Below are 108,156 nucleotides of genomic sequence, written 5' to 3' on the forward strand. Positions count from 1 at the left end.
TTTCCTCTGTTCAGTCTATGTTTAAGAATCTGTCTATATTAGCTGGTATTTCTAAACCTTAGAGATGCTTTCTAACAAGCAATGTGTTGGATTTCATAACCTATTTCAACATGAAACATCACAAAAATATCCTTGTTCTTTTGTCTTTTTTCTGCTAACTATAGATATTTAGGAATCATCATGGCTAGGCTTCGCGAACGAAGATTTGGGAAGGGCTCTACCCACGTTTCTTGCAAGCGCGTTGGTGGCTAAAAAGGCCAATACGAGAAAGGCATGTCCGGTTGCAAAAGACACAGCAGAAAGACTCCTTAGGTGGTATATTCTGTAAGGCTCGATTCTTTCTGCGTTGTCTTTTCTCCTCAAGGGTGATCCTGCGTGCTTTCTCGAAAGCATCAGCAGCATTATAAATGGTTTGTCTCCAGGCCTCCCGATTGGAGGCCAGAGTAGACCAGTTATGGTGATCAATATGGCCAAGGCTGAGTTGTTGCTTCAGGGAGTCCTTGTATCTTTTCTTTGGGGCTCCTCTCTTGCGCCAGCCAGTGGCAAGTTCACCGTAAAGCAGGATCTTGGGGAGGCGGTGGTCCTTCATCCTAGAGACGTGCCCAGCCCAACGCAGCTGTGTTCTCAGCAACATGGCCTCAATACTTGTGATTGCTGCCTGTTCGAGAACAGATGTATATTTAGGAATACTCTGCTGTCTTTTCTTCTGCTTGTCACAGAATTAAATCCTTCAAAAAAACCAGCATGACTTATACAACAATGATTATTATTCACAAGAAAATTGGCCCACATGGTATGTATTCATTTTTGGTGTGTAAATGGGGAGCTTTTGAGGTTTGAACATCACTGCAGAAAGACAGAATCCTAAGCATCTCTGAACTCAGTGTACCCAAAATTTCTGCAACTTGGCCCTTGCAGAAATATTTGCATACATTCAAACCAACAGCAAACCTTTTAAATCTGGCTTGCCTGGTGGTCTCCTGGCAGAGCTTTGAAGGGTGAGGTAGTGAATAACCATGCTGTACATGTCTGCCACATCAATACTGTGGCCTGCTGGAAATTGGCCTTTTTAGCCACCAACGCGCTTGCAAGAAACGTGGGTAGAGTCCTTCCCAAATCTTCGTTTGCGAAGCCTAGCCATGATGATGATGGATAGGGTTGGAACAAAGTGAGAAAAGGTGAAGCATAGGAGAAAATGTCTGAAGCCTTCACTGAAAAACTAAATACACTGAAGATTGCAAATAAAAATGGCACCAATAAAAAGTGAGATTCAAGTATGTCCAGCATCAGAGGACATTTGCAATCACTGCTACGCTATAAAATGCATGGCTTAAATTCACCTCACTTTGAAACACAGCTTCTCCTGAGCTTCCAACCATTGCTGTAAATTTTATTCCTTATACAGGAGATTGTGTTGATCTGAAGAAACCAGAAAGCATCTTGGAATAAGTGGTCATAGCAAAAGAAATTTGCCACATGTAAGCAGACATCTAAAAAAGATTTTAAGGCAGGTTTTCTCTTCTCCTTTCCTGTACAGTCTCAGCTAAAGTTACAACCACGACAAGAAAGTAGGGAGAAGAGTGAGCAGTATTTGTTTTCAGAAAAGGCTATTGAATGCAAAGGTATAATCCTTTGTTTGGAGAAAGAGAAAATTTAGGAACAATCTAGGCATCACTGCAGTGTTTATTATTAAACCATTCATCTGAAACATGGAGCTATTATAAAGTAATGCAGAAAAAATGGGGTTACTGCAGGAACAACAGTGGCCCAACTGTCACTGTTCAGTGATGGATGAGGAATGCCTCTCAAGAAGCTGACCAAGGGCTAGCTATTGCCATAGACAGATGAATTATTTTTCAAACAGAACTTAGGGCAAAAAGGAGCCTTGAAATACCTACTGTGCATTTGTTAAACTGTTGGTTTTACCTAATTCTAGAAGTGTTCTTATCAACGGAACAAACTATTTGTTAAGGATTGGTAAAATATGTCTCCACAATCCACAGGCATCAGTGGTTAATAGGGCTGAGCAACTTCATTTTTCATCTGCTGCTTCTGGCTAGGGGAAAAGAAAAAATCAGTCAAGAAACGTCATAACCTTCATTTATATCAAACTTCCATTAAAGTCACTATTACCTGCCAGCAGATATTCAAGACTATTACACTGACATTTATCTTTAATGCTTTCTACATTTCTGACATTGTTCCAGTCCTGTATTTTTTTAGTTGTAGGCAGGTGTTCCTTCTCAGCTAGAGCTTGTAGTTGAAAACTCTGGCTACATATGTGAGCAACATCAGCTGAGAACACAGTTCTAAACAAATTCATATGTCATTGTGTGCATACAAATTGTAAGACATGTCCATTTCAGGATTGACATATATCAGCACAAATAAGCAGACGACCAGGGAGAACTGCACTTTGGAGAGCAGATGATCCTTTATTTCCAGTCTTAGGGAGAGTGAGAATTCTTGGTTTCTGCTTCCAATCCAGAGGAAAAAGGCAATTCAAGAAGGCTGTTAAAAATTAGACCAGCTGAATTGTTGGTCTGAACTTTGGGAAAATTTACCCTGAATTTACCTTTTAATTTCATTAGATTTTAAAATATTTGTTGTAAGACAGTAGCTTTCCTTATTGATGCTTAGGGGGATTTTTTAACCTCTTCCAGTGTTGACTTAGATGCACCTGAAATAGTTTCTAAAGGTTAAAATTTATCAAGGCTTGTTAAAGAGCCTCTGATCACTCAGATCTGTTTGAACAACTTTGACAACCTTGCCTGCTACACTTATGCTCCATTTGGGACCTTGATGATTGAAAGCCAGCAACTACTGGTGGGTGGAGAAAGATAAGCAACCTGCTCCTTTACCTGGAGAAGTGGCTGTGCTGGAAAGGTGATCCTTCTGTGTGGCTAAATGTAAAATTTCTTAGGGAAGGAAGCAACAGACCCTCTTCTCAAAAATAAAGCAATTTGTGACCCAAGCAAGTCAATACTAGCAGGGATTTCACTACTCTCTGTGGTAGTTTTTCAGTTGGCTCCTTTTCTCTTTCTGTTCAGAGAGAAATATCTGTAGTTCTTGTAGTGCCCTTCTGAATCACTCTTTGTCAGTACACTGGTGGTCCAGAACTGAAATGGGATTAATCTCTTTTCTGCAACAATATCCCTCTGTTCCACTAGAGGAGAGGCGCAAGCAATTTTTTGTCTGTGTTGTGAACAACTTAACATCATATAATGAGGAGAAAATAAGAGATTATATAAAGAGCAATGGGGTATGATCTATGCTTTTTTTTTTTTTTAGGTTGGGGGAAGAAACTGTACAAGCAACAAAGAACACACTTTTTGAAGGAGGGAGAAAGAATAAATAAACATCCTACTTCTAGAAACTTTCTTTCCAAAGATGAGCAAAATAGGCTTCATAGGGAAAAAAAAGACATGTATCTATAAAAACTACACCCACTTCAGAGGCAGTTTTCAAGTTCTATGTAACATCCACTAATGAAGACAGAGACTCCTTTACCATATCATCTCAAAATACAAATTTAATATGATGCTTTTGATACCTCTAAAAAGTCGTGCATGACACAGAGGAGCATTAGCAAGGTCACAGAAGTGTCTGCACAACACAGTTCCTGTTGGTTGAGTTAAACAAGCGTAACCTGTATGTGAGCTCTTACATCATTCTAAAACTGGCTGGGCCTGTTTTCCCTAAGCTTCTAAATTTATGAAAATGTCAGCCACAATAACAAATCTGTGCTTTGCAGGTATGCCAGGAGCACGTGCTCATAACAGGACTTTCCAAATGAATCTCTGGAATGCAGTTCAGCTAGGCTTGAGCTAAGGGTAGCATATTCCCACAGTCACTCATGTTGAACTAGGTTTCCCAAAGTAATTTAAATTTAAATTTTGTATGACTACTGTTTAAGTACTATGGATCCACTTTCTGGGAACTAACTACGAGTTTAGATGAATGGACAAATCATTATCTCCACAAAATAATTAATTCCCCCAAAAAATCTTCTTTTCCTGGTCATGATTAAAAGCAGGATACATGCTCATCAAAGTAAATATAGCAATTAATCACCATTGAGGAAAGCTTTGGGGACTGAGGTTTTTTGTTTGTTTTTTTGACTGGTCTTTCAAACCCTTGTTTCATAAGAGTTTGGTCAAAACTGCTTTTAGTTTTGCAATGTAATGGTCTTTTATGCAACTAGTTGACAAAATTGAGAGGGAAATGATACCAAGGCCTTAGTTGGACATTCCTACACACACATTAAGAAAAAAAAAACATAAATTGGTTTTAATATAATCTATTAGGCACATAAGAAACATCAGTTCTGCATATATATCTAATCCTGTTGGCAGCCCAACCCTTCTTTGGCTCTGAGGAATAGCTTGGAAAAAGAATGGGCAGGAATAGACTGCTTCCATCATGGAAATCCATTAAGGAAATATATTTCTGAGCACTTCTCCCAGGGCTCCTCAGTTCTGATTTGTATGTCAGAAGTTTTTCCAAGAGCACAGGACTAGGAATCATACCCAGACTGAGGCCCTCTTAGGCTACAAACAAATCCACTTGGGGAGTGTCAAGGGGAAGTCTACGACATATTCCACTGAACAGCACAAACCATTTCCCAACACCTTCAACAAAATTAAAATCTGTGATAAAGACCAAAAAATTCACAGCTATGACGTACCATAGGAAATGGTAAGGAAACATAGTACGACAGCTGATGCGCCAGGTCTCCAAATTAAATTTTTGCTATTATAAATCAAGCTGTATTTTGAAGACCCCAAGAATCAAGAGACAGAAAACAAACATATAGTTCTCAGGTTAGAAACATTAGTGCTCTAAGAGAAGTTCACACAAAGAAACCGACTCCAAAAAATAACTCCTCTAACATATTTTTCCCCCATCAGATTTATCATCTGTGTCACAAATAAAATGCTTCTCTTGCTTTAAACATTATTCTCCTTCCATCAACTCATCTTGTCCCTGAAATACCATTACAACAACTCATTCTAACCCTCTTTCTGGCCAATAAGGCTAAACAAAATGGGCTATCCTTCAAATATAAAGTTCCCCAAATCACCCTAGTGGACTTATCTGCATCTATTCTAATTTAAATCCATTTTTCACACAGTATGCAGTATTCCAAGTCAAAGCTTACTGTACAGTAAAAGCAGGTACATATCAGCTAAAATTCCTTTTCAGAGAGGAATCAGCTGAACATTTCTTAATCATACTACGTAATCACAGAACATGCTGAGTTGGAAGGAACCCACAAGGATCATCAAGTCCAACCCTTAGCCCTGCACAGGACCATCACAAGAGTCACACTATGTTCATGAGAGTATCATCCAAATGTTTCTTCAACTCTGTCAGCCTTGGTGCCATGACCTGGGGAGCCTGTTCCAGTACCCAACCACCCTCTGGGGGAAAAACCATTTTCTAGTATCTGACTTAAACCTCCCGTGACACAACTTCAGGCCATTCCCTCAGGTCCTGTCACAGGTCACCACAGAGAAGAGATCAGTGCCTGCCCCTCCTTTTCCCCTCACAAGGAAGTTGTAGACTGCAATGAGGTCTCCCCTCAGTCTCCTCCAGGCTGAACAGACCAAGTGCCCTCAGCTGCTCCTCATCTGGCTTCCCCTCAAGGCCTTTCACCATCTTCGTTACCCTCCTTTGGACACTCTCCAATAGCTTAATACCTTTCTTACATTGTGGTGCCCAAAACTGCACACAATATTCAAGGTGAGGCTGCACCAATGCAGAGCAGAGCAGGACAATCCCCTCTCATGACCGGCTGGTGATGCTTTGCCTGATGCCCCCTAGGACACAGTTGGCCCTCCTGGCTGCCAGGGCACTGCTGACTCATATTCAACTTGCCCTCGACCAGGACCCCCAGGTCCCTTTCCATGGCACTGCTTTCCAGCATCTCATTCCCCAGTCTGTCCATACATCCAGGATTGCCCCATCCCACGTGCAGAAACCGGCACTTCCCTTTGTTGAACTTCATATGGTTGGTGATTGCCCAGCTCTCTAGTTTGTCGGGGTCTCTCTGCAGGGCCTCCCTGCCTTCCAGGGAGTCAAAAGCTTCTCCAAGTTTTGTGTCATCTGCAAATTTGCTCAGTAACCCTTCCAGTCCTGTGTCCAAGTCCCTTATGAAGGTGTTGAATAGCACAGGGCCAAAGATGGAACCCTGCAAAACCCCACTAGTGACAGGTCACCAGTCGGATGTCATCCCATTCACTATTACCCTCTGTGCTCAACCCGTGAGCCAATTACTCACCCACTGCATGTTCTGTTTATTCAGCTGTTAGCTGGACATTCTGAGAGACATCATCATCCAGTCAAGCTACTCCTCCAGACTTTTCTCCTATTCTTCAAATTGACAAGTCCACAATTTCAGGCAAAAATTGTTTTTCTCAGTGTACTTATCGCGTGATCTGTCATTTTATGCAGGTGAGCTCCATCTAATTCTGCTTATACAGGACCCTCTTTTGGGGTCAAAACCTCCCTAATTTGTTTCTTTCTGCCCTGAACAGCATTAGCAGAAAAAAAGCTCCAGAGTTCACACTTATTGTTCATCTGCTCTACATTTTTGACAGGAATGAGGGGTCCAGGTCACAGGCTACTGCTCTGTGCAGCACTTATCTAGAAGAGTGCTGCTACTAATACAAATAATAAATAGGAAATGCTACAGGGTAAGCAGCACTGACGGACTTCTTAAAGCCTCTTTTTTAGGCTGCTTTTTAAAGTAAGGCTTAAGAAGACTCTTAAACTTGAGCTTTATCACCTCCTTTTGACCTGAGATGAAGGGAAATGTTCTCAAGCAAGAGGAAGAACTAGAAGTGAACTTTTCACCTACACGTTAGATAGGATCCCAGAATGAGATCTGACTAGCTTAGGTAACCACAGATACAAAAATAAACCTGAAGGTTAGAACTAGTTTGCTTATCAACACTTTGAAAATTTAGTTACACACACTCATACCTGTAATGATAAAACTCTCCATTAGAAGTCAGGTAATAATGACGAGCCATGCACACCATCCCTGTGCCCTGGGACTCACGGTCAGCCATGCTGAGGCTCCTGCCATTGCTACCTCTCAATTTTGCAAGCCCAACAGCTTGGATGGGTTCAGCACTAGAGGCCTAGACACACATTAGTACTTCTCAATATTGCAAAACTTACAAGGATTCTAGTATGAAGATGCTTATCTTCATGTGTTAGGTGTGTGCGTGATTCTACCTCAAGCATTTCTTTAACGTAATATCAGCTTTACAGTATTTCAATTCACTGTTTTCTATTATTAACATTTTCCATAAACTTGCCATAAAATCAGGTCTGTGGGGTTCTTCAGAGGAAAAAGGACATTGATTCCTTTCATTTTGTGTCCCCAGCTCATGTCTGGGATCAGCACAGTATTTCAGCTTTGACAAACAAACAGAAAATGCTTGGAAGTGGGTAAATATCTGCCTGGGGACTAGGGGAAAAAAAAAAAAAGAAAAAAGAGAGGTCAAGACTTGAAATAAGCTGTTTAGCAGCCATGAGACAAAAAAACCCTTGAATGTCACAGCAATGAACATTAATCTGAAACTACAGGCCCACAAATTCCTTTGGGTAGGTTATCTGAAAAAAATGGGTGATATGTATGTAACTTCAAGCATAAAAGTTTTTTCTTAATTGGTTTAAACTAAAAACAAATACAAGTAACATTTCCTCCCTTGTAATGATCATATTCAAGCAGAATTCATCTGCCCTAGATTGAATTTTTAAAAAAGATTGTTTCAGTACACATATTTCCTTCTTAATGGTTCCCTCTTCCTATAAAGCAAGAGTTTATTACGTTTCCACAATTCTCTTGGGAGGAATATGGAAGTTTTTTTCTTTTATAATACAGCTGTACCTTCTTCTAATAACTTGCAAAACAGCTAAACTCTATCTGCACTGGAGTCACATGAGTTTTCTCAGATTGCATCATGACTCTCCTGGAAGAGTCAGGTAGGTGTATACAAAATAATTATTGTTTACAATGAGTTTCTACATTTCATAAAAAATAAAATCTTATTTTCTGTTTATGTAAAAAGTCTCACTTGCATGAAAAAGGTGGAGATAAGCAGCGTTTAGGAATCATGGGATTAACTGATTTCCTCAAAAGCATCTGCATTCTTAAATGTTTTTCTAAAAATAAAAAAGATGATGGGACTATTCTCTCCCAAATCCTTCATCTTCATATTCTCATCTTTTGAAAAGTCCCTTAATTATATATTGTGAGGGTTTGCATTTCAGCCATCAGCCCTGTCTAGACTCCAGTTGTAATATTATCTCCCTTTTCGAAACAGGTTCTCCTATCTTTCCTCCATCACCTCTGTGGAGGATGAACATGATAGTATTTACTATTCCAAAGCAACCAGCCTTTTATCTCTGCTCATAGCATTGGAAAGTGAGTTGCTCATAACTTCTAACCTCTTTTGCACAGGCCATGGCGGAAGATAGTTATGAAATCACCATCCACTCTGGAAAAAACACTCCACCAAAAACACCCACACCCTACAGTCTGACTATTTTGTACAGTAGTACCTCCCCAGATGTCACCTTTTCCATCAGACAAGGTATAGCTGTCTTGCAGCCTTACCAGCGTGGTCCCTCCTTGCTCATCTGAGATGCCACATTAACCGATTCCTGGGTGCCTTTCCCTCCTTCCTGCCACTGCCGCCAGCTCATGGCTCTGATTTTCCCACGACCATATGCTCTTTCTACTCTGCATCACCCACACACAAGAAACATTTGAGGACTGTGATAAAAGAGCTCCTGAATGTTTTCAGGAGAAAAAAAAAAATATGGCGAGAGAGAGAAAGCAGGGAAAGATGTCTTTAACTCACACCAGGGGAGCAAAGAACTGCCCTTGACTTCTTGCCTTCCCTCGGACCGGCAGGTAGCCCCGTGCACCGTCGCAGGGGAGGTACGGACGTCAGCCAGCGCTGTCAGAGCTGTAAGAGCAGGAGGTCTCTCCCCGTCCGCCCCAGGGGCAGCGCCAGCACCGGGGGGGTGAGTGGGCTGCAGCCACTCTGCCTCTGCAGCCCTGCCCTTCCCAGCCCGTAAGTGTAGACAGCCCGCTCGCCGAGGCAAAGCAGCCCTGCCTCCCTTCTCCCTTTGCACCCCTGCTTTTGGAGAGCACATGGGGGAGCCTGGTGTGAAACTTCACCGCAGCTGGTGAGAGGCTGCCTGCCAAGCCAGCCTTGATGGTATGTGATGCGTCAGCCAGCAGGTCCCCATCGAGACATATACCTTTAGGTGTCTACTGAAGCACTAAATATGTTATGGCCGTTGGATACCCAGCAAGCACAACCAAGACCTAAGCAAACACTGAGAGCCCCTGGAGCATGAAACACGATCTGTGTGTCTAAACTCTCACCTGCTGAAGGGTTCTAACCACTGCTGTCCCAAACTTGAAATGAATCCCCCATCTCACTTCCCTACCTTTCAGCCATCTAATGCTCTTACAGTGCCCCTTACCTCTTAGCATCTTGCTATTCATAACACCCCAAGAGATGTCAGAGGCATGAAAAAGTACAGCAAAGTTGTGGCAAGCAAGGAATTGCACACAGATTCACCCAGTGGCATGGTCAATGCACAGCTCCAAGGACTAGTGGGCCACTGCAGGCTTTCCAGGCTGGAGTGTTAGCAGAGCAGACAGCTCCTTCAGAATCTGGGCAAACCCAACATAAAGAATAAAATCAGAATGTTTAGATATTTACGACAGTCCAGATTGATGGAGGCTGAGATTTCAGGTGCATTTAATGTTTTTGATATATCTGGCTTCAGATGGGATCATCACAAGCAGAGACGACTTCCCATATGGAAGACAATTTCCACAGAGCAGCATATTTATCTGTTCTCATAATTTGTTTCCCTTCTCAAGGAACCAGACGCATCTATCTCTGATAAAATTTTGGCTGAGGAAAAAGAAAAATGTGTATAAAAATTGATTCCATATGTCATTATAATAAAGAATAAGGGAATGTATCTTTATAACAAGCTTGTGAAAGACACATGGAGACTTAGGCCTGCCTGTGAATGTTCACACATGTGACTATAGGTGCATGGCAGCAGAGATATGTGTCCCGCTGCTCTCACCTTGCAGCATAGGTAAGAGCAGGCATCAAGGACAGTGCAGACACATGCACTTCCACACAGCTTTGAAAGCCAAGCAGAGTGCAGAATTCTGGGTTTGGAGTTGTTCTCCTTGGCACCAGTTAGCTGATGTATATATTGAAGTCTTCTGTAACAGAGCCCTCACCTTCATTTTCTAGGTCTGCCTCTATTTACTTGAGCTAGCTATTATGAAGCTGCTACAGGGATGCCTAGCTCTCGTGGAACTGCTTCTGCTGTATTGTTTTAGCACTAAAAGTTCCACTATCACTGTGTTATCTTCCAAAGTTCCAGCTCCTGATACTTGCGGTATCAGAATGAAAATGCTTCTTTGTTAAATCTAGCAAGGAACTAATTTATTTTAAATTCTTTTACATTGTATTTTACATTCCTGCCCTGAGCCATCTGGATGATAAGTAATAATATAAATGATTGCTTCAATTATTAACACTGGTGACCTTTGCTAAAATGCAGCACGGAGGAGAAAATTATAGTCAGGCTGCTTTGCTAATAGTAATAATCAGCCAGGAGGTCTCAGTGGGAAATGGAAAACATGGAGCTATATTGTCTAGTTGTTTGAAGAGGGAGGCAGGAGAGAAGCAGAAAGCAGGAGGAGGAGGATTTGGTGCATGTTCCACTTCTACCTCTGTATCCTGTGGTACTGTCATGTAAAATGTTACAGTGAGTTTAGTGAGACATTATGCCACAAGAGAGACTCTTGGTCTGGCCCAGCACAACAATATCCTTACTTGGTATGGAGAGCTAAAGCACATTTCTAAAATGCTCTAAATGCTATAAATCCCAAATTGACAACTAGCTTCTGCAGTATTTATTTTCCTTGGATTGAACCTCTGAGGACTACACACCTTTACAAACCACTTGAATCTTGCCAAGATTATTTCAAGGGTTTGGATTTATGACAATGCTCAGCCAAGGGACTGAATAGTTAAACGATCTTCTCCCTCTGGGAATGATGGCCTTGGTTTGTGCAATGTGCAGTGTTCCCTCTTTTCTTCTGATTTTAAACTCCATGCTGAGTGGCAGGTGGGGCAGAAAATGCAAAGGAGAGAAGAACAAGTTTCCCTCCCATATCCAGCTTCATTCACTCCACTTTGGGGTGAATGCTGTAACTCTGTCTTAATCTCAGTCAGAGAATAGCCTGAAAAACACCAGAGAGTGAAGATTAATAAAACAGGAGCCCAATATGGCAGGCTGCCCAGGCAGAGTAGCTGCTCTGCTCCTCAGAGAACTTTGTAATTTACCATCTGGTTGTTCTCCAGTTCTCAGTCAGTTTCAACCACATGATTTCCCCAAGGGATATCACAGCAATTAATGGTGATTTTCTCAAGTGGGGATATTGCTATAGTGTTATCACTCGTAGGTGAAGTCCCAAGCGCTAGCTGGAGCAGCAGTGACTTGGGTGAGCTCTATGCACAGGCCCTAGGCAGTAGGGTGAAAGCACAGCTTTGCTTCCCTGTGCATGGAGCCATGGTAGCTCAGAGAATAATGTGAGACCACTTGGATTTTCAAACTATCTCCAGCAAATATTCTGGTGAAATACAGTAAAGAGGTAAATTAGGGGTTTTTTACTGAATTGTGAAAAAATCTCTCTTCTCCTGTTGAGAAGCTTTGGTTTTGTTGCTACCAGAGACATCATTGCTATAAATAGCTGTGCTAGAAACAATGCCCAGGGCACTTGAGCCTCTTACTACTCTCAGCTAGAGCCATCTCACTTTCTCGGTTTCTTCCCCTGGCTCGTCCAATTCCCTGGCACACAGCTCTTCCTAACCCAGGCGATGGGGAGATTCTCCTCATGGCCATTCTTCCCTTCCTCTCTAAACTGAAGGAGAAGCACCCCAATGACTAGGCTGGAGTGTATCAGATGGACCATCCAAGCTGATCCAAGCACAGCAACTTTGGGGAGAGCAAATATAACAGCACACTCAGCTGGTGTGGATGCTCTGTGCTGCTGCAGTGGCTCTGAGGCACTTGGCAGCAGTTGAATCTCCTCAGCTGAACGTTGTGGGTTGGATTTCCCAGATGAGAGTTTTTATTAATTCAGTCTTCCTAGTTTTTAGCAGGCAAAACATGAGACTTGATTTGAAGTGCTAATCGTGCTCCCTTAGTATTAGTTTTCTTCTTTGATGGGATAGCTTAAACTGCATTTAGGGCCTTTGAGTCTGGGGCAAATACTTCATAGATGCTCATTACTCACAAGTCAGTCTGCTGTCTGAAGGAGAGATTCCACTGAATGCCTGACAAAGACTTTCACTCCTTTCCTCTCCTGGAACAGAAAATCTTGACAATATAGAATTGTGATACTAAGGCTCTCCCTCTCCCATAGGCTTCTGAATTAAAGGGGTGATGACTGTCAACAACACAACAGGTTTTGCCCATGAGGATGCCCACGAGCGTGTCCTGGCAGTGCTCCCTCCCCTTCTAACCCCAGCAGGATCTCTGTCCAGACACCAGTCCACGGATCAGAGACCTTCCCTAGGAGCAGGTGGCAGCTCTCCCCAGCTGCACTTTATGCAGCACCAGGCACTGCAATTAGCTGTGATGTAATTAGGAGCAAGGAGCAGAACATACAATGCAGAGATGGTTTGGGAGCCTGAGGCAAAAGGCTTTTGTCCATCAGCTGGTGGCCTGAGTAATTTAGAAATTCTTAAATAAGTGGTGCTGGGCTCTAGCAAGAATTCAGATGAACAGAGAAGGAATTTCATCTCTGTCTAATCTGAGAAAACAAACAGTAAAGGGTGGTAATAAGAAATTCTCAGTGGCTTCTTTTAAAATAATTTTATCATGAACAACATGAAATAGCATCAAAAACTTGTTAGAAAAACCCACACAATCAACCTACACGTGCGTTGACTAGAGACTTTCCTTTGATAACACAATAGTGGAAAAGCTATATTAGATGGAAGTAAGTACTCTAAAAGGTAAGATCCAAGGAAAAATTACTTCATTGCTATGCTTCTAATGAGTTCAGACAATGGCTGTGGTTTTCCCCACATTGAAAAAAGAGGCATTTGACTGGAAGAGCATCTGCTATCCTCTCCCTCCTCATTGTTGGAGTCACGAGGACACAGCATGGGAAGTGCAGGTGGGGACGAGCTGCGGTGCGGAGGAGCAGCCACCCCAAGGAGGGTCAGGGGAGAGACACCAATCAGCCACACAGGATCGCCCTCACCAAGGTTGGCAATAAAGCCCAGAACCACCCCAGTACCTGCAAGGGCATATTCACGCAAAAATTGTCATCTCCTCTTGGTGAGTAGATTCTGCTTTCCTTCCATCTGTTCGTTCTGTATTTACTGTATGGTGATGACTGAAATGTATTAGAATAAGTAAGCAAAAGACCAAGCCATATGGGTTCAAGCATCCTTTGAATTATCTGCAGGTAAATCAGGAATCACTCAACCATCTAGCTGAACACTGAGACCTCAAGGAGCCAGTGACACTTCTGCAGTGACAATTCCATCTCTCTCCCTCTCTCCTTTGGGTGCCCTGAGCCTAGAAGGAAGCCAGTTTATTTCTTCAGTGTTGGGGAATCTCATGCATCAGAGCCACAGCCAATCACCACTGCAGAGCAGAGGGGGTACCAGACAGGCATGTACAGCACTAAGCAATGGAGAGCAGAACAGTTTTCTCATCTCATTTTTTGCATAAAACCATGATACCACAAAGCATCTCGCATGCCACAGAGGACAGCATGTCCCAGGTGGTATACCAGGTTCATGTTCAAATGGAAAGCTCATCCCCTCTCCTGCTTTTTACTGCCTTCAGACCTCACTTTCTGGATACTTTGGTCCTCACGACAGATAGTCAACACCTGCCAGGCACAGTGACAGTACAACCCTCTGGATGAAACAGCACAAGCCCTTTTTGAAGTTAATCTTCAGTAAAAATGTATGAAATCCCAAGAGGGGGAGGGAGACAGGCAACCTCCTGGGTCTGGTTGAAAGAGGCAAATGTGAACACCTCTAAGTGACATATTTGAATTTGGTTCCTTTCATTAACCAAAGGTCTTTGTTGCCTTTATACCTGCTTAGGAGACAACAGAAAGGAGCCATTGTTGTCAAGCCATTCTGTGCAGCAGGAATCCACATTAATCACTCCATACTGGCTGCCGACAATCTCAGACAAAAAGGGCACACCCCACTTTGAACTAGCATAATGGTTAGAGCCACTTGTTAATTAGCACAGATAACCTCAGAAGACCATGGCTGGTTAACACAAACGTGGTGAGTCCAAAAATGAAAAAAATAAAAGAAAAATGTAATCAATAATTCAGAAGATTTCCTGAATGAGATATGATGCAGTGAATTCCAAACCCTCAACTCTCATCTATTCTCTTTCTGCTTACAGTTCACTGAAGCAAGTTAAACATTTTTTGCTCTCTTTGATGCATATATAAACAGATACACTCACTGAAGTGGCATGACATGACGACATGTATTGATGATGCTGGACACGCACATCCCTATTTTATTTATCTATCACCATTATCAAGTGTCCTCAGAGACATACTGCCATATTGTAATGAAGTCCCCATCCTATCCAAGATACAACACTGTATATTTATACTGGTATGTAAATTCAGCATTGTAATTTTAGATTTACACACTTAAGAGTATGCTAACTACTCTTTACACAGTACTCCAGGACCTCACTTCTTAAAAAGAAGATTTGTTTCAAATATTTCATTTTATAAGTAGCTATTTATATTATATATATTATATATATTATATATAGCTATTAGCTATAAGAGGCTATCGACTGTTTTGCTTTCCCCCAGTCCTTATCCATTAATCCCACAGAAATATTTTTGGAAATGTAATCAAAAATCCGTATTTAATTTTCTCATTTTGAAATGTTTCCCTATCACCATTCCTACTTCTAAACTCTTCAGTGGAACAGGTATATTACTGTTACCAGAAGGAATAAGACCTGAGAACACTGGGCCTTGGAGAGAGGCACCTAGTTAGTAGGATTTTTCCCCAGTGCCTGCAGGGCCTGTTCTTGCTCAAGCTATGGGAGAATATGCCCTCTTCCCAATTTAAATTAATCTGACTCCCAACATAACCCTGCAGGTAAGCTAAGCAAAGCTGCTGTGGTTCTCCTTCGACCTCAATACCTGTCTTCATCTCTGCATGTTCCAGTTCATTGATAATAAAAGGTGTTGAGTCAAAAGACACTGCAGCTAGAGTCCTAAAAGCAGCAAAGAGAAAATGCACAGGTACTAGTGGCCCAAACTTCACTGCCAAATCCCTGAAGTTTTGGTGAATCATTAGTCACACCAGGGACAAGGAAGCATCTGAAAAATCCTGTCTCTTCAGATGTTTAGATCTCCTGCTTTGGGTCCCAGAGAGAACTCACCGCATTAGGGGGGAAAGTAGAGATGAAGATTCCTCTGGAAATAGATGTCTCTGCCATCTATTTTTTCTCCACAAAACACAAGGAGGATGGATGTATACTCAGAACTTCACTGCTTACCTTGAATTCATACATATATATAGCCCATAGCTAATCTCAGCTGTGTGATATAACTGGAAGGAATTTTATCCCTCATCTCTGCCCCTCTGCCATTCCCAAAACCCAAATACACTGGCCACTCAATTTTCTAGAACAGGGCTCTTTCAATTGCTGTTTTTGTATAGTACAAATTAAGTATTGTCTGGGTCAGAAAACAGATGCCTAACTCTTTGGTCTAAATATAAGGCCCACATGAGGCAGCAAGGAGAGATAGGTCCTGACCAGACCCCATTCCTGACAAGTGTCACATTGGCTCTGCCATGCTCAGTCCTCAGCTAAACATGAAAATGCAATGCATAAAGAGGTCTTTGAAAATGCTGCTTCAATGTCTTTGCAATTTATGGCTGTAAATCAGAATATTTCCTGATGGGACTGAAGGGTCAATTTCCCTGTCTCCATTCCTTTTTGCTCACTGAGGTCCACAAATGTTTACATTAAACTTAAACAACTTATATAAGAAGTAAAATTCCAAACAGATTTACTCCCTTGCTTCCCCCATGTTGTTCATAAAGGATTGAAATGTCCTTTGATAATACTATGTCCAAGTCATTTCCTCAATTTGAAATTAAACCAAACATTTACTGTATAGAAATTTATGGAACATAAGTCAGAACTCTTGGAAAAGCTTTTTCTTCCATGATTAATAGACTACTGAATTCAGAAATAAAAGTTTTTAAAATGCAGTCTGTTGGAGCTGGGCAAGAAGGCAATTATTTTTTTATTTCAAATCCTTTAAGTTACAATATTTGTAATAGACCTTGAAAAGTTACAGGATGAGCCTTGAATTTTTCTCCCTGCAATTTTACAGGTGATGCATGACATGTTCTTCCCTCTTCATTTTAGAGAATATTTTTGCCCTAGAAAGGACTAAATTGATGCATAAGTGACTCAATCTCTAAAAGCAGCTGGTAAGCATTAGGCTGATAGTGTGGTTCTAGCCTGACAAGTTGCTATATAAAACTGGTAATTGAACTTGTTCACTTTGTGGTGCCTATTCCAAGCCATAGCAAAGCAGTGCCAAAACTAAATAACTTCTGCTTCTTATTCTCCCAGCACAATTAATGCAGCCCAGTGAGGGGGAACCAGACTCAGGCTTTTTTGTATTTTACTTGAACCTCACTGAAATCAATAGAGTGGCTCAGCCACCACTGGAGTTTCAGCTGGAAGAGGTAACAGCCTCTTAAGGCTGATAGACATCTAATAAGCAGACCTTCACTAGGCTATTGAAATAACGAAATTACTCTGTGTGATGCTCCAGATCAATGACTTCAAGATCCCAGTCTGACAGAGCCATATAAAAAGCAGAATTTTCTACATGCCAAAGGATGAACTGGGGCATTTTTATGGCAATTTGAAACCAACCAACAAACAACAAAAGAATAAGCAATCACAGATCATAGCAAAGGAGATGCACTAAAGAAAAAAACACAGATTGCCACTATAGACTATATAATGCTTTAGAAAGAATTACGTATGAATAGAATGAAATACAATGAAATATAAACAAGTGAGGCCAAGCAATAGATTTCCAGTTTCAAAGCAAAATGCTGCTACACTACTTAAAGTCTTTACTGCAGATTACAGAAGTGCAAACTAAATCCAGTTCTCACCAAGATCTGTGATGGGAATTGATTTGGGAAAGAAAGATACTTTCCCTGAGACTTTAATGCAAGTTTTTTCTTCTTTTGTAGAATGAAACAGCAGAAATGTTATTGGGTTAAGTCCATCTGAGCTTATAAATAACTACAATAAAAGGAGGAAAAGAAAAGGAGACTGCTACTCAATGTAAAGCTGCTGCCATAAGGGTATATGCTCATAAAGGACTTCTCCGGGAAGGACGAAGCAGGGTATGGATAGGTCTAGTTGATAGGAGGGGCTTTCAGGAGAGGTTTGAGTATCAAGCTTTGAGGAAAGTGTACTACACAGAAAGCTTTAAACTGTGTATAGAAGGACAGCATGAGAGACAAATATGAAGGTCCCCACTTCCTGCAGGATTGTTCCATAGGCAGCAGAAGAGGCACTGCGGTGCACTGAAGAGCCCAGTCCCTACCTCGAGTGATGGGCCTGAGTGACGCGGGAGGGCACCTCTGTTTGTCATCCTTTCTTCCACTGGAAGCTTGTGTACTTTTCCAATTGACAGGACGACTGACCATGTAAAATCAAGGTCTTATATGAAAGCCAATATATCCCTAATCTTCTAAGGGTCAGTTTCGTCAGATGGCACAGTTGAAAGGAATACTTTCATTCTGCATTGTTAACATCTGATACTTGCAAAGATTTGGGGAAGGGGTGAAGAAAGGGTACTTCAAAAAATATTGCTCTTGGCAGGACAAAAGAGGAAAAGTGTTGGAAGAGACTGGACACTTGTGTAGTAGAATTCTCTGGAGAAGTGTCCTATTTCAGGATCTCTTGCTAGCTACTCGCTTCTCAGTTACTATCTTTGCAGGTCACAGAGATGTACTCATGAAAAGATGGAAGTGGCAACAGAATGTTAAGAAATGGGGGCTCAGTGTATTGACTGTGTGGGAGTCCAACAGGCAGTTCCAAAACTGAGTCATTGTTTCCACCTTTGATAAAAGAGTAACTCAAAATCCATGAGCAACTTGTGAAACATTTCTGGGGGGAAAAAAAACCAAAACATGGTGCCTTGTAGTTGCAAAGACAAAAAGAAAATTCTGCTTGAAGAGAGAGGAGTTCACACTCATTTCAGGGAAATATTTCCATCATGCTACTGTTTTTCAAGCGAGAGAGTGAAGCAATTTTTTGTAAGCCCTCTATGCTGTATTTCTGTCTTACAGATGGATTAGGATCTTTAGGCACTGATATTCTTCTTTCCCCATTGCTCAGTCATGGGTCAGGACAGACAGGGCTTTTTATCTGAATATCTTTTTGGAATTTGGAAAGAACTTCAGGACAACTCCAGTAACTCTCTTTGGCATCTAAGAGGTTGGTGCTATAATATCAAACAATTTTTATGCCTTAACTAAAACTAGCTTCTGTGTTGAATGAAGGAAAGAGTAAGTCTTGAATGTCATTCCTCAAGCATTTTGCTCAGAATTTCATGAAAACACCTTTTCATGGCACCCTTTTCAGGATGTGATATGGAGACCTTTCTCCTTCTTTGAATATGAAAAGTGCCTCGATTTAAGGAACAGAAGAAAGCTTGCTCTTTAAAGCAGGGAAAGATTGTATTTGAAGTGTCGGCCCTCACTCTTAAGGAACAAAAGGAGGCACTATAAGGAGACAGAGGACTTGAGAAAATTAGAAATGGAAGAGAAAGGAACATGGCACAGTCTTCTCCAAAGTTTCAACTGCAATGAATCTTATTTGGGCCACACAACAGTCCTAGGGATGAATAAACACCATAGAGTAAAGAGGACTACTGTCTTCAAAATCTCTGATGCAGAAGCTACAAGAGGCCTCTTGGTTTAAGAAACTAAATGCCATGATAGAAAATTGTATCTTTCTTTTATCTCTCCTTGGACATGGTGATCACATAACCAGTATTTTCTAAGATGATCAGAATTTGTTTCATCCTCATTTCCTGGGCACTTACCCCGGGGCTGTTATATCCCAAGGTCTGAAGTGCTACGTAGTACTACAGTAAAATCTCAGGTTCCCAGCTCCTCAGACTGAACAGACTGTGTTAACGGAAAGAGACTTCTTGTGCTTCATCCTCCCCTCTGTTCAACTGGAGGAATACCATCTTACCTCCCTGTAGCACCACAAAAGAGCAGTCAATACTTATGAATCATTCCTGATACACTAGTGAATCATGCTACCAACAAGCCCATGAGAAAATATCAATCTGCAGAGCATGGGTGGAAGAGCTTTCAGTAAATAAGGCCAGGGTTTATACAGTAAACAAGAAGGAAAAGATAAAACAGTCGATAACTGAGCATAGTGCAGAACACACAGCATGAGACAGAAACCCTATTACAAGTATGTGATGATACAAACCAAAGATTGTCTCATAAATCAGATATGAGAGGAATTAAGGTGCATAAACAATCTTAATTCGGACATCTCCTAGTTTTGTGAGTGCCTACCATTTAGCAATGAATTAAAAAACAAAACAAAGCACCCCACAAAAATAGTACTATTGAAGTTTAATCTAGCAGTTTATTTAAAGGGAAAGCTGTGCCAGAGGCATGGTATAGTCAAGAAAGGCTGGCTGGCCATCCTTTAACGAGTCACAGTTAAAACTCTGGCTCAGACATAGGTTTCTGTGTAACCTGAATTATCTAATTCATTTCCTAGTCGGAATAATGATATTTCCTCTGTATTTTTATTTTTATAATTTATAATTAATTTTTACTTCCTGGCACATGAGATCTGGTAAGGAAGTGTTCCATTGGGGAAAAAAAAAAAAACAAAATGTAAATAAATAGTACTCATCACGTCACTAACAACACTACAATTTGTTTTGCACTTCCCATTTTCCTCTCTTACTGCTTCGTGAAATTCTGTGACTATAAAAGTATAACCCAGTACAGTAATGTAAAGCTGAAACAAGTACCTCAAGGAAGAAAACATCCTCTGCCTAAAGTTAAAGTTAATAATCAGGTAGAATTTACTATGCTACCAAAATAATTTAGATTATCGAGATTTCATACGTGCCCTAGTCTTAGCATTGGCTGTTCACATGAAGATTGGCTCATTAGATAAAACTCCTAATGAGAAAAGACTACCTTTCCAAAACACTAGCTTGTTTTTCCTAGTGATTTTGTTCAATGAATACTGAGCTTCAGAGCTGCTCAGAGATTTAGTGTACAGCAGGAAAGAACCAGCCTGCTCCTACTTGAACCATATATGCCTCCTGCTGGCTCAACTGTCCTGCTCTTCTCATTTGGGTTGACAAACCAAATTCAGTTGGATAACATGTTGATTTTTTGGAGGAAAAAAAATTTGTAGGCCAATTTTTTTTTTCATTTGAAGTAATAGATGGTTCCTTTAACTTTCAGGGGAAAAGCATGGAAATGGAAATAGGACATTTTTGTTCAGATTGAAAAGATATTTAATGTCAATTGAATTTGACTGGAGTTTTTTTACCGCTTTTGTGTTTCACTGAGAAGACAATACTTCATTTTGGTTTGACCCACAAATTGCTTTTATTTTTGTCTTTCAGAGTTTGTCTTTGAACTGAAAGATCAGTATTTCTGACCTGCAGTTTTACCAAGATTTCATCTCTTTTCCAGTCTGTCCTTAGCCCAGGTTTTCCCATAGCATTTTGCTAACTCTGTGCAATTTCTCACCTGATGTTTGACCCTTGTTTAAAGTCTGACCGAAGTACAGCATCCCCTAATCCAATCCATTCCCATTTTACTTTCCTAAAATTAAAAAAAAAAAAAAATTAAAAAATCTTATTATTTAGCAGAGTTTGCTTCTCTGGAAAAATATTCCCAGTACTTGTCAAGATATAACAGAATTTTTGTTACAATGAAAAAAAAGGTAAGAGCTTTGGTTTTATGGTTATTAAAATACTCAGAAACAAAGTTAGTATTTCTGCCCTGTAAGTGGACCAGAGATGCCAAAGAAGGGCTCGCAACACAGTAGAAGAAACCCCCTACTCTACACTACTTCTCATTTAACGTTGGCACTGTAGTGTCCTCACTTCCGCCTGTATCACGGCTGATACACGTTCAGACCTTTGCCTGGCCGAGGGACACTGACATATCCAAATTTACTGCTTGACAGGTTGACATTTCAACCAATGTTTTCTGACCTTCTGCACTCCAGATACATATTGATTGTGACACAAGTGATTAATGACTACATTAATGGACATGAAAACCTCCTCCAAAGAGTCTGTATATTCTCCCTACAAGCCTTTTTTCCTGTCCAAAGCGCACAGTATTCTTAAACAAAGCCCCTTTTCTGGGTTCATAAGCACCTGTAGGTCTCCTTTTAATTCTTTGTACAAACTGACCAGCAAGCTGATTGAATAACCCAGCAAACACAGAGAGGAACAGATTTAACTACTTCCTCTTATTGAGCTACAATTTTTGACATATCACACTTTATTTCTTTGAAACTTTTTTCAGCCCCTGAGAGCATCCCCAGTGTACTCATTTCTCCATCATCCAAATGCTCAATGGGAATTTACTACCCGTGTTAATAACAGGTAAGATCCACACAGTGTAGACAGCAGACAAGATGGTCATTGCTTAAAATAAACCGCCTTGGTACCACAAATATGATGTTCACTATCACATTTGTAGAAAGTACCTCAGCTTTCTTGGCCTTCACATCTTGACCTTACACATGAAAAAACATACATCAGGAACTACCTTGCAGACAGCTTAAACTTAGGCGGGCCCCTTGCTAGGGGTGTTAATGAGGAGCAGACAAGCAGGAATCAGAAACCCAGGAAGAAATGTGTGAGTGATGATGGGCAAGAGAAATTGCCAAGCACAGCCTGAACCTCTTTTGCTGTTGCATTAAATTGGCTTGTTTGGAAACTGCCAAGTAAGATCTAATGAGATCAGATTGCTTCATGCAGGATTCAAAATGTGCATGGCTATTAGTGCTCAGTCTGAGGGAGGGAGGTCCAGTCTACAGAGAGGAAGCCACCTGTTTTCATAGATTAGAGCAGGCTTAGCAAGGCAGGAAACTTAAGCAATCAAAAACAGAAATTAAATTATTTAAAGCTCTTGTTAAGCTGTGAAAGATAAAATAAGATCTTGCTAAAAAGGAATTCATAGTTGCAGGGTGAGGTAGTAAAAGTTTTATTTTCTAATTTGTTTTCAGACAAGCCTAGATTTTGGGGGGATGGGGATTTCTCCTCTTTTCCTTCCCATGAGAAATCCAGTCATACACATTTCTTCAAACACCAATCTTGCTGTTTGTTATAAATTGTTCTCAGCAGGCAACTGTGCAGAAGGAATCCAAGGGGGAAAAAAGTGACAACTGCAGCCTGTAAAAGGGTATTTATTGCTATTTTGTGGGGGTTTGTTTTGACAAACTACATTTAGTTTGTCAAACTGAGCTCCATCAGAATGAGAAATGGAAATAATATAATTGGCTTCACAGCACAACATGCATTCCTCACAAGATGGACTCTAGGAAAGAGTCTGGGCTAAACACTTGAGTAGGCTGTTGTCTTTGAGACACCCCCGGTTGGAGGGTTAAACATTTCTGTGCAAATCTGACAGCACAACTTGTATCTTTCTGCACCTAAGGCACACCAGAAATCTTGTTGTTACTCAGATAATGCACATTTCCCTTGTTACAAAACATGCAGTCATCATAAGATATTAAACTCTTAGAGAGCATCCAAAGGAGGGCAACAAAGATGGTGAAGGGCCTTGAGGGGAATCCGTATGGGGAGCGGCTGAGGGCAGTTGGTTTGTTCAGCCTGGAGGAGACTGAGGTGAGATCTCATTGCAGTCAACAACTTCCTTGTGAGGGGAAGAGTAGGGGCAGGCACTGATCTCTTCTCTGTGGTGACCAGTGACAAAACCCAAGGGAGTGGCCTGAAGTTGTGTCAGGGATAGTTTAGGTTGGATATTAGAAAAAGGTTTTTCCCCCACAGGGTGTTTGGGTACTGGAACAGGCTCCCCTGGGAAGTGGTCACAGCACCAAGCCTGACAGAGTTGAAGAAGCTTTTGGATGATACTCTCAGGCACAAGGTGTGACTCTTGGGAGTATTCCTGTGCAGGCCAGGAGTTGGACTTGATGATCCTTGTGAGTTCCTTCCAACTTGACATATTCTATGATTCATTTGTGCTTAATCCCTCAAAAGCTGGCTGCACACTGTGGAGGAGTATCACACTGACTCCAGCCTCTCAATGCACTTCAGCAGATGTGACAGTGATTGCAAGGGCTCATGTTTTTTCCTGCTGCAACATCTTAAAGTCATTCCCAGGTCTGTAATACAACATCATAAATACGAGGTTCCTGTCTGTCTTTAATGACTCTTTGCAAAACAGCCTCAGTTTATGTGCTGTTTTGTTTCTTTTTCAATCATTGCATTCCCAGCTTGTGCTCTGGAACATGCTGGTTATTTCTTTCCCACAAACCCTTGCAGGAAGAAGAGATCTGCAGGCCAAACTCTGTCATTTGTAGAATTTTCTGTGTCTCTTCTTCTGCCCAGATATTCATGAAAGGGGAAGCAATTAACTTGCAACTGTTAGATCTGTGCATAGTATATACAAGGGATTAACAGCCAGGTGACTTTCTCCTTGCTGGATTAGCTCTGAAAGGTTAACAAGATCAAAATGCAGCCTACATGTCTTAATTTTCATTGATCCCACCCGCAGAAGCATGAAATGCATAGAAGACCAGATATGTTCAGTGAGAACTGGCATAGGGAGAAGATTTTGGTCTGGATTTGTTGTTGTTGGTTGTTGATTGTTGGAGGGGGTGTTTTGTTTTGGTTTGTGGTGGTTTTTTGGTGGTTTTTTTCCCCCCAGGAATTACAATAGCCTTGACTTTTGGTTGCACATGAAAGTCAATTGTTCACCTCAAGAAATATTCAGATTTCTGCTAAAAATTAGGACTATGTTGCTCATTTTACACTCTTCTTTTTTTTTAAATTATTCTCATGGTTCTAAATGTGAGAGGACTGCAGTTTTTGACTCCCACCAATCAACTTATTTGTCACATAGTGTAATGGAGTGGATAACATAAAAAAGTTCCTCGTGTGCACAACTAAGATTCACAGTCACAACATGCTCTGGAATGTAATACAAGATTAATTTACTGCTTTATTCTTCTTAGTCTTATAATAATACTTAGAAGGAAATAGTGGCACAGGTCCATTTAGCTAACTGCTTCAAGTCAAACCTATGGTGTCCATCAATCCTATTTAAATTGGGTTCAGTAATGACATTTGCATTGCACTGCCTCAGAAATGGCACTGCCAAAAGATGTTCATCAAGAAAAACATCAGCACTTTGTGCCAGAATAAAAGGAAGGGATGATCCGGAGACAGCTCTACACTGGGGAAGGTCTCCTGTGTCCCCTGTGGAAATGATCTAAAGCTTTGCTGGAAAGCAGTGAGACTTGCCAGGCCAAACAATGTGTTGTGAAATCTCTGTGAGATACTCCTTCCTACACTATTCACTTTTAGTATTTTAGTTTATTATTATATAATAATTTATTATTTTTAAAGCAACTTCAATAATTTTTTTACCATGTAACAATTTGTTTCAAAAATAGTTGATGTTATTCAAAACAACAGTCTGTACTGAGAAAATGATGCTTCAGCAAGAATTTTGGTGCAACCCTCAGCATCCTGAATACAGATTTTGGAGCACAAAAAGTATTTCACAACTTTTCACACATCCACCCTTTTGCTTTTTGTTGTTTTGTCAGGGGTTTTTTCTTATTTTCACTGTCTTTCTCAATCACCTCTAGGAACAATGACTTGGGTCAGCTAGCTAAATAGGTCAACTTGCTGGAGAACTCTAGAAACTACAAAGCTGACTGTATATCCCAGGCAATAGGTCACAAAGTCAGAGCAAACAGCTGTAGCTTGATAAAAATCTGGCCCTGGAAATGAAAATCAAGTGAACAAGCAGAATGAGGATGTGCATAAACTCAAAAATGCAAATAACCAATTTTGCACAAAAAACCAACAGGGATACAGAATAGCTAAAGAAGGTCCAATTAAAAGACTCATGTTCCTGAGGGAAAAAAAATAATTTTGGAAATGGAGGTGGACTTTGGAGAAATATGTCTTGACTTACACAGTTAATACAGAGCAAGTAACAGGAACCAGTATGGACCATGTACTATAAACAGCACATAAAAATATCACATAAAGAGAGGAGTTTTTTTGCTCAGTCCAAAGAAGGCTTTTTTCTTATTTTTTCTTTTTTTTCCCAAGGTCAAGTGAAGGCTCAGTTACGAGGGGTCTCTATACAAACTATACAGACATATGACCATGCTTGCTGGAATTTTTATCACCCCCATTTGCTGACAAAGGAACCATAGTTCAAAAGTTTGCACCCTCTGAGTACACTGGCCTGTGTTGCAGTTTCCCAAGGTGATGGAAAAATAATGAAGCAAGGAAAACTGAGGCCTCACATAGAAGGTAGTCAACATGAAGACATCAAAAAAGCTGCAAAAAGACAAAAGATTTCACATTAAAAGAGAACCTCAAGCTTGCTTGTGCTTCCCAAGGTCAAAAAGCTTCACCTCCTCTCTCCTCTCTGCATGAGTAACTTCTCCCAGTCATCCTGGCAAATAATTTCTATGGGAAGAAACTAGGAACAAGAGACAGAGCCTCCTCGAAATTCTATTTCTTGCTTCCCTCCTGACTGGTCACTAAATGCAGAAATGGCTCAGTATGAGTAGTGGTATGGCTGGAAGTTTGTGCCTCTCTTGAAACCAGCCCAGCACCATGGCTTCCCAAATCAGACACCCAGAAAATAAGGCAACCTAGATTGTCAACCAAGGAGAAAAACAGAAGTTTAATTACAGCTCCTTTACCCCTTTTGGATGATAGGGTAACAGAGAGAGAAAAAAAAAAAAAACAACAAGAAAAGTGAGTTCATCCAGACAGTCTTTGTTGCAATTTTTTTTCAATCTTTGTAAAACATTACATCATAAAATAAAGACAATAGCAGCAAAACTTTTCAAGATAGTACAAGCACATTCTGCTCTGTACCCTGGTAATGACATTTAGGAAATTGTCTTTTTTCTGAGAATTCCTTTCTAAAGCACCATTAAATCTTACAGAGAGAGTAAAAGAGGGACAGAGACAAGAAAGTAGATAGAATATCCTTGCAATTGGATTTGCTGATTGCTTATAGTATAATTTGATCAGGAAAAATAGTTGAACAGCATCCCAAAAAATGTTTCCCCAAATTTTGAGAAAGTTCTTATTCAAACACAAAGCTGAAAATTACTAATAATGGCTTCTCAGTCCTGTCCAAGGTCCAAATCAAATTCTATTAGAACTTGGAAAAAAATCAGTCTAAAACTACATTGAAACACTGTCTTGAATAAATTTAAATTGTTGGGAAGCTGAGATCTAGACATAAACCCTGCCTTTTTCTAATTATAGCTAATACATGACTCCAGGACCTGAGAAACTGCTAAATGGTAGGCTGAAAGCTGGTATGTTTGGCTTACATCTCACAGTAGACACCATAAGCTTTACTTTTTAAGCACCCAGCTCTCACAGGAAAAAAAGACTGTGAAGATAGAATATATTTAGGAGACAAAAGTATTCTCTCTCACATCACCTGCCTGTGGTTTGCTCTCAAGATCAGCCACAGAAAGCAGATCCTATTTGCCTCAAAAGGCCACATGCTATAGAAATGTCCCCCAAAAGCAGCAGCACTGGTATTTTCTGGTGATAAGACTTAGCTCCTATGTGACCTGTAACCAGAGATGAGGGAGCACGACAAGTTCACATCTACCTGAACGGAGCAGGGAGGCATCATCAGTAAATCTGTGTGCAGGAACCAGTTACTTCTGCCATGTGAACGTTGGGCATGTGCACGTTTGCATGGGACCTTTCTGCAGCTGGTTCCTGAACTCAGCAGCGTTGTGGATAAGCCCTGCCTTTTGAGTGACCTTCCCAACCCACCATGATCCAGCTCACAGATCATGTGCTGGTTACATCAGGACACTCCAAATTAGCTCTCACAACTGCAGCAATGGTATTAAGGAGAGTAACTGCTACTGGTAGTAAAGGAAATGGGGACCTTGGGAAAACTTGGGCAACTTAAAGAAATTTTCAGATCTACACTTTTTTGCTGATATGTTTCAGGCAACCAGTTTCATACATTAATCTGCAAGCCTTTACTTGAGTTCCACAGATTTGTGTTGATTTACCCTGTGTTTTCATTGATATTTAAATGCCTAGAGAACTGTTTCTGAAGCTGAGCTAATTTGTATTTAGTATTGATATAATGCCATTCCAGTAAGTATAAATGGCACTGTAGAGATGAGTTAAAACAGCAGGTCTTTGCTATAAAAAGCTTAAAAATAGCAAGCCACCTCCACTTTACTGCACAGACTTGATGGGAGCAGATTTTGGCCTTAGATAGACAAAACATAGTTCAGAACAAGCAAATGTACAGGGAAGACTGAAGTAGTTCCCAGTTAGCTTTAATTCATATCTGTTTAGTAGAAGACTTCTTGTTCTACGTTAGTACACAACGTAACAGTTGGTCTTTGCCTGTAATTTACTTCTAGTGGACGATGGAAAAAGTGAGAGTAGCAGACATCATGCAATCTGACAACACAAATAAACCCCTGAGAAAATGAAAGCTGGCAAACAAACAGCCCATGTACATTATAAACACAAATCCTTCAGGAAAATGCAGGTTTTTTAAGGACAGGGTTTTTAACAGCCTGAACTCACAGACATACACTTTCATATATTATGGGTTAGAGAATCTTGTAGAAAGTCTCTGGCATAGTCCATTAATGGCTTTGGAAGAAACAGACTTGTACTAGAGACATCATAAAGCCAAAAAGCAGAAGCTCAGATGATTTATAATTTCAAAGCAACAAACAAAATCAGATTTTATGAATATAAATCACTGGTGTTTTTTAAATTTTATTTACTATTACTTCTAATAAGATTTATTAGAAATAATGTTCCCTATTAAAGGGTAATGTAATTCACAGACTGCCACATGGACGAAGTTACATATCTTTTCAAAACCACTCATGCAAAATCTGCACAAGTTCAGTGATGGTTAATGGTTCAGGAGGATCACCAAAGTGACTTAGCAGAATTCTCCTGTACAAGGCAGTGGACAGTGGGACTGCAGAGCTGAAAGCTGCAGGAAAACAGAAGCTGAGCTGTCCTGTGTTTGAGGGCTGTGGGTACAGAAAAACACATTTCCTTTGTTCTTTCAGGTCCCAGTTCCCATGTCAAGTCATGTTGTGCTCGGGGCATGATCTGAGTGCTAAAGTTGGTACCCACACTTTTGTTTGACTCTTCTTATTTTCAGGTTGCTGTGAAAAGCCCTAATTTAGAGCAAGGAGTTTTGGATATGGTTCAGACTATTTTTGCTAAAACTTTCTATAATGGTGGAACAGCCTCACTAGAAATAACATAATAAGTTTTTTATAGGTATTACTAAATGCCAGAAGATGAGAATTTTAGCCATAAAATTCTTGATGTCTGAGCTGAGATTCTCTCCCAAACTGTTGCATATAATTAAAACAAAGGGATGTCCTTTACCAGGGGAAAAGCAATTTAGCTCATTAAAATGTCATTTTAGGTGTCAGACATTTCTGTCTGGCCCCCCATGCAATACACCATTTGCACTTCCCATATTATAGTAAAAATTATGCATATTGAGGTATTTAATAGGTAATCATATTATAGAAGAAAGTATTTACTCCAGTAGCAGCCTGGCAGCTTTCTAAGCAAGTTTCACAGACACAGAAATGGAGAGGAATGAAAGAGAGCATTTGCAAAGGTAATCAAATGCTCTGCTCAGTATCTCACTCAGAGTTTATTCAGTATCACCCTTTGTCCCTGAACTATTATATCCCAAACCAGGAGGTGCTGAAGAAACAGCTGATAAAATGTCAGCCAGGGGCTCCTGCATGGCATGGCAAGCAGACAGTAGAATGAGACACACATACACCATCAGCTAGAATCTGGACAGGGAACAGACCGAGGACTGAGAACTCAGAAAGTTTAGATTAAAACTATAACAAGATTTCATTGACCTTCTATCCCACCAGAGCAAACAGTTCTGAATTTGCCCACCAAACTTTGCCTCCTCAATCACTTGTCCACATTGACTTGTTTTCCATGATTTGTCCACTGTCCAACTCCCTGCTCACAGAGACAAGTCCTACAAGACAGGGTTTACTTTCCCTGATCCTAACCAGCAGGAATGCCCTGGCTATGACTAAATCCTATATTTCACATATAGAAAATGCATCTCCATATCATTACATCTGTCTGTGTGACTATGCAGAACTTTTCCATTGCAGGCAAGCATTTCTCGTGAGAACAACTTGGGTGAAGGAACAGGTAGCACCGTGTGCATGATGTTGGTCTTGGCGTTTGGTAACCAAGGAGAACTGTTAGCACTGTTGCATGCTTTCAGAGTCAGATGGGATGCTTTTGGGTGCCTGATCCTTCATAGATGCAAAGCACAGGATGGTGTAACCAGGCGGTACTTTAATTCTCAGAACCCAAATCACATGTCTGAGCACTTCTGAATCTTTTCTGGAATTAAAAGCCAAATCTAAACTGTAGATTTCAATCCTAACCTCCCATCGCCACAATAAAACCCCAGATCTGAACATAAAACCTTAGTGCATCCAGGTATGCTTTATTCATCCTGGCACTACAGAATTAGCAAATGATACTCTGTGCTTCTGCATGAGACTTCAGAACATTTGTTCATATGTGACACTCAAGGCCTGCCCAAAACCAGGAGCAATTAGGAAGGCTGAAGAACTGTAACGCTTGAACAAACCTGCATCTTGATGGTGTCTGCCTGTGGCTTGAGGAGGATGGGATCTGAGGATGGCCACAAGTTGCCATTTGCATGTTTATGAAGCTGAGCACAGGGCTGCCTGGCATAAAATTCTCCAGAAGCCATAGCAGCTCTTGAGTCCGATGAAACCTCCCCGGGGGACTGGGCTTACTGCCCTGCCCCTGGTAAGATAAAGCCAGGGCACAGCCCTGCACCTTAAGAGATTCATTGGGGAACTAAGCAGAATTCAATTTCCGTTGGATCTTACTGAGTTAGAGCAATCCCAAATGACCTGAAATTTTTCAAACATTGCTTTTTCATCCTTAATTTTCAGACAGATAATGAAATTAGAAAGACAATTTGACATTTCAAGAGAAGTGAACCAGTAGACAGAACATACTACGAACTTTCCTCCTCTGCACTAGTGGAATTCAGCTTACTCTTGCAAATCCTGCAGAGTCATTAGATATGCAAATAGGCATAATCAAAATTTGCATTTTAATAGCCATGCTTCCATTCATAGCCATGGCAATCATGTATTCTGGTGACCAGTTTGATTTTGAGTTGGTTCACTGTGCATAAAATCTCAGAAACTATCACAGAATGACACATGCATTTTGGGGGGCGTGCAATTCCAAAAATCCATGTCTGTATGGTCTGCAAGTGTCCGTATGTTTAACTAGCTTGCAAGAGTCAGTATGTCTCTGAGATCAATATCCATGCTCACCTTACCTGTAAGGCTACAGTTTGAATTGCAGGAATATTTAGGATTTTGTGAAAGCACAGAGAAAGCATTGCTGGCACAATCATGGGTATCTCATTTCCAGCATGCAAAATCTTCTATGTGAAATGACACACACAGTAGCCCACAGGCTGAGGCTATAAAAAATTTAGTATGTTTTGCAATTCCCATTAATTATTTTGCAGCCTTTTCTTTGAATATTTACTGTGAAGTCTAGAGACAATTCTATTTCTTATATCCATATGTCCAGACAGCACAAAAGATTTTTAAAAGTGCCCACAATTTGGATATATTTCACTTTAGTCTAGAAATGCAGAGAGCTCATGTTTAGTTTTTATCAGGAAAAGAGATAGCAATTGTCAAACAAAGAGAGTACTTGAAAGGAAATAAAACAAATAATTCAAAGTACTTGTTTAAAAAGTTACAAAATATGATAGCATTAATGGCACTTAAAGCTATAAGCACTTAAAAGTTTACCACCATATATTTCATAACTTCTTTTCCTAAATTTCCTTTTTCTTTTCTTTTTTTTTTTCTGAGATTATGACAGCAGCTTATGTCTAAACCCAAACCCAGCAAAAGGGGCAGAGAACCCTGAGATTCTATGGTAGCCCTGGCCCTCATTTGAATTGTGTATATGCTCTTATGCCTAAAATTCAGATTCAGCTACAGAGAACAGCAGTTTGCCAACACGCAAAAGCTGTAGCTTCCCTTCTGTCTTCATAGTCTTACAGCATTAAAATTGAAGGGTTTTTTTCAGTGGTAGAAAGTGTGACTGAGAAATTCTTTAAAAAAACCACTTGGCCCGCTGTTTTATACACTTAGCCAAATATTAAATTGATGTTTTTCTTCTTTTAAACAACATAGCACGAGATGTTGCATTTTCTTCATATGCACTTTCTTGTGAGAAAAAAATCCATTTTTCTTTTTTTTTTTTTGTCACTGCTTAAGATAAATACCCATGGAGTTTTTTCTTTTCTTTTTTTTTTTAATGAAAAGAGTAATCCAACCCTTACACACATCTGTGTTGATTTTTCAAACCAGCACCCAGCTGGTGGTTGTGTCCATAGACATTCTTTTGGAGTTTAGAAAGGTAATGCATCTGACTCAAAAAAAAAGGAAAAAAATAACTAGCTTGGATCACGTGCCAAAACGTAAACTAAGCCTTACTGAGAGTTTTTAGTTCACTCCAATCATTTCTCCTCTTTTTTATCACCAGGGGAAGGCTTTATGGATGCATAATCCCCTACAAAGATATACCCTTTTTCATCCCTTTCACAGGCTCTTCTTACATAGCTGCCCTTTGTCTAACACGCCATGGCAGGAGCACTCTGATGATATTGCCGTGGTTCAATTTCTTCCCTTGTGTCTTGCCCTGGTAATCTTATACAGGCTGAAATTTCCATGTGCGTAGCTTTCTGTTGCCATTCTGCAGTGCTGTGTTCCTGGTTTGTTTTGGCAGAGGAAGCTTGAGTCTTTATGGCACAGTGAAATATTCCTCGATGCTATATAATTCAAATTGAATAAGGAGTCTGTATAAGGCACGTGTCTCAATATATATATACATATAAAATCACTAATATTGTTAATTCAAGTCAAGCATCTTTTATATTTAATTTTTGTCTTCAAGTAACGCTTTGTTTTCATGTTCCCTTTCTTTGGTTTCATTGGGAATCACTCCATTTTCCAGGTCTGAGTGCTGCTGGATACAGTTGGTCAGGACTGCAGTGCTAGAAGAGATCTCGGAATTACACATCTTCTCTGTCTCCTCTTCCTTTTTTTCTTCATCCAAAGAACAGTTTCTGAAGGTCTCATAAATTTTACGCACATCCTCAGGGATGGTCTTTTTGAGGTCTTTGTTTTTCCTTTTGGTCATCTTAGCGGATGATCCAAACTTGTTAATGATGTTGTCCTCGGATGCCCCCTGCCCGTGCTTGTTAAGCTGATCTGGCCCTTTAAGGCGCAGGTTGTTAGGCCTGTTGTTGATGCTTTCCTGAGAGGAGGCCTTGAAGCGCCCTGTTTCCAAGGTAGCAAAGACAGAGCGCTTCTCTGGAGAGAGCATGTCTAAGGAGTGGGCTCGCTGGTCCAGGCCCAGGCGTCTGCGCTCCATGCTCCGGATGGTGGCTGCCCGTTGAAGTTTGTCATGGATCTCCACACTGAGCCTCCTCCGTGTCTCTCTGAACTCAGCCGTCACATTTGCTTTCCACTCCGCTGCGTGGGCTTTTATTTCTCCAACCTTTACAGAAGAAGAAAGAGAAATTAATTTTTAAAATTAAAAAAAAAAAAAAAGAAAAAGCAAAATGAAGCTACAGTCTTTCCTTTAGAACAGCAGCATAAACACTTTCTTCTCTGGTACAAAATCAGAGAGTGGTCCCATCTCCACTGCATCCATCTCTAAACACACCATCTCCACTCCATCCATCTCTAAACACACCAATTAGTGACTAGCTGATGGCTTATGGGGCATATAACTTGTCTGCCTGTGTCACATTTTGCCACCCCACACATTTTATAGCTGTGTTACATGATGAGAGTTGTTCATGCTAATCCCTCCTTGTTAAAGAACAAAATTCCTGATTCGTAAGGTCAGCAGTAGATGGTCAGGAGTGGGCAAAATTAATCACATATAATTAAACCAATATGCTTCAGAGCAGCACAACAACCAATGCAGCAGTACAGTAATGTATCTTCCCATATTGATTATGGATGGAGCTGTTCAGTCCCACTAAAGGTCCTGTTCAGGGCCACAGAGTCACAGAGCAGTTAATGTTGGAAATGCCCATCAGATAATTTCAACTGGCCCTTTGACTGAGCCAGTCTAGAGTTCTCAGGGGCAAATGTAGCTGTCTTTAATGGAGGTTTCCATGGCACAACTGTCCAAATACCACTCAAGTCATCTGGAGGAGTTTTCAAAACACATTCTGAGAAATTACTAATCATTACCTCTTCTTGTGTCTTCTTGGACAGGACTCTTAACCAGTCTCCAATCATACTCAGGACAGCAGCAAAGTAGGCAAGGCCGACAAGAATCCAGAACCACACTAAGGGTTTATACCACTCTCGGTAATGTATGTCAGCATTTCCTCCTGAAATAAGCATATACTTATTCTTAGGAATCATAAGATGTCAAAATTATGACAAAATACCTGTAATTCTGAGAAATGCCTGAAAGTATTTAATTCTTGACAACATCACTGTAGTTCTGAAAACAGACAAGAAGCCTGTCAGATGGGAGGAACACAGTCTGTTCTTAATTTAAAACTCTTCAAAATTATCTATTTTTCTGCTTCTATGTGACCTGTCAGAGCATCTAGTAAACACTTTTCTTTATACTACTCGTACTCTGAAGCAAGTCTGAAATTCCCGCTTTGATAGTACTTGCAACAGCACAAGCATACATCCAAGAAAAAGGTTATACACGGCTAATCTTCCTTATACTGAAGTGCCTGCAGCCTGGTAGTTCAGAAACTTTACAGATCAACCTCTTTAGGTTATAGGATTTCCAGACTTTTTGGTTTTAGCTACAGGATTGAGAGACCTATGTGCAGAAGAAAGATATGTAGCTTTGTCTTCCCTTTTGTCTACCCTTCCAAATCAGGATATCTGACTGAAAGCCAACCATGCATCAGCCCTGATAATAAGGATATACAGTATACAGTCTGCTTGGGTATCATTTAGAGGGGTGCATTCTCTGGCCAGTGAATTGAGAGGACATATAGATCAAAGCAAGCAACAAAGATCCTGTATGTTCTTCATGCAAGTCTCAGGATGAGCTGGCAAAACAAGAATGAGACATTAGGCAAATCTAATGGACTACAAAGAGCCTAAAATAACTGCAGTAGCAGCCAGACTGCTGCCTACCACAGAATAAAATAACCTTTTCCAAAAGACAACAACCACAGCCCCACTTTGAGACTCTCAGTCCTATCACAGTTCTATGTGCACTGCAAGAATGAGAGCCAGTGATAGCAGGCACAGCCCTGAGCGGAAGAGAGTCAGCAGCAAAGAGTCTGCACAGCCCCATGGGCACCACTGTATTCCTCAGTGCAGGTGAACAAACACCACCTTGGTGGTATTTGTGTAAATCTCTGCCTGCACAGCCAGCCTACCAGGAGACTCAGGCAGAGGACTGCATATTTGCTGGACTCCAGGCCTGGTTAGACAAGAGCTACCTACTGATACCTCTGTATGACTGCAGAGAGAGATTCTAGGATTTTCCCCTGTTAAAATCACCATACAACACAGTCGGCATTTTACCCTTTCCTTTTTGCAATCTGAGACATTGCTATGACTCTTTAATTTTATCAAAACTCAATATAAGTGTAGGTATGGTGTTTGAACATCCCCATGGAAGGTCAGACATTTGAGAATTGGCAGGGACCCAAATATTGGTTTTGATGTTAATCTCTCCCCATATACTGCATGAATCACACTCTTTTCTTCCAGTCTTTAAGAGTGTGAAACAATGGGAGGCGGTAACTGCTGTTGCCATGGTACAAACCTCTTCTGCTCATACGTGTCCCTGAGGAAGCTTACTAGGAAACAGATTGTCTAGGTCTATCTTACAGAGTAATGAGGTGACCGAGAAAGCATGAGACCACTTTTTTCAGCCTATCAGATATTCTGGCTTTTTCAGGCTTCATCTACAGTTATATTTCTGATAGTAGTACAAAAACTTACTATTTCGCCAAGAGCTGGGAAATGTTCTAGGTGGAATAAACCAGCATAGCTCCATTGATGTTATTTTACCCATTACAATGTAGTATTTTTGATTTTATGTTGAAGGGACAGAGATACTGAGAGATTAAAGTGACAGAAAATAAAAGGGACAGAAAATCTCTCTCAAAGCCAACAATAAAACCCAAATCTCCTGGTGATCACCCGCCTTAAACTCTTATCATGAAATCGCCTCTGAAGTTTTCTTATTCAGGGTCTTCCATTTGAAAAATTGTGCTTGTTAGTAGCCACCCAGCTGTGGATTATATTCTCCTAATCATGTTCCATATAGAACAATTAAACATTCAGAACTTTTTTACATTATATTATTAAAGAAAACAATACTGAAGTGTGATATGATTAAGAAAAATATGGTGAATTATTTTTATTTCACAGCATGATACCACAAAGACAGAATTTCAGTGAGCTTCTCTACACATTTAAGTGGTTAAAATGAACCAAGCTCATACAATCACTTCTGTAACTGAATGCTCATTAAACATTTTTTCTTCACATCTGAGTCTTTCTTTGTTCTGTGCCTTTTCTTTTCCTCAATAATTCATGTCTTCTATACCACTATGTCATAAAAAGAGGAGGATTAGTCTTCTGTACAAACAGACTTGTCTGCAGTTCTTCAGCAAAGAAAACTTTATATATCCCTGTACTTTTATTTGATGTTTTTAACTCATTCATGCTTTGCTGATTCATAGAAAGTAAGAAAACAGTAGCATATTATGACTGTTTGTAACATAAGTATCTTAATGCCTTTAATTAGGACTGCTAACAGGAATGAGGAGTAGAGGTCATGCACTGATGGGAAAAAAATCCACTTATTTTAACTACCTTTTTGTTAGCAAAGCAGTTGTGTGAAAAGAAAATATCTCTCATCTCTCTAGCCGACTATCTTGACTCCCTCTTTGGAAATTGATAAGGGTGGATATTTATAGTTCCTGTTGGTACTGTATTAATCTTGGAGAGTATCCTCCAAGCACTAAAATGCATACCCCATTAGTCTTTCTCTTCCACATAAGCTTTCCTTAACAGTTTTTGCCAAGGTTAGAGAACAAAATGCAGGTTTTGAAATGCTGCAGCTCCTGTAGTAGCGGCACACCACTGAGACCTGTGGCTCAGCCCTACTTTGTAAAACCTTCCTCCATTCATCACTTGAGCTACTTGCTTCTGTAGTCAGCCTCAGATTGAGCCCTAATGGACTAATACAAATCTTGAACTCAATGGGAAAGTAATTTGACTTGTGCATAATTCATTGCACAATAAAGGATAAACAGGATTTCCCAGGCTCCTGTTATCTACACTGCTGAAGGCTTGTAATCTGCAGATGGCAAGGCACCTGGATCTTAAATCAACCTGGTGTCCTACTACTGCACAGTAACCCAAACAAAAACAACTGGCATCATTTCACTGGAATATAACACACTGTGAAAAGCCTCCTCTCTACACCAGATACACCAGAAAACAAATTCTAAGAGCCAAGGCCCTCCTGCACAGCATCTGGGCTTGAAGCTGCTCACCTGCTACAAAGTCACCAAAGCCAATGGTAGTCAGAGTAACAACCACAAAGTAGATGGACTCCAGCGCTGTCCATCCCTCGATGTGTTTGAAGATGACTGCTGGAATTGTCACAAAGACAATGCAGCCTGCCAGGATGAAGAGGATAGTAGAGATCACCCGGATCTTTGTTTGACTCACTTGCTTTTTCTAGAAAAAGGAAATAACAGAACAAGAATTTTGAGTGGATTTTTGGTCTCTATACCTTGTGAATGGCAGACTGATCATGCTGGTGTCACCTGGTAGGTCTTTTTCTGTCTTTTGTGAGCTTGTTAGGTGGAATACAACCCGCTCTCCCTGTTAGTCAGAATCCTGCCCAGGTAATACTGAACGTCTATGTCTGGACCCAGAATATCATGATTCTCATTTTCCATGCACTAGTCAGTGACTAACCTACCAGAAACACCACCTGGAAAAACATTTCTGAGCTTCAGAAAGGTTCAAATACACTCCAGTTCAGGTTCAGTGTTTAAGAAAAAGTGCACATTCCCACCTCCATACATGTATGTGTACACCCCCATGGGTTCACCAGCACCAATAATTCAACAAGCAAGACCAAGATTAAAATGAAAATAAACCCTTTTTTCCCCCTCTAAAAGGCTGAGATTTTATGCAGAAATAATTCGTGCTTTGGGTTTTCTAGACTCGGGATTTCCAGCTTTCATTCACAAATATGAAGGTTAAATCTCCTTTTCAAAAATAGAAAGCTGTATTATTGGTTTACTCCAGAAATGAAGGATTTATGTAAAATACCAAACAGCCTGAGATAAAATTACCTATGTAAATCCACATTGGTAAGCTCTTGAACAAAGAGTATGGGTGTTACTGGCTAATAAATAAAAATTTAAGCAGTGTAATTGCAATATTTTACACTTCTAAATCATATAAACTCCCAATGTATTTAATATAAACTTAGATTTTGTTGCCATTAATATTGATAAAAGCATGGATTAATAGAATTGATTCTGGCAGATTTATTTCAGATTTTCTCTGCTATAAATAAACTCAACATTCAATAAAGTTTCATGAAAAACCTGGAAATTACTAGAAATCTTAGTGTGGATTAATTACAGTGGCAGCGTAAATTCTCTATTTATCCTGGAAAAGCAATGTGGAGTTCACTGCAAGTCACATATATCCAAATTAGTTTTCCAAATCAAGCACCTCCCTTAACCCAGAAAAGAGATCTCATTTCAGATTAGGGCATTGCCTAGACAGGAAATAAGATCTCAGAAGTTATCTTTTCAATATACAGAAGGGATATTGCCTGAACTGGTTGATATCTAACCAGCATGGACTGTGCTTCCACTAAAAGATGAGCATTTCTGTTAGAGGTGCAATGTCAGACCATCATTAGGCACTTCTCTGATCTGGGATGCATTTAAAACCAGGTAGCAGCATAAATATGCCATGTTTCATAGATACTTTTAGTTCTGAAACTGTTTAAGATGATCCTTGCACTTAATTTTTTTTATTTTTTGTGTCTATGTATTGTTTTCTGTGTCTGGATGAACACAAATAGCTAAACAGGATTTGTAATATAATGCCATAAATAAGAATAATCAAATACAAGGCATGGAAAAAACAGCCATTGAAGTACCAAGGGGAAAAACAACACAAGAATATAAAACTTGACTTAACTTCTAATTTCCTCTTTTTATGAAGAGTCATTCTGAGCAATTTCCTAAAATACTAACAGATGATTTAGCTTCTTTAAGAGGTATGGACACACATTCACAATGGCAGGATTTTAGACTTACTCTGTGTGGGGTGAAGGGAAAACAACTGATCACACAAATGTTACATGGTATCACAGACTGGCACCCTTGCTTTTTGTCATTGTGGATGACAATTTAACCAAATTGTTGTTTATTTATTACTTTGGCCAAGGTGACTTGTCTACTTCTCCTAAATGCTTCAGTCTCCTGATATATAAAAATGAATTGTCAGACACTTTGCTACAGTGGAAGTTAGGAGGCAAGTGTCACTTGGGCATCCTTGGACAAAAATATTTTGTAGCTGCCTAGCACTACTAGGAGAACAAAGTTACGCATTATAAGCCTTCCTCCATCCTCCATACAGTAACAATAAAATGCATTTCAGTGTGTGTCAGGATTGTCTTGCCTCATGAGAGAAACAGAAACAGAAAGAATGGTCTGCAAATCCATACCAAATGTTCAGGACATCCCCTTGTTCATGAGTGATAAATTCAGTCAAAGGTTGTTGGGTTTTTTAAGTAAAAATGGTAATGATGTTAATGAGAGGATCTGTAAAAAGGCCTGACTCACGGTTATTGTGCACCTCTATCACTCACACAAAAGCAGAGCAGCTGAGGGTCTTTTTTTTTATTATTCTTTCACTGGTAAAATTGAAGTTAGAAAGTAATGGTGAATCAGGCACAGCATTTTTAGAGCTACTGAAAAGAGCAAAGAAGCGGGACTCAGAAGAAGAATTACTTAATGGACAATAACACATGAAATGCAGGACGCAAGTGAAAAGAGGGTTTTTTCTACAGTTAGACATGCATTCAGAGGACATCCACAGTAGTGTCTAACTGCTACAGATTAAAAAAATGCTAAGGCATAAATGTAATTACCCACAGAATATGTACATTGTAATAATGACACATTACAAAAATGTAAGCCATTGCAGTGTTACAGGAAGTCATTATTTAAATAAATAAATAAATAAATCACTATATAGAACACTAAAGGCTGAGAAGTCTGAATAGATTCATACAAATCTCTCTTTTAAATAGTATTTTCAGTCTGGACCCAAACACTGACAAATAGCTAAGCAACTTCTGCCATGCTAACACATCCTCTGAACCCATTTTGTGGCATAAATACAGAATTTTCTATATGTGTCAAAAAGAAACAGTACTTTTCTCCAGGAAAAGTAGTTAATCTTACAGCTGCTTAAGTAAAATGAAGACATTTTTAAAAGAAATGTCTTCTACTTTTTTTTTTAAGTTTGTTTACCAATAAGTTCTCTCCACATTGATGAAGCAGATTATTTATAAGGCATTCATCAAATATAAATAAATTAGTGCCTGCTAATTACAGCAATTTAAATTCATCTACAGCTAATCTGGAAAACATTAAAGAAGGAATCAAGAACTAAAACTAAGAGTTTTCTGTGATATAACCACCTATCAGAGGTCACTTCCATTTTTCAATGAAGGTGCTGATTTTACTCTTAAGGTGACTAAGTGCTAAAGTGGCAACATCACTGATATCATATTGCTCAAGTTAATTCAAACAACCTACTGTCAACCTGCTCTAGTGCCAAGAGGGGTGAGGACAGGCATCCTCATGAAAACACCTTTATCAGTGGAATTTAGTTCTTATGCATCTTTCCCATTAATAAGTGTGACCCCACTTTCTCCTTATTTTCTATTGCATAGTGGGTTTGGTCTTATCCAATAATTTCAGAAGTTAAAATAAATCTCTTTTTTCTTTCTTTCTTTCTTTCTTTCTTTCTTTCTTTCTTTCCTTCTTTTCTCTCTCTCTGGTCCAATAGATCAAAGCTAATGTACTGGATTATTTTATGTCTCCTGCTCTTTTCAGGTGAACAAACTAAGGTACAATTTTTCAGACCTGATGATTGACCATAGAATAGAAGGACCAAATGACACTTTTAAGTTCACAAAATGAGACCACAAGGATGATACACATTCCTCTGAAAAGGGAAAAGGAGACATTAAGTATGGAATCAAAAGATGCTACAGTTATTTATTAGACTAGACTAAATGCTAAATATCTGGAACATATATATTTCCATGAACAGCATATTTCAAACATACTTATTCCAAGATTCTGTAGTGTCACCTCTCATTTCACAGAAACTCCCCCAGTATACAGTACTACTTAACCAAAAATAGCATCAGAACATTTGCTGCTTCACAGTGAGCTCAGATGGTTTCTCCATCTTCCAAACATTTTCTTTTCTGAATTCCTGACAAATATCCCCAAGACTCTAGGCAAGTTGGTTACCCTTTTGGCTAGATGACCAATGGCATATTTTTAGAGATAGTACAATGTGGCTGCATGGAGCATGCTGTCCTCCTCTCTCCACAAGGCTCTGCATTTTGGAGCAGAGAAAACACATTTCAAAGAAAACACATTTCTTTAATATTTCTTTTGTTCCTTTCACCTACTCTTAACTTTATGCCCTTTCCCATGCTGCCAATTATTCTTGGAACAGATTGTCTCTGCTCATGCACTAATTAAACAGCTTGTCTTCTAAATCACCTTCTCCAGATCAAAATGTTTTAACAACAGGAAACACAGCCACTGTACTCAAACCATAGACCAGAATATCACATATATTGGTTCAAAAATGTTAGACGTCCTTAGTCAAAATGTTTGCTGAGCTAGTGTAGATGGTGCAGATAGTCATAGGCTCACACTGCTTGTCTTTCAGCCCAGCCAAATGCAAGCCAGTCCTGGTCCAGAGCCCGGCACGTACCTCAGTAAGGTGTGCTGCCCTTCTCAACAGGCTCTATGGAAAGACTGGCACAGCATCAGGCTCACAGAGCTCCTGGTGATCAGTGGTATGGTCACATCAACCTCCTTGCTGCCTATACCAATCACTATGCATTTCATCCTTCACATTCACAGTGAGACTGAAACTAAATGTATTTTAAATATCACTGACTTGGAGATAACGTCTAAGAACAGTATAACAATCTTTTGTTCTTCTCCATTCTCTGAACACTGCTGGTTCCACCCACCACAGAGCACTGCTGAGCCACTCAGGTGAGATGGTGGCACCTCCAGGAAAGCGTATCTAAGAGAGGGCAGAAATGCTGGACAGGCAGAGGATGAAGGAATAGAGGAAAGAATGAGGCAATAACAAGGTCAGGGGAGTGGGAGCTGCTCCATAGTAGCGCAGGAGGAAGAGTGAAGGACCAGAGGAAAAGGACACTACTATGTCCTAACCCCAGCCCCTGTGCCACTCGCTGCTGCACTGGAGGGACTGAGCATGACCCCCAGCTACAACATGGGAGGAGGAGAAGAGTCTGGAGTGAAGTGACCCTGGGAGTGAAGTTAAGCCTGAAAAATGGGGAGGAAAGGCATTTTGAATTTTTGTGAGCTTTTTCATTTCCAAATACTCAACTCAGTAATTAAATATTTATGCTAATTGTCAATAAACTAAGTTAAATTCCACAAGTCAAGTCTGTTTTGTCTATGACAGTACTTGGTAAGTGATTTCTCTGTTATTATTTTGACCCATGAGTTTTCTCACTATTGTTCTTCCCATGTTCTCCCCATCCCACTGTGGGTAGGAGAGTGAGCGAGCGGCTGTGTGGGTGCTTGCTGCCAGCCAGGGCCTACTCACTTTTCACTCACATCAGTGAAGAATACAACACCCTTTGAAAGCACAGCAGCAGAATTATAATATATTTTAAAACATAGATGACATTTCAGACACCTCCAGGAGTTATGAACAGTGGTTTGAACCATTCCACTAGAGATGGGCTTCCCCTATGCTCTAACCAGCTCTCTTAGTACCTCAGTGTTATTTTAGTTCTCATGTTTTATAAAGAGTGCTGCTATTGCTGCACAAAAAGGTTCAGAATCCATCCTGTTTCTTAACTGTAGTGAACAGTAGAGACAGATATAAAAAGCTGTAAGCACTCACATTTGTTACTAAACTTGGCAGAGACAATCCTGAACTCATATAGGGCACAGGTCAGAGTAAAGAAGGATTTCTATTTTTTTTTACGTTGCTATTTTTCCCCATAAACCACACTTCTGCAGGATGTTTGTCTAGACCCAGATGGAATATGTAATAAGCTTCTCACAGAGCAGCAGCTATCTCTAATGTCATTTTTGTAAATCTCTAGGTATGGATCTTGCTGCAGTCATAATGTGAGCAAGCACAGTGTCATGAAAATACAGAAACACAGGCTCAGAAATTTTCTAGGATTGATATACCACTTTCCAATCTTCTCTCTATAAAGCACACAGGGCTTTCTGATTTGCACCACCTAATTTCTGCATGTTGCTTATTATCCTACCAGAGAAATAAAAATAACAATAATAATACCAAACCACTGTTATGGCTGAGCTGTATTCAGCTCAAGGCAAAAAAAAAAGAATATATGCTTTTCACAGACATTGGGGCAGACAAAAGACAATAGAGATTCATGGCATAGACTTAAGCAATTTTCCAGAGGCTGAATTTGTAATGTGCTGCTCCTTCCTTCCCTCCTTCAACTCCCTTGTGAGTTATACCTATATTCCCTGCTCCCAGGGAGTGCAAGAATGGGTTAAAAATAATTGTTCCATATCATCTCCCCGTACCTGAATGGATTTTACCTTGCCATTCCTAGTAACCCTGATTTTGATCAGTGTTGAGTCAATACTTTCATCTCGTTCATAAGTGAAATTGAGAGAAAAAAAAATGCAGTTATGACTGTGCAAAGAAAACTGCTACATATCAGCAAACTTAGATTCATGAGTATATGCTGAGCATCTAATTAAGAAATGCACTGAGATAGAAAAAGAAAATTTGTGTAGCTTGATCAATGAGAGATCTAGTTATCTATAACATGACATGGCTATTTTCAAAGACTTAGCAAGTAGAAGAAAACTGAACCTCATGTTAGAAAAAATTCCTCTTAGCGGAGTGCAGAAATTCAACATCCATTTTTTTAGCTCTGTTTGGGCTTTCATTTTTTGTTTTGTTTGGGTTTTGGTTTCCTTTCTTCCTTTTTAGTGGAATAAATTCAGATTCCTTCATACTGTAGAGTTTTCAGAACATTTCCCTATTGATTAGCAATGTAACATCAGCATTCATAAGGCTGGAGTGGATACTTTTTGGACTAGATACTGAAAGGTTAAACAGTGACCTTTTAAAACAGGAAGAAGATCTTCAAGCTAGAAGACTTGTTTCTAAACTGCAGCTTTCAGTTTCTGCTTAGCTTGGAATAACGGGCTAAGCAGCCTTCCCTTGCCCTTCTCAGGTACAACTGCACACATCACTCTCTGCAAGAAATTCTCGCAAAAGCCTACAAAGCATATTTTGCACTTACCATGATATTTCTTACAGCTATTAACAATAAAAACATTGCAACATTGCAGTCTTTCTAGATAAGAACACTATTTGTGACTAGCCAAGTAACCAAAGAGCATTCTCTCAAGTAACTACTCTCAACCGCAAGTGAGTTTTACTGTAGGTGGGATACAGATCCCAGAAGAGTGGAAGGAAAGTAAGAGGAGGAAGGCAGAACAGCTCCCACTGGGCAAAAACATGGAAAGAGTGGAAAATGTCTCACCCCTGAAGTGTCCATCCATGTCACAACTCTCCCCCTGCTCCTCCCTGCCACTGCTTACCTGCAAAGGTGAAAGGAGGGCAGGGAGCACCTCCAAAAACAATGGTAGGATGAAGGGTGCATCAAATACATGGCTCAAAATGATTCTTATTGTCACAACGACACACGTATGTGCCAAGGGAAAATACAAATATGTCAATTACATTAGAGTAGTTGGGTGGTTTGTAAGATAGCTTGACAATCCTAAAAGGTGAAGGTTGAATATGTAAGGCAACATAACACTTGAATTTACCACCTCCATGCCACATGTTCATAACACCAAAGCAGCATCTCTTAAATGAAAAGGTAGCACAGTCCTCCTGCCTAGGATGAGGTACCATGTACAGGTGCCCTTGTGAAGTGTTACCTATTGCCTTTCAAGATTTATCACTTGCCTCACACTCAGTCTCTGATGCTTCACCCCAGGCTGTCCACAGGAGTTCTGGAGGATATTGTGAACAACATTAACTAGAACAGCTCTAGGGGAGATCAACAATCACTGATTTTTGTGTTGCAGTTGCATTTCTGTCTCGCTTTTCCTTTATTCCCTACATTGCAAACTTAAACAATCTTGAGTTTTTCAGAGATGGCAACACTTTCATCAAAAACCAGGCACACATGATTTGGTACTTCAGCACTGCACTGTCAGGAACACAGAGAAATTTCCACAGCAATATGACCAAAACTTTAGGCAATAAGAAAAGGAGGTTATTCACTACCAGTGCTTAGAAGAGACTTTAAATTTCAGGCTGCTGCTTGGAAAGTTCACATATTCTTTGGCATTAATCAGCAACTTCCATTGGAGTATCTTATTTGCTAAGCTTCATACAGAGTATGTAAGAAACCCTAGCTGTTCAGTAAACCCTTAATCATGCTTTTATCTCCTGTTTGTCTGGTGTTTCATGGGAAAGAATTGCTTCAGATTCACAGGGTTTATTTCCAGTGCACTTCACTGCAACTAAAAGTTATGTGACTAATACTAATTTTAGCAGGAGGAAAGGAAGGTATAGTTTCCCTTTCTAGAATAGTGGTTCCTGAACATTTCAAAACATAAACACCATTGAACTCACTTCCCTAATTAGAAGGCTCTGCATGGAAATGCAACTCCTTACCACTGCTTATACTCAAATCATTCTGAATACTAACTTTGTTTCAAGCCAAGAAGTGACAAAGATTGGCCTTAGATATAGAGAAAGAAATAGTACCCATCTTTGTTCACCACAAAAAACCAGAAAATAAACAGATAGAGGGAGCAATAGCTAGCAAAAAGATAGAGATCATATTCCAGAAATTATCCCTGGTGTACATAAAAAAATAGCCTGAGTACATTAACAGTGGAAGAAAACTCCTTCCTGAACACTTAATTCCTCATTATTCTATTGTTTTTATGTTCTTAAGGATGATAAATTAAATCATCATCTCCAGATCAATCCATCACCCATAGAAGGGTTTGAAAACCCTTTTTCTCAGTGTCAATTGCCAAATACTCTCTTACTTTGCTCTTAACTTCTTAACCACTAATTGCCTGCTACACCTGTCTTTGGTTTATTCATTATTTCTGTGTAAACAGTCAAACAGGTGCTAAAATATCAGGCACCCTACAAAGCAAAAAAGGACTAAAGCAGATGAAGAAAAAACCCGAAGATAACAGAGGATCTTGTGTTTATACACTATACTAGCCGCTGTCTACCCATGATCAGAAAGCAATACAATGAAAATTGCATCCCAAAAGAAAAATGAACTATTACAATTTACTGCAATAGGCAGATACCTGAACAGCGATAAAGCCTTTGTATTAATCATGGATTCTTGACCATTTTTTGTGTAATATTCTGTTTCTAAGAGCTGCAAATGTTATGAACACTGCAGCTCAGTGACAAAAGTATGACTCTAGTAAGAAGAATTAGTGAAGGCTTGAGCCTCTAATAGTTTTAAATAATTAAGAAGAAAAAATGAAAAGGGAAAGAGATGATACAGTAATGCCAGTGATAATTACTTTGGGGGGGTGGACTTCAATGCATACCGTGTTTCAGTTTTGGTGCACTGGGGCTGGCTTGATATTTCCAGACAACACTATACTCTGGATTTAAGATAGTTTTAAAGCCTGTGTTTAGAACAGTCTTTCCTTCCATGTTTACACTATCAAGTTTTTAGAGAGACTGATTTGATTCTAAAATTAGAGCAATTATTATCTCTTCCTGGGGTTGACATGTTTTCCCATCTTAGAGCTGCTGAATTCTCTTTCTATGCCCTTTCAACTACCATCAAGCTCAACACCTCCTGGGGCTCTCTTTACAGGTAGACTCATTTCAAGACCTTTCGTGATCCTCTCTTTGAAGATGCCTCAGGCTGATGCTATACTTCTTGCAAACCCTCAGACATTGTAGATAAAACAAAAACATTTAAAAGATCTTTCAAAGATGTCAAGATCTGAATTTACCTGTTCAAGTTAATATTAATCCTTAAATTATATGCCAATTTTCAAGATGTTATTGACTTGAAGAATTAAAGAAGGATGTGTTACACTGCCAGCTCATGCAAACTTTAGACATAACATACTCACCATCAAAGACCAGAGGATAAGAACAAGTCAGCAAAAGGTCTGCTACACTTAAGTTTCTTTTCCTGAAGTGTAGAATAGCTTTAAGCATCTGATGCCTTAAGATCCTTTTGGTTTTTCGATTTTTCTAATTTTTATAAGCTTTATAAGTAGTTATATAGTACAAGTAGATTTTAGAAGTAGCTGTACCCCTCACCCTTTAGCACAGTAGTTTACACAGTCCTCAACCCCCATTACTCCATTTCATGCACCCCATATCGATATCCCCTGAATTCCATTAGAAAATGTTTAGTCTCTTGTCAAAGTAGGTCCATTTTGTTTAGAAAACACTTGTACCTTGGCCTGAACTGCAAGAGTACAGTCAAGAACTGGATGAACGTGTGCCCCCTGTACCCCGAAGAAGATGAAGATGATGAAAAAGGGGTCTCGAAAAGCCCCTAGCCCCAATTCCCAAGGGGCGTGACTGAGGGTGGTCCAGGGCAAAAGCCACAGGGTGGGAGAACTTCGGATTGGACAGGCAGTATTATAAATTGTAAGAACTGAGGCACGAGCGGGAGCGCACGCATCTTGTTATTTCATTAAATCCTTTTCTTATCTCATATCCAATTAAATTGCTTTGGAGTTTTTTTCCTCAGCTCCTTTAGGCAAAACATCACTAACTGAATTAAATACCCAGTTAGAGGGCATAAAATGTCAAAAGTTGAGATTTTTTTATTAAATTTTTTGTATAGCATACTATCTTAGGTCTATGCAGAAAGAAATACTTTCCTACAACCTAAATATAATGGAGGGGGTAAGACATTCAAAGAGTAAAACCAACATATTCAAGACAGTGGCTGAACTAAATAAAGAATTCAGAGACAAATTTGGCTCTGGTTGATGAAGAGTCACCACACATAATGAAGTCACAACCTGCACCATCAGTTGTTTTGTTCACCCAGAGGATTATTTTTCTCTTGGATGTTTTATTGGCACTGGAGCATGAGAACTACTAAAGCAAGTGATGATCAAAAGCTAAAACAAAACTTCCTGTTATCTTTCCATCACCATAACTAAAACACAGATTAGAAACATAAAAAATACGTGGCCTGCAGTATCTCAAGGAGAAAAGTATTTCAGACACAGGCATTGTAAAATTACCACGCCTACCTTTCATACTCCAGTTCAACTTTGTAAGAGCCTTCAGTCACACTTCCGCCATTGCTAGATATACTCCAGTGAAGTGTCCGGATGGCCCTGCGTCTGGTTTGATTTGCATCCAGGAAAAGCAATTAGAACTACACTTGTAAAGGAAGGCATTGAAGGAGCCAAGGTGGGAAGGAGCAGAGAAAGGCATACATTTGTAGAGCATAGAGAGAGATCAGCAGTTCGCTTTGTAACAGGCACGTTACTGACGAACCAGAAGAAAATGCAACCAGAGTTTTCCAAGCCGGAGCACACATCTTGACAATGAAGTCCTGGATTTCAGGAGTTTGACTTAAACAGTTGCCAGACAATACTTTTTGAAAGGATTGAAACATTCTTCCTCACCGCACCCTATTGTTTCTGAATCGTTTAAACTCCTTTTCAGGAGGATGGAGGGAGGAGTGCACCCATCAGAATTGGTTCACAACCAGTATCTCCAGTGTGGTGGGATATACACTGGGATATACACTCCATATGCTTCAAAAGTCATTGTCTCAAAGTCTGTTTTCCTGACAAGAGCATGTGAGCCTTAAACTGCAAGAGACAAATGATCCCAAAGAGTCTAACATCTCAGCACTGACTGTGTTTTTAAAGACAGTTCCTTCTGGTCTAAATAAAATTTGACAAGGAAGACAAGCCAAAATAAACAGAGGTAGAGCATTTGCAGAGCATGGTGCACCCTTGCTCACCATGCTAGCTGCTGTATTTTGCTCTTCCAAGCTGCTCTTTCTGCCATGCTCTTTGTATAGAACCTACGCGGTTGCTGCAATTTGTGGATTCTTACAGTACCTGCATTCCTTAATTTCACTTTTATCATAATTTACAAATGCATGTCTTCAGATTTAAAACAGAAGACCTGAAAATGAAATTAAAATGCTCATCATATTAGTGAGGCACTATGGATGTATTGGTAGCAAGCATTAGAGTGTAACAACATTTTTTATTATTCTTATGTTATAAAGTTAATTTTTAGCCAAATATGCTTTATCAGGATTATGAAGAAAAACACATTGGCTGCAAATCTCTTCTGTTAGTGTTTGGCTATGTGTGTACCCATAAACCTAGTGTTAACTAACCGCAAAATTCAGATCTGGGAGCAGATTTTATTTTAAATCACTCCAAAATTTCAGGATGCTAAGATTTGAAATGCACATTCAGATGCATACCTACTTGAAACAAACACCACATAAGTATCTACACACCAAAACTAATCCCTTGTTGACCTAAAAGCACCCATTTTTTAACCTTGCTCAGAGAAGTGTGACTCTCAGATGGATCTTTAAGGTGTTACAGGCAAAAGAACAGATCGTGAGCTGAGACTGTTTACATGCATTTGTTCTGGGTTTGTAAATCAGTGCTGTAAATCACTTCTTTCTATATGTGCAAGCTCTCACCAGGCAGATAACTTTTTTCCCTGAGCAAAACAGAAGTAGCTTCAAAGACCAAATTCCCAACTTGTGAGAGAGGCTCAGAATCACAGGAATCAAATGCAAAACATTTTAGTCAGCATACTCCATGCTCTGCATAATCATTCTCTCTGTGGTTACATCACCTTTGGTCTTTCCGTAACAAGGTCATCTTGTGTGTGAGGAAAGCCTTTGCATTATTTCTTCCTTTAACTTTTCCTGCAGATATCTAACTAAGTTCATGAGAAACATTACTTCTGCTGGTGACAGGGAATTCTAGGAATTATGAGGGAAAATTCCCTCTGCCATATAACCACAGAATCATTTAGGTTGGAAAAGATCTATAAGATCATCAAGTCCAACCATTAACCCAGCACTGCCAATTCCACCACTAAACCATGTCCCTGAATAGCATATCTATATGTCTTTTAAATACCTCTAGGGATGGTGATTCCACCACTTCCCTGAGCAGCTCATTCCATTGCTTGACAACCCTTTCAGTGAATAAATTTTTCCTAATATCCTATCTAAACCTCCCCTTGAGGCCATTTTCTCTTGTCCTATTACTTGTTACCTGGGTGAAGAGACTGATCCCCACTTAGCAGTTGTAGATAGCGATAAGGTCATCCACAAACCTCCTTTCCTCCAGGTTAAACAATTCCACCTCCCTCAGCCACTTCTCACAAGACTGACTGATTATGCTGATATGGGGCTGGAAGGGAAAGTGCAGGATGGGGTCTCTCTGGGAGAACCGTGGGCTATGGAAAGCTCTAGGGAAGAAGAGGTAAACGTGGTACTTCAAGGAAACCGCAAATAACTTCTTTGAGTAGCAAACTGCTGACATCTCATCAGTCCTGCACTGGTGTCAGATATAATGCTACAGGTTTTGATGTGAGCCAAGGGAAAGAAGAGGAGGAGAGAGAAAGAGGAGAGATAATAGAGCAAATGGATGGACAGAGGGAAGACTAGTTAAAAAGACTGTATTTTTAAGCGTTCCTCCTCTGCCCAGTTACTCTCTCGTACAAAGTTTCTTTCCCTGGTTCTGTTTTCCATTCATTTTTAGGGAAGGTATTAGTAAAAACAATTCCTGTCATTTATACAGTAAGAAAAGAGACCAAAGAAGCCAAAAATCCCTAAAAGGGAGTTGAATCTCTAAGAGAAAGGGTAGCTAGGGTAAATCTCATGTATTCAGAAAGACAAACAACAAAGTTTAGGAAAAGTAGAGCTTTGACAGTTGCTAAAAGGAAGCTTTTCACCAGCTCAGTTGGACTACTCTCACTCCTCTCCCCCAGCCTCATCTGATAACTAAGAAGTACTTTTCCAAGGACTGTTCTGAGGTTAGGTGATGTGTACTGCTGTCTTTCAGAAAAAATTTTTAAAAAGTGTAGATCACTTTCACACCACGTGTCTTAAAACTGGAGCAAAACATGTTCCTAAGCTGAACCCTGAAAGACAGGTTAGTAGATGTGTCTGTTCTGACAAGTCCCTGTTTCAGTGAAGCCTGAGTTGCTTACAGAGGCATTCCCTTTCAGCACAAAGTAGTGTATTTTCAGTGGTGCAGCCTTGCTACCACCCATGTCTCTGGCTGCTCTTTCACATCCCTGTATTGCAATTCACACTCTACCAGCTGTGCTGCCAGACCCATCCTCAGCATCCTGTTGTAAACCAGGAGTGAAAGCAGTAACCAAATCAAGGAACTGTGTTCACAGTGGCTTTACCTCAGAAGCCATAAAATCCTGGAGTGCTCTCAGAAGCACACAGTTCCCAAGCTGAGTGCCTGCATCTGTACTGAACTGCAAGATGAGGGAAGATCGTTCAGGTTATGCTAATCTCATCTACTTGTGGTGAGAATCTAAATACTCATTCAAAGTTTGCATAAAGACTATCTGAATTTAGCCTATATTTAACACATGATAATGACAGCTGCTGTGCTGTAACAGTGTGCTCTGCCTATGGAGTGCTTTCCTTTCTGTCTTTAGATGGTTGCAGTCCCTGTGTGTACAGAACAAGCCTAAAGAATGGAGCTTGTTGTACTGTTTATTGTAGACACATTCACGGGTTGTTCATAAGATCCCTCATATATGTAAGACAAAAATACTACTTTTATGGTTTTATGTCACCTTGAAATGCATATTTCATTTCTGTTGTGTCTGGAAAGCTTCACCAGGTGAAAAACTATTTATAGGAATTGCCACTTTTTTAATTAGATTTTAAGTGTGTACTTGCTTTTCCCAGATGTGCTGGGAGAACTGATTCATCACTGGACCTAGAAAATGAATGGTTGTGATCAGTGTATATAGTGAATCTCGTGGCCCTGTACATACCCATTTTCTGGGGAATCAGACTTGTATGCATGTAAGACTAGGAGCCAGGTTCTTCCCCAGATTACTGAAGATGGGTCATACGGGAATAATCAGTAGCTGAGAAGATAGGGCTTGTGTGGGGGAAGCTTTGGTTTACATCTCTGACCAGGTTGATATTTATTTACTTGTATCAAACATAATTACTCCAGAAAGACAGATGGCATAGACTAATCAATGCATGGTGTTCAGGATACCTCCTTGTATCCCACGCAGCATCACTGTGCCAGTGCTTCCCTTTCCTAAATGGTACATTAAAAGTTCCAGTTTTCACAAAGCATTATTTTGCAATTAAATACTTCCAGCCCTACCTAGTCACAAATGAATAGTTGTTCCCCTGGTTAGTTACACACCAAAATTAGTGGCAGCATTTTGGATTTCAAGATGAGTGGTGGCATGTGTCCAACTCCTCTGGTGAAATATTCTGTCAATACTGTGAGGGTACCATGTATTTGATTAGAGTGGGTCTCTTTCTAACTTTATGGAGTTCAAATTGTTCTTGAAATTCTCACAGAATGCGTGGGCTGATCACTGTAACAGCTAAATGTGGATTCTAAGGCCCTCATTTGTGCTGCTAATTAAGGTAGGTTTGGTGCGGCTCTGCACAGGTCATTTCAGAGGCAGCAGAAGTGCACTAGCACAACTCTTCTGGGAGGAATCCTCCTTTCATCTTTCCAGCTATGGCAGGGGATGCCAGAGGCAAGCTGTCCCTTGTGTGGCATGGGCTCCATACTCATATTGGATAGCGCAAGAGACTTGTTAAGGAAATGCTTTGGGTGAAAAGACTGCTGTGCCAACAGAGAAATCTTCCTCTACTCCCCACCTGCCAGCATATGCACACTGCCTCTTACCTAGTTTCAAAAAATATCCTAACCTCAATGAAAGATCATCAAATCCCATCTACCTCTACAGACAATGACAAAGTTGCAAGGATTTCAGGAAGTCTTGGCTGCCCTGACACCAGCTACGCACTAAGAGTGAATGGGATAAACAGTCAACTGGATACAGGCAGAAGCAAAGTGCTGAGGCATATGAACATGGAAACTTGATGCAGTATACACATGCAGTTTCTTCCCATTCTTTCTACAAGAAACTGCACTGTCCCAAATTGACCTTGAGGACAAATAATACAGGTAGCTAGTGAATTTCATCTTAGAGACTCCACTAAAAGGCCCATGGGGGAGACTTAGCACTGATTTCCATTTCTGTTAATTGCTTTTCAAAACAACATGCCTTTTATGAGAAACTTGTCACAAGATTTTTGGAAATTCAGTTTGTGATATCACTGGATCATTGATACACACTCAGTGACCACTGAGCTAGCTCCAGAAGATTTGTCAGGCACACAACACGACATTAAATTATGCTTTTTAGTATCTTTTTAGCCTATGTCTGTTCCTTTTAGTTTCTTGCTAACTATTCTCCTAATTTTTATGTTCCTTCTTTAAAGGTTGTAGCAGGTTGTTTTACGCCCACAAACATGCTGAATTTGAATGCATTAAGGAGACAATTACGAAGTAAGATACAGGACTTACACACTGAATTAAATTTTGTTAGTGCTCAGAACTAAATCAAGAAGTGTTACTCCACTTGTGGGTTCACCTGATCAGATCCAAATATTTATGAAGCCTAAACATGTAAACACGATGTGATAATAAATTATATAATTACTAACATTATGTATCAGTTTATCACACATTATAATGATTATTATATTCTGCATATGTAAAATGTTATGTAAATAATAATTTAAAGTGAAGCGATTGGTATTTAGTTATTAAGATGCATGCAAATTGTAAACTCTATCAGGAATATTTCAAATAGTTGAAACTCATTACTAAGAATAATGAAGGAAATTATGTATAACCCTGTCCACCAAATCACAAAAGAATAGATGTAATGGATTTATGAGAATCAAAATCAAAGGAATAAACATACATCTTGGCTAAACAAGAAGACCACAGACCTCTAAATTCCTCTGGAAGCTGACAAAGTACCAAGGAGAAAAACAAATTTTTTAGATGGCTATAAACAGCAAGCAACTGCATTAACTCAAGAAAAGGAAGGAATACTTGGAATACCAAGAGAACTCACATTATTTGCCAAAGGGCTATATTCTGTATGAAATATTAGTATCAGCATTCATCTGTGAATCTTAAAATACTTTGAGTATATATTATGCTTTAGCAGGGAGGTCCCTTCCAACCTCAACCATTCTGTGATTCTCTGATTAATCATTAACTATCATGCTGACACTTTACTGGTCTTTCCATGTCACTAGGAAAGTCACTCAGCCGACAATTAATCAAAGTTTTCTGACTCTCCATTCATATCATGACTTCAAGATTGTTGTTTTTCTTGGGTAGAAGCAGGTTGGAAGGTTCAGAGACTCCATTGAAGAGAAGCAAGTATAATAAAAAGGTAGGCAAAACAGAAACTAGGGATCTTGCTACTTCTGTTTTTGCAGAACTAACCTGAGACACTTTTTAATAACCTTATTTTCATTTAATGAAAATACAGGCCCTTTTCAAGTGCTCCCCAGACAGGCATGTAGATGCTTACTCACTCATAATCACTAGTCACCTTTTTCCACATTTAGTCTGAGAGATACTACTTATGGTTGGTCTGGGACACTCCACAGTCATTTAATCAAAATGGAAATTGCTCATACTCCAGTCTAATACTTAATTACTTCCTTTCAAAGACAGTTACAACTAATTTGCTCTCATCTGTGGGAATGTTTTAGAAATAGATGCCTAATAAACTAATGAGCTTGGACAGCTTCTCATCCACTCAGTCCCTGGAAATTCTTATCGTCTGCTATGTCACCTCCAAGGGAAGCATCATGCAGGTCACTTCTATACCTTCTGCCTCAAAGAGAGAATCCTTGAAGTGAACCATTGGCACTGCTTGTGAATAAAGTGCTTACAATGATACAGACTCAAAAACAGAGGGTACTGGCAATGTAAAGGGAAATTACATATCAGAAAGTCTATATAAAAATGTAGGGTGGGCACAGAGGTAAATACCATAGAGATGATTTCAGTCATTGGCATTACAGCAGTTTTTTGTCATAGAGCTGCAAATGTACTCCAACACATCTGTCTCCTTGCAGTGAAGACATATCACTCAGTCATCTCTCTTCCCAAGTTCACATTCACAGCAGTAACCCTACTTTCCAAGTCTTTTAGGCTTTATTAGTAATACAGTCAGGACCTACTCTGCATTCCTGTTCCTCCAGAAGTTACACTACCACTACCTTCTCTCTGTTTTTAGCGAACAGACATATATGTTCAAAGCAACCTGTGGTGTTTTGAAGGCTGTTTTACAACCATTCCTTGTAACGAACAAAGCTTAGGAGATACACTCCCCAGAGATACCCTCAGTAAGGAAATTCAAGCAAGACCTATAACCCCTGCATCACCATCTAGAGAAGTCTGTTTCTCTCCACTGGCTATGGAGGCCCTTAAGGACATTAACCATAATCTCAACTAGACATGTAAATATTTCATGGTGCCCAACATGTAAAAAGGGCTGCAGGTAATAGCAACAGAATTAAGAGCTATACAACACCAGCAAAAACTGACAGTGAACTTACTCTGAAAACTTTTTCCACCCTTGCAATACCCTTCCCAAAGATGGTTCCAAGTTGATCTCCAATCCCAGCCAGCAAGAAGCCAAACAGTGGAATCCCAAAAATGGCATACAGGATGCAGAAAACCTTGCCTCCAACAGTGCTTGGGGCCATCTTCCCATACCCTGAGGAGAAAAAAAATTGTCAGACTCTCATAACTTATACACAGCTTTTTAGAAAAAAACTAATAGGATTTAAAAAACTGTTCTTCCTGCAGGCATATCTGTAATTCCTATTTATAGACTTTCCATGGCATGATGTCATTTCCCAGGCAAGCTACTCCCTGCTATTCCATTCTTCTTTTAGCCTCAGTTACCCACATTTTCTATAGATTCAGCCTATCTAAAACTGTTGTTTAATTAATTAATCTAGCTTGACATCATGGCACAAAAATCCCTTCATGCTGGCCTAGTGCCTGCATACTGCTGCTCCTCTTGGCCTGTGCCAATGGTTTCCTGATGGGAGTGTGATTCACCTGGAAAGAATCATTTTCAGTGGTTAGCTCATAATTTCCTAGGTCCCTCATCATACTGACCAGTTGCAGCCTCCAAACTGTACCCACACTATGCAAATCTGCCCTTGAACTCTTTATTCAGTAGAGCATTATGACTCCAGTAGCCATAGTATTTCTGCTAAAATATTAGAGAAAAAACTCAAGAATTCTGACAGTAATATTTGCAACTTTTTATTTAAGATCAGGTACCTTTATTGAAATGTTATAGATATTTGGATTCTAACTACACATAAGTACTAGAATATTAAAAATTATCACACAGTCACAAATCACTGATAAAATAAAGCATCCAGAGAAGTGGAGATCTAAGAGAGTGTCTGGTCCTCATCCTGTTAGGTTGGTGACACTGGCACTGGATATATCTCTCTGTCATGGGATGGTGAAAGAACTATGCTGACACACAACACTGTGTGTCCCATAACCTACTGTCCTTTTCATGATCCCAGATTTCTCCTAATAGTCCAAAAAAATCCAGGCTCCACAGGTCACTGGACTGCAGTTGACCAGCTAGTCTGCTGATTTTCTGCCTAAGAGGAGCCCTAACGGTGGATAATGGCCTCTCTGGTGGATAAACTAAAGTCATTTTTATGCCCTGACAAAATACACAGACTTTATGCAGCCTATAAAAGTCTCATTCATGAAGAATTTAAAACAAATATGGGCAAAAATCCAAGGTTTTTTCAATATGTTATTTAAATAGCAAATGTCAATGAATAGACCTAAATAAACTATGCCTACACAGTGGCATTTATTTTAATGAGTATTTTAAAAGCTTGTCGCTTGGGTCTATTGAGTAAACAAATATTAAGAAAGGGTTTTCTTACATTTGAATCAGAAGTGTTTCCTTTCTTGCCACCCGCTGGTTTTACACTACCATTAAAAATACATGGTAATGTAGCTTAATATATAAAGGAACACAGGGAGGCTCTATACAATCACTCTTTCCTCCTCACTCTGACAACAAAGAAAAGGCAGAGCCAAAGGCACAGACTCCAGTTTGAGATGATCACCACAGCAAGTCTTCTCATTGCCACAGGATTTTTTTGTTGTATTACCTGCTTAAAAAACCTGCAGAATTTAGTCAGATTCTCACACTTCAATGAAGAGTTATGTGATTGTCAGGTTACTTGTCTGTACAGTCACCACTGCGTGCACTACAGTTTTAATATGGAGAATCACTTTATCCGCTATTTAAAGCAGAATAATACTCAAAGGCAATGCAAATAAAGAGCAACAGTTTGCCAGTTGTTTCCAAATAATCAGATCTCTTGCTCTCTAACTATGACAGCACTGAGATCAAGCTTAAAATTGTAAAACTACTCTATAATTATTAGGGGATTAACTTTATCATCAATGTTATTGGTTTATTTTCTTCTTCCTTCAGACTATCCTCTGAAATCCCAGCTGCTGAACACTCTTCAAGAGATGAAGCTGGCTTACAGAGGAGAGAATAAAAACCTTAGGATATCTAAGGCTAATATTTAGAGATCAAGAAATTTATTACATGGGACACAATGCATGGAGAGACAGATGATAAGGGCATGAATTATCTTAGTAAAATTAGTGGTACAAGAAAAGTGAATAGAGCAGCTCAATATACCCCTTCATTTAATGCAGAAAAATGTGTCAATAATTCAAGGCCATGAATTCTGAAATGAAAAAAAGGTGGATTTTTTTACACAATGTATAATTTGTGGAATTCCTTCCAATTTTTAATATGAAAGCAAGTAAGGATTTTAAAAAGGATGTAATACTTATGGGAATATATTTCCAGTTACAGGGAGTAAGATATGAGAAGAATTGCTGATATTAAACTTCAGAGCATAAGCCAAAATTAGCTGATGTACTTAGGAAGAAAGTTACCCTTATGGGCAAATTCATCTATAACATTAAAATCCAAATTCCCAACAACCATAGAATTTCACTGGGTACTGCTTCTTGATCTTTTTAGTGAAAACTGAGATTGTGTGCATCTACATCAAGAACAGGGTTATAAAGCTTGCATCAGTATTACCTGTTTTCAGCTCAGCATTGCTGTTCTATCCTAATTGTGTAAACTGCTTCTGACACTTCCCTAGAGACCCAATGCCCTTGGCACATACCAGAGGCATGCCTTCTGCAAACTGAGAGGAGCAGGGTTCAGCTACTTTATTTCTTTGTGGTCTACCTTCCTCAAATTATTTCATTGTCCAGGTCTCAGTGTGACTGTATTTTAAAAAATAAACATACCTATAGTTGTGATGACTGTTCCAGCAAAGAAAAAGGCACCTCCAAGGTCCCAATGACTGCTGGTGTTAGAGGAAGGTCCTACAGGACTGACTCCTGCATTATCAGCATCAACAGCATGCTGCAAAGAGACAACAAATCAGCCTTATGCATGCCTCACTGTATCCTATGCAAGCTGGTACAGGCTACAAAGGGAAATTTCTAGGACCATGGAAACATCTTAGGTTTAAGCTTTTCAATATGTGCTCAAAGTATAGTAGCATCTTCTGTACACAAAAGTTGAATATATGACTGAACTGAATAGCCATTAAGGTGGAAGAAAGATACAATGCATAAAAAATGGCAAAAGATACAAAGAAGTTGAGAAGTAGAGGACTGACACCACAAATTGATTCATAAATACCATTCTTGAAGCAAGTACTGCCAAAGGAAAGTTGATGTTAGAAGCAGCTAGAAGGGTGGTAAATACAAATAACGTTTGTGAAGTCAACTGAAGCTAGTCAGCCAAGGATTTTTATTTCCACACAATTAAAAATTGATTAATTTATATTTTATGCTAATTAGAGAAAAAATATGGGGGGTGTATATATATATATATAGTCATCTGAATTGCTCTAAGTTCACTTTTGAGATTCCCTTTGGCACATATTCTCTAGTTGCTTGTAGATCTCAGGGAACTTACTGTTCATCATAGAGAAATTCAGACCTTACTCTGGAACAACAGCTAAAATTACTGCCTTTATCCTTCACAAATGTTCCCAACCGAGTTTAATTTCCACAAAACCACTGAAAGGAACTAAGCTTTTCTCTTTCTGCCTCTTAACATTTCCAGCTCTTTGTCTTTCTCCCATTCTGCTCCAACCTCACTTCGTGTTGCTGTTATCAGGCTACTCACGCTACTGCCAGATCTTTTCCTTGTCTCTCACTCTAGTATTTGCTCCTCCTTCTAAATATTGCCACCAGTCTTTAGCCTTGGTAGTTTTGGTGAATTTCTTGCTGGACTCAACAGGAGAAGCAAAGTGATACTTCTTACATCCTCTCTGTCTTTGTCCACACAGAATTTCCACCTAACAATACAGGTTTGTTTTCACTTTTTCCATTTTTTAACCACTTCTTTTTTCCCTCTGACTTATGATCTATAAATTGTCACTGTGATTTTATACTTCACCTTTTCCTACACAGTCCATGCGCAAAGCAAGGGTAACCATTTTATTTTACCATTGTCCCACTTCTCACCTGTTCATGTCTATGATTGCTCTCCTGATCTTCTCTATAACCTCACATTTGCTTGTGGTTTTAGCACTGACTTTTAAATACATCCATCTAACACCACTTCTCTCCCTAGCCTTCATGATTCACTTTTCATTAATCTCTTCCCTCCAATGGCATATTTACTACACTTTTTTCTTTTCTTTCCCTTCCATTTTGCACTTTTTCTCACTCATTTTTTGCCTATATTTCCAACTGACTTCATGCTCATAAATATTCCTCTACTGCTGTTTTAGCTTGGGCTAGTTTCAGCTAATCTACTTCCAGTTTTTAGTTATTCATCACATTGCCCCACAAAAAGGGAAAGGAGTGGGAGAAGAGGCACAGGGGCAAAAACAGAGACAGCTATATCTAAAGAGATCAGTATGGGGCAGCCTTTTTTAAAAGCAGAGTGGTTACATGCCAGGCTAACCTGATTGTGAAACTACAGCACAAGCAAGCTTCAGGTTGGACTTGTTGCATTTCACATGGGCAGAAAGCCAGGGTTCCTCAGGCACCTGTCCATACCTCAAGAAACAAGGATATAGAGAAAGGAAGTGCTTAGGACCAAACCCTTTGAAAGGGCTTCTGTACCAGTTGCTGACATATTGCAGGTGGTGTTAAAGCAGAGATCATTTGTTGGTTTATGCAGAAGAGCATAAATCAGCATAACAGACAGGTCACCTGTTTAAATAGGCCATGACACACTATCAGCTACCCTGGCATGTTTCTTCTGCCAAGGAATGCTGCTTGCCTTCCCTTTCAGTGAGTGAATGTCGGTAAGCTAATTACACTTAAATTGCGTTTGAGTTTACGCAGTTTAGCAAGTCTATTAGGGCCAAACACCAACCCCTGAAGGGGTGTCCCGTTGCCTTAGATAGCTTTGAGATTCTCAGGCTCCCTTCTCATCCCGAACAAATTCATTTTTTCTTTAAAGCTTGACTGACATCATTCATTTATAAATATCCAACTATTCCAATGCTATATTTTAATACATAGCATTTTGCATACAGCGATGACAGGACAGAAAGCAAACAGCAAGACAAGATCAGTCTACAGTTAACAGCACTTAGTTTCAGGTCATGCAACAAGTAAAGGATGCCTTACTACTACCACCACAAGTCCACCTACACAGAAGTATCCTACTAGATGAAAACTGACACAAAACTCAAACAAGAACACTGTCACTGGCAAGACTCTCCCAGTTCACACAGACCACGAAATTTTACAACAGTTTTCAATCTGTGAAACTTCAGATAGGCTTTGCAGCAATGACCTTAAAAGCTGTATCCTCAAGTTATCTTGGAGTAGGGCAAAAAACTTATTTCCAGAGTTCTAACTACTCTGTTGACAAACCTTACATATTTAAGACATTTTAAACTAGTAGTTTCAGCTATTTTTATAGCTGAAGTATCATTGAAAGTAACAGGTCACCAAAGTACCCAAAGCTGTTTCACACTTACTCCTCTCCTGATCCCTTCTTCCTTCTCAAAAGGAGCTACAAGCACAGTACACAAGTACACAATATTTTTTCAGTATACTTTATTAATTGAAAGAGTAATCTTCTTTAATGAATAACTACCAACCTAGGGTAATTCTTCTTTTGAAATTCAGGGAAGGCAATAACTTGAAATACCTCAAAGGGATGAAATTGTCTTCGTTGCTGTTCAAGTAATGAATGTATGCTAAAGCCAACAGGCAGGTAAGAGTGAAGGAAACTAAAAACTACCAAAGTAAATGTAAGCACTCAATGTTATTTGTTTTTAAAAACATGTATTTCTGATCACAATTTTCAGTTTGGTTCACTGTCATTGTACAGATGTGTATTTTACGCTCGGCTCCTTTGGTATCAGCATACTACAGTCCCTCTGTAACCAAAAAGACATGGTCTGGTGACATAGTCTGCATGGGACTGGTGGCAAATCTGCCAGCAAAAGCCCAGCATTTGTGGTGATACTAGGACAACTGAATCCTGTATTCCCAAAGAGAGTGCCATCCAACTCCATATCAGTGTGGAATAGGCTTTATCAATTCCACTTGTTGATATTCAGGCAGCAATATTTAAATACTTTTAAACAAGGGATGGCTCCGTATTGGGCTGCTTAGTTGTTAATATATAGGACTCAAGGCCCAGAGAAAAGTACAGTCAACACTAATCTGTATCACCAGGTGTCAAGAGTTCTCCCCCACAACATAAGGACACAATAGTATCTCTTCTCAATGGATATTAGAACAATGATATTCACCTTATACCAAACAGAAACTACTGGGGTTTCACTGTCCCTGCCCCACAGTGTTGGACTTCAGCTTGCTGCAGATCTGCCCTGCCCAGTCACAGGCTCTGTTGAGCTGGGGCCTGATCTGTGGGCTGGTGTCCTGGCCCAGCCTCAGCTCATCACCATCCCAGGGGAGGCACCTCATAGTCTGAACTTGGGGATGTCCCTGACTCCTCACAGCCAGCCATCCTCCCTAGTGGAGGTTGAGGTGGGGTCCACAACTGCCAGTTCCCTGTCACCTGGGGTGTAGGTCATCCTCACTGTGCCCGAATCCTCCATGGTGTGTAAGTGTCGTAAGTACATGCCAGCTTTCACTAATATATTAGGCACATTCTTACATACTTATTTAGATCACTAAATAAGATGGATGTATCAAGAAAAAGTCTAGAGTTATGCCCATAGGCAACAAGATAGATGTGAGCTAGTGCAGCTGATGAGGAGACAGAAACCTTCTCTGGGAAGAAAGGCCGGGTTCATTTGTTCATGTTTCTGTAACTCCTCTAGTAAGATCCCAAGCATGAAGACAACAAATCTTTTCCAAGGACAAGTATAGTAGCCTTCTTGAGTGCTGAGCCACTCAAAGGACGTACCTACCCTATGTGTAATCAAGGATAGGAATTTAATAAGAAAAGAAGATTCTTGCCATTTTTTTATGACTTCTCTTAATTCCTCTCCACAGATCATGCTAACCTAATAATGATTATCTCCTACAATTCTTTTCCAAGCAGATTCCTATCAAGCATACAAAAGTTGTTTCAATTGCCTTTCATGCTCAGATGTTTCTCTGAGAAGCTCTAGGATGCTTCTCATTAGCAAGAAGCTTTTAATAACTAATTCCTTAATAACTTTTCTCTATACACCCTACCTCTCTATTTATTCCCATCACCCCTCTAACAGTGATTAAGGGCTTTTCATTATAAATTCCCATTTATTCACTTTTCCCCAATAGCATTTATGAAGGACCAAGGCCAGTAATTTTTGTTCAGGCATTATCAAAAGTATTAAGCTTTGAAAGCCCATTCCTTAAATACTTTTGCCTACTCCATAAAGGTCTTTAAGTGGCAATCAGCCAGAGTGATTTCCTTGCACTTACAGTGATTTGATTGTCATGCATGCACTGTGTTTGAGGGCAGACCTAAACCATTCAACAAGCAATATGCACAGAGACCTAAGTCCAAAGGGTTTAGCTCCCTGCAAACTTCTCAGCTAAGTTTTAGAAGCAGCATAGATACAGGACAGCTGCAGACTTGTGCAGCATCCCAGGTTCAGTCTGTCTCCTCTACAACTGGAGTAGCTCTGGACTGAAGTTAAAAACTAGGGTGCCTGCACCAACTAGGACAGGACCCGAGAGATTTGAACTTTTTTTCACATCCTTTTTTTCACCTTTGTTAGGTGGAACAAGGTAAAAGAAAGACAGGGGAAGAAGGGAAGCTGGGATAAGACAACCTTCAGAGGCATAGCAGAAGACTCAATAATCAGATATTTACCACTTTTTTTTCAGGGTGCAAATAGTCTTTTCCTGTCTTCAGCAACAAGCAACTCTTCCCCATAGTTAATTCAAAGTATTTTTTCCCCCTGCTCTGTTTAGAGTTTTCTTCTAGCACATGAAAGTTCTTTTCATTTTACATGGAAACACTCTTAAAAGAGAAGCTGGCTTATGACACTAGAGAACCAAGCAAGCAGCTGCAAACTGAAACATCTTTACAGGATGTTCCCTTTCTTGCTTACCTTCAGGGCAAAACTAGTTCAGAACACTAATCAAAAGTGCCTATCCAAAACACGAACTCTTACTAATATAATTAGCCAGTAAAGCCTGAGTAGCTTATTTTCAGGTCTGCTTCTTTTCAGCTTCCAGTCTAGCTCTAATGAGTTGCTGTAGTCATTAGTGGACATTGATAATGTGACTTAGTTCCCAGGTGGGTAATATTTTTTATATATATCCTATTATCACTCACACTACTAAACTAAACCCTGGTGGACAAGGAAAAAGAAAGCAGCCCACTAATAACGTAAGTCACTTCTTACAGTAGCAAGCCATTCCATCTTGCATCATTTTGCCAAGCTCATTCTGAAAGCAGGGCTCATTATGAAAGTTTTTACTCATACACAGTGCACAAGATACATAGAAACAGAACATGAATACCCTTATCAGGTCCATAGGAATTACTTTGCCAAAACACCATGATAGTCTTCCTGCCTTTCTTAATGATAGATAAAATCTGAAGTTTCAAGAGGCATAATCTCTCCATTATACACAGTGTGCATTATTGCAAAGGCAAGATCAGTTGGTTTTGACCCCAGCTCCTAATAAGCTTCTGTTACAACACATAAGAACAAAAGAAAGGGTTATAGTATGTTAGCAAATGTACCTACCAATGTTATTTTTCTTTTCAACTCTATGTCTAGTCACCTGAGTCCTGCTATCTTCTGCTATTTGATCCAGGAGGTACAATACAGCTAAATGTACTTAAAGCACCTGAAGTTTTATTGTCTTTTATCATATTCTAGGTTTTAGTTCTCTCCAACTCAAAAGTGTTGATATAGAACACACGGTTTTGTCATTTTCTTAATCTGGTATTCACTATTCTCCAAGCTGTAGATCACATAAGGCATTAAATAGAGCACTTGCTTCACTGCAACAAACATGTTCAGATGCAGAAATGTGCATTAAAAATGTGCACTTAAGAACTTCCACTTCAGGAGAGTTTGGACTGCACTGTGAAATACTTGGTACTATTAAAAAAAAGTTACCTGTCATTGTGTTAGTGTTAGACAGACCTGAACCAAAACTCAAGAGACAAATACAAATTTAAAATACTTTGAATCCTCCTAGGGATTTGCACTGCTTTCATCACTATATTACTTCTGAAGTCTATGAATTAACTTCCAAGTCTGGACTCAGCAATTCAAAGTTGTGCTACCAGTGCTAATATGTGCAATTGGTTATTGGAGATAAAGATTGGAAAGGATGTCACATCCCCACTAAATTTTAGCAGCTTCCTCATACAGTGCTATACATCTTCCTCAAAGGTTTTCCAAAGGAGAATCCTTTCAAAGATTGAAATTTAGGCAAAGGTATAAATTTTTCCATCATTAGTCTTGTAAGGACCATGATACTCCTTTCCTCTTCTTAAAAGATTGAGAGCTATCCCCACAGTAAAATAATACAAGTCAGTTCTAAGGTCTCCATTTTTGTATTTTTCCATATTCTCCAAAGCACAGAGGTGAATCAACATGGTCACTCTGGAGAGTATGATCCATGTTCATCTGAAGGCTTTCAGGTAGTCAAATAACATTAATTATGAATAGTTCCCCTAGTGATAGCCAGATGCTGACTGCACACAGCACAGCAGCCAGGACTCATGGAGGTTGCCACATCAGTCTGAACTCACAGTTGTAAAGCCAGATGCAGCATTTGGTGCAATGCAGAAATGGATTGTGCCAGGCAGGGGAATGTCACTTTTGAGACCATCGACCTGAAGGCATGAAAGCACAATGTCAACCCCCTGACATTATCTTCAAGCAGTGGTTCACTGTTCTGTGCAAGTCAGTTACAATCAGAGTTTTCTGCATCAGCATACACAACTACATTCCTGGAGCCAGTTTCACCCCTAGACATATAGAACAATCCAAAGAAACTTCTTTTTTATTGACAAATCTGTTTCAATATTTCACATCACTTGGCTTTAAGATATTCACATGCTAAGCTGCTAAGCCCATTTAATTTACCTTTGTAAAATGACTTCCAGTTACCCAGTGTAATGCCTGAGGACATACTGGAGTCTCAGGAGATTATAAAATTTGTTCAGATTATCTGCCTTCTAATGACACAATACGCCTGTTCTTTATTTTAGTGTCACCACTTTTGAGGTGAAAGAAAGAACAATATTGTGTAAAATAAAGAATCAGTTTTGCTACATAGCTTAGGCTAGACAATAAGGACTGTTTAGAAATCTTACTGCTGCAGTCACTATGCAGAACTCCACCAACTTGCTGAGGTGCTTTGCTTGTTGTACCTTGTATGAGTTCTGCATATCTTTTACTAGTGACATTCCCATTAAGGGGATACAAATTTCTTGCTTTTAGTGTTTTCAAAAAATTCTTTAATTAGCCAGCATACATTATCCAGTATCACTGAACAATATCCAATATCCAATATCCCTGAACCTTGGCAGCCTAACATGTTCACCTGTCTTTTGCAGACGCATGAAGGATGTGATCTAAGCCAGCCTTGATCCAAAACCTATATAGTCACAGCAGTGCTTATAAATTTCATTCACATAGGTGGGTAGATAGACACAAGAATCCAGGAGACAGCTCTGTGTTCTTTCAAACAGCCTGAAATCACAACAGAGCTCTGGTGGAACACCCTAGAGGGAAACATATGTGCTCTTGGAAGGCTCAGACACAAATTCAGATCTGAAACATGAGTCTGAAGTTCAACTTTGGAATATATTCCTTAAGTATCTTGCATTTCTTATCTAATTTTTATTTATTCCAGGATAACTGATAGGTTTCTACATGGAATCCTAGCAGATACTCTTCAGAAGTCTTGTAAGATCCCTAATATTTTCCTTGTCTAGGGTTTTAATCAATGAAAGATAAATCTATCTTTGAAGGACTTTCTGTGCATGTTACTAAATTTTTCCACTTATCCTTGCATACTTAATATTTCCTTAAAAATTTCATAGCTTTTAAGTTACAAGTATTTTCTATTTTTAATGGTATACTTCATCATCCTTCATTTATTTAAAAGTCACAATAGTAAACTTGTAAATTAATATACCAGTAAGTTTAGAATTCTTGGCTGAATATTTATTTCAAAAATCCTACCTATCATTTTCTGTTTGCTCTTCCAGTTGCCATGTTTAATTTGGAGGAAGAATTAAGAACTTAACACCTTTTGAAAATTTACAGAGATAATAGGCAGATGTCTTGCAAATTTGCCACCTCTCACAAAAATTTCTTCCAGATACGAAGTTCTGCATTTCTTTGCACACATCTTTCTTTATTCTAGTGAATACAAGTACCAATCTCTCCACTTATATGAACAGTGACAGGACTCAAGCAAACGGCATGAAGCTGAGTTGGGAGAGGTTGAGGTTGGGTATCAGGAAAATGTTTTTCACCCAGAGGGTGGTTGAGCATTGGAACAGGCTCCCCAGGGAAGCGATCACAGCACCAAGACTGACAGAGTTCGAGAAGTGTTTGGACAAGGTTTTCAGGCACATAGTGTTATTCTCAGGATGTTCTGCACAGGGCCAGGAGTTGGACTCCATGATCCTGATGGCTCCCTTCCAATTCAGCTCATTCTATAATTCTATATTTACAATGTTTTGGAGACATAATTTCTGTTTCTTGACTTTAAAATGACTGGGAGTCTGCCCATTCCAAGGGCTCTGTGAACAATTTTGTTCCCCACCAACTCAGTTGACCAATGAACCATAAAGCTGTTTATCCTAACTTCCAAGGAGTACTGTCTTCTTCACATGGCCTACCTGAATCAGTGTCTCCAGCTCTATCTCATTTACACACGTGTGCTCCCGAAGAAAGTCAGCCTTCTCTAGCGCGATTGTGTTCTTCTGCATACTTTCAAAGGGCTGCTCCAGGGAATGGAAGACGAGTCCTCCCGTCACCAGATAAACTAACACCACGACAAAGACGACCATCACTGTTTTCCAACTCATGACTGTCTGCAGACCTTGAGGAGGGGCTTCCATGGCAGCAAAAATAGTGGCTCGTGAGGAAACAGTGAATTGTGAAGATGAATGATGCCCGTTAGTTTTGGGCTCGGGCTCACAAGCTGGCACCGCTGAGGGAACAGCCACTGAAACACAAAGCAAAAAATCTTATTCAAAATCAAATTCCTTAGGGTATGACCTTGATCTTCACGTACAATTTTCCTCAACACCATTTTCAAGACTCTCACATAACCATGGTCTTCACATAGATATAATTCACAGATTCTTCTCATCTGGAAGGTTCAATGTCTGCTTTGTTCATCCATACGCCAGCTACCTCAAGGGGTTGCTTCATCCATTACCTCTAGAGCTGGACAGTCCAGTTATATGTGCAAAAATTTCAGAAATATGCCCAAAACCATTTATTAGAAAAGAACATGAAAATTTTGACTAGTTAGGATATATTACACATGGTGGTGTTTGGTGAGGGAACCTGGCAGTGATTTATGTCCTTAAATCATATTACTAATAGTATTAATAGTGCTAAAAAATTGAACTGTTAATGATCAGTGATCACTATCTGACCTGGTATTGACAGAAACAGAAAATGCTTTACAAACCACTATGCTGTTTGGCTCACTAACATAAATAGGCTCATATTATTTACACGGATTCACAAAACCATAACTTCTAAAAATGTTCTTAAAAGCCTGGAAGCCTCACAAATTTTAGCATAAATCATGTGTCAGCCAAAGCATACTAGACATCTGAGGTCAGAGTTACATGCCAAGCACAAATATGGGCCTCTCAGCTTGGGACTGAGACGCTGTACAGCCCAGATGACCTCAGCAGTACAACAGAGCTAATAAGCCCTGATCTCCAATCAGACTTAATAGCCTGACCGCTGTGTCAAGCTACCAAGGCATCCAAATCAAAGCTGGGTCACCCCCAAACAATTCAGGTGTCTCAGCATCACACCTCCCCACTCTCTGTTGCTAGTGTTAACAATGGCAGGATGAGGACAGGTTCCTCGGCATCCACTGGTTTAATGGCACCACATGTAGGCTTTGAAGAAGCTGGATTCATTTTAAACCAAATTCCTGTGTAATCTTACCATGGTGCAGCTGTCACTGGCCTGTAATTTCTTTGAAACTGGATTAATTTATTGCATATCAGACCTAAATCAGATTACAGTTAAAATATAGTGACTTTAGGTGCATTTTCTGAACTTATTCACAATGTGTCTTACTGTTTTGCTTAGAAATTAAAGCAGAAAGATATACAACATCCCATCACAGTGGCATCATACATCAGTTCTATATAATTTGAACATAAAACGTGATTACACTTTGAGTCTGAAGTGAGCTACAACTCTTTCCCAATAGAAACCATTTTATGATACTGAGAAATTTAAGAACTCAGCTGTTTACTACAGGCATGTTTTCCTAGAAGCATTGCATGGAGTACAGAGCTTCCGGCTTACTTGATAACCAACAAAACACATAAATCTATAATTGCTTTACTATTAATATTTCATTTCATATGTGACTTGAAGGCTCCAGATACCAAATAGAAAGAATCCAGGATCAGAGGAAAATCTTCTGTGGTTGATTCCTTTTTTGTGTATCTCAATTTTCCGACACTCCGTGGCACAGCTGCTCAATTTACTCATCAAAAGTCATTATGGTTCCCAACACTTTATCAGCCAAGATGGAGTAATATCAAAGTTAAAAGGGTATTTTCCCTTACCTCCAAATACATTTCATGTAAGTTTTAATAACTTGAAGTGACAACAGGGAGAAGAGTGACTGTGCTAGAAAGAAGTCACATTTTTTGTAAGATATCAATATATTTAATATCTAAGTCTCCTGAAAGTATTATTGTAATAGATACAGTGAGTTTCAGCAGGATACCAGGACAGTATTCAGAAGAAACATAAAATAGTGAGGTTGTGTGAAGCAGTTAGAACCTCTCTTCCCCTGCAGGCAAATATCTTAAATCTAAGTTACAACATCTCCTTACTGAACTAAATAAATCTGACTACTCACCAAAGTGGCTCAGCTGATGCAACTATGTAACATAGATTCCATGGATTCCATGGAATTCAATCAATTCGCATTAGTTAGAGCCAATAACTACTGTGTATATTGTGAATCAACAAAATCTTCAAGCCTGAGGGCTGATTTTGCACACTTGAGATTCCTCAGCAAAACAGACTCAGGATTCAAGGCTCACATGGCAAGAAGAGTGCAGAATTCACATGAGAGAAAGAGCATGCTATGATTTTTTTAAATAGCTATCCACCTTACCACAACTGGCATAGTCCAGTGTAGGCTGGGTGAGCCTTTCAGGGGAAAGAGATGCCTGGCTTTGATATCTCACAAATGTAAGTCAAGAGGATGGAATGCAAGAGCTGGTAGCAGGAAAACAGCTTTTGTGAGTTTTCTTTTCCTCTCTGCTAGTATAAATGTTGTTTCTTATTCAAATCATGTTTCTGGCAAAGTGTTAATAAAAGCTTTACAGTAAAATCATGGCCTGTTTGATTCTGTCTTCTTAGGAAAAAGTGTTGTACTGATTTAAGAACAAGACGGACAGTTCAGGTTAGAGAATGTAAAATGGTCTTATAAATATTTTCTCACTTAAACAGCTCAGTGGATTACTGTGCTCAGCTTGCTTATCTCTAAAATAAAATATAACTCTTTTCTGTGTTTTTCTTTTATTTTCTGTTAGTAATAGCTACCCTAAGTGAATGTAGAATTGTTGATCCTGAAGTATTTTACATTATATAAACAAATACGCAGGATGACTCTACTAAAGCAGCAAGTTAAGCAACTGATGTATAACAGAAATGGTCCTCTTACAAAGCTGATGCACAAGGCACAACTGCAGTCAATACTCAGAGATTTTAAGCAGCAGTTAGGTGTTGAAAAAACAGTGTAGATACTCCATCTAGCAGTTCTCCCACTCTCTACAACAGGACAGTGGGGTCAGTAACTTAAGCACATGGTAAAAAGTTAGAAATCCTGATTTCTAATAGGAACACTGCCTCTGTGAAACTGTGCTCTGACAAAAGAGTTGCCATTTGTCTTTAAACCATGGTTTCATCAGCTGCAAAGAGATAAAATAGTGCTTACTTTTCTAGCAAAAGTGTCCTGGAAGAGGCCATGTCTGAATGTAAAACATAAACTTCCACAAGTTTAACAAGTAGTTTTACTAAAATCAAGGAATGGACTACAGTGGCAATTCAACAATGTGCAGAGGTATGTAAATAGTTTAAAAAATAAAGGTATACATAAATTCTTGGATTTGTAGAAATGGTTTAGACATGTTTACAATAAATGCAGAACAATTCCTACTTTATTTGTTCATGCTTTTTCAAAACAAGCTGGTGTCAGAACAGCCTTTTCCCAGACCAGAGTCTCATCCATATGTGTTTGTTAAATTATATCAAAGAAGACTTAATCTGCCTCAGTGAAAGTGATGATGGATCTCTACTCACATGCATGCACTATATTAGCAGATAGGTAATCTCAAAGGAACAGGAACCCTCAAAGTAACACACCAGTGTTTCCAAACAGGCCTTATCCCAGTAAAAGGATGCCAGAGGAGAAAGAAAGGTGAGTTGCTGATTATTTGGATAAGCTTCAAAATAAAGTAACTGAAGACATTGATGTTAGAAGTGAAATTGCAATATTAGGATCTGTACAGTTGTTCACATCCAAGATCACAATGCTTACCTGCACTTATACAGGCTAACGGCAAAGCCAGGACTCTCATTGATATGTAAGGAGCTTAAATACCTGAGAATTCTGCTAATATTGATGAGAATTAAGGAAGCAAAACTTTCACTCACTGTCAAGATGACAGGGGCAAAGGTTTACTCATTATAGTTGTAGGTGTTTCCCTTGTAAGATGAACAGAAGGCCCAATATGTCGACCAGGCCCAGACCGTAGGGGTGTCTGGTGTCTCCTGGAGCCTGGGTTACAGACGTCTCCAGGACACTTTTCAGCTTGGTGCGGCCCTCAGACTACTGCCCGTTCCTGATCTTCCACGTAGGGGTCAAGGAAGTAGCCACACATGGTCCGAGGATAATCAAAAAGGACTTCTAGGCCTTCCCCTGGCCAGGGAATCTGGAGCATGAGTTATAGCCTCCCTGTAGTTACAGTTGAAGGCAGCAACATGGGAAGAAACGGACAGACTGAGTCTATGGCTCCACAGTTGGTGTCACCAAAACCAAAACTTTAGGGGGGTTGACAATGAAATGGCCTCTGCAGCACCAGGCATGTTGGCATCAGACAGGACTCACTTTTCTCAGCAAGAGAGGGAGGAGCGTCTTTGCTCGGTAACTAGCAAGGCTCACAGGCAGAGCTTTAAACTAGACGTAGGGGGAGAAGGAGCCAATATCAGGCTCGACCCTGGCAAGCTGTGGGATGATATGCAAAAGGACAGAGAGACAGGGTGCTGGTGAGGGCACTTTGCCAGTCACTCCAAACTGTGCTAGGCACATTGGAGCACACTAGAAGCCTTAGGGAGATAAGCCAGTCAGTCCTGAGGTAACAGAAGCCACAAGAAAACACCAGGGAAATATCTCAAAGGAATAATGGGGTATTTGTCTAGGAAGGTGACACACACAGCAGCCCAGCAATCCCCAGGAGCAAGATGTTGGGCAAGGAAGGCAAGAGTCTGGCATAGCTGAAGCTGATAAGGAAATGCTGGTCGAACTAAAGGTAAAGAAGCAAATGCACAGACAGTGGAGACAAGGACAGGTTAGCTGGGAAGAGTATAGAGAAGGTGGTCAGATTTTTTTTGTGTGGTGATGGGGTGAGGAAGGCCAAGGCAACGGTGGAACTGAACCTCACAAGGAATGCAAATAATAACAAGAAGAGTTTCTACTGGTATTTAACCAGAAAAGGAAGGTCAAACAAGGTGTAGCCCCTCAATAAACAATGGTGGTAAACTGATAACAATGCATGAGAAGGCTCAAGTACTCAACAACTTTTTTGCCTCAGTCTTCAGTGACAATCTCTCTTCTCACACCTCTCAATTAAGCATAATGGCAACTGGGAGAGCAAAGTGCTTTTTTTTTTTTAGCAAGTGCTAAAGATCAGGTTCCTGAATGTACAGAAGTCTATGGGACCCAGTGAGATACATCCCAGAGTCCTGAGGGAATTGGCTGACGTAGTTGTCAAGCTACTCTCCATGATACTTGAAAAGTCATGGCAGTCAAGTGAAGTCCCAGGTGACTGGAAAAGGGGGAACATTGAACCCATCTTTAAAAGGGTAGAAAGGAGGACCCTGGCAACTACTGACCTGTCAGCCCCATCTCTGTGCCTGGGAAGATCACGGAACAGATCCTCCTAGAAGCTATGCTATGGCACATGGAGGACAGGGAGGTGATTTGGGACAGTCAGCACAGGTTCATCAAGGGAAAGTCCTGTCTGACAAACCTAGTGACTTTCTATGATGGAGTGACTACATCAGTGCCCAAGGGAAGGGCTACAGATGTTATTTATCTGCACTTTGACACACAACATCCTTCTCTCTAGATTGGAGAGACACGGATTCTGTGTTAGATGGATAAGAAACTGGTTGGGCAGTCACATCCAGGGGGTAGTGGTCAGCTTAGAGTCTCAATGGGTATCAGTGACAGGTGGTGTACTGCAGGGGTCCATACTGGACCAGTGTTAATTAATATCTGATTTCATGACACAGACAAAGGGATCAAGTGCACCCTCAGCAAATTTACAGATGACACCAAGCTGAGTGGTGCGGTTGACACACCTAAAGGACAGGATCCATCAGAGAGACCTGGACGAGCTTGAGAAGTGGGCCCTAACTCCAGCCTTCCAGCACCTGAAGGGAGCCTATAGTGATAGCATAAGGGGGAATGGCTTCAAATTAAGTGTAGGTTTAGATTACATATTAGGAAGAAATCCTTTACTGTGAGGGTGGTGAGGCACTTGAACAGGCTACCCAAAGAAGAGGTGGATGTCCCATCCCTGGAAATGTTCAATGCCAGTTTGGACAGGGCTCTGAGCAACCTGGCCTAGTGGAAGGTGTCCTTGCCAATGGCAGGGGGGTTGGAACTAGATGAACATTAAGGTCCCTCCTAGCCCAAGCCATTCCATGATTTTACATGGATTAACTCAACTGAAGCAGTTCGCAGTTGGACTAGATGACTGTTGTAGGTTCCTTCCAACTGAAATATTCTACTCTAAAGCAAAACTATGTAGTAAAACACTGGAGCTATTGAAGTAATGCACCATAAGACATTGCTTCAGACCAAACACTGTCCTTTACTACTGCAGGTATGCTTTTCTTCAGCAAACCGATGTTTCTAAGAACAGGTTAGACTTATTTCTGCCAGAAATATCTAGCTATAGTTGGCCCTGTTTTACAGCAGCAGGGTGAGCTACATAACCTGTTAAGACTGGAAAGTAGTTCTAATTTAAAAAGAAAATCTCCAGAGAGGTTCAAAGAACAGACATCTCAGAATAGCTTCAAATAAGAACCAAAATGCTGAGACGAAATTCAACTTTTGACTACAAAAACATTAAAACATGGCTTTGCCACACTGATCTATATCCTGGCAACTATCTTACTCGAATATGCCAAGAACACAGGAGATATCAAAGAAACCTGGTTTTAGAGGAGAGTTTCTCAAATGGTTTAAACCAAACACAATTTTTTAAAATAAACATCTTCTCCTCTGGACGACACAATTTCTGTCTGCTGTCACAACTTCAATCTGCAAAAAATGTAAGTCAGGTTTAATAGTGTGTTATTTAGTACTTCATTTTCTTCCACAGCCCTGTGTTACATGGGCACCCAGGAATGTATGTACATTTTAACTAGAGTATAGCAGAGTGTTCTTGACACACCTAATAAAAATATTGCTTTCACAGGATTCAGCGCAGAATTAGACAGAGGCCATATATACTTACGCATTTATAAACTCAGCAGCTGGCTTTAAGTTTGAAACATGAGGCGATCAAAAATGAAACTGGACATTTGATCCCCCATTTTAGTGGCTCCATTCAAGGAAGACAACAAGGTACTTTTGGGTCAAGTAAAAAGGCTCATTGATGTGCATCTGAAGGTAAGTAACAATATGTTTCCCCAAAATCCTAATAATATAATGGGAGGGGTTTTTTTAAAGAAAGGAAATTATGCATTCTTGAAATGTTTAAATAGTCAAGTATCCAAAATTTCCCATGTCTTGTTTGAATTAAAACTAGAAATTTAGTTAGAATTATAAAGTAATCTTATCATACAGTCCAGTTTCACTGAGAAAATTCATGAGCAAATCATCCTCCCTACAGCTTTCACAAGATCCTACACTGGATTATCAACACTTCTTCATTCTTCCTATAGCACTACTTAGTAAGCCAGAATTTCTCCCTGAACTAATTTAGAAATATGACATTTTGTCAAGTGTATGATGTTTCAGAACAGAACCCTGGAGCACCAAGGCTCAGAAATGTCTGTAAGGTGCTAGCAAAGTTCACTAAACCTTCCCTGAACTGACCGCTAAAAGGAGGTGGATCCACCTTCTTTATAACGGATCATAAAAGATTGGGGGATGAAGGGACTCCACTGGCCATAACTGTTTCAGAGTCCTAGCAGGAGCCTCATTTATTTCAGTTTAACTGGATAGAGTAATCTAGGCTTTTGTTTCTCACCCCAATCACCCTTCAGTTAACACACTGAAGTTAAGATCAAAAGGCTTCCTGACTGAACAGTGTGGAAAGGCAGGAAAATAAGCAGCCCATCAGAGGATAACATATAATCTTGCATTCACTTCAAGGCTCTACCTCAGTTCCAAACAGAAGTTCCTGGAGGATGTGGGTATCTAGCATTTTCTTCCAATCTCAAAATCTTCCCACAGACTCCCCAAAGTGATTTCAAATACCGGCTGCTTGGATTAAGAAAGCAGGGCTGTGCCTGAAGTTAAAGCAAGGATAAGAGGAATGTTAGAGGGACAGCAGAGGTAATCAGTGTATAAAGGGATCAGCTATATAAACTTCTCAGGATACGTCACAAAGAGAAAATGCATGAAGGTTGACGGATGAAGGAAATTGGACTGTCCAACAGGAAGCGGGTGGTTTCTATATGCATAATGGAAGCAATGAAACATGGAAGTTTCTGTCCATGTGTAACCAAAAAATCATTAAACCATCAAAATTTTGCATTATGAGGACATGGCAAATCATTTCCACTACTTGATTTGCTTGTTATTCCAGCCCACTCACCATCCCCATTCTTTAACTCTGTCTGTTGTGGGTTTTGTAGAGAGCATCCATTTACCCAGAGCAATGAATGTGGAATTTTTATAACTGGGCATTCAAAAATCTGAAGCAGTTTAGAAAGTCTGGCTTTTAGATAAAAAATCCCAGTAGACAACGATTGTGTCTGCCTTCATGTTTGTGCAGCATCTTTGCATGATGTGGGCTAATTAACAGGTGACATTACAGCTGTGATCAAGAAATGGGAGAAAAATCCTGCCTGCAGGCTATGATTACATATGGGGCAGAACACTGGTATCCCTGTGGCGGTTGTTCTGGTTTGAGGCATAGGAATAATAAGCATTGCTGTCTGGGGATCACGGGACCCATATAGCCATGAATCAAGAAAAACTGCTATCAGTGCTGACATGTTTTACACCAGTTTGGCCCTAGTCCTTTTGCACAGCCCCAGTGCAAACAAATTGAGCAGAGAAAGTCATCGCAAGCTTGCCACACAAGGGGAATTTCATCCTACTGTTTGTACAGCATTTTGCAGCAAACTGCCACTGAATTACTATTGCATTTACTGTTTGTGAAAGCAAAGCTTGACATACTGTTTGTTTGGGAAACACAGAGTGCCTCTGAACATAGAGCTTTTCAATGCACTGGCACCCCATGGGTTAAATCTAACACTATTTTCCCTGAAGTGGATTCTCTAATGCAGCATTAGTGCTGCTGACTTCAGCAACATCTCAGCCCTCTGCTGTAAATGCAGTCATCAGCAGGAAAGCATTCGATGGAGTATGAGAGACAGGTAAAGGCACAAAGGGCAATACACAATAAACAAAATAGATTGAACGTGCTGTTGGAACAAATGCAGCACTGATTCATCCCAATTGCTCCTTTCCCTGAGTGGGACAGGGAGAAGGGAGCAGTATGTCAGGTTACAAAACTGCATAAAGAATAAAGTCACTGTTTGCTTCCTACAGTAGGGTAGTGCTAGTAAAATAAGAGTAAAAGTTCATATATTGAGTTCTCTCTGTTGGTTGGCAGAGAAATGTCAGCATGTATCAAGAGGGAGTTATATCTGACCATTGCTTTGCCATCCCTGGCAGCAGATTTGGGAAATATGTCATACCAAAAGGGTTCTGCAATTTCTGTACCATTTGTCATATATCTAATGCTCGAACTGATGATTCTCAGTAAGTTTCCACAAAAATCTACATAATTCTGCTGCAACAGTTATAATTGAAACATACTAATTAATATTTCTTGGAATATCCCAACTACTTAATTAATCTGGAACACAGTTGTACTGAGAAAACAAAACACCACTGTTTTATAACGTGGCTTTCATTCTTCTTCATTAGAAAACTATAGTTTAGGCAAAAATAAAAAAATCTTAAACAGTCTAAATTGGAACATGGTAGAAATTAAGAAATCAGTGTGGTCTGAGTTAAGGTATCTATGTAAAAAGATCTTCCCAACTATGGGAGTCTTCACACAGTGGTGATGCTGGTGGCCCTGTAGATCAGCAGAACTAAGGGAAACTTAAGCCTCTTCTTTCTTCCCAGAGAGCTTCTTTAGTGGCAGACAAGAACATTCGCTATGCAGTAAGTAAGAAGAATGAATTTTCTCTTCCACTGAAGGACACTATCACTCCTATCTCATACCATTTTTTTCCAAAGAACAAATCTTTTGGGAATCTTCTCCAGTTTCTACTGTCCATGCTACCAGAATATCGCTGCTCCCATTTAGCTGTGCAGCAAGTGCCTGACAGAAACAAGTACCTGGCTATCTGGTCTCTGTGACAATGTATTTCATTTAGGTGGCAAGATGAGGGTAGCAGGGTGGCTACAGTGGTGATCTCTGTGGAAGGCCTGGGGCTGCCCCATTCTGGACACAGCCAGTTCCTGCTGACTTCAACAGACCCACCACAGGACACAGCTGAGCCCATCAGTGAAGCTGACAGCATCTCTGTGAAAGCATACTTTAGAAAGAGAAAAATAATTTGCAGACAGTAAGGAATGAGGAAAAAAGTATGAGAAACAATCCTGAAGACATCAAGATCAGTGAAGGAGAAAGAAATGGTCCAGGAGCTAGGAGATATTCTCCTGCAGCCAGTGAGAGTTATAGAAGAGATCATGGTGGAGTAGGTATTTCCCTGGAGCTCATGGAGAGGACCACACCAGAGCAGATATCCACACTGGAGGGCCCCAGTCCAGGGCAGGTTGATATTTCCTGAAGTACTGCTGCCTGTGGAGAGACCATGCTGGAGCAGGTTTATCCTAAAGGACTGCAGCCCATAGTATGGACCCATGTCGGAACAAGGAAAAAGTATAAGGAGAAAGATGCAGTTTAGAGCAGCTAGGCCCATCATAAACCCCCATTCCCCATCCCCCCTGCACCATGCAGGGTCGGGAGGAGGAGGAAGAAGAGTCAGGAATGAAGCAGTGATGTTGGGCTAGGAAAAGTAAAGGAGGAGAAAGGTATTTTAACCTCCACCCTTGTTTCTCATCACCCAAATCTATTTTAATTGGCAATAAATTAAATAAATTTTCCTCAAGTCAAGTCTCATTTGCCTGTGATGGCAATTTCTAACTCATCTCCCCGGCTTTATCTCAACGCACAAACTTTTCCAATGCTATTTTCTCCCCCTTTCCTGTTGAGGAGGAGGAGTGAGAGAGGACCTGGTTGGGTATGTGGTAGCCAGCTTAGGTCAAACCACCACAGACAGTTTGCACAGAGGCAATAAGCATAAGGACACAATTCAGACTATATTGTTCAGCACTGTTTTTTTCTCTGAGTCTCCCCAGCTACCTGCATATGGATTTTGGTGAAAAAGTCATCAGTCCATTGCAATCACGCCCTAAGAATATCAATGTATATAGATCAGGACTTAAACTACAATGATGAACATGAGTTAGCTACAGAAAGAGCAAACATCCTTCCAACAATAATGCTTTTGTCACTTTCTACTGGAGTTGGGTCAATTGGGAACAAAAACATTCATTTGTCTTGTTGAGTGGATTTGATTTTTTTCACTTTTTATCACTTTTCATTCTAATTCTCTCTTCTCACACAGAAGCATTTTATTTCATGCACTTTCTACACATATTTAAGAAAATGGATGTCAGCAGCACACACCTTCAAATAAAGCTAAATGTCAAATTGATTAAATATTTCATGCTGGCAGGAAGTGCATATAGACTTAACCAATGAAGGAAAAGAAGTAATACAATATGATGTCTCTGACAATTTTTAAAAAGTATAAGAAAATCACGATCTTCTTGTAGATGCTAAATGGCTTGAAACTGGGTGCTGGGTAAACCTAACTGGTTGGATTACTTATTAATCTAGCTGTAATCAGTTTAACAAATGTGTAAAAGATTAAAAACTCTATGCAATTACCATTCCCCTGAGCTATGCCATGTCCCTTCGTTTTGTGAGGCTGTTGAAAGACTCTCTGTTATTCTGTAATTTCACTTCAGGAGTTCTGAACCTAGTCTCCCTAAAGAGATAGAAAAATAGTATGTACCAGCTAATTTAATTTTAGTCAAGAAAGTATAGTGAGAAAGCGAGGAGGGTCTCAATACCATTTTGATACTGTATTTCTGAAAGACTGCCATTTCTAATTGTACATGCTTTAAAGCACACAAGAATGGCAGTTCAAGCATCCATCTCACAGGAGCTTTCAAAGGGAACAGAAAAACTGACAATGGCTGCCTAGGAAAATAAAAAGTCTGCAGGGCTAAAATCTCAGTGCTCTTAAATACATAAACCCCAGAAAATCTCACTACACCAACAAATTCAATCCTAAATCAGTTTTTGTATATGTCTTTTTAATAGTCACGTATTATAATTATTTACTTCATAGGGAATAAACTCTTCTGGACAGGGGTCCTAGCATTAGCAATGTTTAGAGAAGGAGCATCACTCCTCTGAACATACTGCAAATAGCAATAATTGCCATATATCACCATCTTTTAAATAATTCTGGAAAAATTGGATGCTGGACAACAATAATTTTCCTTAATCTTTCATGTGAAGAATTTGAAAATATTTTTAGTCTCCTTCTTGTAGATCGATACAACTTTCATTAAGATTTGCAAAGAAATTGGGTTTAAGCCAAGAAAAGCTGAGTAGCTTTGTTAACATAGTGCTGAGCTTCTGTTTATAGGCCTAGTCACTTAGCAGGACATATTTGGCTCAAAACAGTGCTGCACCAGATAGGTAGAAGTTCACAATTTCCTTCGGCTAGCCTAGCTCAGACAGCAGTGTTCAACTCTTGCCTAATACAACCATGTAGGTATAGCCCAGACAAAAAAAGAAATTGCTTAACCAAAATCATACAACAAATGACAAGGTTGGACTAGAAATCCTTCTGCTCTCAGATTTCTGTGCTTTAAGACCTATTCAAAAAGAGCCACTCCTATTTTGGACATCGATACTTTATTTCTTTAATTTTATGTCCATCCTTGGCTTCTGCACAACCTTTCATAGAACTGCATATAGTCAGCAATCAGTGACAATGAAAATATGTTTTTCTTTCCTTAGATTAAAAGGAAGCAAACTCTGAATGGCATGACAAAGGCTGCTCTAGTCAACATCTTTCTCTGCCTCACTTAGCACCAAAATATTGAACGGTGACTAAATATTGACGTTTCATTGTAACAGAGGATTAAATGCACAGGAATATAGAAGTAGAGAATGAGTTAGAAAACTACAGCAGGCAGACACTGGATCTGTATTTAAAGAATACTGGAAATATCAGTTTTCCTTCAATCAGTTTTGACTGATCTCTTATCCTGGTTTGAACTACAGTAAATCAAACTTCATCACGTATTCAAATGTCATTTGTCCATGACACAAAACGATTGTCAACACAGTCATCTTTTCAACATCTCACATCAATTTTCATTGCAGTTTTCCAAAGTACTCTTAATATAAATGAACATGCTGTTTAGATGAAGCGCAGTCTCACCAATGAAAATAAGACACTGGGTAACTAAAGACAGTGATGAATTCTTCCCTAGATCCCTCAAGAACAGGGCAAGAATAACTGATTAATTTGTATCAAGGAAGAAGGGGATTATATATTAGGAAGAAGTCTAGCTACAAGGATAGCTAGGCATGGGAACAGCCATCAATATATTGAAATGTCCACTACTGGAAGTATCTAAGAAGAGGGCATAAAATCATCTGCCAGAAATTATTTGTCAGTGTTTTCCATATGTCCTGCATGCCCCTATGAACCTGGGAAGAAAAACTACCAGTGAAGGTAACAGAGAAAGACAGCCTAATGTTGTATTCAGCATCCACGATGTGTAAAAAAACCAGTGGAATACTAAGGGTTTATAAAAAAAAAATATTCAAAATCATTCGTACACCAGTTCGAATTCCCAGCAGGAAAATGCTCTTGAAATCCTTTCCCTCCCCTTCTGTGTAAGATAGTCAATCACACCTCAACATTCCTTTTTGCATCAGTTGTGCCAAGTCTGTAATATTCTTTCATGATTATCTAAATATCTCAAAGCATTTCACAAATAACAGATAAACACCTGTGACACTGAGGATCCTAACAATACTGTATGTGTTCACAGTTTCTCTCATGTAAACACTGCCAAGAGATCTTAGGAAATTAATAAATTCAAGAGTAATTTCAAAACCTGATTAAACAAGGTCTTTGTCATATGTGCATTAAGCAGGTACAATGATTTGTCATCAATGTATTAGCAGATTTTCAAGTTCTTTTAGGGGACATACTCTTTTCCGCTATACATTACAAAATGCCGGTCCATCTGTTACAAGATTAATAGACAGCCATAAATTAGACTCCTTTCTTTTCTTGGTTTTAAAGGAAAAATACGATAACCATGTGTAAGCTGCTCTTGATGATTATTTACAAGAACTTCCAGATTCTGACCCAGCCTCTCTGCTGTCAGCACTGCAGCCTGAGTGTGCCCATGAACCTAAAATGGATTACCCAAGAGTTACTCTCTTGCAAACACAGCCTTAGAGCTTCTGTTACTGAGGCTATACAAATGGCAGGGAAACAACAGGAAGCCCAAGGCCAGCTGGAGCAGGTATCCGCCAGAACTTACCCACTGACATTAAAAAAATCTCTGCAAAAGTCACGGCCATGGGATGCTGGGATACTTTCCCCTCCCTCCTCCCTCTCCCAGGCACTGCACTTTTCTAATGCATATGTGACAGCTCACTGGTCAAAAGAATGGATGTGCTAAGGCAGGACATGAACTCCAGGAATAGCTGAAAGCATCAGGCTTTTTTCTAGTTTGGCTTCAGGACAGCAGTCCTCAGGGGAGTTCCTAGCTAACACTTACTGGCATTAGTATGAAGATGCACTGCCACTGACACCATTTGTAGCACTACTTACAGAGCTGCCAAGTCCAGACGAATACTTGAGGGAGGTTTGTCTTGTGCTGGAGTGAGACTGTACACTCTGCTGGAGGGCAGTTCGAATTTTGTTTCCCTTGATTTGCTTTCTCTCTCTTCTGACCTCTCCTCCACCTTGCACTCCTCCAAATCCATCCACCTGTTCTTGTCCCTCACTTCTCTCCAACTGTGCTGGCAGCGTGGGAGGTAGCATACCCGTAACTCCCTGTTCAGCTCCTCTTCTTGGCACTACCCTTCCTGTTGCCTCTGATACTTGAGCCCATATTCATGTGTGACAGGATTCATCAATGAACTTCAGGTATGGGAAAATGAAAAATAGAATAGAAGAGTATTACAGTGAGAAACAGGAGGAGTTGAAGGGAGAATAGAAGTGATTGACAGGGGCAAGTCCTAAATATGGAACCCTCCTGCTTCAAGACTGATGACTATGTTTGTTCCAACACACTCGCGGGCAGCAGTGCTATCATCAGCTTTATGGAGCTATTTATAGAGACACTGAATACAGAGAAACCCATGAAAAATTCTCACCTTTCTCTTTCTGAAACCAATAGATCACTGCTAAAACCTGTTTCCCTACCAATAGATTGGTATTTCTTGCTCTTGATAAAATTGGGAGTTCCAGTTTGTGCAGGTCTCTGCTCTGTCAAGAGCCAAATAGGAAGCAAGTGCTTTTGACTCAAGATCTTGGGGTATAAAGATGACTTTATGAAAAGAGTTCCTGTAAGAAGAAATGAACATATATATATGTTTCCTCAGGTAATATACAGAATAACTGCTTTCTTGTCAGTATAGCACAAGCACCAAGGAATAAACAGCTGTTCTCTGGTTTTCTGCAAATTTCACCCTTCAATGAAAAACAGGCATGTTGAACAGTGATGCTGCTGCTTATCCACAACCTTCTTCTTAAAGACTAAAACAAAATTTTTCATTGCACCATGACGTTTGTATGAAACAAGTTGATTACTCTTCCTCACCAGGAAGTGTCCCAGGGTTCCAGTAACACTCAGGAAGAGTCTGAATCTCCCACCACAGGATTTCAATGTGTTCAGCTTCCAAGTACTCACAGGATGATAGAGTTTTTGCTGGAATCTTCCAAATATCTTATCTCAAGGATTCAGAAAAGAAATTCAGCCAATGGTCTCATGGGCAGACCAACTAGTGAAGGAAACCTAAGTCCTGCAATTTAGCGTAAGAAGGCCTGTGTACAAAGAGAAGAACATTCTTAGTGAAGGAAACCTAGTGGTAAAACTAGCCAAGTGGAGGAGACAACAAAGATTCACACTGGCCTTCAGGAAGTTATCTAATCTACATTTGAAATGTGATTGATGTTGGCTGTCTGCCAGGCGTACAGCCTAACAGTGGACTGGAGGAATTTATTGATTCACCTCAGTTATGCAAAGGGGAACTTAGCAGCACCACTGACTATGGTACAGACTGGAACTGTGAGATGCTCAGCTGGGGCTGTACAATATCTCCTGCAGGACTCTCTTTGGTTACTAGCCAAGGTCACATATGGGTAAGGCCAGAAAAACACACACAATATAATCTCTAATCCCAAAATAACAATTGTGTAAGCACTTATTGTTTCCCTCCAAAGATGTCTTGTGGCATCTTTACATGTATCTGAACATTACTGATCATACTTAAGGAGCTCATACTGATGATCGTCTGTAAAAACAAGAAGTAAGAATTTCTGCATCAGTCTAGTGGTGTCTTCCCCAATTTGACTAATGATTAGGATGTACTGAAAAATACTTTGAATTCAAGTAACTCTCATTAATGATCTTCCATTTCAGTTAGGTGATAATTTCTCAACTTTTCTGTGCAACAGCAATAAAAGTGGATCTTTCATCATGTGATAATGGTCAGAAATCTTATAAGAAGCACATAAGAATCAACTGGGTTGGAAAAGACCTCGAAGATCATCAAGTCCAACCCTTGATCCAACACTGCCGTGGTTACCAGACCATGGCACTAAGTGCCACATCCAGTCTCATCTTAAAAACCTCCAGAGATGGTGAATCCACCAACTCCCTGGGCAGCCCAATCCAATGCCTGATTGCTCTCTCCGTAAAAAATTTCTTCCTAATATCCAACCTAAACCTCCCCTGGCTCATGCCCTCTTGTCCTACTGCTGGTTGCCTGGGAGAAGATACCAACCCCCACCTGGCTACAACCTCCTTTCAGATAGTTGTAGAGAGTGATGAGGTCTCCCCTGAACCTCCTCTTCTCCAGGCTGAACAACCCCAGCTCCCTCAGCCTCTCCTCATAGGACTTGTGCTCCAGTCCCTTCATAAGACTCGTTGCTCTTCTCTGGACCTGCTCCAGCACCTCAATATCCTTTCTGAACTGAGGGGCCCAGAACTGGACACAGTACTCCAGGTGTGGCCTCACCAGCACTGAGTACAGGAGAAGAATCACTTCCCTGCTCTTGCTGGCCAAAATGTTCCTGATAGAGGCCAGGGTATTTTTTAGTTAAGTGGAGCTATACTATTTGCATAACCTGAGGATTTAATCTATTTAGCCGTCTTAAGTTCCCATACACATTAACACTCACATAAAGTGAATGAAAGCTTTCCAATACTCTAAAAACCTATTCTGGAATAGGGTGAAGCATACATATAAGACAGCTACTACAAAATTACTCTGTGCAAAACCAATGTTTTACAAGGAAGAGGAGGTTGCTGTTTGAAATGCCCTTGTTCAGCATAGCCACTTTTATTTTCTCTTATTCTGAATGCTTTACAGCATACACATTTTTCTTTTACACTTTGTGTGTAAGTTTCACCAGTAAAGATGCCACAGTCAGAAATTATTTACCTGTTGAGTCTGCATGTATGACAATTACTAGAAATTGACTGCAAGTCAAAGAGGGATCAGTTAAGCAAAAGGAATTAGGTTAAAGAGACATCAGACCCATTATGTTGCTCATGACATCATCACTAGGAGGTTGGTTGGGTACATGGGGCTCCAGGTCACTGCCAGGCTGCATAAAGTTGGCTTGGAGTTTGCTATATAGTATATAATTTAGGGTACCTTAGATGATAAGGAGTCTGATACAACACCTGAATTATATAAGAATGCTCAGCTTCTATTCAGATAATAGTGTAAAAATACAGTTGTAATTTGAAATATAACAAAATTCTATAGCTACATAAGGATACCATCTGCTGACATGGTATGGCTTCTAACATCTCACAATACTTCACAGTGTTGTCATACTGCATCACTGAAATGTGGCTACGTGCATTCACAGATCAGACTTAACAAAGAGACCTAAGGCCCCACAATCAATTTTGTCCACAATTAAGCTCTACCTAAGCAAAACCTTGCCTGCACAGTGTATAGCAGGTGAACATGAACTCGTTTTCCTCCAGTCAAAGCTGGGGAATACAAATGAAATCACTGCCAACAATGCAAAGCTTAATTAGCATTTTATAACTTTCAGCAGAGCTGCACTAACCATTACAGTGTAACTTCACGTAACATCAAAGCAAGTACTAACTGAGAATTAAACCAACAGGAAGAAGTGGTGTACACCTGCCTTAAATCCTACTAACAAGAGGATTAACCCAAAGCAATTTTAGCTGAAGAGTAAAATACAAGCAGAAACAACCTTTGTCTCATTTCTTCCCTTTGCTGTAACTTGGAATACATCCCATTAGCATCAATACAAACGTAGTCAAATTGGTCAGTGCAGCCTAGAGAGTGATTTTGCTGACCCTAAACCAGACATTTACTGAGAATTCTCCAGGCTTCCTGAACCATACTTGACTATTTCCCCTAACCATAACAGGTCCTTAAAAACTTAGAATACCTTAGAATTTCAGACACCTACCTACATTTAGCTGTTTTATTCTCCAACTAAGTCATACTCAAAAGGTCTAATTCAATTGCCCATCCATATTATGTACCAAGCAAGAGATTATGGCATACCCTAATTGGCCTTAAGCTGTTGCTCCAGAAGGGCAGAGGTCTCCCTTAGGTCCATTATCGTATATACCAGGCCTATACAAATATCTCAGCTACCTTAAAGTCTCTTAAATGTCAGCAGATGCCTATTTTTAGAAAACTAAATCAACAAAAAATGTCTGGTAGCAATAAGAAATTCAGGTCATAAGGTTACATGTCAGTGTATCATTGTAACCTAATAATGGGCTCTGCTTCTTATAAAGGCAAATTAGGACAGTGGCTGTAGCATCATGAAGAAGTTGCTGCTGTTTCCATAGGTGCCATGATTGCTGCTACTCAAGGCCTGTGTCCAGTGCTTTCCTGTGCAATCCAAACTTAGCAGTCTCAACATATAAGTAATCAGTGATGGATCAGACTTATCCTAGAAGAATGCCTTTGAGATGTGTGCTTCCTTCATTTCAACTGTGAGCTTCTGCAGTACCGTTTTTTTCATAATTCTTTCACCAAGGAGGTTTTTCACACATAGTAGCTAGTGACTGCCTTTTGTTTCTTGAAAATGAAAACCTGAAACTTGAGAGGATAAAAGCCCTGTACAACCTGTCAGTATGGATTTTCTATTTTCAAATCATACTGGTATTATTATATTACAGTATCAAGTAAGAGAGAAATAATCCAAGCAACCCTTCAAGAACGTATTACTGAATTTTCAGAAACTCAGTGGCACAAGTTTAAGGTGCCAAAATCCAAAATCCTCATCCAGTACAGTCAGTAGCATGTTGGTTTTTAATTCCTAGGGAAGAAAAGATGAGTCAGTCCTGCTGAGATATGAACATATGGCTCTAACAAATCTCAAAGCCTGATGCTTAAAGCACTGTGATGATCCTGTAGGATAGTGCTACCAAAATAACTTGTATTGCTTTCTAAGAAGATTTTTTAGGGTGTTATCTTTTGTTATCCCCTACTAGTTAAACAGTCTTCAGCAAAAAAATAGTCACACGGTCACAAATAATCCACAGATTATCAGAAAAAGAACTGAAGCAATTTAAAGATCTATTGAATGCATCTGTGTGGGGACAGAATTGAGGAACAAATGGAAGAGTCATAAGACTTTCTCTAATGAGAGACTAACCAAATAAACAAATCATCATCTATGAAAGATACTTACTTCATGAGATAAAAATATTCTGTAATATGTCCATGAGATTATTTATACTGTGATTTAGTTTTGCTCACAGAGAAAGACCCTGATACATGCCTGAGGAATCAACAGAGGACATAAAGATACTTCAGGACTTTATAAATTTGACCTAGGTTATACACTTACTTCTAAGAGGTAGAAAGAACATCGTGTGCTTGAAAACAGCGAATTTTAGTTGAAGGCTGCCGAACTTATTTTCATGTCCACACTTTCTTTTTCTCAGAGCATTTTCAGCCTTATTACAGGTGCACCCTGTTCATTCTGCATTTTCTGCACTTCTGGCAGCAGATCTGATCCTGTCACACTTGGGACTCACTCTTTTGTAATCCACATTTCCTGAAGCAGCTTTGCTCTGTCTCTCCTTTTTTAGGTCTTTATTTCTTTTCAAACATCAAATTTCAAATAGCAAACTCAAACAAAACACTAGACCTAACTATGTCAGGATTAAAAAAAAAAAAAATTGAACCCACACCCAGACTTTGCAACTGATCACTAGTGCTACTCAGGACTCTAGATGCACTCCTAAGTGCAACAAGTTTCAATCCTTTTCATATAAGTTATATTTCATGCCCCTTGTCACAACTCTTCCCAAATCTTCATTCGCGAAGCCTAGCCATGATGTCACAACTCTAGCTCTGAGCAGTATGGTCCCTTTGATTTTAAAAACAGGAAAATAAAATTAAGCTAAGCTTCTTTATTCTCTTCTACCTCTTTTGTCCCCTCATACAGATTTTGCTAACAGATTCTGTCACCCTACTGGTCTTCATTTCAATTTCCAATACCAGGATACACCCACATTGAAATTTCTACCTTAATCTCAAAATCATACCAGTGTTCTCCTATGCTCATATTTTAGGACAACTGGATAACACATAATAACGCATGCATTTGGGAGACTTTGACAATAGTAAGACTTGTAACAGCTTAAGAATTTTATTAGCAATTAAAGAAAAAGATGAAATCTGAATTCTTGGTCTCAGCATTCCCAGACCAACGACACAGCCTCTAAATTCTGTGATTCATTAACATGGTAAGAGATTCATAGTTCATATTTGAAATATAATTTTGTTTAAATAATCTTAGCTGATGTTTGATTGTGTGAAAAGCAGCCCAGAAAGTATGTTTGGAGAATAATAATGGTCCATGGACTAAAAAGGATTGGCACTACCACCCTGAAGTACAAGAGTATAGGATATGAACTGTTCTCACCTGTTGTTTTACCTCATTCGGGTAACCAGTGAGAACTGCATGACACATTATTTGTGAAAGTCAGCAGGTTCATCTTAGAGCACATTTTCATTATAGATAAAATGTTTTCCTATACATGCTTTATACACAAACAACAGAAGTATAACCAATGGCTCAGGAACTGGAATATAAGCAGCCTCTCTCTGACTAAGAGAGGTCCCAGGATGTTTTCATCCTTACAGAAAACAAAGACCAGAGATATTCCTATAAAAAAAGGTATTAGGAAAATTAGTATTTAGCCTTTTGCTGAATGTCACTTCTTTTACATAAAACTTCCCTAAAAAAAGAGACCACTGTTCAGCATTCATATTCTGTGCTTCAGCTTTTGCTGTTACACTGAGATTATTACAAAATAAAGGTTAGGCATTCCCATGACACTGAATTCTGTAATACTCTACCTGTTAAATAGTAGTCTGTTGGTTACCCCTTTCTTATCCTGACCTCCTCATTTTTTCCTCCCCATTTCACTCCAGGTGCTTACTCTATTTTGAGCACAAAATCTAGGGCCTCTGTTTTCCCAGTGATTCCAGGCACTCTCTTACTTTCAAGTCAGTAAAGCCTGCGGCAACAACACAGTTCTTTTAAAATGAAGAATTCACGTTGCTCGCACCAAAATGAGTGGTAAAATTCCTAGCTCTGGATTAAATCAAGAGAGTAAGAATTAAAGTGTATCACCATTAATACGCACCTCTGTCTGAGGCTGATACAGTCCACATAGTAACTACATAAATCCACATAAACGCCAAAAGCTGAACTAAAGCCTACCCAAATACAACTGGTATCATATATCTTTATCCCAAAAGCAAACTCCATCACTTCAGTAGCATCAGTTTTCAAGAGTTGCCCAAGGGACTTTTCTGTCCAAAAGCCACTAACAGATTACTCTTGTATATATGGCAAAAAAGAGCATCGGTATTCTTCACCGAAATAATAATTCTGTCCTAACCTCTCATAGTGCTGACAATTCTACTGCTCTTCCTATCTTAGACTTATGGCTTCATATTGCCTTTGATTTTTTCATTCTCCTTTTCTCACAGTACAGATGACATCTCAATGATACCCTACCCTTCATCTTTCTTACCTTAACTAGAGTTCAGTCTTTCTTCACTATTACTAAGAAAGTTGCTGCCCAGTCCTTTGCTCTGCCACTTTCTTACTACCAATTTTACATTTCTGAATCCTTAGTGTTACCGTTTCCAGGGCATCCTAAAGACAACATTGATGAAACTAATACCTCTCTGATGTCTTTCTTCCTCTCTTCCTAATTTAATTGCATCTTTCTATCTCTTACCACATTAGGGTCCACAGTACTTATCTGTCTCCCCTGTAGGCTCCATATAGTTCTGATTTTTTCATTCTTTTCTATTTGTTTTCCAAACTCTTCCATTTTTTCACCTTACTGTATTTGGCACTATTGTGCCTAAACCACGCACTTCCAGGACTGACCTCCTGTTTACTCAACTTCTATTGGGTAATTTTTCCCATGCTTACTAGTCACAGCAGAGTCCCAATCTATCAGATGGGTGGGAAAGTAGCCAATAAAATTTTGTGACACAAGTAGCACAGGGTCATTGACCATGACCATGGGTCCTTTGGTGGCATCAGAGCTACTTTTTCACACATTGCAGCTTCCCAGAACAGTCTTCATATTCTGAGCTACTAAGAACTGACTTACCAATGCAGAAAGACATAGTCTAGCTCACAAAGGCACTCTACTTCTTTTCATATATCTTCTTGAAAACAGAGGACTGAAATGAGCACCTTTATTCTACTCATCTACATCTTTATAATTGTTTGCCTTCTGCATTGGTGTCTTTGAATAAAAGAACAGAAAAGGCAAGTACTGCAGCAATTTGTAACACTCCACTAGCAGCGTCAGTTTAATCTGTACTGAGTAGCTGATGCTGAAGATTTTTCAAACAGTCATCAAGGGATGATCCAAACCTGATATCTGCATGAAGGCACTTGAAACTCAGCTCATTGTCCCACATATAGGTGTCTAGTACTGCTTGAGGTGCCTCAGGCAAAGTGAGAAATCCCATGGCAGGTAACAAAGGACCTACGGAAGACTTCAGCCCCTCTGGAGCAGCAGCCTGGGAATATCAAAGGTGTTAAGATACTTCTAACGGGAAACTCAATTGAATCATCAGTGTCTGTAAAGAAGAGCAAATGATACAAGTTTCCTCTAGTTGTAAATTGCAGAGACTACCTTATTTCTTAATTTATGTGATCTGTGTATGATGACAGGCCGTTTTGCTCCCTCCTAATTGTTTTAGCATTTGATTGCAATACATATGCTCTTCTTTCAATAGCAGATCTTAGATTGCTCTTAACAAGTTAATTTTATTCCACAACACCCTTGTGCATTAGGAAAGTATTAATATTCTTGTTTTGCAGTCAAGGAAAAAGGAAGGAAAAGAAAGGGTAAGTAGCTTGCTTAAGGTTAAACAGTAAGTCAGTAGCAAAATTTGAAGAGGAACTCCAGACTCAATTCAACCACAGTTTGAATTCCCCACAGACCACTAACTCCCACACTAAATATAAGGACAGTAATAAATGCATGGTTTCAGAACTCCAAAGTGCAGAAAGCTATCCTATAAAAACAATATATTTGTGAAAGAATGCAGGAACTGGTATCAAAACTTTAGAGCTCCAAAACATCAGTGTAGAAACAAACATTGATCTGGAAATTCAAAAGGCTTTGACAATCCGTATCACTGCAATGATAGTAAAAAACTGCAGGCACAAAGGATGGAACAAAACTGAACTCCACTTGCTGCCTACTAAGAGCATCAGTAAGGCAGACATACTTCCTTCGAAAAAGACATCTCACCATCACCCTGCTAGACAGTCTCACTTCGGAATCATTTTTGATCTTATTAGAAACAGTCTCATCCACTTTTCTTTTCTACAAAGAAACATCAATTTTAAGCAGGTAATTTTTAGGAAAAAAGTTGATATTGTTGTAACATCCAGATGTCTCACACAGGATGAGGGACATATTGTGGTTTAGGTACTGTATAAAAATATAATGTGCAAAGATATAATAAGCCAATTAAAGCATGGAAAACAGGTAGGTGTAACAAACTGCAAGAGGAATGCAAGAAAGAGGAGAGTTATGAACAACAATTATGAGAATTAATGTCTTCATATGCTGCTATAAATCCAATTTTATATTCTGAAAACTACAGATGAGAAGTTGTATGAGGTATGAAACTAAGAATCTGGCCTTTCACTAATTTCAGCTATTGCTTTACCTGAATTGCATCAAATATGACAAGCAAAAATCAGAGACAGGCAGATCAAATGTTTTCTGATTGTGTATATAAGGATGATTCCACCAGTAAAACAAATGGCAAGCTTGTTTTTTAAAATGTAAGGCCAGGTAGTACGATATCCTGTACCCCTTCTCTATGTGTCCAGTGCTCCCTAAAACATTCTTGAGGTGCCTTCTTGGTTTTCTCACTTATTTCTTATGCTATTCATTCACTGTATACAAATTGTGTGGGTTTTAGTCAATATATATGGGATTCTAGGGCATATTTCACATTGGATTGTAAGGGACAAGTCCCAGTTACTTTTGGAATTGAGTGTGATCTGTTTGTTAATGGATTTACATAGTTTCATTGCCTGGGATAACAGTGGACTTCACTGTAGGAATCTGGACCCTACACAATTCCAAATTTATGAAATATTTCGTTTATCTAGAAAACTCACTCATCATTTACTCAGAACACACAGGTATACTTTATAACAAAGATAATATATACATAAGATAATATACAAAATGGTAATATCACAGTTCAGTTTCCAAGCCCTGTTTGACCCAGTTTAATGGCTGAGAAATCAGTCTCCCATTAGCCGTCTGTCAGACACCATCTTTCATGACAATTCTATTCCTTACACCTCTTCTCTCCACAAAGTCTTTCTATGGTATATTGATCTTTGCTAATCTGAACTGAGAATATCAGTTTTACATCAGATGAAAATTACCAGTAGTCTCTAATCTATTTATTTATTTAAATATTTATAGTTCAGTCAGCATTACGGAATTGAGCATTAATTCATTTCAATGACTATCATTCTGACCTGGGTTCAAACCAGCAGCATCATCAATTCCAAGCCAGCCATATCTCCACAACAAGGGCCCTGGTTTTTAGAAATGTATATAGTTTCTAGAAAATATTGCCTGGAATAGTCAGATCTAAACAAACTTTGAGATACCATAACTCTCACTTATGTCCTTGGGCTGCTAGCTTGCTTGCCAGGAGCATCAGTTGATATCCTCCAAGTATGGTTAGCACAAGTTAGCACAATTCCTACTAGACAAAACTATGGAAACTGTGTGTTCTCCATCTGATGACCAGAACAGGGCACAATCATATAATACAACCTGAAATGAGCCTGGTATTGGAGTGTGAACACTAACTGGAGATGAGCTGTGCTTTAATTCAGGACTCTTTGCATCCTTGAACCACCAACTTTTTACATGTTGATCTTTGTAGCTGAGAAAAGCCACTCAATCCTTAACTCCAAAGATACCACATCGGATGCAAAACATAACATCATTCTTCACAAGTACATGCAGAGAACAGACTACATATGTAATCGTAAATTAAATTCATTTTAGAGATTTTAGCTTTTTTGTGTAGATCACTAGTAACATTTATATCTACATAAATATATTTTTGTTTCAAAAGTAATAGAATGCTGATCTACCTTGTCTTCTACACACACAACTAATTTTTCAGTGGGAGTATGTGAGTACAGTGTCACTGCACTGTTCCTCTACTGATTAAAGGACTGGGCCTTAGACAGCTTTTCCTTGCCCATTTGCCTTTTTTTCCCTTTCACCAAATTTTATCTATTTCCTGAGTCTCATAGAGAATTAGAAAATAACATTTCTTGGCTATACATTAGCATCCATTCTGCCTGCCTAACAAAGTCAATACACTGAGGAGAAATAACTAATAGGATTCTGCAGTTTTTAGCTTGGCAGAGAGGAAACCTGCTGGGTTTGTGATCTGTTAACTGCTACAGTATTCTATAGTTCTGTCACACCAGTAAATTGTGGCCAACCACCTGTTGGATCCATACTCTTTAAAGCTGATTGGCAAGCAAAGGAGCTGCACACTGAATGTCATCAGTTCATCTTTCTGTATGCCTTCTTGTCAGAGGAAAGAAGAGAAGAGCTTTTTGCAATAAAAGGCATTTTGCAATACATAAAATGAATTCAAATGAGGCTGCAGCAAACACACATTCAGAAAAGCACCTGGGAAGGGCAAGTTTTCACAGAATGTTGACCATAGGATAAGGGGTATACTGTTATTACAATAATCCAATCTCTGTTAGCACTACTATCCATGTGTTCGTTGGGAAGCTGAGGGCAGAGAAGGCTGATGTGTCGATTTCAGCCTTCACTTAATTAAAGATGTAGTAAGGCTTAAACTAAAGCTTAATTGTGCATACTGTTTAAACAGCACATCAGATCTGCTCAGAGGATTGTTCTGCCATATCCCTTCTACAACAGCAGAAACTGTTTCTAATGTTTCATTTTGTGAATGTGAGGGCATGGAGGATGACAAGCAAACTGACCACTAAAACCAAACCTGTGGAATAAAGACGAATAATCAAAGCCTGTGCTATCACTTCATACTTCTGCAAGCACTGCTGTACAGTGACTGGCTGTCAGCAGTTCTGCTGCAAACCAGAGCATACGGCTTCAAGTAGTTCTGCTTCTCTAATGATGCACAGAAATATGACACGCCAGTATACAAATTACCAGTAGGGTTTTTTCAGTCACTTCTGTAGGATGCAGATGAACCTCCTCCCCATGCCAGGAAAGGAGAGCATTTGATTATGATTTTCAAACACCACTTGGATCATTTTATTGAAAACCACTGCACTGGCGTAAATCTCCTTCCACCATCACACAAACACACTCCCCAAGTCTGACTCCAAACCTACCTACATAGTTAATCAAACTATCCACTTGGGCCAGTCAGTTGTTGACAACACAGAGTAAAGAGTGTAAAGGTCCCTTTGGGCTCTATTATTTAATGTGTCTTTTTATACCGTCCACACTAAGGGTTATATTGCAGCAGCATTTTGCTCCTGCCAACATGTGCCATTGAGGAGCCCTGAGAAAGCAGTCACATCTGTGTCCACTCCTGTACCACCCATTTAGCAGAGACAATGATCACTAGAAACAACAAAGGAGCCACTGATAAAACAAACAATGCTGCGAGCCAGAGATCACTGCCATCCCAGGCAAAGAAAAAGGGAGGAGAGGGGAGGGAAAAGATATATCAAATATAGAACTGTAAAACTTACACCTTGAAGAGATTTTACCCACGCAGCCACCCAACCCCACATCTGAGTAGCATTTTGTAATGCACTGCTAGGACTGAGCAAGAAAGACTGAACAGCGCACATGGGAAGCAGCCAAGCATCCAACGCCTCCTCCCATTTGGAGTCACATATTCTCCTACGAGTCAATAAACACAAGAAATAATAATAATTGTTATTACTATAGTAATGATAGTAATAGAGAATCACCAACCTTGAGGATCCCAGTTCACCTGTTTTCTTGGAGTCTCAATTGGAAATTTCATTGCTTCCTTTTTGCAAAGGGAGTAAAAAGAATTAAATAAATTCCCAACCTTCCTGTCTCGATGCTGCAGTCAAACAAATTAATTTCAAATTATAGGGAGCCTGCGCTGTTTGACTGAGGGGAACTGGTGGTTGCCAAGGAAAAAAATACACAAATAAATCGAAGAGGTTGGGGAGGGGCGGGCAGGGGAGTGGAGTGGAGGGGTTGGTACCGACGAGGTGAGGAGGGGTGCAGACACCCCAGCAGAGAGAGGGGTAGAAGGGATGGACTGAGGACCGGAGAGAATTTGGGGGAGCAGGAACAGAGCACACTGAGATGGCCAGCGGGTCCAGGGTGCTGCTGGCTCCAGGAGAGGCTCCCGCAGCTGTCTCGCTCCGTCCACCTGCAGATGTCAGGATGGCGGGGTCCCCGCTGCAGCGTGGCCCCTCTGCTGCGCCCACCCGAGGGGCCACCCGGGCTGGCGAGCAAGCAGGCTTGCCAGGATCGGGGAGTCGGCCAGCCCCCCACACCCCCAGGGACACCTCCCACACACGCAGACGCTCTCTAGCCTCAGACACCCCCCGAAAATGCGCCCACCTCAGTTCAGCCCCGGGCACTAGAGGGGTAACAAAAGTCAGCCATGGGGCGTGAGCCGCAGCAGCATGGCTAGGGCGAGGCAGGGGCGAGGCTGGGGACCACCCCGGCTGAATGCAGCAGCAGCCTGGCTCGCCCAGGAGAGCCGGAGCAGGAAGGGGAGGAGGAGGAGGAGGGAGCCACCCTATAGCTTTGGAGGGAATTCACGGAGCCCCTTTCTGCACTGGCTTAAAAAGAGGGTGGAGAGAGGCTGTGAGTCCCTTTGTAAGAGGCAGTGGCGGGGTTCCTAGGGAGGGGGCAGGCTCCGGCTAGTACTCAATGGGTATCTTTCCCGAAAGGGGTATGCAGGCTTGTTTGGCAGAGTTTGCAGCCGGAGACACGCTCGACTAAGCTACGAGCAGCAGTAGCGGCGGCAGCAGCACATGGCAGGAGTAAGGCAGCATCTAGAGCCTCTGCAGCACCAGGGGAGGGGAAGGGCAGAGGTCCTCCGAGCCCCCGTAGGCTCTGGGGACCAGAACCGGATAACCCGAAAGCCAGGGAACCCGTGCTCCCCTTTCTGTCCCCAATCCGCACGGTGGGCAGGGTCAGACACTTCGCGTCAAGGCAAAGCCTGGTACAGCAGGGCTGTAAGTTGTCGCCAAGCTGCGGGGAGGGGGCAGGACGCTGAAGGCCTCTTGGAGCCCCCCTAAGGTCTCAGGGGGCTTCGGGGAAATGGAGGACACTTGTGCAATCACCAAGCACTTGCTGCTTTCCAAGTCTGCATTTCTTCCCTCTTCTCCGTCCTCTCCAGGCTTTCCCTCAAACCCAAACCAGGCTGGTAACACCAGAAAGGTCTCCAGTTCCAGTTACTATACATGCCCCAGCTCCCCTCCCTTACCCAGGAAAACAAAACCCCAGCCCCTCTGGGGGCCTGAAGGAAAACTGTGAGAGGTTAACCCTGTCCTGCCTATTCTCTTCCACAGTGGAAATCAACTCCTTGTGTAAAGGGGAGTGTTCCCGGGGGATGGTTTAGAGGAGAGATCCACAAATTTCTGTGGGTCATGGTCAGACACACATACCAGAATCAATCCAGAGGTCCATAGATGATCTGAATTTTCAGGAAACATAGTTGTGATTTAAACCTGGTGCCTGAGATCATTTGTTCCCTGCTTTTTGCCCTGTACTTCTTTTTGCTCAACTGCCCTTTTTCTGTCTTGCTTTCCTATCTGTTGCTCAGGTGTTAGCTAACCTTGTAAGACCAAAGAAAGAAGTCTGCCCTGGTGAGGAGAAAAAAATCCGCAAAACCAAAGCAGCCTGTAATGTGTGGCTCTCCTCAGGAAACTCGTACTGTGGAGATTGGCACACTCTTTTCACATCCACATTCTGAAGCTAAATCTGTGCTTGTTCTCAGTCTTTGTTCAATCCTAAGCAGGAAGAGGAAATCAATATTTGTGAATCCACACTTCCATTTGGTGGTGGTGTACAAGGTCCTGTAAAGCAGTATGTAGTTTGAAGAAACTACATGGAAGTAATGCAGCAAGTTTTCCTGGGGGGAGGTGCTGGGTGTCTCTTCTTTCCCTAATCCAAGCACCCTGTGGCTCTTGTTTTGTGCTGTAGGGGAGGAGGCGGGAGAGGCTGCTCAAAGGGAGGACATGGTAAGAATGATAATGAGCCTGCTCAGTCAGACCTGAATTTGAGATGATTGCAATGATGACATCAGGAGCACAAGGTATTTCCTTTTCAAGCAAACCACGATGCATTCTGAACAGGCTTCGGGATTTCTGTTGACATTACTTCTGCAAACTGAATGGAAACAAAAGTGAGGGTAGGCTTTGCTAATTGTGCTGTGTAATCACTTGAATCATGCTTACAGTAACCTTAAAGATTTCAAAGAAGCCTTCTGAATGCCCAACAAGATCACTTATCAAATATGTATCTATAAAGAGCTATTCATGTATTTATACACACATATATATTATATATATCCATGTAAATAATTTTTTCTTAGCATTCAAAAGTTTCCAGTTCATTGGCATCCACCTTGTACATTACTGGGAAAAACTACAATATAGATATAATCTACTCAATTGTGTCACCCTAACCAAACCACTACCTTGACTTTGTGCCATAACTGTCAGCAGTCAACTGATGACGTGTATTGTGCCACAGACACCTGTCCACTGAGAACTCACCTAAGATAATCAAAATGAAACAGTCCCCTGAAAGGCCAATGGCATTAAATTCCTGCTAAGATATGCAGGAAGTCTCTAGTCTAGAGATTAATTCTTCAGGTAGTTCATTACCAGAAAATCATCCTGATTTTTACAGTCTAAAGAAGAGGAATTTTCATGTGGACATATGAATCCTTTATTATTAAAATGACACAATAGAGACATCTCATATTTGTTTGACTTACTGTAACACTAAAGAGATAATAACGACACAATGACATATTCATGTTTCTTGTATCCCCTTAATGTTCACATATTTGCAAAAAGTGTCTGTAAGCTCTACATAAATGTTTGCCCTCGTTATATGACTTAAAAACCTTGTGGCAAATCAATTGTGATTGATCTGTCAGGCACATAAATGTAATGGTATATCATGTAATTGTTTTGCAATTTTTTTTAGTATGTTATGAGCATGGAAAACTTGCTCAATTATTTCAGTGCCTCAGACCTGCAGTTTTATCCAGTGGGCCAATTTATTCCCAAAGTAACTCATTTAAAATCAATGGGGTTACTCCAGAGATAGATTTGGCACAATGAGTGCATCTTTCACTGACAGCACAGCTGTTGCATAGAAACGTAACTATTATCTTATGCAAATAAAAGGCCTTTCACCCCTCAGTGATGTCAAATTCTTATGATAGGGAGAACTGGTGCCTTGAAGCTATAGTGTTTCAAGCTGTTACTCTGTCAACTTTTATAAGCTAAGTGGATTCAGTAATGTTTAATAGTTAAATGAAAGCTCACCGAGAAAAAAAAAATAAATGTAGCATGATCAATCTGTTTTAGTACCTGCATAAGAATTTTCAGGACTTGACTTTATATCAGTAGTTTATCACACTGGTCTTCCTAAATTCTTCCTTCTCATTTAGGGCTTATTGTTCAGACTTAAATGTCCTCAGAGTTAGTGTTAGTTGAGAATCAGTGCCTTACAGAACAGGGCCTGTGACAATCACAACACAATAGAAAACAGGCTTTCTATTACAAGCAATCTCATTGAAAGAAAAATAAAATGCTAAGTGCCCTTTTGCAGTTTATTAGTAATATGGCATGAATGATTTAGAATCTATTCTGATATAACTCAAAGAAAGCCATAGAAAAACAAATGGATAAATAGTTCTTATACCTACCTAAATCCAGTGAGCGGGAGTGGAAACATGCCTTGATCCTTGATAGTAGGTAGAAATTGTAAGTTGTATGTTCCACTTCTTGGTTGCACTGAAGAAATGAAACATGGTTAGATGGAAGTCTAGACAGTCTTTGTGTCATTACTTTACAATGTACTCATTTGTATATATAACTATTTAGTTTATGGTTAACTACATAGTTGTTTGAAATCTTGCTATTTCTAATTGTGAAGATCATTCTGTTTATTTACCACAGGAGTTCTGTTATTTACAGAGCCAGAGAATAACCCAAATGAAGTGTATCCTGTTCTTTATATTCTATTGATCGGTTCTGCAGTAGTATTAATTTGGGCACAATACAATGCAGAATCCTTTTATAACTTCTTTAGGAAGCTTTCTGTCAAGGAGAAAATTTAAAGCTTTCTCTCCAGGATAACCTGAGGACCTTTTATTCAAATAGTTTTCAGAAGGTTTAGTGTCGTTAGGAATCAGGAAGTTAACTAAGAATTAGGACTGTGCAAGGAAAAGCAACCTACTATTTTTATTGTCTTCTATTGCATTCAGTTTCTTAAAACTTTTTAAGCCATAGCATACAGTGCTGTGGTTTTATTATTTTATGGATTAATCCACAGAACAGAAAATTTACTGATTGGCAAAAATGGTTTCAGTGAAAACAGTGAGTCTACCTAAGGAAACTACACCTCCATATAACCTTTGCCAGGATGGTACCACAGCCTGTCTACACGTTCCTTTGGCCAGTGACACTAAACAGAATACACTATGGATTCTGCCTCTCATATCCTATCAATCATCTGAATGCCAGAACAGGAGAGGTGATACCTGCTTCACAGTTTGTAATCATCTTCATCATTCTTCATTCTTTTCTGGTACTCATTCCTCATTAGCCAGACTCCAGCTTTCAGCCACCTGTTGGTCCCTTTGTATACCCAACAAGGACAAAAGTGGAGTAGTTACCTCACTTTTTTATTCTATCTGAAAAAGTACATGCACATTATTAGTGTATTAGTATGTTGTAGAATTTTTTCCAGTAAAAGATAATGCCATGTAAAAACGTATTAACTAAAGCTGCACAGTACTGAGTCTGTCTGAACCCACTTACATTTCTTTCACATTAGTTTAATTTGACTTCAGTACAATTACTCCTGAATCGTAGTCATGAGAGAATTACAATTTGGCTTCCAGTTTTTCCATGATGTCCCTGAATAATCCTCATAAGATCAAAGGCTGATATCTGACAAAAATAGCAAGCCACCAAATTCATTTTATAGCAATACTATTCTCTTCCCTTATGTAACTTTTCTAAGATTTCTTACTTGATAGATACATGACGGTCTATTTTAGCCAGTTGATAACTTTCTTCTATATTAAACAGCTAAATTTGGGAGTTAGCTTTCGGAGATCCCTACATTTCTTTCCCATTCACACCAGCGGCAGAGCCACGAACGAAGGATACAGGCAGGACCCAGCCCAGCTTGCTGACAGCTTTCAGGACCCTGGACAGGGACACCCTGTGCTTCCCGGCCGTCTGTCACCCATCGGTCCCACCACACCGGGGGCCGGGTGGGGGAAACAGGGGTGTGAGCCCCGCTGGGGCCTGAGCGTCCTGGCCCCGTGTGAGAGTCTGGCCTGCCAAGGCAGTGCAATGTCAGTGCAGTGGCAATTCAGACTTTGTAAAAGAATGTAGCAGAAGGCACGGGGGAAGAGTAGCACACAAAATATCCGAAAAGTTAAGAGGCAGTGGATGAAGGGCCATCAGTATCAGAAGCATAGTGACAGAAGTATGGGCAACGATGCGAGTGACAAGGCCAAAAGGGAACAGGAAAACCCCAATGCCTGTGATACAAATGAAAGATTGGAGAATAGATGGCTTAGACATGAGAAGGGTAAGGATAAATGGGTGGGACAGACTCCTTATTTTGAAAGCAGAATGAGGGATAAATGAGTGGATGAGTTTAATGCACTACAGAAATATATTAAACCACACTTGCAAATGCAGGAGTCATTTAAGGAATAGTATAAAATTGCACTACTTGAGTAGATCGAGGAAAATAGAGCCAAATAACACAGTTTTATGTATGTGCTTATTCTTCTAATGCTCTTTTGTTTAAAGCCTCCAGATGTAAGAAATAAACTTAAGAAGCTTTGTACTTAGAACACACAGGGATCTTGGGCAAGAGTTCAGGTTATTTTCTGTGTTGCTGCATAGCCTGCATGTTTTCTTCTTAATTAGCAGGAGTAGTAGAACTAATACAGCTACATGGAAGAATGCTTATCCTGTGCTCTGACCTTACCTCCCACAGACATGACAGCAGCCTTATCAGCCAGTGGGGAAAGGTCAGGGGTCATACACACCAAAGACGTTAATGCTGGTCTCAGGAGCCTTGTCTTACCACCCATTTTTACTGAAAACTTTCGTATTTCTTAGAATCAACTATGCCACTAACTGCAGCTGTTCATTTCAGTGTTTTTCAATGCAGTATATTGTATAAGCAGCCTATGAAATGTGAGGATTAATGCAACTCTAGAACAGTTAAAGTAGGGAGGAACAGCCTGCACAAACACCATTCACAGTGACCAGTACTATTATAGTTGTGCCTATTTCTTTTTGTACTCTGAACAGCAAGGGAAGAAAGAAGCTATACTGAGCATTTGAAGGGCTGACTACAACTCTTGCATTAATCATCATCACTTTTACAGTACTCAGAAGAACTTTACTACTTTCTAAATTAGGTAACACATTTCTCACATGGCTCATGTGTAAGAAGCAGTTCCAAAAATGTGAAAGCAATGGAATTGGAGCTATGGAATAAGGAACAAGATGGGGCTTCCTATTGAGTTTAACTCCCAGCACTGTCCCGCACCTTCCCTCAGCCTTGTAGCCCAGGACATCTATCTTCTCAGCCACATAGATGTAGAAATTTTTCAATCACTAGTTTAGCCATTGTTTGAAAGGCTAACACTCTGAATTGCCTGTGTCTCTGTATCTGCACACCACTGGCACCTTCAGTGCTGGAACTCTCAGGAGAAAATTACTTTGAAATAGGATGATATTTCAAGCAAAATAGAATCAATAAATTATTATTCTGTTGTAGGAAGAGTGGGGGCTGTGTTCTGAGTGTAAATTAAAAATCATTAATATTAATTGTAGGAACAGTGTGTCAGGCAGTATAACAATCAGGAAAACAGCTCATGACTGATTGTCTTAATATACTAGCAAGGAAAAAGCTATTGCTGCATTTTTGAAGATATGCAGCCTAAGAGTAGGTGCATCCCATTTTGAGTTTCTATGCAAACTGTACACGTACATCCATATAGAGTCACAGAAAAGAAATAACAATACAAACCCACTGGTGGAATCTAATGGATTTGGTAAAAAGAAAGCACTGAAAAGACAAGATTCATCCTAACATATCATCTTCTACAAGTACCATTCTCCATTTCATTAACTGTTTTATAGTATTTTGTGGGAGAAGATGAAGTGGAATTACAACAGTTCTGATGCAACATTGCAAGAGAATGCAGTGTTATTCACACATGGCATTTTCTCAGCAAAGTGAGAAGCTCACTGTGAATCAACCCATAGGCAGTGACTTCTCATACTCAGCAGATCTTCTACATCATACAGACCAACAGGTCATTCAGCTATCCATTAAAAGAAATATGTCACCATATATAATTATAATAAGGATCTGGACTATTTATACTCTGGTAATACAAAGGCAATAAAGAGGTTATGTGAGTTGGGAATTATACTGAGATAACATCTCTTCATGTTGGAGAATGAAAAAATGTAATGTACATTAACTTCCTAAGCTAACAGTTGCAGGTTGTCTGCAGGCAGCCTCCTTTATACCTTTACATTTTGAATACACACTTCCTTTAAGCGTTTTATGGAGTAATTCAGGAATGCATCCCTACAGCTGTACAGCTGTAGTTACTTCTGTATGTAATGCATAGGAAAGCCTTGAGATCTTCCGTTTAAAAGGAACAATAGAAACCACTCTGTATTTTTACATCTTTACATTGTATGTGTCTATAAAAATCCCATTTAGTAATTCTGATCTGCTTTCTTACTATACTAAATAATGTGATGCAGGTAATCTCTAGATCCCAGAGATTTATTGTGGAACAGTCAGATCAAAAGTACTTGTATTACAGAAGGCATGTACAACTCAGATTAGCAGTCTGAAAGCACTCCAGATATTTTTTTTCTTTTTTCATTGTCTCAAAGAAATTGTTTCACAAGTTCCCAAAGATATTCAGGCAAGCAGCTCTGAGTCACTAACAGCCACCTCAGTATCTTGTGGTTCTCTTAAGCACACATCACCAAATCTATCCATCAGTATTGTAACCATGCTAATGGAATTAAAGGAAAGAATTTAGCACAGAACTACATTGGCCAGCATTCTGAGTAAGGAAAGGTAATGGAATGAATGAAGACTCTGCCACCATCATAATTAGCTTCTGCAAAAAGTTTTAATAGTGGACTCCATTGTAGAGTTCAGAAGTAGTGCAAAAGTATACATTTAAGGTACATATTTTCTGAATGCCAGGTTGGAATTCAGAGCAGCTATGACTACAAAAATATTGACAGGAATTTGACTCAACTAACATTAGATGCTGCTAAATATATAAACAAGCATGAAAGTTTGCTATTACACGTCCTTGCTAGATAGATCAATAATTTGCTTTTGCCAATGCATGCTATACTGAAAAATATTGTTATTAAAGAAATTATATAAGAATCAAGACATACACATAACTGTAGCTATCATTTTGCTTCATAATAGCATACCTCTTATTCCAGCAGTTTATTCTATACAAAATCTTTGCATAAAACCATCCTCCCCCTCAACTACCACAAACCCCTATAAATTATACATACTGGCAGTTTCATATTACTTTTGGCAGTATAGCATCATTTTTTAATTATAATAAATATCTCATTCTTGATTTTGTAACAGTCCAAAAAGAATAAATCACAAACGCTCTTTAATTTTTCATTTTGTGTAATCACAAAAATTTATACCTGTCAATTTATCCTGTATGTCAACATCCTTTTTCCCATAATGCTCTTTGTCTTTTTGATCTTCTTTCCACTGTCTTGAGAAGCAGTGGTCAAAACTGAATTAAACACAGGTCTGTTCATTAAAGACCTACTGCTACTTTATTTAATTAGAAAGCAAACTTTTTTTGCATTATCTTTAGTGCTTTTAAACATCATTATTAATTTTGTTTCTGTCATAACTGGGTAAAGACATTCAGTCAAAGCACACTACAGATGAGCTGGAATCCTATTGTTTGCCCATTTCTTTTAGGAAATTCATGGTAACATTGAAAGCAATACTCACTTGAGCGGTGACAAACTCAAAAAAATGAGGTGATATTTAGTATTTTCAGCATATACTTTCTGCTTCAGAGTTGTGGCATGTCCATGGCAGATAGGACTTGGTTTGGTTCTCCTTCACTCTGACTTGGGATGGATATTTAAATAAGTTTATAGCTGTTTCTCATGAAGTTTTCCAAAACGAAAAGTATTTCAGTTTTGGTTTTAGGAATGATGTTATAAAAACAAACATACATTTTTGGCCTACTTTATCCTCTGCCATGACATTCACTATTCATTAATCAGGGGTTAGTAATAAAAGGCAACTTCCTTTTGTTTGTAGTTGTTTCTGATTCACACATAGTGGTAGGAGGAAATCCAGCTGTTGCAAACATTGGATACATAAGTCTGGCAGCCGATACCATCTTTAGAGCTGTCATGGGAACTGACAACAGTCAACCAATATAGCCATACATTTTATTATTTTGGAGAAATGAGTTTTACAATCAGCAACATTGCAGCAGTCACAACACAGCAAACATGAGTTAGTTAGCAGTAATGTATTCCTCAAAATCTACTGAGATTCAAAACAAGTGGCCAGTGAAATCTTCAAATGAAAATTATCAGCCCAAAAGAGGCAATCTCACTCTACTTTCACCAAATTAAATGACAGTTTTTTACACACAGTGAAAAAGCAGCAGAATTGATGTGGCTGAACTGCCACCATCTCCATTTGTACATTGTATACCAAACATTTTTGCTACTGTCTTGACCTTTACTAGAAGAACCAGTTTTTTCTTCAGTCATTTCCAAAGCAACAAGGAACATATATCTCTATAAATGCAAATCTAAAGACTTACAGGGAGTCTTACATTCACCTCCTTTTTATTTTGATCATGAGTGTTTTGTTTTACATATGTCATCTTCCTTCTCAGATTTTTTATTCCACCTAAAAAATTGCTAATATCACTAAGACCAAGAACAACTAAGGTTGTTTAAAAATTACATTTAGCTTTATTCAGTTAAGCAATTTGTGTCTTAAATTGCTATCTCTTCAATCCCTAGACTTACGAGATATGGTTAACATACACCAATTAAGAATCAAATTACTATACCTCCAGTAAAGTGAATAGAAATTCTTTTCCCATTACTTCTGTTGAGGTGGAAAGAACCTCCTAATATTTTCTAACCCATAGTATCAATGTACAGTTCACTGGGTACATACTGAAGAGTGATTGCCTTATGGTTGTAGGTGTCTTAGCCCTTCACAAATGAAGGTGAGGACACTGGTTCTTATCTATCAGACACAGCAAGATTATGAAGTTTCTCCAGAAATCCTTCCATAGTTCTGAGAAAACTGAAAAAAAAGAAAAGAAAACTGTATGAGGGAGAGGGACGTGATTAGCCCTAACCAAGCTACCAAGCTCAAGGTGATACTAAATAACTGGAAAACTGTGAACATAGTATAATCTAGAAAGGAAGAAAATTATCCAGGTAGTGACAGGCCTGCTGGTTTGACCTCAACACTCTTCAAGGATATGTTTTAAAGAAAGTAGAAACAAAGGACTTGTGGAAGTAATCAGTAAATGCAAAAAACCTAATAGGTTTATTAACCAAATAGAACCTGAGGGGTTTTGAGATACGCTTAGCCAAAAGGCAGACAAAACAGGTTTTCCTGATAGATAAACTACAACGATTGAAGTTATTGATGATGATGCTGGAAGACCAATATTGAAAAACTTTTGATACTTTCACAGTACATTTTGTAAAATAGCTAATTGTGCATATTTATAACGTATGGGATGTGGGAATGACAGAAATTGAAAGGTATTGCCAATACATATTATAATTTGAAAAGTATTTATTAATACTGCAAATTAGAACACAATTGGTATTAGCAGCACCAAGTGCAAAGGCATCCCTTGGAGGACAAAAAATTGTTGTTATGAAAAGCAGATGACACAGGAAGAATGAAACATGGGAATATTAAATGAACATGGAATGTCTTGGAAAATAAAATTCATATGAACCAGGTAAATGTTTCTGGCACAGATCTTACTAGAACATATGAAGAAAAACATGAACTGGGGGAATGGGAATCCTAACTTCTGAAAAGTTAATAGAATAGCATGAGACTAATACTGGCACAACATTACCTGAGTATATACAATGATCATGAATGTAAGGTTTTGTATTCCTCCTAGGAGTTGAATTTTTGAGCAAACTTTTTAAGAGGGCTGCATGCAACTTAAAGACAGAGATTTAACAGCATATGGAAGAGATGTATAAAATGTTGTTGCCTTTCATTAAATAAACCATTAGAACACATAAGACTTCCTACCCTAGTCATATTTTTCTTTCTTTCTACATTGTATAACAAACTGATTTGCTTACTCAGAGTAAATTCAACTCCTTCTAGTCTTGTGTGGAATTGCTATACTCCATTACAGATATTCATGTTTAATATTAAAAATCACAGGCCCTATTAGCTTGTATGACATTACATTAGGGATAAATATTCTGTGTTTAGGTCTCATCCATATAATGTAATCTGCAGTTCTGATATTTATTATGTTATTTCTCCTTCTCTTGATGATAAGCATAGTGCAAAAAGACTCATCCCAAAAATGCAGACAAATGCACTAACTTTAAATATCTCCATTTTTACTACCAACTATGAATTAAGGTGATTCAGATTTCAGCCTATTGAGGCACCAAAATTGCTGTACTCAAGGTCATCCGTGGCACTGACAAAGCTATAAACACACCCTGAGCATCCTGACCCTTGGGCCTGTGAAACATCTATCAAACTGAAGGTCCTTTCTTTTCTGATACATGTAACATGTTAATGAAGGAGGGGAGAAAAAGGTGTTATATCAAATTTTAAAACAGTAAGTTTCAGGTTCTGTCTAAATCTGAATGTTGGCTATTCCTGGAGTCTTATGATGTCAGTAACAACACACAAGTTTAGCATGTAGTGGATGTTTTCCTTGGAACATAACATTTACATGAAAGGAAGTCCTAAACAATAAAACAGTTAAGATTTAGAGTAATTATTCCTAATATTTTTTCTAAGTATTAATGAAATGATTTCGCAGAATAATTACTCTTGGAGGATTTAATTGCAACAGTTAAACTTCACACACTCCATTTTGATTCCTACCATTTTCTTGACAATTGCTTTCTTTCACTTAGAAGTGGCTAATGTGACCAAAATTGCTATTCCTTATGAAACGTGCCATGCCAGATATTTTCTCAGTCTGGTTTTTTCATCTTCCAGTATGTGTAAACACACAGGCTTTGATAATGCATAAACATCGCGGTACCTTTTTAAAGAGAAATAATACCCCCGAACTCTTCCAATTGGGAATTTCAGCCCATTTCTAGTAAAACTGTATTTCACATTCATGCAGATATTGAAAATGTATGAAAGGGCTTTGGAAAATCACAGTATATTTGTGTCTTCTTTTGTCAGCAATTCTAAAGCTGCCCTCGAGAATTTCTCTTCTTGACCTTCACAAAGCTGAAAGAACTCTCTTCAGCACACAGGATCCCATTTGTTTAAGCATGTGGATGGGTTAATACAGTGCCAGGCAAGCCTGAGCATGCTGTAGTAGCTGCGTGGAAAATGGATGGGCCACACAAAATGCCACACTGACATTCTTCTGTCTGCCTGACTTGGGCTCAGTAGCCATAGATGATCCATCTCAGCTAAGCAAGAATAGCTTCATTGAGTTGTATCATATAATATGTCTAATCTG

At 39.6% G+C, this 108,156-nt stretch overlaps 1 protein-coding gene across 6 annotated transcripts; it reads right to left on the reverse strand.

Annotated features, from left to right (window-relative positions):
• Positions 1-31,802: 31,802 nt before the first annotated feature.
• KCNK10 (potassium two pore domain channel subfamily K member 10) lies at positions 31,803-95,795 on the reverse strand. 6 transcript variants are annotated; one of them, XM_027673117.1, is made up of 8 exons: positions 95,718-95,795; positions 95,091-95,148; positions 67,345-67,673; positions 58,326-58,443; positions 55,547-55,707; positions 37,080-37,266; positions 33,778-33,920; positions 31,803-33,070 (listed from the first exon to the last, which is right to left on the reverse strand). In XM_027673117.1, the coding sequence occupies exons 2-8, from the start codon at positions 95,140-95,142 to the stop codon at positions 32,447-32,449; spliced, it is 1,614 nt and encodes a 537-aa protein (XP_027528918.1). In that variant the 5' UTR covers positions 95,143-95,148; positions 95,718-95,795; the 3' UTR covers positions 31,803-32,446. The 6 variants fall into 6 exon arrangements, with proteins under 6 accessions (XP_027528918.1, XP_027528927.1, XP_027528914.1 ...); XM_027673126.1 differs by lacking the exons at positions 95,091-95,148; positions 95,718-95,795 and adding an exon at positions 71,835-71,853; XM_027673113.1 differs by lacking the exons at positions 95,091-95,148; positions 95,718-95,795 and adding an exon at positions 71,604-71,736.
• Between the last annotated feature and the right edge of the window lie 12,361 nt (positions 95,796-108,156).

Source organism: Neopelma chrysocephalum, unplaced genomic scaffold (genome assembly GCF_003984885.1).
Source record: "Neopelma chrysocephalum unplaced genomic scaffold, ASM398488v2 Primary Assembly neopelma1_24, whole genome shotgun sequence".
Lineage (NCBI taxonomy): Eukaryota > Metazoa > Chordata > Aves > Passeriformes > Pipridae > Neopelma > Neopelma chrysocephalum.

What these genes read in the sequence shown, in the direction of transcription:
- KCNK10 (XM_027673113.1), bottom strand. Translation starts at nt 71,667, where the DNA reads ATGCTCCAGATTCCCTGGCCAGGGGAAGGCCTAGAAGTCCTTTTTGAT. An exon ending in AACAGTCATCACAACTATAG is followed by an intron (nt 55,708 to 58,325) that starts GTATGTTTATTT and finishes TTTTCTCCTCAG; the next exon opens with GGTATGGGAAGATGGCCCCA. An exon ending in CTTTGGTGACTTTGTAGCAG is followed by an intron (nt 33,921 to 37,079) that starts GTGAGCAGCTTC and finishes TGCTTATTTCAG; the next exon opens with GAGGAAATGCTGACATACAT.